The sequence below is a fragment of the Mobula birostris genome, chromosome 25 (assembly GCF_030028105.1).
Source record: "Mobula birostris isolate sMobBir1 chromosome 25, sMobBir1.hap1, whole genome shotgun sequence".
Classification (NCBI taxonomy): Eukaryota; Metazoa; Chordata; class Chondrichthyes; order Myliobatiformes; family Myliobatidae; genus Mobula; species Mobula birostris.
Window position 1 is genome coordinate 61,082,638 of NC_092394.1, and position 113,649 is coordinate 61,196,286.

Below are 113,649 nucleotides of genomic sequence, written 5' to 3' on the forward strand. Positions count from 1 at the left end.
AACATTATTAAAACGTCAAGATTTTTGTGATTTTATGAAAAACAGATTCAATTTTTTTTGGATACAAATTTTCATTCAGTGGATGATAAATTTATACTATGGGATGCGATGAAAGCATATCTTAGGGGCCAGATAATAAGTTATACGTCTAAAATTAAGAAAGAATATATGGCAGAACTAGATCAATTGGAAAAAGAGATTACAAAATTAGAAAAAGAATCCCAAAGATATATGTCAGAAGAAAAACGAAAACAACTTGTCAATAAGAAGTTACAATATAATACGCTTCAGACATATAGAACGGAAAAAGCAATTATAAGAACTAAACAAAGGTATTATGAGTTAGGTGAGAGAGCACATAAAATTCTTGCCTGGCAGTTGAAAACAGAACAAGCTTCCAAAACAATAAATGCAATTAGAACAAGGGCAAATAAAATATCTTATAAACCTCTTGAAATAAATGAAACCTTTAAAAATTTCTATTCTGAATTATATCAGTCAGAATCCCAAAATGATGTTAACAAGATAGAAAGGTTTTTATCACAAGTTTCTCTTCCAAAATTGAATTTGGAAGAACAGAAGGGATTAGACATGCCTTTTACATTAAAAGAAGTTGGAGAAGCTTTAGGATCACTCCAAAGTAATAAATCTCCAGGAGAAGATGGTTTTCCACCTGAATTTTATAAAAAATTTAAAGATTTATTATTTCCTCTTTTTATGGAACTGATAGGTCAAGCAGAAAAAATACATAAACTTCCAGAATCTTTTTCAACAGAAATTGTAATAGTATTGCCAAAAAAAGACAGAGATCCTATGAAACCAACATCATACAGGCCTATTTCTTTATTGAATATGGATTATAAAATAATAGCAAAAATTTTATCGAATAGATTATCTAAATATTTACCAAAATTAATACATATGGATCAAACAGGATTTATTAAAAATAGACAATTGGCAGATAATGTAACCCGGCTACTCAGTATAATTCATTTGGCACAAAAAGGGGATGAGAGAGTATAGTATTAGCTTTGGATGCAGAAAAAGCATTTGATAGATTAGAATGGGATTTTTTATTTAAAGTACTAGAAAAATATGGGTTAGGAACATCTTTTATAAATTGGATTAAAACTTTAAATTCTAACCCTAAAGCTAAAGTAGTGACAAACTCTCAAATTTCAACACCCAGTTAAAAAGGTCAACTAGACAAGGTTGTCCACTATCACCTGCTTTATTTGTATTGGTGATAGAGCCATTAGCAGCACTAATTTGAATTGATCCAGATATTATGGGTTTTAGAGTTAATCAGGAGGAATATAAAATTAATCTTTTTGCTGATGATGTTTTGATCTATTTAACAAACCCACAACATTTGTTACATAAATTATCTTCTAGATTGGATGAATATGGGAAGGTATCAGGTTACAACATAAATTGGGATAAAAGTGAAATTTTACCTCTTACTAAAGGAGACTATAGTCAATGTCGATTAGTAACCCAATTTAGATGGCCAGTAAATGGTATAAAGTATTTAGATATAAGACTTGATAATGATGTAAAGAATTTATATAAATTTAATTATTTACCACTATTGAAAAAAATTCAAGATCTTGACAAATGGATGATATTACCAATAACATTAGTAGGTTGAGTCAATGTCATAAAAATGAATATATTTCCTAGATTACAGTATTTGTTTCAAACATTACCAATACAATTGCCACAGAAATTTTTTCAAGAGTTAAATAAATGTGTGAGAAAATTTCTTTGGAAAGGTAAAATGTCAAGAATATCATTGGAAAAATTGACATGTAAATTTGGGTTAGGAGGGTTACAACTTCCAAACTTTAAAAACTATCATAAAGCAAATCAACTTAGATTTATTGCATCTTTCTTCGATGATCGAAAACCAGCATGGATTAAAATAGGACTAGACAAGATAGGAGAAAATAGACCTAAAGATTTTATATATAAATGGGAATCTAAATTGATACGGGAAAAGATAGAATCTCCTATATTAACGCATTTGATTGATCTATGGAATAAGATAAATGTTGATAATGAAACACAGAAATCTCTATTAGCAAGGAGGCCTTTGTTCCAAAACAGACTTATTCCTTTTACAATGGACAATCAACTTTTATATAATTGGTACCAAAAAGGGATTAAATTTATAGGAGATTGTTTTGAACGAGGTATATTGATGTCATTTGAACAATTAAAGGATAAATATAAAATATCTAATAATACTTCCTTTTGTCACTTTCAATTAAGGACTTACTTAATAGGTAAGCTGGGTCAAACAATGTTTTTGCCAAAGCCTAATGAAATTGAAATTTTAATTCAAAAAGGGAAAATTAAAAAATTCATTTCTTGTATGTATAATTTGATTCAAGAACAGACAATTAAACAAGGAACCCATAAGTCAAAGCAAAAATGGGAAACAGATCTGAATATTAATATTGATGAAACAAATTGGTCAAGACTTTGTCTTGACAGTATGACAAATACAATAAATGTTCGACTTAGATTAGTACAATATAATTTTTTACACCAATTACACCACAAAAAATAAATAGATTAAATTCAAATCTATCTGATAAATGTTTTCGGTGTAATCAAGAAATTGGTACTTTTTTACATTCTACTTGGTCTTGTTTTAAAATTCAACCCTTTTGGATAAATTTAAGAATTTTATTGGAACAAATTACTGGAACTCAACTTCCACATAACCCTGTATTATTTCTATTAGGTGATATTGAAGGGATAAAACCGAAACTTAAATTGAATAAATATCAGAAAGAATTTATAAAAATTGCATTGGCAGTAGCTAAGAAGACTATAGCAGTTACTTGGAAATCTGATTCGTATTTAAGTATGGATCACTGGAATAATGAAATGGCTAGTTCTATTCCACTCAAAAAAATTACTTATAATTTAAGAGACAAATATGTAACATTTTTGAATATTTGGCGCCCTTATTTACAAAAGATAGGATGGTATATTTAAGTGCTCCGATAAAGACTTTGGTCACTTGGGGAAAGTAACGAATAATTATACCAAATTTATTTTGAATCCCATGGAGCTTGTGGAAACCTTCCAACACCCAGGCGGCTCTTTTCTTCCTTTCTTTCTTTTTTCTTTCTTTCTAGGTAGGACTTTATATGGGGGGGGGAGTTAAGGGGAGGGGGGAGGGTAGATTCTTTTTTTTCATGTATTCCTTTTGAAAATTCAATAAAAATTATATTACAAAAAAAAAAGAAATGGCAGATGGAGTTCAACCCAGATAAGTGTGAGGTGGTTCATTTTGGTAGGTCAAATATGATGGCAGAATATAGTATTAAATGTAAGACTCTTGGCAGTGTGGAGGATCAGAGGGATCTTGGGGTCCGAGTCCATAGGATGCTCAAAGCAGCTGCGCAGGTTGACTCTGTGGTTAAGAAGGCATACGGTGCATTGGCCTTCATCAATTGTGGAATTGAAATTAGGAGCCGAGAGGTAATGTTGCGACTATATAGGACCCTGGTCAGACCCCACTTGGAGTACTGTGCTCAGTTCTGGTCACGTCACTACAGGAAGGATGTGGAAGCCATAGAAGAGGTGCAGAGGAGATTTACAAGGATGTTGCCTGGATTGGGGAGCATGCCTTGTGAGAACAGGTTGAGTGAACTCAGCCTTTTCTCCTTGGAGCGATGGAGTATGAGAGGTGACCTGATAGAGGTGTATAAGATGATGAGAGGCATCGATCATGTGGATAGTCAGAGGCCTTTTCCCGGGGCTGAAATGGTTGCCACAAGAGGACATTGGTATTGGCGGTAGGGTACTGACATGGATAGAAAATTGGTCGGCAGACAGGGAACGAAGAGTAGGGATTAATGGGTCCTTTTCAGAATGGCAGGCAGTGACTAGTGGGGTACTGCAAGGCTTGGTGCTGGGACCGCAGCTATTTACAATACAGATTAATGATTTAGATGAAGGGATTAAAAGTAACATTAGCAAATTTGCAGATGAGACAAAGCTGGGTGGCAGTGTGAAATGTGAGGAGGATGTCATGAGAATGCAGGGTGACTTGGACAGGTTGGGTGAGTGGGCAGATGCAGTTTAATGTGGATAAATGTAAGGTTATCCACTTTGGTAGCAAGAACAGGAAGGCAGATTACTATCTGAATGGTGTCAAGTTAGGAAAAGGGAAGCAAGAGATCTAGGTGTCCTTCTTCATCAGTCACTGAAAATAAGCATGCAGGTACAGCAGGCAGTGAAGAAAGCATGCTGGCCTTTATAACAAGGGGAATTGAGTATAGAAGCAAAGAGGTCCTTCTGCAGTTGTACAGGGCCCTGGTGAGACCACACCTGGAATATTGTATACAGTTTTGGTCTCCAATTTTGAGGAAGGACATTCTAGCTATTGAGGGAGTGCAGCATAGGTTCACGAGGTTAATTCCCGGGATGGAGAGACTGTCATATGTTGAAAGATTGGAGCGACTGGGGTTGTATACACTGGAATTTAGAAGGATGAGAGGGGATCTGATTGAAACATATAAGATTATTAAGGGATTGGACACGCTAGAGGCAGGAAACATGTTCCCAATGTTGGGGGAGTCCAGAACCAGAGGCCACAGTTTAAGAATAAGGGGTAGTCAATTTAGAATGGAGGGTTGTGGTTCTGTGGAATGCTCTGCTTCAGAAGGCAGTGGAAGCCAATTCTCTGGATTCTTTCAAGAAAGAGTTAGATGGAGCTCTTAAAGATTGTGGAGTGAAGGGATATGGGGAGAAGGCAGGAAAAGGGTACTGATTGTGGATGATCAGCCATGATCACAGTGAATGGTGGTGCTGGCTCGACAGGCTGAATGGCCTACTCCTGCACAGGATTCAGGTGCTGGGGAGTAGGTACATAGGAGATGTCAGGGGTAAGTTTTTTTTTACTCAGAGAGGTGAGTGCGTGGAATGGGCTGCTGACAATGGTGGTGGAGGCGGATATGATAGGGTCTTTTAAGAGACTTTTGGATAGGTACATGGAGCTGAGAAAAATAGAGGGATATGGGTAAGCCTAGTAATTTCTAAGGGACATGTTTGGCACAACTTTGTGGGCCAAAGAGCCTGTATTGTGCTGTAGGTTTTCTATGTTTGATTTAAAAATATATTATTTGCACAATTTGCTCTGTTTTGCACATTAGATTTTTGTCAGTCTTTGTTGAGTATAGCTGTTCGTAAATCCAATTATATTTCTTTATTTTCCTGTAACTGCCCAGAAGAAAATGAATCTCAGGGCTGTATATGGTGACATACATGTACTCTGATAATAAATTTACTTTGAACTTCAACTTCCATTGTTTTTGTAAACATCTATTCTAAATGTTTACTCAAAGCTGCACATTTTTGGAAAATGTGTTTCAATGTGACACTAGGAGGTTCTGAACTTCTCTCTTGGTTTGTTTCCTCAGAGCCAAGTTGGTCAGTCAGGGGGGAATCTTTTGAGTTAAAATAGTAAACTACATTCTACTGGATTAATATTCAACAGCCAGGTTTACTCGCTGCAATCTATTCCAGTATTAAACATGAAATGGAGAGGCACATGCTGTTGACATGATCAGGGACCTTCAGGGCTGATGACACTTCTTGGCTGTCTTAGATACCCTAGGGATCATACACTAATCTACAGTGCACTGCTGAAAGGAAATCAATGGAAAAATCATAGAAGCACTTTTGTCTTTGAATACTTATCTATTGTCAATCAATCGGAAGGGTTTCTTAACTGTAAAAAAGAGAGGGCTTAATGGTGGAGCTCATCCAATGAGACATAGAACAGTACAGATGAGACATGATACTGCAGATGCTGGATCCTATAGAAACAAAACAATCCACTGGAGGAACTCAGTGGGTCGAGCAGCATCTGTGGGAGGAAATAGATTGAAGTTTCAGGTCAAACTCTGCATCAGCCTCAGGAACAGGGCCTTCAGTCTATGCCTGTGGCAAACATGATGCTGAATTAAAACTAAATCCCTTCTGCCTGTGTCTGTATTCTCTTCATACTTGTGTCTAAAAGTCTCTTAAACACCTCTATCGTATCTGCTTCCACCAGCCCAACAGCTCATTTCAAACATCTACCAGTTTCTGCGTAAAAAGACTAGCCTCGCTCATCTTCTTTAAACTTCCCCCCTCTCACCTCAAATGCAGGCCCTCTGGTATTTGATATTCAGAGCACTATAGCATCTATTCCATACCAAACAACTATTCTGCCTAGTCCCATCAACCTGCACTGAGACCATAGCTCTCCACACTCCTCCCCAACCATGCACTATCCAAACTTCACTTAAATGTTGAAATCAAATCGATGTCCACCACTTCTGGTAGCTGCTCATTCCACACTGAGTGAAAAAGCTTTTCCTCAAGTTCCTGTTAACATTTCACCCTTAATCCATGACCTTTCGTTCTAGTCTCAGTGGAAAAAGCCCACTGAGACTAGAGATTTTCTCTGCACTGTTTCAATCTTTTATCTTTCCTGTAGGTAGGTGACCAAAACCACACACAGTACTCCAAATGAGGCCTCACCAACAGATATAGGGGTTGGGATGCTAAGTTGAAGTTGTACGAGAGCACAACTTCACCTTAACATCCCAACCCTTATACTCAATACTTTGATTTATGAAGGTCAGTGTGCCAAAAGCTTTCTTTATGACCCTATCATCCACTTTCAAGGAATTATGGATCTGTATTCCCAGACCCCTCTGTCCTATCGCACTCATTGCCCTACTGTTCACTGTGCAAGCCCTACTGGTTCATCCTTCCAAAATGCACCACCTCACACTTGTCTGCAGTAAATTTCCATACTATAAAAGACTCTGTCAACCCTATCCATGCCTCTCATAACTTTATCAGTTCTATCCTCGGGATCTGATGCTCCAGAGGAATCAATACAAATATGTCCCACCTCACACCCTCTAATCCAGGAAGCATTCTAGCAAAACCTCTTCTGCACCCTCTCAAAGGCCTCCCCATCCTTCCTGTAATATGGTAATCAGAATTACACAAAATGATACCCCCAGGAATTTGCCCAGAGCTGGATCTTCAGGCTCCTGCACCTCCTCTCCGATGACAGTAATGAGAAGAGAGCATGTTCCAGTTAGACCCTAACAGATGGCGCACCTTGTGAAGACGTTTTAACGATGGGAGGGTTGTGCCCATGACGGAACTGGCTGAGTCTACAACTCTGCAGTGTCTTTCAGTCCTGCACATTGGAGTCTCCATGCCAGCCAGAATACATCTGTAGAAATTTGCAAGAGTCTTTGGTAGCATACCAAATGTCCTCAAACTCCTAATGAAATAGAGCCACTGGCATGCCTTGTTCATGATTACATCTATGCGTTGGCCCAGAATAAATCCTCTGAGATGTTGACACCCAGACCCAAAGCTGCTCATCCTTTCCACTGCTAACCCCTGGATGAAGACTGGCACACCTTCTGAAGTCCACAATCAATTCCTTGGTCTTGCTGAAGTGAAGTGTAAGTTTGTTGTTGAGGCACCACTCCACCATCTCTCTAACACAGACTGGATCTCAGGGTGATCACAGTCTGATATCTTACTGAACATTTAGCTCAACTTTCTCATCTCTGGAAAAAGACCAGAGTGCAAGGGTTTGGGTACGGTATCTTGGACAGAGGGGTCTGGATAACATGCACAATGATGGGCAGAGTACAATATGCACATATATAGTGATAATTATAGTACAAGTGCAGAATATTTACCCAACACCTTGCAAAAACATGCACTATACTTTCACACACACTGCAAACATTAACTGTACATATGTAACATACAGCATAAAAACACATGAACACATTGCACTGATGGTCTGAGATAAAAGGACAATTTACACAATGAAAGTTGCTGAATTTAATTTATTGTTGCAAGGAATTACCTACATGATGTCAAGAATCACATTTCTAGCTTATCAGCCACTATTAATATAAGACAACAAACAAAACTATTACTGTGCATATCATGGTGGGATGGTCTTAGGATCACAACCTAGCCAAAGGTGGAGTTATCCCAGCCAACATTAGCGGGATTCAGATCCTGGAAAGTGATGTACATCCTGCGGATCAAAAAAAGGAAAAGAAATCAGCAAGCAGCCCAGACAGGAATCCCTTTCTGAGCAAAACAGACTAAATCTGAAATTCAATAAGCTAAAATATGCTTGGTGCTGCAACTCTCCAAATCAAAGCAGCAGCCCACCCAGACCTTTGTATTTTCTGTAACCCGTGGGGCTCCTCCCGTGAAGCTCAGACTGATAATTATCCTTTGATTATGAAAGCACTCCAGTGGGTTTCAAATGATTAGCCATGCATAGCAGAACTCTGAGAGGATGCCAGGTGTGGGAGTGGCAGATAGTCTCTGAGATGAGGTACCAGAGAACTCGCTGCACACCCAAACCTGTCAGCCCCACCACCAACCCACCCAGCCAGCCTTACCTGTCAGCGGAAATGTGCAAGTGCTTGTTCACCAATTCAAACAGCAGTCTGGAGTAGTGCTTGTTCTGCTTGTTGTTGATTTTGCCAATGCTGGATAAAGAGGCAAGAGCACAGGGATCCGAGGATCCACCGAAATGCATCAACTGGTCGGGCACAATGTGCACTGCGATATACTGAAAAACACATGAAGAGTTCACCAGTTACGTCCTTGCTCCCAGCACAGGCTGAGTAGTCCACAGGGGGAGGCATCAACACTACTCAGAGGAACAGCTGGGGGTGGGGGAAGAGGAGACTATCAGCTATCAGCTCAATTTCTTGGATGTTTTCCATGGACTCCTAACCCAACATCCAATCCCAGTCATCACCCAATACATCCAATTCTGGCCTAGTCACTTCTACTTCCCAATCACGTTGCCACTCCTAACCCCACACTCACTTCCACTCCTACTTCCCTGGGACACCATGCAGCTCAGCCCCGTGAGCTGAGCTTGGCTCATGCCAGTGTCCCTGTGGGAGGGTGCACTGGGGCCTCTCACCCATGCAAAGCCCTGGCAACAGACAGAACTGCTCTGGGATGAGGGGAAGGTAATTTGGTTAGTAAGATTTAGCCCCCAGGCCAGGCAATCTAGTTAGTAGGAACACTGCACCCCATTCGCCCTCAAACCTGATCTTGCATTCAAACTACACGCACAATCACCTTAACTCTTCCCTTCTGGCTGCTTGCATCACTGACATCTATCTTTGTGTAATCAGCCTTCACTGAGGACTTTACCATTCAGGATCAGAAAGGGGGCAATCAGAAGGTAGTGCCAACAGGTTATTCAATACGACAAAGATGAGGAGGAATTTCTGAACCAGAGGGTGGTGAAACTGTGGAATTTATTGCCATAGGAAGCTGTGGAGGATAAGTCAACGGGTACATTTAAAACAGAAGTTAATAGGTAAGGGTCCGCTCCCCCACTCCTCTCCTCCCTCACTTGCCACTCCCCTACTCCTCTCCTCCCTCACTCGCTGCTCCCCTACTCCTCTCCTCCCTCACTCTAATCCCCCACTCCTCTCCTCCCTCGCCGCTCCCCTACTCCTCTCCTCCCTCACTCTCCGCTCCCCCACTCCTCTCCTCCCTCACTCTAGTCCCCCACTCCTCTCCTCCCTCACTCTCTGCTCCCCCACTCCTCTCCTCCCTCCGCTCCCCCATTCCTCTCCTCCCTCTCTCCTCTCCTCCCTCTCTCCGCTCCCCCACTCCTCTCCTCCCTCACTCTACTCCCCCACTCCTCTCCTCCCTCACTCTACTCCCCACTCCTCTCCTCCCTCCCTCACACTCACCTCACCACTACCCTTCCCCTCCCTCACACAACCCTATCCCTTTCCTCCATTACACTCCCCTCCCCATCCCTCACACTCCACTCCCCTACCCCCCTCCCTCATTCTCCGCTCCCCTACCTCTCACCTCCCCCACAATCCCCTCCCTTCTCCCTGAAAATCCATTCCTTCTCCTCCCTCACACTCCCCTACCCCCCTCCTCCCTCCCATTCCACTCCCCACTCCCCTCCTCCCTCCCATTCCCCTCCTCACTTCCATTCCACTCCCCTCCTCCATCCCATTTCCCGCCCCACTTCCCTCCTCCCCCTCCCCATTCCCCTCACTTCCATTCCACTCCCCTCCTCCCTCCCATTTCCCTCCCCACTCCCCTCATTCTCCTCCTCACTTCCATTCCCCTCCCCACTCCCACCCTCCCTCCCATTCTCCTCCCCACTCCCCTCCTCCTCCCTCCCATTCCCCTCCCCCTCCCATTCACCTCCTCACTCCCCTCCCCTACCCCCCTCCTCCCTCCCATTCCCCTCCCCACTCCCCTCCATTCCACTCCCCACTCCCCTCCTCCCTCCCATTCACCTCCTCACTCCCCTCCCCGCTCCTCCTCCTCCCTCCCATTCCCCTCCCCCTCCCATTCACCTCCTCACTCCCCTCCCCGCTCCCCCTCCTCCCTCCCATTCCCCTCCTCCTATTCCCCTCCCTCCCATTCCCTTCCCCCCTCACTCTCCCCATCCCATCGCCTCACCCCTACCCATCCTCCTTCGCCTCTCTCCTATCCCTTTTCCTCCTCACTCCCTGCCCCCGGCCCTACCGCTCTCAGCCCTCCCTCTCCCTCTGCCCCTCCAGCCGCACTCCTTTGCGTCATTGAAATGTCGACGAATCCCTGCGAGAAGGGATGGAGTGTCTCCGGTCACCTCAGCCAGCAGGTCCCGCTTACCTTCTGAGGCTTTCCCATTTGTTCACTCAGCAGGGCCGTGATCTCCTCTGCCAGCACGTCCGGGATGTTCGAGCGGCTCAGATTCGTGCTCAGGACAAAAGTCGGCATCTTTGCTTTTGCTGCTAACTCGACCTCACACTGCGGAAAGCGGCAAGCGGCAAGCGGCAAGCGGCAGGCGGCAGCACGTGATCACAGTCCTCCCAACACCAGAGGGCGCGGTGAGTACCGACGCACACACCGCCAAAGGGCCAGGCGCCGGTGTCCAGCACTCCTCCCAACACCAGAGGGCGCGGTGAGTACCGACGCACACACCGCCAAAGGGCCAGGCGCCGGTGTCCAGCACTCCTCCCAACACCAGAGGGCGCGGTGAGTACCGACGCACACGCCGCCAAAGGGCCAGGCGCCGGTGTCCAGCACTCCGCCCAACACCGGTGGACGCAGCAGCAGACAACCGGCACTTCGCCCACTTTGTCGGTAGGCATTCGGCAACGGCTTTGGTACTATTACAAACTGAGCTACGAAATATAGCAGAGTCCAGGAAGTAGCTCTGCACATCATTCCAACTCATTCTACTTGCTCTACGTGCATAAGAATTGTGATCACTATCTCCGAAATGCTCTCCCACTGAGAGATGTAACACCTCACCGGGTTCATTTCCCAATACCAGATCAAGTACAGCCTCTCCTCTTGTAGGCTTATCTACATATTGTGCAAGGAACCCTTCCTGAACACACCTGATAAACTCCACCCCATCTAAACCCCTCACTCTAGGGAGATGCCAATTGATATTTGGGAAATTAAAATCTCCCACCACAACCATCTATAAGATCTGTAAGAAGCCAATGTCTGCCTTGCATATATTGTCAAACTACCTGTAACATTGCTATACAATCAATCTTCATCCCGGAGGCCCAAATCAACCACAGGCAAAGGGGAAATCCATGGAGACGAAGGACCATATCTACATTAAACAATCCAAGATTTTGTGCCCATTCATTTCCTAGTGACCCAAAACTGAAGACCTTACAAATGCAGTACTCCCAACACTATTATTGTCGCCAAATTTGGATGACCAGCCTTATGTCCTCTTAAATTAACCCAATAAACCACTGGTATCTATAACGGTATAAAGGTACTTCACACATTTCTACCAGTAATACTGAAATCGAAGGTGATTCATTAGCACCACAACGTAATCTCAATGCTTGAGCTGAAGGGGCTTTACGATCACTGGTGGTACGGCTGACCCATAAGCAACACACCCAAGGACAGATCTGATTAAAGAAACATAAGTTTGTTTATGTGACCTCCTACTCACATCTTTTTTTCTAACCTGCAGGAGCGAATGGTCATACTGAAGAGATTCTGCAGATGCTGGAAATCCAGAGCAACACATAAAATGCTGGGGGTCACCAGAGGTAAAGCCTGAAGAAGAAATGAGGTAAAGAGGAGAGTGGTCCATGGAAAAACAGGAAGGAGTAGGGGCACCAGAGGAAGGTGATAGGTGGGAGAGGAGCAAAGGGTGTACGAGGGGAGACATAATGGAGAATGGAAAAGAGAGAAGGGGGAGGGAATTACTGAAACTTAGAAAAATCAATGTTCATGCCATCAAGTTAGCTGCTACCCAGATAGAATATGAGGTTTTGTTCCTCCAACCTGAGAATGGAATCATCGAGACAGTAGAGGAGGTATTGGACCAACATCAGAATAGGAATGGGAAGTAGAATTAAAATGGGAAATCCCACTTGTTGTCCTACTGAAGTAAAATGGGCTATGAAAATTATTGCAGTCATACAAATAATTTGGACAGTAACATAAGCCAGACCTTACATTGTTGTTTATTACCATTTATTTTTGAATACATTTTCACAATAGATATTGATAGTTTGAAGTAATATTGTAAAACATTCGTGAACAGTAAACAATAAATGTAGAACATACATCAGGAGTGCATCAGATGCACAGCATGATGTAAAAGGAGGCTTCACCTCAGATTAACACCCATTTGATGATCTCATCAAGGGTCACTGGGTACCAACAGGCAATCTTTAACAGGTCAAATAAATAAGACTTGAAAATGTCAAAAAGATAGAGAGAGTGCTCCATGATCAACAAGTAGTTTAAGCTTCTGGTCAGTTACCCTGTTGAGTTTGGTGTTCAGCCAGTACCTTCCCAGTTTTCACATACTAACATATGAACTCTTTGGAAGGACTTGCCTGTGAAGTCCCAGTGTAAACTCATCACCTTAGGTTCACCATGAAGGTATGATGGAGATTCCCTTACAACGTAAATGAGTTGCTGAGGCTTGTCCCACGAGCTTGCAGTGTGCTCCAACAACCCCAGCTACTGTTGGTGAAGGTATCAACCAGCTGGCTTTAAGATGAAGAACAGAACTGTGCTGAGTAATCTTTGTCAATCTGGATATCAGAGTGGCTTTGATGCTTTGTAAGAGAATGGATTGAATTGATGATAGAATGAATGGAGAAAAAGACATCCCAATTGTATTTACTGTATATATTATGAATAAAATCTTTACTATCATTCCTCTGCATATCAACCCACCATAATAGGTGTGGTGAACTGAGAGGAACATGAGTTTGTTTCTGCAGTATTAGTGTTGTGAAGGTATTTGTCTTGCACAGAAAGAAGAAACGGAATGTTTAGAGGTTTGTAACAAGACTGGCATTATTTCATTTTCACTGGTCAACCATACCCATCTGCTGATTGAGATGGCCATTTTACAACCACAATGGCCTTTTTATATCAGTCACTTACTTAAAATCCGGATGCACAGCGGCCCCACAGGTAATGGTGCTGTCTGAGCTCTAGTGACCTATGTTTGTGCCTTGCCTCAGGTGGTGTGTGTGGAATTTGCACTTTCTCCCTGTGCCCACATGTAACTAGAGAAAGATCTTGTCAGAATCCTCAGATCAACTCACAGGAAGGCACTGAGCCCCGAAACCTTTCCAGCAAACGCAGAGAGCAATAAATCTAAGCAGTAAACTGAAATCCCAGAGAGACAGCTCAAGTCTCCAATTAATGTTAAAGTAGATCCCAAACAGTAAGCACTGGAGTGGAGAAAACAACTAGGACTTTTCCAACATATTGATCACCTAGTTTTCACTCCTGATGGTACACTTTGACCTTCTGCAAGTTGAAACTAATGTAAGCAGAACTTTGGAAAGGGCGGTCACTGAGCTACGCAGAAAGTCCAATCAGAGGGTGTTATGTTAAGAGCAGTGGAACAGAAGTGCCAGCTGATTACTTGAGCCCAGAACTCCTGCTCCCAGCCAATGCTTGTGGAGTGTGTGGTGTGAATCGCATTTAACAGCATACTGGAAATGGCCAAGACAAGGACTTCCTAGACCATGGCAGAGGGCAATGAAGAGACCGAGTGGGACTGTGCTCACTAAATTCCCTCCCTAAACGATATAATGGGCAAGTTGTTCAATAGTTTGACCGTTTTACACTCATTTTTATGGAAACCATGTCTCTGAACCCAACTGTGAGACACTGCTACAAAATCCAAAATCAAATCAAATAGAGACTACAGACACTTTTAGAATATTAAAATTTAAGAGACACCACCAAAACCTGTGTAACAGCATCACAGCGCTCCACTGGCAGGTAACATTTTCATGTCACCTTTCTGTCTGCTGTGGCTGAGACAGAGGTATCTCTCCCCAATTTACAAACTGTGATTTTGTCCTGTTCCACATTCTCAAACCCAACCGTCTAAGCTAATTCTCCAATGCAGCACAGAGGACAAAAGAGGCACATTTTCCCTTTTGCATCATATTAAAACATTCCCATAACACTAGTCCGTGGAGCAGCAGCATTCTCACAACAAAACAGATTGGTCATTATCATATTGCTGTTTATGCTGTGCACACATTGACTGCTGTGCCTCCTACATTAGTTACTTGACAGGCTGTAAAATGCTTCTGCTCAGCCCAAGGGTGCAAAAGGCACTTTGTTTCTTTATTCTATGTTAACAGTAGGCTCCTTACAACCCTCAGCAAAAATTCAACCGAGAACACAGAGTGAATCAAACCCACTAACAGCAAAAGGCAAAACCAGACAAAGTAATTACAGCCTTGTTATTTTCAACCAAAACCATTCAAAAAATATAACAAATCCAACATCCAGAGCCTCAGTGCCCGCCCCAGTTGTAGAAATAGTTTCCACAATGTCGGCATACTGACTGGAATTGCAGCCCACAAAAGGATCTGAGCTCAGAGCTGTATCTCACTCACCACCTTCCAGTGGCTGAATCTGTTGCAGTTTTTGATGCTAACCTCTTACAGTTTGGTAGCAATGACAAAGACCTCTGGAACGTTCTGAGACAGTCTCCTACGAATTGCCACTGAGCTGCCCCCCATCCTCTTCCGGTTTATTTTCCGAAACTCTCCTGTGATCTCCAGAACAGTTTTCCCTTTAGTTTCTGGCAAAATGATGAAGACGTACACGGCAATGATCAAACAGTCGCCCAGGAATATGAGGAAGCAGAATGGACCCAGTCCCTCCTGGGAAAGCAAGAAACAGCAGCATGAACACTCACTAGTCACCCCTTCAACATGCAAACTCACCCCTGTCATTCTCAGGATTCTGCTAAGGCAGCTCTAAAGGTACCTCCTGCTACCACGACATCTGGAAAATTCAAGCGTACGCATACAAGAGAAAAGAACCCAAGAGATTCTGCAGATGCTGAAAATCCAGACCAACACAAACAAAATGCTGGAGGAACTCAACAGGTCAGGCAGCATCTATGGGGAGGAATAAACTGTCAACATTTTGGGCTGAGACCCTTCATGGGACTGAAGGAAGGGGGCAGAAACCAGAAAAAGAAGATGTGTAGAAGGGATGGAGTACAAGCTGGCAGGCGATAGGTGAGAGGGGGTAGGTAGGTGGGTGAGTGGGGGAGTGGGCTCGAAGTGAGAAGCTGGGACGTGATAGGTGGAAAAGGTAAAGGGCTGAAGAAGAAGGAATTTGATAGCAGAGGAGAGTGGACCATGGGAGAAAGGGAAGGAGAATCACTAACACATCCAACTATAAATTCAAAAGCAATTCTTCACCAGGGAAACAATTAGTAATAGATTTCACAACCACAAAGCATCATTAGGGTGACCAATAGAAATGCAAATAAGCACATGGGGCAAAGCATATAAATGATATATTAACAGGGATTGGCGAAGAAGGAAACACCAGTGGGCATAAACTCGGCTTGGACTTGTTTAGCCAAAATAAACTTGTTTCCATGTTTTAGATAGCAGTATCACAGAAGGGTGAGCCTGACATCAGTCATAAGTATTAAACAATTTCAAAATAACATCTCAACTCTTGTGTTCAATGTCCTGATTTATGAAGGCCAATGTGCCCAAAGCTCTCTTTAAGATCCCATCTACCTGTGATGCCACTTACAAGGAATTATAGATCTATATTCCCAGATCCCTCTGATCTTTCTACTTTAGGTATTCTAAAGGATAGCATTCTGTCTGTAAGTACTTGGACAGACAGGGTCTGATTAGAAATAGTCAACGTAGCTTTTTGCAAGGTAGGTCAATGTCTAACCGATCTTATAGTGTTTTTTTGAGGAGATTACCAAGAAGGTTGGTAAAGGAAAGGTGGTGGATGTTATCTACAAGGCCTTTGACAAAGTCCTGCATGGGAGGCAGGTCCAGAAGGTTAAGTCGCTTAGCATTCAGGATGAACTAGTGAATTGGATTCAATTTTGACTTAGCAGAAGCTAGCCTGTGATAGTAAACAGTTGTCCCTCCGACTGGAGGCTTATAATTAGTGTTGTGCCACAGGGATAGGTGCTAGGTCCATTGTTGTTCACCATCTATATTAATGATTCAACTAATAATGTGGTAAACTGGATCAGCAAATTTGCAGATATCACCAAGCTTGGGGGCTTGGAGAGTAGCAAGCACAATTATTCAAGCTTGAAGCATGATATAGACCAAATGGGAAAATGGGCTGAAAAATGTTAGATGGAGTTTAACATAGACAACTGTGAGGGTTGCACTTAGGGAGGATCAAACAGGATAAGACTTACACAGTAAATTGTCGGCTACTGAGGTGGAGGTGTGCAGTAGAAAGAACAGAGGGATCTGGGAATACAGATCTATAATTCCTTGTAAGTGGCATCACAGGTAGATGGGATCTTGAAGAGAGCTTTGGGCATATTGGCCTTCATAAATCAGGACACTGAACACAAGAGTTGAGATGTTATTTTGAAATTGTTTAAGATGTTGGTGAGGCTGAATTTGCAGGTCTGGTCACCTGCCTACCTACCACAAACAGGAAAAATGTCAATAAGCTTGAAAGAGAGCAGACAAAATTCACAAGGGTGTTGCCTGGTCTTGAGGACCTGAGTTATAGGGAAAGGGAACTTAATTCACTGGAGCACAGGAGAATGAGGGAGGATATTCTAGAAGTAAACATATTTATGAGGATTATAGATACTGTGAGTGCATGCAGGCTTTTACCCCTCAGGCTGAGTGAAACTAGAACTAGAGATATATCTTTACTATACCTCTTTCTACCCTGTTTCCTGTAAAAACGCTATTCCCTTCTCTCAGTTCCTTTGTCTCCGCCGCATCTGTTCCCAGGATGAGGCTTTCCTTTCCAGGACATCAGAGTTGTCCTCCTTCTCTGCAACTGGGTTTCCCTTTCTCCACCATTGATGCTGCCCTCACCACATCTCCCCCATTTCCCAGACTTCCGCGCTCGCCCCCATCTTCCTGCTGCCTAAACAGGGATAGAGTTCCTCTCGTCTTCATCTACCACCCCATGAGCCTCCACATCCAACACACTACTCTCTGCAACCTCAACCATCTTCAACAGGATTTCACCACCGAGCACATCATTCCCTCCCCTCCCCACTCTCAGCTTTGTGCAGGGATCGCTGCCTCTGTGATCTCCATAACTATTTATCCCTCCCTACCAATCTCCCTCAGGCATAGATCCCTGCAAGTGACAGAAATGCTATACCTTTAACTCCTTTTTGGGCCACTAACAGCCCTTTCAGGTGAGGCAACACTTCACCTGTGAATCTGCAGGGGTTGTCTATTGTATCCAGTGCTCCCAATGCAGCCTCCTCTACATTGGTGAGACCTGACATAAACTGAGGAACCACATTGTTGAACACCTCTGCTCCACCTGCCAAAAGGAGAATTTCCTGGTGGCCAATGATTTTAATTCATATCCCCATTCCATTCCGACATATCGGACCATGGATTCCTCTTTTGCCATGATGAAGCCACTCTCAGGATAGAGGAGGAATGCCTCATATTCCATCTAGATAGCCTCCAACCTAATGGTATGAACACTGATTTCTCTTCCGGTATCCCTCTCCCTTCCCTCTTCTTTTATTCCCTGCTTTGGCCTCCCACCTCTTCTCCTCCCCCTTCTCCTCCCCTGCCTATCACCTCCCCCTGGTGTCCCTCCTTTTTCCCTCCCATAATCCACTCTCCTCTCCTATCAGATTCCTTCTTTTCCAGCCCTTTATCTTTTCCACCCACCTGTCTTCCAGCTAGTCCTTCTTCCCCTCCCCCCACCTTTATACTGGTATCTTCCCCCTTCCTTTCCAGTCCTGAAGAAGGTTCTCAGCCTGAAACGTCGACTGTTTATTCATCTCCAGAGACGCTGCCTGACCTGCTGAGATCCTCCAGCATTTTGTATGTGTTGCACCAGAGGTTGTAGGTTGAGGAGGAAAGATGAAGTACTTAAGGAGAATTTGAGGGGAACATCTTCACTCAGAGGTGGTGTGAGTGTGAAACAAGCTGCCAGCAGAAGTTGTAGATGTGGGTTCAATCGTAGCATTTAAATAGGGTCCTGGACAAAAGAGGTGTGGAGAGCCATGTCCCAGATGTAGGGAGATGGTTCTAGGCTGGCATGGGCTAGATGGGCTGAAGAGTCAGTTTCTTTGCTCCAGAGTCCTATGTCTCTATAACTATGCCAAAGCAATGGAAGGTGTTACGGGTCATCAGTGGAGTACGTGAATTACCAAACAGAGCTGAAGAACAATAGTAGATACCACGGGAATTAGACTGAGCAGCCTTCCTTTCCCAGGGTTTCTCTATGACTGTACTTACTTACCACAATATACGGGAAGATCATTCCCATGAGGACGAGTCCTAGCCACTGGAAGGAGCCATTAATCATGAAGGCAACAGGCCGGTATGGCTGAGTAAAGATTTCGAAGGGAATGATTGCAGTCACACCCGCTGGAAAGGCAAGCAATTGTAGCATCAGTATAGACCGTCACAGTGACTTGGCAGTGCTGAGACTCAATAGCTATGTTCCCGCTAAGCTGCGCGCGCACACACGTTTTTCAACCAGTGCACACAGGAAATTAATGTGCGCACAAAAAGTTAGTTACCTAAAATAATGTAGTAATTAATAATTATTGAAAATAATCCTTTAGCTAAATGTTTCTGTTAACTAGTTAGTCAGTTTTTCAAATACCACAGTGCATGTCACTAATTTACGTCACCTCACCTTTCCTGTTCCGATTTGTACAGCTGCATCACGGCAGCAGCCATCTTTGGTGGACAGTGTTCATATCGTAAAATTTACAAAGATCTGTTTCAAATCCTGTTGATAGCTTACTAAGTTTTTATTGAAAAAGATCAGTCAAATGATCCTGTGGCTAAATACTGTCATAAGAATTTGATAAACATCACATACAAAGTAGCTTTACAGGTTTTAAGTGACGTCTTTGATGGACTGGCTGCACTGTGCAAGATTCTGCAGAAGAGTGGCCTGACACCGATTGATTCGCTTCCATTTTGCGCGAGGCAAAATTAACAAGATAAGAAAACAGTACCTGGGAAACAATGTTTTGTGGAGTGACAAAGTTAAAGTTTTGCTAAGCCAACAACATGAAGAAAACATCGCAGTAGATACAAGTAGATACAAAAAGGACGGGTTACACTTGGATCCCAGGGGGAACAATATCCTGGCGGGGAGATTTGCGAGGGCTACTGAGATGACTTTAAACTAGAATGGTTGGGGGGAGGGAATCAAATTAAGGAGACAAGGAGAGGGGAGGTTAGTTCACAAATGGAGAAGGCAGGTAGGCGGTGTGTGAGGGAGGATAGGCAGGGGACAGAGATCAGGAGCACTCAGACCAAAGATGTAGGGGACAAGGAAGAAAAAGATAACAAAGTTGCTTGCACCATTAGGGATAAACAGAGAGTAAGAGGTGGAGAGTTTCTTAAATGCATCTATTTTAATGCGAGGAACATTGTAAGAAAGGTGGATGAGCTTAGAGCATGGATTGATACCTGGAAATATGATATTGTAGCTGTTAGTGAAACGTGGTTGCAGGAGGGGTGTGATTGGCAACTAAGTATTCCAGGATTTCGTTGCTTCAGGTGTGATAGAATAGGAGGGGCAAGAGGGGGAGGTGTTGCATTGCTTGTCAGAGAAAATATAACAGCGGTGCTCTGGCAGGATAGATTAGTGGACTCATCTAGGGAGGCTGTTCGGGCGGAATTGAGGAATGGAAAAGGTGTTGTGATGCTTCTGTGGGTGTATTATAGACCACCTAATGGGGACCAAGAACTGGAGGAGCAAATTTGTAAGGAGGTAGCAGATATCTGCAGTAAGCACAAGGTTGTGATTGTGGGAGATTTTAATTTTCCACACATTGACTGGGAAGCCCATTCTGTAAAAGGGCTGGATGGTTTGGAGTTTGTCTAATGTGTGCAAGATAGTTTTTTGCAGCAATACAAAGAGGTACCAACTAGAGAAGGGGCAGTGTTGGATCTCCTGTTAGAGAATGAGATAGGTCAGGTGACGGAGGTATGTGTTGGGGAGCAGTTCGGGTCCAGTGATCACAATGCTATTAGTTTCAATATAACTATGGAGAAGGATAGGACTGGACCCAGGGTTGAGATTTTTGATTGGAGAAAGGCTAACTTTGAGGAGATGCAAAAGGATTTAGAAGGAGTGGATTGGGACAATTTGTTTTATGGGAAGGATGTAATAGAGAAATGGAGGTCATTTAAAGGTGAAATTTTGAGGGTGCAGGATTTTTATGTTCCTGTTAGGTTGAAAGGAAAGGTTAAAAGTTTGAGAGAGCCATGGTTTTCAAGGGATATTGGAAACTTGGTTCGGAAAAAGAGAGGGATCTTCAATAAATATAGGCAGCTTGGAGTTAATGAGGTGCTCGAGGAATATAAAGAATGTAAAAAAAATCTTAAGAAAGAAATTAGAAAAGCTAAAAGAAGATACGAGGCTGCTTTAGCAAGTAAGGTGAAAATAAATCTAAAGGGTTTCTACAGTTACGTTAATAGCAAAAGGATAGTGAGGGATAAAATTGGTCCCTTAGAGAATCAGAGTGGACGGATATGTGTGGAGCAAAAAGAGATGGGGGAGATTTTGAACAATTTCTTTTCTTCAGTATTCACTAATGAGAAGGATATTGAATTGTGTAAGGTAAAGGAAACAAGAAGGTAGTTATGGAAAGTATGACGATTAAAGAAGAGGAAGTACTGGCACTTTTAAGGAATATAAAAGTGGATAAGTCTCCGGGTCCGGAAAACATATTCCCTAGGACCTTGAGGGAAGTTAGTGTGGAAATAGCAGGGGCTCTGACAGAAATATTTCAAATGTCATTAGAAACGGGGATGGTGCCGGAGGATTGGCATATTGCTCATGTGGTTCCATTGTTTAAAAAGGGTTCTAAGAGTAAACCTAGCAATTATCGGCCTGTAAGTTTGATGTCAGTGGTGGGTAAATTGATGGAAAGTATTCTTAGAGATGGTATATATAATTATCTGGATAGACAGGGTCTGATTAGGAACAGTCAACATGGATTTGTGCGTGGAAGGTCATGTTTGACAAATCTTATTGAATTTTTTGATGAGGTTACTAAGAAAGTTGACGAGGGTAAAGCGGTGGATGTTGTCTATTTGGACTTCAGTAAGGCCTTTGACAAGGTTCCACACGGAAGATTAGTTAGGAAGGTTCAATCGTTAGGCATTAATATCGAAGTAGTAAAATGGATTCAGCAGTGGCTGGATGGGAGATGCCTGAGAGTAGTGGTGGATAACTGTTTGTCAGATTGGAGGATGGTGTGTAGCAGTGTGCCTCAGGGATCTGTATTGGGTCCAATGTTGTTTGTCATATATATTAATGATCTGGATGATGGGGTGGTAAATTGGATTAGAAAGTATGCAGATGATACTAAGATAGGTGGAGTTGTGGATAATGAAGTAGGTTTTCAAAGCTTGCAGAGAGATTTAAGCCAGTTAGAAGAATGGGCTGAAAGATGGCAGATGGAGTTTAATGCTGATAAATGTGAGGTGCTATATTTTGGTAGGATTAATCAAAATAGGACATACATGGTAAATGGTAGGGCATTGAAGAATGCAGTAGAACAGAGGGATCTAGGAATAATGGTGCATAGTTCCCTGAAGGTGGAATCTCACGTGGATAGGGTGGTGAAGAAAGCTTTTGGTATGCTGGCCTTTATTAATCAGAGCATTGAGTATAGGAGTTGGGATATAATGTTGAAATTGTATAAGGAATTGGTAAGGCCAAATTTGGAGTATTGTGTACAGTTCTGGTCACTGAATTATAGGAAAGATGTCAATAAAATTGAGAGAGTGCAGAGGAGGTTTACGAAAACGTTGCCTGGGTTTCATCTCCTAAGTTACAGAGAAAGGTTGAACAAGTTAGGTCTTTATTCTTTGGCGCGTAGAAGGTTGAGGGGGGGGGACTTGATAGAGGTGTTTAAAATTATGAGGGGGATTGATAGAGTTGACGTGGATAGGCTTTTTCCATTGAGAATGGGGGAGATTCAAAAAAGAGTACGTGAGGTGAGAGTTAAAGGGCAAAAGTTTAGGGGTAACATGAGGGGGGACTTCTTTACTCAGAGAGTGGTAGCTGTGTGGAATGAGCTTGCAGCAGAAGTGGTTGAGGCAGGTTCGATGTTGTTGTTTAAAGTTAAATTGTACAGATATATGGACAGGAAAGGAATGGAGGGTTATGGGCTGAGTGCAGGTCGGTGGGACTAGGTGAGACTAAGAGTTTGGCACAGACTAGAAGGGCCGAGATGGCCCATTTCCGTGCTGTAATTGTTATATGGTTATACGGTTAAGTTCGCTGTTGACTTTTATGAATAGTCTTTGTGTTCATTTAGAAGAAAGGTTTCCTGAAGATGAGGTATAAGAATGGTCAGCTTTTGACTTCTCCACAATTGCAGATTGTGACTCACATTTGGCAATGAACAAGTTAATGCCTTATGTCTAAAATATCATGATTTTCTAGCTGAAAATACTGTAATAGTTAGACAGTTTAATGATTTCAAATTTTCCATGCAAGAAAAAATTAAACCCAAACTAATTTCAAACTTTGCTCAAATGGTGTCATTTGTACTTCAAAATAAACAGTTTTGCGACCTTGCACAGTTGATGGACATTGGGGGAACCTTTCTTGCATCTAGTGCGGACTGTGAGTGAGGTTTTAGCCTAATGAATCAACTGAAAAACAAGCTGAGAAACCGTTTAGGCGAATGTCATTTGGATATGTTAATGAGAATCAAAAGCTATCAATTGGATGGAAGTTCTATTAGTCTAGATAGAGTTTACAAAGAATGGGTAAATGCCAAAGACAGGAGAGAGAATAAAAAACTGAGTGACTTAAATATATATGTTATTTTGCTGTTATTCTGTGCAGTTTTATGTCAAATATTTTGTAAACCTACGTAAACTGTGCCATGTGTGCATTCAGTGCGCATATACTTTTGTCACAGGAAAAAAATTTGCACAACGTAAGATTTTTGCGCACACTATTAAAAATTAGAGAGAACATTGCTCTATAGTCATTCCTCTTCCCACACCCGCCCTGCTGCCTTTTGCCTGAACTCACCTGGACCAATGCCATAACTGAAAATGTAGGCAAAAATGAGGAATACGCTGCAGTACGGCAACCAGGTGAACTGATGCTGGAAAAAAACAGAAAAATCACTCAATAGCACTATCCTGCACGTTACTTTGTCTCAAGTAGTTACTGATTGCATAAAAAGTAGGAGCAGAATTTGGCTATTTGGCCCATCAACTCTGCTCTGCCTGATCATAGCTGATTTTTTTATTCCCACTCAACACCGTTCTCCTGTCTTTGCCCCATGACCTTTGACACCCTTAGTAATGAAGAACATATCACCCCTATTTTAAATATACTCAATGACATGGTCTTTACTGCAATACCACAGGTTCACCACCCTCTGGCTAAAGAAATTCCTCCTCATCTCTGATTAAAAGGGACGTACAGTATTTATATTCTGAGGGTGTGGCCTCACTACTGGAACCATCCTTTCCACATCCACTTCTAGGCCTATCAATAGGCTTCAATTAGATTCCTCCCCCCCCCCCCCCGCACCTTCTTATTCTTATAAACTCTAACTAGTATAGGTCCAAAGCCATCAAACGCTCCTCTTACATTAACCCTTTCATTCCCAGGATCATTCTCATCCACCTCCTCTGGACCCTCTCCAATGCCAGCATTCCTTTCTTTGGCAGGCTGGTCAAGGACTACATCTGCAGCTTGCTACCACCTACACCGGACCCCTACAATTCACCTACTGATACAACCAACGATGCCATAGCCACAGCACTAGACACAATCCTCACTCACCTGGAGAAGAGGGATGCATACGTTAGAATGCTGTTCTTGGACTACAGTTCAGCATTCAACACCATAATTCCCCCCAGGCTCGACAGGAAGCTCAGAGTCCTTGGCCAGCACCCCACCTTGTGCAGCTGGATCCCAGACTTCCTGTTCCATCGCAGACAGGTGCTAACGATGAGCTCCCTCACCTCTGCCCCTTTGATCTTGAACAACAGAGCCCCCCCAGGGTTGTGTCCTGAGCCCCTTCCTCTACTCCCTATACACCCACGACTGTGTTGCCATGCGCAGCTCCAATCTGCTGATCAAATTTGCAGATGGTACGGCACTGATGGGCCTTATTTCCAACAATGATGAGACAGCCTACAGTGGAGAAGTCAGCATCCTGACACAGTGGGACCAAGAAAACAACCCCCCTCATTGTCAAAAAAATGAAGGAGTTGGTCGTGGATTACAGGAAGAACAGAGACAGGCTAGCCCCTATTGACCTTAAAGGGTATTGTAGTTTAGAGGGTGAGTAGTTTCAAATTCCTCGGCATACACATTACCGAGGATCTCACCTGGACTGTACATACCGGCTGTGTGGTGAAAAAAGCACAACAGCAACTCTTTCACCTCAGATGGTTGAAGAAGCTTGGCATGAGTCCCCAAATCCTCAGGACTTTCTACAGGGGCATAATCCATCAAGAGCATCCTGACTGGCTGTGCCAATGCCTGGTACAGGAACTATCTGCCCTCAATCGCAGACAACCCAGAGAATCTGTGGATTTGAACTTTCCTCTATTCAGGACATTTAGAGCAGGAAGTGTGCAAAAAGGGCCCAGAGGATCATCAGGAACTCCAGCTACACCAACCACGAACTGTTTCAGCTGCTTCTGTCTGGCCAACAGTACCACACCATTAAGGCCAGGACCAACGGGCTCCAGGACAGCTTCTTTCACCAGGCCATCAGATTTATCAATACACATTGATCTGATTATATATCTGACTGTACATACATGTATACAAAACAATTCTGTATACATTCTTAGTGTTTGGGCAACATCCTCCCACATTTCCCTTCCTTAGCAACAGGGACGTAACATAATGATTTTTACTCCCTCATGTTGTGAGATGGATAAAAAAATTCTAATTCCAATAAGGGACCCAATACTGTTCACGATACTCCAAGTATGATCTTACCAGCAGCTTATAAAACCTCAGTAGTACATCCTTGATTTTATATGATAGTCCTCTGGAAGTGAATGCTCACATAGTATTTGCCTTCCTTCATAGAAACATAGAAAATAGGTGCAGGAGTAGGCCATTCAGCCCTTCGAGCCTGCACCGCCATTTATTATGATCATGGCTGATCATCCAACTCAGAACCCTGCCCCAGCCTTCCCTCCATACTCCCTGATCCCCGTAGCCACAAAGGCCATATCTAACTCCCTCTTAAATATAGCCAATGTACTGGCCTCAACTGCTTCCTGTGGCAGAGAATTCCACAGATTCACCACTCTCTGAGTGAAGAAGTTTTTCCTAATCTCAGTCCTAAAAGGCTTCCCCTTTATCCTCAAACTGTGACTCCTTGTTCTGGACTTCCCCAACATCGGGAACAATCTTCCTGCATCTAGCCTGTCCAATCCCTTTAGGATTTTATACGTTTCAATCAGATCCCCCCTCAATCTTCTAAATTCCAATGAGTACAAGCCTAGTTCATCCAGTCTTTCTTCATATGAAAGTCCTGCCATCCCAGGAATCAATCTGGTGAACCTTCTTTGTACTCCCTCTATGGCAAGGATGTCTTTCCTCAGATTAGGGGACCAAAACTGCACACAATACTCCAGGTGTGGTCTCACCAAGGCCTTGTACAACTGCAGTAGTACCTCCCTGCTCCTGTACTCGAATCCTCTCGCTATAAATGCCAGCATACCATTCGCCTTTTTCACCGCCTGCTGTACCTACATGCCCACTTTCAATGACTGGTGTATAATGACACCCAGGTCTCGTTGCACCTCCCCTTTTCCTAATCAGCCACCATTCAGATAATAATCTGTTTTCCTATTTTTGCCACCAAAGTGGATAACTTCACATTTATCCACATTAAATTGCATCTGCCATGAATTTGCCCACTCACCCAACCTATCCAAGTCACTCTGCATCCTCTTAGCATCCTCCTCACAGCTAACACTGCCACCCAGCTTCGTGTCATCCGCAAACTTGGAGATGCTGCATTTAATTCCCTCATCCAAGTCATTTATATTGTAAACAACTGGAGTCCCAGCACTGAGCCTTGCGGTACCCCACTAGTCACCGCCTGCCATTCTGAAAAGGTCCCGTTTATTCTCACTCTTTGCTTCCTGTCTGCTAACCAATTCTCCATCCACATCAATACCTTACCCCCAATACCATGTGCTTTAAGTTTGCACACTAATCTCCTGTGTGGGACCTTGTCAAAAGCCTTTTGAAAATCCAAATATACCACATCCACTGGTTCTCCCCTATCCGCTCTACTAGTTACATCCTCAAAAAAATCTGTGAGATTCGTCAGACATGATTTTCCTTTCACAAATCCATGTTGACTTTGTCCGATGATTTCACCGCTTTCCAAATGTGCTGTTATCACACCTTTGATAACTGACTCCAGCAGTTTCCCCACCACTGACGTTAGGCTAACCGGTCTATAATTCCCCGGTTTCTCTCTCCCTCCTCTTTTAAAAAGTGGGGTTACATTAGCCACCCTCCAATCCTCAGGAACTAGTCCAGAATCTAACGAGTTTTGAAAAATTATCACGAATGCATCCACTATTTCTTGGGCTACTTCCTTAAGCACTCTAGGATGCAGACCATCTGGCCCTGGGGATTTATCTGCCTTCAATCCCTTCAATTTACCTAACACCACTTCCCTACTAACAAGTATTTCGCTCAGTTCCTCCATCTCACTGGACCCTCTGTCCCCTACTATTTCTGGAATATTATTTATGTCCTCCTTAGTGAAGACAGAACCAAAGTAATTATTCAATTGACCTGCCATGTCCTTGCTCCCCATAATCAATTCACCTGTTTCTGTCTGTAGGGGACCTACATTTGTCTTTACCAGTCTTTTCCTTTTTACACACCTATAAAAGCTTTTACAGTCAGTTTTTATGTTCCCTGCCAGTCTTCTCTCATAATCTTTTTTCCCCTTCCTAATTAAGCCCTTTGTCCTCCTCTGCTGAACTCTGAATTTCTCCCAGTCCTCAGGTGAGCCACTTTCTCTGGCTAATTTGTATGCTTCTTCTTTGGAATTGATACTATCCCTAATTTCTCTTGTCAGCCACGGGTGCACTACCTTCCTTGATTTATTCTTTTGCCAAACTGGGATGAACAATTGTTGTAGTTCATCCATGCAACCTTTAAATGCTTGCCATTGCATATCCACCGTCAATCCTTTAAGTGTCATTTGCCAGTCTATCTTAGCTAATTCACGTCTCATACCTTCAAAGTTACCCCTCTTTAAGTTCAGAACCTTTGTTTCTGAATTAACTATGTCACTCTCCATCTTAATGAAGAATTCCACCATATTATGGTCACTCTTACCCAAGGGGCCTCTCACGACAAGATTGCTAATTAACCCTTCCTCATTGCTCAAAACCCAGTCCAGAATAGCCTGCTCTCTAGTTGGTTCCTCGACATGTTGGTTCAAAAAACCATCCCGCATACATTCCAAGAAATCCTCTTCCTCAGCACCTTTACCAATTTGGTTCACCCAATCTACATGTAGATTGAAGTCACCCATTATAACTGCTGTTCCTTTATTTCACACATTTCTAATTTCCTGTTTAATACCATCTCCAACCTCACTACTACTATTAGGTGGCCTGTACACAACTCCCACCAGCGTCTTCTGCCCCTTAGTGTTACGCAGCTCTACCCATATCGATTCCACATCTTCCCGGCTTATGTCCTTCCTTTCTATTGCGTTAATCTCTTCTTTAACCAGCAACGCCACCCCACCTCCCCTTCCTTCATGTCTATCCCTCCTGAATATTGAATATCCCTGAACGTTGAGCTCCCATCCTTGGTCACCCTGGAGTCATGTCTCTGTGATCCCAACTATATCATAATCATTAATAACAATCTGCACTTTCAATTCATCCACCTTATTACGAATGCTCCTTGCATTGACACACAAAGCCTTCAGGTGCTCTTTTACAACTCTCTTAGCCCTTATACAATTATGTTGAAAAGTGGCCCTTTTTAATACTTGCCCTGGATTTGTCGGCCTATCACTTTTACTCTTCTCCTTAGTACTTTTTGCTTCTACCCTCACTTTACACCCCCCGTCTCTCTGCACTGGTTCCCATCCCCCTGTTGTGAACTAACCTCCTCACGCCTAGCCTCTTTAATTTGATTCCCACCCCCCAACCATTCTAGTTTAAAGTCACCTCAGTAGCCCTCACTAATCTCCCTGCCAGGATATTGGGCCCCCTAGGATTCAAGTGTAACCCGTCCTTTTTGTACAGGTCACGCCTGCGCCAAAAGAGATCCCAATGATCCAAAAACTTGAATCCCTGCCCCCTGCTCCAATCCCTCAGCCACGCATTTATCCTCCACCTCATCGCATTCCTACTCTCACTGTCGCGTGGCACAGGCAGTAATCCCAAGATTACTACCTTTGAAGTCCTTTTTCTGAACTCCCTTCCTAGCTCCCTATATTCTCCTTTCAGGACCTCATCCCTTTTCCTACCTATGTCATTGGTACCTATATGTACCACGACCTGTGGCTCCTCACCCTCCCACTTCAGGATATCTTGGACACGATCAGAAATATCCCGGACCCTGACACCAGGGAGGCAGACTACCATCCGGGTCTCTGGACTGCGTCCACAGAATCGCCTATCTGACCCCCTTACTATCGAGTCCCCTATCACAACTGCCCTCCTCTTCCTTGCCCTACCCTTCTGAGCTACAGGGCCAGACTCTGTGCCGGAGGCACGGCCACTGTCGCTTCCCCCGGGTAAGCTGTCCCCCCCAACAGTACTCAAAGAGGAGTACCTATTGTTAAGGGGTACAGCCTTTCATAACACACAAACTGCCAGAAGAACTCAGCAGGTCAGGCAGTATCTTTGCAAATGAACAAAACAGTTGCCATTTCAGGCCTGGAAAGGAAAGCAGAGGAAGCCAGAATGAAAAGGTGGGTCAAGGGGAAGGAGGATCGCTGAAAGGTGATAGGCGAAGCCAGGAAGCCAGGTAGGTAGATAGGAAGGGCAAAGGGCTGGAGATGAAGGAATCTGATGGAAGAGAAGAGTGGATGTGGGAGAAAAGGCACCAGGGGAGATGATAGGTAGATGAGGAGAGGTAAGGGGCCAGAAGAGTCATAGTCATACTTTATTGATCCCGGGGAAAATTGGTTTTCGTTACAGTTGCGCCATAAATAATTAAATAGAAATAAAACCATAAATAGTTAAATAGTAATATGTAAATTATGCCAGGAAATAATTCCAGGACCAGTCTATTGGCTCAGGGTGTCTGACCCTCCAAGGGAGGAGTTGTAAAGTTTGATGGCCACAGGCAGGAATGACTTCCTATGACGCTCTGTGTTGCATCTCGGTGGAATGAGTCTCTGGCTGAATGTACTCCTGTGCCTAGTCCATTATGTAGTGGATGGGAGACATTGTCCAAGATGGCATGCAACTTGGACAGCATCCTCTTTTCAGACACCACCGTCAGAGAGTCCAGTTCCATCCCCACGACGTCACTAGCCTTACGAATGAGTTTGTTGATTCTGTTGGTGTCTGCTACCCTCAGCCTGCTGCCCCAGCACACATCAGCAAACATGATGGCACTGGCCGCCACAGACTCGTAGAACATCCTCAGCATCGTCCGGCAGATGTTGAAGGACCTCAGTCTCCTCAGGAAATAGAGACGGCTCTGACCCTTCTTGTAGACAGCCTCAATGTTCTTTGACTAGTCCAGTTTATTGTCAATTCGTATCCCCAGGTATTTGTAATCCTCCACCATATCCACACTGACCCCCTGGATGGAAACAGGGGTCACCGGTACCTTAGCTCTCCTCAGGTCTACCACCAGCTCCTTAGTCTTTTTCACATTAAGCTGCAGATAATTCTGCTCACACCATGTGACAAAGTTTTCTACCATGGCTCTGGGGAATGGAGAATAGAAGAGGGGAGAGGAAGGGAGTTTATGGTTGGGGTGAGCCACCTCTCCCTCTCCCTCATCAGTGTGTTCAGTTCATCTACATTAGCTGTGCCGCTGTCTTCTAGGAGTGTGTTCACCATAGTCTTGGGAGGGCACCAAGAGTTCATCCTCCCGTGCTTGGGCTCCCATATGATGACTAGGCTGGCAGGTAGCTCGGGATGGCGTAGACAGTGCCCCGCTAGTTGCAGTCTTCTAGCCTCGATTTTAGTGGAGAGCATCGGTAGGTCGTCATAGAGCTCAATGTTCGTCATGTGCTGTTGCCAACTCACATCAAGAGCCATCCGGAGCATTCGTTCATAGCAACCATCTAGAGACTTCTGCATAGTCTTGGTGAGTATCCACGTCTCGCATCCGTATATGAGAATGGACTAGGCCTGAGTCGACATAGTAGTAGTAGTAGTATTAGTAGTAGTAGTAGTAGTAGTAGTAGTAGTAGTAGTAGTAGTAGTGGTGACTGGTGTCTCTGATTATCTTTATACACCTGCTGCTGTAAATGTCCTCACATCCAGAGGTGCAGGGCTGTCCGTACCACTCTCTAGTTACCAGCGATCAAGGTTGGTGCAGTTCCCATACCAGGTGGTGATACAGCCAGTCAGGATGCTCTCAATGGTGCCCCTGTAGAAGGTCTTAAGGATTTGGGAGCTCATGCCAAACTTCTTCAGTCACCTGAGGTGGAAGAGATGCTGTTGTGCTTTTTTTGCCACCAAGTCGGTGTGTAAAGTCCAGGTGAGATGTTTGGTGATGTGTATACAGAGGAGCTTGAAACTACTCACCCTCTCAACTGCAGACCCATTGATGTTGATCACAGTCAGCCCTTTTGTTTTTCAGACGTTGAGGGAGAGGTTGTTATTTTGGCCCCACTGTGTCAGGATATTAACCCCTCCTCTGTAGGCTGCCTCATTACCACCAGAAATAATGTTGTGCCATCTGCAAATCTGATTGATGCTGTGTGTGGCAGCACAGTCCTGGGTGTCGAGGGGGTAGAGGAGGGGACTCAGTACAGAGCCCTGAGGGGCTCCTGTGTTGAAGGTCAGAGGGGCAGAGGTGAAGGAGCCCATCCTTACCACCTTCTGGCAATCTGGCAGGAAGTCCAGGATCTGGCTGTACAAGGTGGGGTGCAGGCTGAGGACTCTGAGCTTCCCGTCAAGTCTGGAGGGAATTATCGTATTGAATGCTGAACTTAGAGCAGGAGCAGCATTCTAACGTATGCATCCCTCTTCTCCAGGTGAGTGAGGGTGCTGTGGCTATGGTGTCATCAGTAGACCGGTTTCTTTGGTAGGTGAATTATAGAGGGTGCAGTGGGGGTGACAGCATGCTGAGCAGCAGAGGTGCTCACAATCAGAACCAGGTTTATCATCATGTGACGTGAAATTTGTTAACTTAGCAGCAGCAGTTCAATGCAATACATAATCAAGCAGAGAAAAAAATAATAAATAAAATAAAAATCGTAATAAACAAGCAAATCAATTACATATATTGAATAGATTTTTTTAAAATGTGCAAAAACAGAAATACTGTACATTAAAGAAAGTGAGGTAGTGTCCAAAGATTCAATGTTCATTTAGGAATCGGATGGCAGAGGGGAAGAAGCTGTTCCTGAATCGCTGAGTGTGTGCCTTCAGGCTTCTGTACCTCCTACCTGATGGTAACAGTGAGAAAAGGGCATGCCCTGGGTGCTGGAGGTCTTTAATAATGGACGCTAACACGAGGAAATCTGCAGATGCTGGAAATTCAAGCAACACACACAAAATGCTGGTGGAATGCAGCAGGCCAGGCAGCATCTATAGGAAGAGGTACAGTCGACATTTTGGCCAAGACCCTTCGTCTTCTTTCAGTTAATCCTGACGAAGAGTCCCGGCCTGAAACATCGACTGTACCTCTTCCTATAGATGCTGCCCGGTCTGCTGCGTTCCACCAGCATTTTGGGTGTGTTGCTTAATAATGGACGCTGCCTTTCTGAGACACCGCACCCTGAAGGTGTCCTGGGTACTTCATAGGCTAGTACCAAGATGGAGCTGACTAGATTTACAACGCTCTGCAGCTTCTTTCAGTCCTGTGCAGTAGCACCCCCACCCCCATACCAGACAGTGATGCAGCCTGTCAGAATGCCCTCCACGGTACAACTAAAGAAGTTTTTGACTATATTTGATGACATGCCAAATATCTTCAATCTCCTAAGGCTATCTTACCTTCTTAATAACTACATCGATATGTGGGGCCAGGCTAGATCCTCAGAGATTTTGACACCCAGGAACTTGAAGCTGCTCACTCTCTCCACTTCTGATCCCTCTATGAAGATTGGTATGTGCTCCTTCGTCTTACCCTTCCTGAAGTCCACAATCAGCTCTTTCGTCTTACTGACATGAGTGCCAGGTTGTTGCTGTGGCACCATTCCACTAGTTGGCATACCTCACTCCTGTATGCCCTCTTGTCACCACCTGAGATTCTACCAGCAATGGTTGTATCGTCAGCAAATTTATAGATGGTATTTGAGCTATGCCTAGCCACACAGTCATGTGTATGTAGAGAGTAGAGCAGTGAGATAAGCACACACCCCTGAAGTGCACCAGTGTTGATCGTCAGCGAGGAGGAGATGTTATCATCAATTTGCACAGATTGTGGTCTTCTGGTTAGGAAGTCAAGGATCCAATTGCAGAGGGAGGTACAGACGCCCAGGTTCTGCAACTTCTCAATCAGGATTGTGAGAATGATGGTATTAAATGCTGAGCTATAGTCGATGAACAGCATCCTGACATAGGTGTTTGTGTTATCCATATGGTCTAAAGCTGTGTGGAGAGCCATTGAGATTGCATCTGCTGTTGACTTATTGTGGCGAATAGCAAATTGCAATGGGTCCAGTTCCTTGCTGAGGCAGGAGTTCAGTCTAGTCATAACCAACCTCTCAAAGCATTTCATCACTGTAAATGTGAGTGCTACTGGGCGATAGTCATTAAGGCAGCTCACATTATTCTTCTCAGGCACTGGTATAATTGTTGCATTTTTGAAGTAAGTGGGAACTTCCGCCCGTAGCAGTGGAGGTTGAAAATGTTCTTGAATACTCCCGCTAGCTGGTTGGCACAGGTTTTCAAAGCCCTACCAGGTACTCCAACAAGACCTTCCGCCTTGCGAGGGTACACTCTCTTTAGAGACAACCCTAATATCGGCCTCTGAGATGGAGATCACAGGGTCCTCAGGTACAGCACGGATCTTCACAGCTTTAGTCCCTCAATTTACGACAGAGGAGCCCGCATTGGGAGCACCGGATACAATGACCCCAGCAGGTTCGCAGATGAAGTGCTGCCTGACCTGGAAGGACTGTTTTAGGGGCCCTGTATGGAGGTGAGGTGGGAGGTGAACAGACAGTTGTAGCACTTCAGCTGATAAGTGTCAGCAGGGAGATTAATGATGGATGGACAATGGAATCACAGAAGAAGTGATCTCTGAAGAAAGTGGAGGGATGGGGGTGGGAGGTAAACGTGTCTGGTGGAAGGATCCCTTTGGAAATGGCAGAGGTTGCAGAGAAATAAAGGTTTGGATCTGGAGGTTCATGGGATGATAGGTAAGGACAAGAGGAATTCTGTCACTGTTAAAGCTGTGGAAAGATGAGGTGAGCACAGATGTCCAGGAAATGGAGGAGTTGCAGATGAGGGTAGCATCAATGGCAGAGGAAGGGAAACCCCATTCTTTGAAGAAGGAAAACATCTCTGATGTTCTGGAAAGGAAACCCTGATCCTGGGAACAGATGTGGCAGAGATGAAAGAACTGAGAAAATAGAACAGCAAGCATTTTTACAGGAGACAAGATAGCCATGGGAATTGGTAGCTTTATAAAAGATGTCGGACAACAGTTTGTCTCCACAGTTGGAGACAGAAAGTTTGAGAAAGGGAAGGAGGTGTCAGAAATGGACCAACAGAATTTAAGGGCAGGGTTGAAGGTGAAAACAAAGTTGATGAAATTGACGAGCTCAGCAATGGGTGCATGAAGCAGCACTAATGCAGTTACCAATGTAGTGCAGGAAGAGTTGGGGAGCATTACTAGGGAAGGCTTGGAACATGGACTGTTCTACATAGCCAATGAAAAGGCAGACATAGCTGGGACACCCGTGGGTGCACCATGGCTACCCCCCCCCCCCCCCCCCGAGTCTGGAAAAAGTGGGAGGACCCAAAGGATAAATTGTTGAGGGTGAAGATCAGTTCTGTCAGACAGAAGAGGGTGGTGGTGGAGGGCAACTGGTTGGTTCTTTTATTGAGAAAGAAGCAGTGAGCATCAAGGTCTTCCTGATGAGGGATAAAAGTGTTTAGGGACTGGACATCTATGGTGAAAAGTAAGTGGTCAAGGCCAGAGAATTGGAAGTTAGAGAGCACGAGAAGTGTCACAACGTAGGTGGGAAGGGACTGAACCAAGGGTGATAGAATGGAGCTAAGGGGTAGCCTTTAATGAATCCTGCAGTGGTCCTCCCAAATCCCTTTGCACCTTGAACTTCTGAGTTCTCTCCCCATTTAGAAAATAGTCTACACCTTCATTTCATTCCTTCTGCCAACATGCCAGGCAATACACTTTACTGCACTGTATTCCATCTGCTCATTCTCTGCCCATTCTCCTCATCTGTCCAAGTCCTTCTGCAGACTCCCTATTTCCTCAACACTACATTCCCCTTCACCTATCTTTCTATCATTCACAAAGCCATCAATTCCATCATCTAGATCATTAACATATAACATGAACACTGGAACACTATTGCTCACTAGCAGCCAACCAGAAAAGGCCCCCTATATTCCCACTCTTTACCTCCTTCAGTCAGCCAATCTTCTATCCACACTGGTGCCTTTCCTGTAATACCATGGGCACCTATTTTGTTTCGCAGCCTCATGTACAACACCTTGTCAAAGGACTTCTGAAAATCAAGTAAACAATATTCATTGACTCTCCTTTGTCTATTCTGCCTGTTACTTCCTTAGAGAATTCCAACAGATTCGTAAGGGAAGATATCACCTTAAGGAAACAATGCTGATTTTGGCCTATTTTATCATGTGCTTCTAAGTACCCCGAAACCTCACTCTTAATAATGGACTCCAACATCTTACCAACCATTGAAGACAGGGTAACCAGCCATATTTATCTCTTTTTTTGCTTCTATAGCAAGAGAAAGAAGATAACCAGGAAGCAGGTAGGACCTCTCAAGGATGAAGGAGGGAAGATGTGCTTGGAGGTGAAGGATGGAGGAGACCCTAAATGAGGACTTTGCATCAGTATATACCAAGGAGAAGGATGTGGAGGATAGGGAAGTTAATGTGCAGCATGCAAATTTGTAAGGACATTTTGAGAAAAAGAAGTAGTTAGTATTAGTCTCTTAAAAAACATTGAGGTGGTTAAGTCTCATGTACAGCACCTTGTCAAAGGACTTCCGAAAATCAAGTAAACAATATTCATTGACTCTCCTTTGTCTATTCTGCCTGTTACTTCCTTAGAGAATTCCAACAGATTCGTAAGGGAAGATATCACCTTAAGGAAACATGATGGGATATACCTCAAGTTATTAACGAGATAAGAGGAAGAACCAAGATCTTCCAAGGGCCCAGAGATCTGGAAAATAGTTGATGGTATTCCATTATTCAAGAAGGAAAATAGGGATAATCCTAGAAATTAGTGATCAGTGAATCTCAGGTTTGTGGGGACAGGTTTTTGGAGACAATTCCTAGGATTAAGATTTGAGTATTTGGGAAACTATGGCCTAATTAGGGACAGAAGGCAGGGCTTTGTGCAGGGAAAGTGATATCTTACTAACTTGATTAAGTTTTTGGAAGAGGTTACAAAGATGATTGATGAAGGTAGAACTGTGGATGTTGTCTACATAGATTTTAGTAAAGCAGTTAACAAGGTACCACATGGGAGGCTCATCCAGAAGATTAAGATGCACAGGCTCCACAGTAAATGAACGCCTTCTAAGTCCTAACTGATTCTACTTCCACCAATTTCTCAAGGGCAATTAGGGGTGGGCAATAGAATGCTTTCTCAGCTTGCAAAGCCCACACCTTTGAAAGCAGATCATTACTGCTCCAGCTGAAAGCAATTACTTTATTCAGGGTAAAAAATAAATTTATGTTCATAGTCATTGAAACATTGTACATGAAACCAAGGTTCCTTTACTTACTCTGCCAAACTCATCATGACTCTTCTATCCCCAGTAAATCATGTCACAACTTCTTTGCTCTCAACTGAATAATGATCACTTTTTGATTAGGATCTTATAGCATGCCACCATCAAGAAGGAGATAACAGGAGCCTGAAGATGCACACTCAATGTTTCAGGGACAGCTTCATCCCCTCACCAATAGATTTCTGAATGGACTATGAGACCATGTACACTATCTATTTTTCTTTTCTCTTTTTGCTCTAATTATTTAATTCAAGTATTTTTGTATATATTTCTAATTGTAATTTACCAGTTTTATTATGTATTGCAATGTACAGCTGCTGCAAAACAGCAGATTTCACAACATATACCAGTGATATTAAACCTGATTTTGATTCCGAGATCATTCAACCCTAGTAAGTAATTTCTGCACCCTTTCAGATTCTTCCTGAAGGGTGCAGATTCAATGCTCTAGCTATGGTCTAATCAATGTTTTGTGTCAACACAACTTCTCTACTTTCGTACCTTTGAATATTGATTTCTCTAACCTGGTAATTTCTCCTCCTCCCTTTCCTTTGTTTCCCATTCCCTTCTTACCCCTTCTCTTCTCCTCACCTGCCTATTATCACCTCTCTCTGGAACTCCTCCTTCCTTCCTTACTCCATGATCCACTGTCTTCTCTTTTCAGATTCCATCTTCTTCAGCCCTTTACCTTTTCCACCAGGAAAGGAATAGGGGAAAACACAATCGGTAGTAGGAGGAGGAGAACCATGAGGGAGGTGATAGGCAGCTGGGGGAGGGGGCAGAGTCCCTATTCCTTCTTCACCTTTCCCATCACCTCCCTGCCTCCCCTCCCCCACCCCTTTATCTTTCCCCTTACTGGTTTTTCACCTGGAACCTACCAGCCTTCTCCTTCCCACCCTCCCCCCACCTTCTTTATAGGGCCTCTGCCCCTTCCCTCTACAGTCCTGACAAAGGATTCCAGCCCGAAACATCAACCGATCTTTTCCACGGATGCTGCCCGACCTGGTGAGTTCCTCCATTCTTGTATTCTGTGGTTGCACCCTCTGGTCCCACAATAGGAAATATCCTCTCCATGCCCCCTCTTATGTAGGCCAGAGATTCCCAACCTTTTTTATGCCATGGGCCACTACCATTAACTAGGTTGGGAACACCTGATCTAGGCTTTTCAATATTCAATAGGTTTCAATGAGTTCCTGCCCCCAATTCTTCTAAACTCCGGTGAGTACAGGCTCAGACTCATAAAATGTTCGTCATACATTAACCTTTCACTCCTGGGATCATTCTCACGAACCTGCTCTGGACCCTCTCCAATGCCAGCACATCTTTAGGGGACCCAAAACTGCTCACTACACTTCAATGCCTTATAGAGCCTCAGCATTATCCTTGCTTTTATAGTCTAGTCCTCTTGAAATGAATGCGAACACTGCACATCCCTTCCTCAGCACTGATTCAACTTGCAGGCTTACCTTCGGGCATTCCTGCATGGGGACTCACAAATCTCTTTGGACCTCTGACTTCTCAATGGTGAGAAACGACATTGAATAAAATAACTTGGGAATGTGCGTGGACAAATAATTACAAGTGACAGGGAATACTGAGAAAATGGAGAAAAGGCAAACACAATTCCGAGCTGTATCAACAACAGCATCCATCAAGGACAGCCCCCCCACCCGCTCATCCTGTCCCCCTCTTATCGCTACAACTGTTGGACAAGAGGTACAGGAGACTTAGGTCCCATATCACCAGATTTAGGAACAGTTATTACCCTATATCATCACCGTCCACAACTCTGAACATCACTCTCCACAACTCTGAACATCACTCTCCACAACTCTGAACATCACTCTCCACAACTTACAGCCTCAGTTTCAAAGACTGACGTTCTTGTATTATTTACTTTATTTGCATTATTTATCTTCTTTTGCACATTATCATTCTTTATGTATAGTTTTTCATAAATTCTATGGAATTTATTTTTCCTGAGAACACCTGCAAGAAAATGAATCTCAAGGTAGTATATTCTGACATATATGTACTTTGATAACAAATTTACTTTGATTTTGACAGAACGTTGAACACCACAGCTCAGTACAGGCCCTTCAGCCCACAATGTTGTGCCAACTTTACAATCAACTCTAAGATCAATCTAATCCATCCAACCTGGGGTCCATGGACCCCTTGCTTAAAGCTTTGGTTCATGACATAAAAAAGGTTGGAAATCCCTGATGCAACATTTCCTTCTTGCACATCCTTCTGTTTTCTATGATCAGTGTGCCTACTGGTCCACCTACAACTGAAGAAAGTGGTCACACTGTAAGAAGGATGTTAGAAAAGGCTGGAGGAATGCAGCAACATTTGTGGAGAGAAACCAACAGTTAACATTTCCGTTTGCCATTGTGTGTGTTGCTCTAGACTTCCAGCATTGGCAGTTTCATGCCTTCTTACAGGAGCGTGTACTAGGATGAGGATCAACACGTTGATGTTGAGTGGAGGCTTGTGTGCTTCAACTCAGGACCACACATGTTGGAACGATTGCGGACGAGATGCCAGACGAAGATTAATTCAAACCCAGCTCTCGTGCCTGCCTCGCCAGGACCACACTTCATGAATCAAGCCAACTTTTGACAAAAAACAACTAGAAGTGAAGAGAAAAACACCTGCCATATGAAACAACAAAACTAGGATGAGAAGCTATGGTTACATGAATAAATTGGAGAGGATGGGAGGTTGAGGTGAGATCTAATGGAAGGATATAGAATGATGAGGGTTCTGGAGGAGGGAAAGGGGGTGCCTGTCCCATTCATCAGAGCTAAAAAGGGGAGTGAGTGACAGGTGGGAATTTTTTTTTCTGCAGGGTGTGACTGGACTCTGCTAGAGGATGTGTTCCAGTTTGGTCTTCAGGAAGGAACTGGATAAATCGATGGTGTAGAAAATTTGCAAGACAATTAGTTGTTCTGATAAAGATGTGAAAATGGACCAAATGTCCTCACTGTGATCTCTACCCATTCTGTGTTCTCTGATTGCACACTCACCTGCAGAGGCAGAGCGACACACAGGAGAGCTGCCCACAGTGTCATTAAACCATATCCTTTCCACAACAAGGCCTTTCTCCCATCTCGCTCAATGAACAACCCCTGTGCAAAACAAAAGGATTTCAACAGCTTTAGTAGAAGGACAGCGCTGGAGCGGAGAGTGTGAAGCCCATCCTCCATATCTCCTTGTTCCACCCCGTCTCCCGATGCCCAGCACTTACACTGACCACTGACGTGAGCAGCAGTGTGGCCCCTGCCCCCACCACCACATATGGTATCGTCCAGTCAGGAATTCCGGCTTCCTGGAATACCTCGGAGGAATAGAAATAGATCTAAGGGACAAAAAAAAAACAAGTCAACCTTAGTGTTGAGATTTCCACTTCACAGAGGCAACACAAACATAATCACAGAGACAACAGACACCCCGTCACAGGGACAACGCACCCTTGACATCTTATCCTTGGCCTGGTGCATCTGCATTTACTGGCAGTTTTACTCTGCGTGTCACCACATTTCTGTCAGTGTGCGTGTTTACTCCACCTGTCGCCACGTTTCTGTCGTGTGCGTGTTTACTCTGCGCGTCGCCGCGTTTCTGTCGTGTGCATGTTCACTCTGCGCGTCGCCGCGTTTCTGTCGTGTGTTTACTCTGTGTCACCACGTTTCTGTCGTGTGCGCGTTTACTCCGCGCGTCGCCGCGTTTCTGCCGTGTGCGCGTTCACTCCGCGCGTCGCTGCGTTTCTGCCGTGTGCGCGTTCACTCCGCGCGTCGCCGCGTTTCTGCCGTGTGCGCGTTCACTCCGCGCGTCGCCGCGTTTCTGCCGTGTGCGCGTTGCCGCGTTTCTGCCGTGTGCGCGTTCACTCCGCGCGTTGCCGCGTTTCTGCCGTGTGAGTGTTTACTGTGTCGCCACGTTTCTGTCGTGTGCGTTTACTCCACGTGTCGCCACGTTTCTGTCGTGTGCGTGTTTACTCCACGTGTCGCCACGTTTCTGTCGTGTGCGTGTTTACTCAGCACGTCGCCACGTTTCTGTCGTGTGCGTGTTCACTCCGCGCGTCGCCACGTTTCTGCCGTGTGAGTGTTTACTCTGTGTCGCCACGTTTCTGCCGTGTGCGTTTACTCCACGTGTCGCCACGTTTCTGCCGTGTGCATGTTTACTCCACGTGTCGCCACGTTTCTGTCGTGTGCGTGGTTACTCCATGTGTCGCCACGTTTCTGTCGTGTGCATGTTTACTCCGTGTCGGCACGTTTCTGTCGGTGTGCATGCAAGCATTTCTGCCTGGGCGTTTGTTTCTGTCTGTATTCTTTTCTGCAGTGTGTACCAATGGGAGTTTGTGCCCGCTGTGCCCCTGCATTGAATTAAACACAATTAAAGGTGTCTCCTACTCACTGCATTGATGCCACACAGCTGCATGGCGACAGTCAGCATGATATTGGTGATCAGTTGCCACCGCACTGAGCGGTCTTGGAACAGCTCACAGGCCGTCTTTGCTCGCTCGCCTTTTGATGCGGCTTGTTCCGCCTCCATGTCTTGAACTTCCTCAAAGAAATCTCCCTGACCCCAGAGTCTGCGGAGAGCTGCAGGGCACGAAGCAAATGCAGGTGGTTAGGTGGAGGTAAGGCTGCAACAGAAGCCCACTTCTCCTCATTTTATAAATAGAGACACGCTGCCCCTGAGATCAGAGTGGGGAGAGTAGGTTCCGAGTGATTTTGGCAGTGGGATCGGTAATCAGCTACATCTCTGTTCTCCATCTCTGGCCTTTTTGCCTCTGCTGTGACTGTCCTGAACTCTAAAGTTTCCACTCATACCTTTCGGCCTCCCTAACTCTTCCTTCCCCCTTGAAGGTACTCCTTAAAACCCACCTTTGGTCAACTACCCTAATATCTCCTTATATGTCTTGGTGTCAATTATTGTCTGATTATGCTCTTGTGAAGTGCCTTGGCTCCTCAACGAGGGTTGCTGCAGAACCAGGAGGGGCACTGATTATACAACGCAATGCAACTATTCACGGGTTTCTAAAAAAAAAAAGAGCAAATGGCTTGGTTCAGAGCGGACCAACCTTGACCGAATTTTACTCTCTGGTCCTGTGCGTGTCTTGAGGTCGCTGGGTGGTTATAGCACCCAATCCGCTACTGTAACGTCAACATCGTTGTAAAGAGCTACACCCCAAAGGAAGAACAACCTCACCGCTTCCACTCACCGTCCACACACAAGTCCTTGTCACCCCTGTCAATCAGTAAGTATCTGGGGCTCTCTGGGAACCAGGGCAGGAGGACGAGCTGGATGAGGGCAGGGAGACCGCTGAAGGCCAACAACAAGGGCCAGGCACTCTCTGTTCCCAAAATCTCCCTGGAGGAAAGATAAATGTCAGATCGCAGTCATAACAGCCATCAATGGGAGCCCAGCTATCTAATCAGAACTACTGGAATGTCAGAATCAGCTTTAGTACCACCAGAACGTGTTGTTTTGAAGCAACAGTACATTGTAATACATTATAAAAACTATAAATTACAATATATATTTAAAGAATAATGCATAGTGCAAAAAAGAGGGAAAATAGTGAGGAAGCGTTCATGGGTTCATTGTCCATTCAAAAGTCAGATGGTGGAAGAGAAGAAACTGACACTGAAATATTGAATGTGAGTCTTCAGGCTCCTGTACCTCCTCCTTAATGGAGAAGGGAGGATGTCCTGGGTGGTGGCGATCCTTAATTTGGCTGGAGGGTGGGAACCGGAATGATAGTGCTGAAGATGAGGTAGTTGGTTTACAAATAAAGGCAATGTGTAGTGATACTCCTAGCAAGGAAAGGCTGATGATAGTACAAAATTGCAGTCAACAGGATGAGTTGAAAAGTAAAAGGCAGACAAAAATCGTAAAGGGTGAATACAGTTATATTTGAATGCGAGCAGTGTACGGAATAAGCATGATGAACTTGCAGCACAATTACAGATTGGCGAGTATGATGTTGTAAGCATCACTGAATCATGGCTGAAAGAAGATTCAGTCTTACCTCAGTGGTTGGTAAGTTGATGGAGGAGATCCTGAGAGGAAGGATTTATGAACATTTGGAGAGGTATAATATGATTAGGAATAGTCTGCATGGCTTTGTGAAAGGCAGGTTATGCCTTACCAGCCTGATTGAATTTTTTGAGGATGTGACTAAACACATTGATGAAGGTAGAGCCGTAGATGAGAGTATATGGATTTCAGCAAGGCATTTGATAAGGTACCCCATGCAAGGCTTATTAAGGAAGTAAGGAGGCATGGGATCCAAGGGGATATTGCTTTGTGGATCCAGAACTGGCTTGCCCACAGAAGGCAAAGAGTGATTGTAGATGGGTCTCATATTCTGCATGGAGGCTGGTTACCAGTGGTGTGCCTCAGGGATCTGTTCTGGGACTCCTACTCTTTGTGATTTTTAAAAATGACCTGGATGAGGAAGTGGAGGAATGGGTTAGTAAATTTGCTCCTGACACAGAGGTTAGGGGTATTGTGGATAGTATGGAGGGCTGTCAGAGGTTACAACGGGACATCAATAGGATGAAAAACTGGGCTGAGATGGAGTTCAACCCAGATTTTTGTGAGGTAGTTCATTTTGGTAGGTCAAATATGATGGCAGAATATGGCATTAATGGTAAGACTCTTGGCAGTGTGGAGGATCAGAGGGATCTTGGGGTCCGAATCCATAGGACACTCAAAGCTGCTACACAGGTTGACTCTGGTTAAGAAGGCATAAGAAGGCCTTCATCAAGTTTAGAAGCTGAGAGGTAATGTTGCAGCTATATAGGACCCAACTCGGAGTACTGTTCTCAATTCTGGTCGCCTCACTATAGGAAGGATGTGGAAACCATAGAAAGGGTGCAGAGGAGATTTACAAGGATGTTTCCTGGATTGGGGAGCATGCCTTATGAGAATAGGTTGAGTGAACTCAGCCTTTTCTCCTTGGAGCGATGGAGGATGACAGGTGACCTGATAGAGGTGTACAAGATAATGAGAGGCACTGACTGTGTGGATAGTCAAAGGCTTTTCCCCAGGGCTGAAATGGCTAGCACGAGAGGGCATAGTTTTAAGGTGCTTGGAAGCAGGTACAGAGGAGATGTCAGGGGTAAGTTTTTTTTTTAAACACAGATAGCGGTGAGTGCATGGAATGGGCAGCTGGCAGCAGTGGTGGAGACGGAAACGATAGGGTCTTTTAAAAGACTCCTGGATGGCTACATGGAGCTTAGAAAAATAGAGGGCTATGGGTAAAGCCTAGGTAGTTCTAAGGTAGGGACAAATTCAGCACAGCTTTGTGGACCGAAGGGCCTGTATTGTGCTGTAGGTTTTCAATGTTTCTGCATTTCTATGTTAAGATTATAACTGGGAGCTTAACGTCCAAGGGTACACATTGTATCAAAAGGACAGGCAGGAAGGCAAAGGGGTGGTGTGGCTCTGTTGGTAAAAAAAAATGAAATTAAATCATTAGAAAGAGGTGACATAGGGTCAGAAAATGTTGAATCGTTGTGGATAGAGCTAAGTAACTGCAAGGGCAAAAAGACCCTGATGGGAGTTGTATACAGACCCCCAAACAGTAGTAGGAATGTGGTCTACAAGTTACAATGGGAGATAGAAAGGCCAATGTTACAATAGTCATGAGGTATTCCAACATGAAGGTAGATTGGGAAAATCATGTTGGTACAGGATTCCAAGAGGGAGGAATTTCTAGAATGACTACGAGATGGCTTTTTAGATCAGCTTATGGTTGAGCCCACTACAGAATCAGCTATTCTGGATTGGGTGTTGTGCAATGAACCAGAAATGATTAGAGAGCTTAAGGTAAAAGAACCCTTAGGGGTAAGTGATCATAAAATGACTGAATTAACTTTGATATTTGAGAAGGAGAAGCTAAAGTCAGGTGTATCAGTATTACAGTGGAGTGAAGAGAATTAGAGAGGAGCTGGCCAGAATTGACTGGAAAAGAACACTGGCAGGAATGATGGCCGAGGAGCTATGGCTGGACTTTTCTGGAATTAATTAAGAAGGCACAGGATATATACATCCCAAAGTGGAAGGAGTATTTCTGAAGGCTAAATGATACAACCATGACTAACAAGGGATGTCAAAACCAACATAAAAGCATACAATAGGGCAAAAATTAATGGAATATTAGGGGGTTGGGAAGATTTTAAATATTAACAGAAGGCAACTAAAAAGTCATTCAGAACATAAAGATGGAATAAGAAAGTAAGCTATTCAATAATATTAAAGAGGATAACAAAAGTTTCTTCAGATACATAAAATGTAAAAGAGAGGCGAAAGTGGATTATCAGACCACTGGAAAACAATGCTGGAAAGGTAGTAATGGGGGACAAGGAAATGGCAGACAAACTGAATCAATATTTTATATCAGTCTTCACTATGGAAGACATGAGCAGTTTGGTGGAAGTTTGAGAGTGTCAGGGGGCATGAAGTGTGTGAAGTTACCATTACTAGAGAGAAGGTTCTTGGGAAACTGAAAGGTCTGAAGGTAAATAAGTCACCTGGACCAGATGGCGTACACCCAGGGTCCTGAAAGAAGTGGCTGAGAGGGTGTGGAGGCATTAGTAATGATCCTTCACAGATCACTGGATTCTGGAATGGTTCCAGAAGACCGGAAAATTGCAAATGTCACTCCATTCTTCAAGAAGGGAGAGAGGCGGAAGAAAGGAAATTATAGGCCAGTTAGTCTGACCTCTATGGTTGGGAAGATGTTGGAGTCGATTGTTAAGGTTATGGTTTCAAGTACTTAGAGGCACGTGATAAGCCACAGTCAAGATGATTTCCTTAAGGGAAAATCTTGCATGACAAATCTGTTGGAATTCTTTGAAGAAATAGCAAGCAGGACAGACAAAGGAGAATCTACTGAAGTTATGTACTTGGATTTTCAGAAGGCCTTTGACAAGCTGCCACACATGAGGCTGCTTAACAAGCTATGAACCCATGGTATTACAGGTAAGATTCTAGCATGGATAAAGCAGTGGCTGATGGCAAGGAGTGGGAATAAAGGGAGCCTTTTCTGGTTGACTGTCGGTAACTAATGGTGTTCCAGAGGGGTCTGTATTGGGACTGATTTTTTTTTTGTTATATGTTAATGATTTGGATGATGGAATTGATGACTTTGTTGCAAAGTTTGCAGATGATAAGAAGATAGGTGGAGGGGCAGATAGTTTTGCAGAAATAGGGAGGCTACAGAGGACTTAGATAGATTAGGAGAATAGGCAAAGAAATGGCAGCTGGAACACAGTCTTGGAAAATGTATGGTCATCACTTTAGTAGAAGGTGAAAGGGTTGACTATTTTCTAATTGGAGAGAAAATACAAAAATCTGAGTTGCAAAGGGATTTGGGAGTCCTTATGCAGGATTCCCTAATGGTTAATTTGCAGGTCGAGTCTGTGATGAGGAAAGCCAGTGTGATTTTAGCATTCATTTCAAGAGTACACAGTACTAGACTATAAAGGCAAGGATATAGGTTGAGACTTTATAAAGCACTGGCGTGGCCTCCCTTGGAGTATTGTTAGCAGTTTTGGGCCCCTTATCTTAGAAAGGATGTGCTGAAGCTGGACAGGATTCAAAAGGGGTTCATAAAAATATTTCCAGGATTAAATGGCTTGTCATATGAAGAGCATTTGATGGCTCTGGACATGCATACACTGGAATTTAGAAGAATGAGAGGAGACCTAATTGAAATCTATTGTATGGAGAAAGGCCTTGATACAGTGGATGTGGAGAGGATGTTTCCTATGGTGGGAGAGTCTAAGACCAGAGGACACAGTCTCAAAATAGAGGGGCGTCCTTTTAGAACGGAGGCGAGGAGGAATTTCTTTAGCTAGAGAGAAGTGAATCTGTGAAATTTGTTGCCACAAGCAGCTGTGGAAGCCAAGTCTTTACGTATATTCAAGGCAGAGGTTGATAGATTTTTGATTGATCAGGGCATGAAGGAATATGGGAGGAAGGCAGGAGAATGGAACTGAGAGGAAAAGTGGATCAGCCATGATGAAATGGCGGAGCAGACTTCACATGCCAAATGGCTTAATCCTGCCCCTCTAACTTATGGTCTCATGGTCTTAATGATGGATGCCATCTTTTTGAGGCATTGTTTTTTGAAGGTGTCCTGGATGCTGGGAAGGCTAGTGCCCATGATAGAACTACAACTTCCTGCTGCATTTTCTGATCCTGTGCAGTGGCCCCTCCACACCAAACAGTGATGCAACCAGTTAGAATGTTCTCTGTAGAAATCTGCGAGTGTCTTCGGTGACATACCAAATCTTCTCAAACGCACAATGAAATATAGCCGCTGTCGTACTTTCTTTATAATTGTATCAATATGTTTGGCCCAGGATAGATGTTCAGAGATGTTGACACCCAGGAAATTGAAGATCTTCACCCTTTCCACATCTGATCCCTCTATGAGGACTGGTGTGTGCTCCCTCAACTTACCCTTCCTGAAGTCCACAATCAATTCTTTGGTCTTACTGACGTTGAGTGAAAGGTTGTATTGAGACACCACTCAACCAGCTGATCTATCTCACTGCAGTCCCCCTCCTAATCACCGTCTGAAATTGTGCCAACAATAGTTGTGTCACTGGCAAATTTATAGATGGCATTTGAACTGTGCCTAGCCACACTATCGTGGTTTTGGGAAGGACAGAGCAGTGAGCTAAGCACACATCTCTGAGGTGCACTAATGTTGATTATCAGTGAGGTGGGATGTTATTTCCAATCCGTACAGACTGTGGTCTTCCAGTTAGAAAGTCAAGGATCCAGTTTCAGAGGAAGGTACAGAGGCTCAGGTCTTGGAGCATGTTGATTAGAACTAAGCATATGATTGTGTTGAATGCTGATCTGTAATCAATAAACAGCAGCCTGACATAGGCATTACTACTCTCCTGGTGATCCAAGTCTAAGTGGGATTGCATCCACTGTATACCTATTGTGATGACAGGTAAATTAGAGTTTGTCCAGGTCCTTACTTAGGCAGGAGTTGATTCAAGTGATGAACCACCTCTCAAAGCACTTCATCACTATAGATGTGAGTGTGACTGGATGCTCTTCTTGGGCACTGGTATGATTGTTGCCCTTTAGAAGCAGGTGGGAACTTCCGACTGTAGCAATGAGGGATTGAAAATGTCTTTGAATACACCCACCAGTTAGTTGACACAGGATTTCAGAGATCTACCAGGTACACCATCAGGGCCTGATGGGTCGCCCTCTGGAAAGATGTTCTAACGTCAGCTTCCGAGACAGAGGTCACAGGGTCACCGGATGCTGCAGGCTTTCACAGATTCTCCCTTTCAAAGTGTGAATAAAAGGCATTGAGCTCATCTGGGAGTGAAGCATCGCAGCTATTCATGATGTTAAGTTTCGCCTTGTAGGAAGTAATGGCCTGCAAACCCTGCCTCTAGCCTCAATCAAAATTGTTTTTTTTTGCCCTTAAGATAACCTTCTGTAGGTCATACCTGGGCTTCTTGTACATCTCTGGATCACTGGTCTTGAATAACACAGATCTAGCCGTCAACAGGCTATGAATCCTGATTCACCCATGGTTTTTGATTTTGGTCTGTTGAGAATGTTCTTGAAAGCACACACTCATCCACACAGTTTTGATGAAGTCAGTGACAACTGTGGCGTTTTCATTCAGACTCTGAGATTAATTCCTGAATATTGTCCAATCCACCAACTCAAAGCAGCGCTGTAAGCTTTCCTCCACTGCCCTTGACCATACCTTCTTGGTGCTGACCATGGGTACAGCGCTCTCTAGTCTCTGTCTATACGTATAGGCATTGCAACATTATTTATCCAGATTCACCACTGCAGACAGATGTATACAACCTCTGCAAAAGCCTTAGGCATAAACAGTGGTGCTAGAAAGTTTCTGAACCCTGTGGAACTTTCACTTTCTGTATAAATAAGACCTAAAATGTGATCATATCTTCACATAAGTCCTAAAACTAGATAAAGAGAACCCAATTAAATAAATAACACAAATTCTTATACTTATTCATTAATTTTAGAAAAATGTTCCATGTATTTGTTGGAAAAAAAATGTGAACTTTTGCTTTCAGTAACTGGTGTGACCCCCTTGTACAGTAATAACTTCAACCAAATGTTTCTGGTAACTGTTGATCAGTCCCGCACATCAGCTTGGAGGAATTTTGGCCATTCCTCCTTACAAAACTGCTTCAACTCTGGGATGTTGGTGGACTTCCTTCAATGAACTGCCTGCTTCAGGTCCTTCCACAATATTTCTACAGGATTAAGTTCAGGACTTTGACTTGGCCATTCCAAAACACTAATTTTCTTCTTTTTAAACCATTCTGTTGCAGATTTACTGTTGTCTTTTGGATCATTCTCTTGTTGCATTATCCAACTTCTATTAAGCTTCAGGACACATTCTCCTGAAAAATGTCTTGATACAATTTTGAATTCATTGTTCCCTCAACGACTGCAAGCTGTCCAGGCCCTGAGGCAGCAAAGCAGCACCAAACCATGATGCTCCTTCCACCATGCTTCACCGTTGGGATGAAGTTTTGGTGTTGGAGTGCAGTGCCTTTTTTCCTCCAAACATAGCAATGTGCATTTCTGTCAGAAAGTTCAACTTTTGTCTCATCTGTCCACAGAACATTGTCCCAGAATCATTGTAGAACATCCAGGTGGTCTTTTGCAAACTTGAGACGTGCAGCAATGTTTTTCTTTGGAGAGTAGTGGTATCCTCCATTTCTTCCTTCCATGAACACTATTCTTGTTCAGTGTTTTCCTTATAGTGGACACATGAACAGAAACTTTAGCAAGTTCTAGAGATTTCTACAAGTCTTTTGCTGTTACCCTTGGGTTCTTTTTCACCTCCTTCAGCATTGCACCTTATGCTCTTGGTGTGATCTTTGCAGGATGCCCACTCCTAGGGATAGTAGCAACAGTAATGTGTTTCCTCCATTTGTAGTCAATTCCTCTTACTGTATACTGATGAACACTCAGGACTTTAGAAACACTTTTATAGACTTTTCCAGCTTCAAGAATCTCTGCAATTCTTCTTCTAAGGTCCTCTGAAAGTTGTTTTGATCAAGACACGGTGTACATAAACAGGTCTTTCTTCAGCAGTCTCTGTAACCTAATTTTGTGTGTCTTTTTTATAGGGCAGGGCTTGTGATCTCTGTCTCAGAGGCCGGTGTTAGACTGTCTTTAAAGAGAGTGAACCCTTGCAAGGTGGAAGGTCCTGATGGAGTACCTGGTAAGGCTCTGAAAACCTGTGCCGACCAACTAGCAGGAGTATCCAAAGACATTTTCAACCTCTCACTGCTACGGGCAGAAGTTCCCACTTCCTTCAAAAAGGCAACAAAACAGTGCCTAAGAAGAATAACGTGGGCTGCCTTAGTGATTATCGCCCAGTAGCACTCACATCGACAGTGATGAAATGCTTTGAGAGGTTGGTCATGACTAGACTGAACTCCTGACTCAGCAAGGAACTGGACCCATCGCAATTTGCCTATCATCACAATAGGTCAATGGCAGATGCAATCTCAATGGCTCTCCACATGGCTTTAGACCACCTGGACAACACAAACACCTATGTCAGGATGCTGTTCATCGACTATAGCTCAGCATGTAGCACCATCATTCCCATAATCCTGATTGAGAAGTTGCAGAACCTGGGTCTCTGTACCTCCCTCTGCAATTGGATCCTCGACTTCCTAACCGGAAGACCACAATCTGGGCGGATTGGTGATAGCATCTCCTCCTCGCTAATGATCAACACTGATGCACCTCAGGGGTGTGTGCTTAGCCCACTGCTCTACTCTCTGTATACACATGACTGTGTGGCTAGGTATAGCTCAAACACCATCTGTAAATTTGCTGATGGTACAACCATTCTTGGTAGAATCTCAGGTGGTGACGAGAGGGCGTACAGGAGCGAGATATGCCAACTAGTGGAGTAGTGCCACAGCAACAACCTGGCACTCAACATCAGTAAGACGAAAGAGCTGATTGTGGACTTCAGGAAGGGTAAGACGAAGGAACATATATCAATCCTCAGAGGGATCAGAAGAGGAGAGAGTGAGCAGTTTCAAGTTCCTAGGTGTCAAGATCTTTGAGGATCTAACCTGGTCCCAACATATCGATGCAGTTATAAAGAAGGCAAGACAGCGACTATACTTCATTAGGAGTTTGAAGAGATTTGTTATGTCAACAAATGCACTCAAAAACTTCTATAGATGTACCATGGAGAGCATTCTGACAGGCTGCATCACTGTCTGGTATGGGGGTCAGGGGCTACTGCACAGGACCAAAAGAAGCTGCAGAGGGTTGTAAATTTAGTCGGCTCCATCTTGGGTACTAGCCTACAAAGTACCCAGGACATCTTCAAGGAGCGGTGTCTCAGAAAGGCAGCGTCCATTGTTAAGGACCTCCTGCACCCAGGGCATGCCCTTTTCTCACAGCTACCATCAAGGTAGGAGATACAGAAGCCTGAAGGCACACACTCAGCGATTCAGGAACAGCTTCTTCCCGTCTGCCATTTGATTCTTAACGGACATCGAACCCTTGGACACTACCTCACTTTTTTAAAATATATTATTTCTGTTTTTAGTATGATTTTTAATCTATACTGTATATTTATACTGTAATTTATTTAGTATTATTAATTTTGCATTTTTTCTTCAAAATTATGTATTGCATTGAACTGCTCATGATCATACTGAATGGCAGTGCAGGCTCGAAGGGCCGAATGGACTACTCCTGCACCTATTTTCTATGCTGCTGCTAAGTTAACAAATTTCATGTCACATGCCGGTGATAATAAACCTGATTCTGGTTCTACAACCCACACCTCCAGTCTCATCTCATTGATTGGAACACCTGACTCCAAATAGCTTTTGTGGAAGGCATTACCCCAGAGGTTCACATACTTTTTCCAACAAATGCATGTAATAATGGATTATTTTTCTCAATAAACAAACAAATAAATAAATAAACTAGTATAATGTTTTTATGTAATTTGTTTAATTGGATTCTCTTCATCCCATCTTAGGACTTAGGTGACTTTTACGTGCTTATGACTTTTGCACAGTTCTGTATTTGTGGAGTTTGTAAACCTGGTGGGAGCAATGGACATGGGGAATGGTGAGGGTGGAACAACCTGGGAGGAGTGTGGGACAGGTGGCAGAGAAGTGCTGGAACAGGACAGGGTGCATATACATCCAGTCCTGAGACACCAGGCAAGGTCATTTGATTCCAAACAGTTGGTTTATATATTGATCATTAAAGAATATAGCTCTGGTGTTCTCTGCTCCCTTCTTCTTTTCCCAACCGTGATTCCCCTCTTCCTGCCCCCTTCCCACTCTCAGTCCCATATCAGAATCTGGTTTATCGTCACTCACCTATGTCATGAAATTTGTTTTTTTTTTGTGGCAGTACAGTGCAATACATAAAATTACTACAGTGCTGTGCAAAAGTCTTAGGCTACATATACACACACACACACACATTTTATATGTATATTTGTGCCTAAAGCTTGTGCACAGTACGGTAGGTAAATATATTTCATTCATATAATTATGCATCTTCATTTAATAAATATCTAACACCAGTAACTTAGGAAGTAATAGTCTCCCGATAAATCTATGAACACACTCTGCTTTCAACTCATTTAAATGCAAATTTTTATTTGATGGAGGTATACAAAATTATTAGGCAGGGTAAATGCAAGCAGGTTATTTTTCCACTGAGGTTGGATGAGATTAGAACTAGAGGTGATAGGTTAAGGGTGAAAGGTGAAATACTTAAGGGGGACTTGAGAAGGAACTTCTTCACTTGGGGTGGTGCGAGTGTGGAACGAGCTCCCGCTGGAAGTGGGTTCAATCTCAGCATTTAATAGAAATTTGGATAAGTACATGGATGGGAAGGTATGGAGGCAATGGTCGAGATGCGGGGCAATGGGACTAGAATCATATTTGGCACAGACTAAATGGGCAGTGTTTCAGTGCTGTAGTGATCTATGACTCTATGAAACTAAGTTGAGGATTTTGTGCATTACCTGAGTTTTAACACCACCCATCCGTGATTCTCGTTTTTAAACTAATCTGTCGATTTACTTCGAATTAGACACGTGGCAGTTGCATATGGATTCTCAGTTTGCAATGAACAGTGTCAGAGCAGTTAGTCTTAGGGGAGCAGGAGAGTCTCCTACCCACAAGAAGGGGTGGGGCTTGCAGGAATCAGCACAATCTTCTAGACTCCATTTTATAGAATTTCTTCCATAAACCTGTCCCACTAACCTGTCCTCTTTACAATTGATCCCTAACGTGTACTCTTTGCCACTACTCAGTTACCTGTAAACACAAAATACTCTGCAGATGCTGGGGTCAAAGCAACACTCACAACATGCTGGAGGAACTCAGCAGGTCAGGCAACATCAGTGGAAAAGATCGATCGACGTTTCGGGCTGGAACCCTACAGTCCTGATGAAGGGTTCCGGTCTGAAACGTTGACTGATTGTTTCCATGGATGCTGCCTGACCTGCTGAGTTCCACCAGCGTGTTGTGAGTGTCAGTTACCTGTTCTGCCAAAAGGTTTCAGATTACACTCCCATGAAGTGTCATTTGCACATTGAAGTTTCTATGGAGAATGCACAAGAACAAAGCAGCTACCTTCAATAGATCACGGCTTTCAAGGAAACATATAAAACCTACATCACAATACAGGCCCTTTGGCCCACAATGCTGAGCCGAACATGTCCTAAACTTAGAAATTACCTAGGATTGCTGGTAGCCCTGATTTTCTAAGCTCCATGTACCTATCCAGGAGTTTCTTAAAAGACCCTAACAAATCCGCCTCCACCACCATCGCCAGCAGCACATTCCACACACTCACCAGCCCTGACAGCTCCTCTGTACCTACTTCCAAGCACCTTAAAACTGTGCCCTCTCATGTTAGCCATTTCAGTCCTGGGAAAAAGCCTCTAACTATCCACACGATCAATGCCTCTCATCATCTTATACACCTCTATCAGGTCACCTCTCATCCTCCATCGCTCCAAGAAGAAAAGGTCAAGTTCACTCAACCTACTCTTATAAGGCATGCTCCCCAATCCAGGCAATATCCTTGTAAATCTCCTCTGCACCCTTTCTATGGCTTCCACATCCTTCCTGTGGTGAGGCAACCAGAATTGAGCACAGTACTCCAAGTGGGGTCTGACCAGGGTCCTATATAGCTGTATAAGAATACAGCATAAAGCAGCAAGTAAAATCAAAAGTCCAGCCCAGACATTCTCTCTTCTCCCTTCAGGCAAAAGATGCAAAGATACCTCTCAGCTCCTAAATTCAATTCCACGATTGATGAAGGTCAATGCACTGTATGCCTTCTTAACCACAGTCAGCCTGCGCAGCAGCTTTGAGTGTCCTATGGACTTGGACCCCAAGATCCCTCTGATCTTCCACACTGCCAAAAGTCTTACCATTAATACTATAGTCTGTCATCATACTTGACCTACTAAAATGAACCACCTCACAATTATCTGGGATGAACTCCATCTGCCACTTCTCAGCCCAGTTTTGCATCCTATCAATGTCCCACTGTAATCCCTGACAGTCCTCCACACTATCCACAACACCCCCAACCTTTGTGTCATGGAGGCACAGGGTCTACTTCTGACTTCATTCCCATATTAAGCAGCGGCTCTCACTTCCTTCAGAGCCCCAATCCTTACCAATTTTAATTGATGCACCATAGAAAGCATCTGGATGTCTCATGGTTTTGTACAGCAACTGCCTTGGATGTGACAACAAAACAACTGCAGAGAGTTGTGGACACAGCTCAGATCGTAACATAAACCACCCTCTCCTCCATGGACTCTGTCTGCATTCTTATTGCCTCATAGACAAGAATACAGCATAAAGCAGCAAGTAAAATCAAAACTCCAGCCCGGATATTCTCTCTTCTCCCTTCGGGCAAAAGATGTAAAAGCTTGAAAGCACGTACCAACAGGCTCAAGAACATCATTAATCCTGCTGTTGAATGGCTCCCCAGTACAATAGATGGACTCTTGACCTCACAAACTACTTCGTTCTGATCTTGTACCTTACTGTTTACCTGCACTGCACCTTCTCTATAGCTATTACACTGCATTCTAAAGTTGTCTTTACCTTGTTCTACCTCAATGCACTGAGTAGTGATTTGATTCATATAATAATATGCATGGATCAAATCACTACTCAGTGCATTGCCATTGCCAAAACCAACTTCCAACAGACACATTTCTATGACAACAAGGCTTAGGCTACTAAAGTGTTATAATTGGTCAATCTTGCTGTATGCTTCCGAAACATGGACTATAACACCAGAACTCCAAAGAAACTTAGAAGCAACAGAAATGTGGTTTCTTGGAAGAATGCTGAAAATATCATATAGAGATAGGGTAACTAATGAGACAGTACTCCAACGTGCCCATAGAAAAAGATCTTTAATGAGAACATTAAATGAGAGGAAACTTAAATTCCTGGGCCATGTCATCAGAAAGGGAGAAATAGAATACCTGACATTACAAGGCCGTATACCTGGGAAACGTGGAAGAGGAAGGCAAAGAAGAAAATTTATGGACACTGTGAAAGAACTAACTGATCTAAGTGTGCAAGATATCATTGATGCTGCATGGGATCGTTCGATGTGGAAAGCCATGATCGCCCAAGTGTGTAATGTGCAAAGCACATGAAGAAGAAGAAGAATATGCAAGACAAATTTTTCACTGTATCTCAATATGGATGAGAATAATAAAATTATTTCCAATAGCTTTCTGTCATCCACAGGCTTGCATTAGCAGAAGGCAGAAAATAAGTGAGATTTGAAAAGTTGATAGGCTTACCCGAGTCCAATCACTTGTCCTATGAATTTACCAAAGGCAACGAACATCGCACGAGTCAGGGACACCAGGCCTCGCAGTTCTTTTGGTGCACTTTCCCCGAGATACATACTGTGAACGTTGAGGCCAATACCTTCAAACAGACATGAAGACATGAACTGACAAAAGACGGCCCTTGCTGCACTGTCAATTTTACAAAGCATTCAAATGCAATCGTCGTGTGAGTATTGCCCACCCTCTTCTTGTCCCACTTACTCATTCCAATTCAGTCTTGAAATACAGTGATCACCAGTAACACGTCACACTGAGTGTCTAAGACTTACACACACAAACACCACAATGTAGGGATCTATCCAACAACAGCCTCAATAAGAAGGGGGCAAAAGAAAGAAAACTATCGGCCAGTTAGTCTGACCTCAGAGGCTGGGAAAATGTTGGAGTCATTGTTAAGGATATGGTTTTGGGGTACTTGGAGGCATGTGATAAAATAGGACATAGTTAGCATGGTTTCCTCAAGGGAAAATCTTGCATGACAGATCTGTTGGAATTCTTTGAAGAAATAACAAGCAGGGTAGACGAAGGAGAATTGATTAATGTTGTGTACTTGGATTTTCAGAAGGCCTTTGACAAGGTGCAACACATGAGGCTGGTTAACAAGCTTCGAGCCCATGATATTGCAAGAAAGAATCTAGCATGGATAAAGCAGTGGCTGATTGGCAAGAGGCAAAGAGTGGGAATAAAGGGAGCATTTTCTGGTTGACTGTCAGTAACTGGTGGTGTTCCACAGGGGATCTGTGTTGGGAGCAATTTTTTTACATTAGATGTCAATGATTTGGATATGGAATTGATGGCTTTGTTGCAAAGTTTGGAGACGATATGAAGATAGGTGGAGTGGCAGGTAATTTTGAGGAAGTAGAGAGGTTACAGAATGACAGACAGATAAGGAGAATGGGTAAAGAAGTGACAGATGGAATACAGTGTGGGGAAGTGTATGGTCATGCGCTTTGGTAGAAGAAATGAAAGGGTTGTCTATTTTCTAAATGGATGGAAAATACAAAAATCTGAGATGCAAAGGGTTTTGGACGTCCTTGTGCAGGATTCCCTAAAGGTTAATTTGCAGGTTGAATCTGTGGTGAGGATGGCAAATGTGATGTTATCATTCATTACAAGAGGACTAGAATATAAAAGCAAGGATATAATGTTGAGACTTTACAAAGCACTGGTGAGACCTCACTTGGAATATTCTGAGCAGTTTTGGCCCCTTCTCTGAGAAAGGATGAGCTGAAACTGGAGAGGGCTGAAAGGAGGTTTGTGAAAATAATTCCAGGATTCAACGGCTTGTCACTTGAACAGTGTTTGATGGTTCTGGGCCTGTTTTCACTTGAATTCAGAAGAATAAGGGGTGACCTATTGAATGGTGAAAGGCCTTGATGGAGTCAATGTGGAGAGGATGCTTCCTGCGGTGGGGAAGTCTAAGACCAGAGGACCAGCTTCAGAAGAGAGGGCGTCCTTTTTAGAATGGACATGAGGAGGAATTTCTTTAGCCAAAGATTAGATTAGATTCAACTTTATTGTCATTGTGCCGAGTACAGATACAAAGCCAATGAAATGCATTTAGCATTTAGTGGTGAACCTGTGGAACTTGTTGCCACCGGCAGCTGTGGAGCCCAAGTCTTTATGCCTATTTAAGGCAGAGGTTGATAGATTCCTGATTGTTCAGGGCACGAAGGGACAGGGGAAGAAGGCAGGAGATTGGAGCTGAGAGGAAAAGTGGATCAGCCATAATGAAATGGCAGAGCAGACTCGATGGGCCAAATGGCCCAATTCTGCTCCTATATCTCATAGTCTTATGATCTTATAATTCACCCAGTATTACAGGCAATAATAAACTCCTGAATTTATCAGCAACAATTACTTACATTACATGCAATAATAAAACCTCTAACATTACAGACACTAGCAACACACCCAATATTATTTCCATCCAACATTATGTCCATCAATAATCCAGCAAATCATACAGCCATCAGTACACACCCAATATTATAAACACTCCAGAACACACCCAACATTAACACCACGAGAAACCCAGATAGCATTACTGCCATCAGCAATACAAATTACGTTCATCCATATTTTCAATGATTTCAGGTTACCTGGCCCTATCGTCTTATTTTTACTATAGATGTCCATTCCTTATACACCTCCATCCCCACCAGGAAGGCCTCAAAGCTCTCTGTTTTTTTCTGGTCACCAGACCCAACCAGTTCCCCTCCACCACCACTCTCTTCAGCCTCGTGGAACTTGTCCTCACGCTCAATAATTTCTCCTTTGGCTCCTCCTACTCGCATGGGTCCCAGCTATGCCTGCCTGTTTGTCGGCTACGTGGAACAGTCTATGTTCCAAGTCTGCACTGGTGTCCATCCTGCGCATTTCCTACACCCATGCTGAAATTGTCAACTTCATCCACTTTGCCTCCAACTTCCACCCTGCCCTCAAATTTACCTGGTCCATTTCTGATACCTCCCTCCCCATTCTTGATCTCACTGTCTCTATTTCCAGACACAGCTTCTCCACTAATGTCTATTATAAACCCACAGACTCTCACAGCTACCTGGACTATACCTCTTCCCAACCTGTTACTTGTAAAAACGCCATCCCCATCTCGCAGTTCCTCTGTCTCCACTGCATCTGCTCTCAGGGTGAGGCTTTTCATTCTGGAATGAAGGTGATGTCCTCCTCTTTCAAAGAAAGCGGCTTCCCTTCCTCCACCATCAACGCTGCCCTCAACCGCATTTCTTCCATTCCACGTGTGTCTGCTCTTACCCCATCCTCCCACCACCCTACTAGGGTTAGGGTTCCTCTTGTCCTCACCACCACCCCACCAGCCTCCACATCCAGCACATAATTCTTCGAAACTTCTGCCATTTCCAATGGGAGCCCACCACCAAGCACATCTTCCCCACACTCCTCACTTTCTGCTTTCCGCAGGATCGCTCCCTAAGCAACTCCCTTGTCCATTGTCCTTCCCTATGGACTCGGACCCCAAGATCTCACTGATCCTCCACAGTGCCAAGAGTCTTACCATTAATGTTATATTCTGTCTTCATATTTGACCTACCAAAATGAACCACCTCACACTTATCTGGGTTGAACTCCATCTGCCACTTCTCAGTTCAGTTCTGCATCCTATCAATGTCCCGCTGTAACCTCTGACAACCGTCCAGACTATCCACAACACCTCTAACCTTTGTGTCATCAGCAAATTTACTAACCCACCCTTCTACTTCTTCATCCAGTGCATGCAACTGGAGGAGGTAGCAGAGGTACAAAATGAATAGTTTGCTTCAGTATTCACCAGTGGCAATCATAGGGATGAGTTACAGCAGACTGAAATGCTTAACTCTATAGATATTAAGAAAGAGGAGGTGCTGGAGCCTTTGAAAGGTACTGAGTTATACAAATTGCCAGGACTGGATGAGATATATATACCCCAGGCTATTGTGGGAAGCGAGGAATCACAAAGAGGAGGGGTCCCAGAACAGATCCCTGTAGAACACCAGTGGTCACCGACCTCCATGCAGACTACGAACCATCCACAACCACCCTTTGCCTTCTGTGGGCAAGCCAATTCTGGATCCATAAAGCAATGTCTCCTTGGATCAAATGCCTCATTACTTCCTGACGGAGCCTTGCATGGGTAATCTTATCAAATGCCTTACCAAAATCCATATACACTACATCCACTGCTCTACCTTCATCAATGTGTTTTGCTACATCCTCAAAGAATTCAATCACATTTGTAAGGCATGATCTGCCCTTGACAAAGCCATGCTGACTATCCCTAATCAGACTACGTCTCTCCAAATGCTCATAAATCCCGCCTCTCAGGATCTACTCCAACAACTTGCCCACCACTGAAGTAAGACTCATTGTCTAAAATTTCTTGGGTTATCTTGTTCCCAAGGGAACAACCTTCCAATCCTCTGACACTTCTCTTGTCCCTTTTGATCATCGCCAGAGGCTCAGCAATCTCCTCCATCACTTCCCACAGTAGCCTGGGGTATATCTCGCCAGTCCTGGCAATTTTGTATAACTTAATACCTTTCAAAGGCTCTAGCGCATCCTCTTTCTTAATGTCTATAGACTTAAGCATTTCAGTCCACTGTAACTCATCCCTATGGTTGCCACTGAATACTGAAGCAAACTATTCATCATATACCTCTGCTACCTCCTTCAGCTCCATGCACATGACCCCTTCTGGCTCTCCTAATTTCATTCTTAAGCTCTAGCCTTATAATCTTTTAGATCTCTATCATGACCTAGTTTATTGAACCTTTCATAAGCTTTTCTTTTCTTCTCGACTAGATTTACAACAGCCTTTGTACACCACGGTTCCTGTACCCTACCATCCTTTCCATGCCTTATTGAACTCCACGCAAATATCCTCTGAACATCTGCCACATTTCTTCCATGCATTTCTGAGAACATCTGTTCCCAATTTATGCTTCCATGCCTGATAGCTTCATATTTCCCCTTACTCCAATTAAACGCTTTCCTAACTTGTCTGTTCCTATCCCTCTCCAATGCTATGGTAAAGGAGATAGAATTGTGATCACTATCTCCAAAATGCTCTCCCACTGCGTGATCTGACACCTGACCAGATTCATTTCCCAATACCATATCAAGTACAGCCTCTCCTCTTGTAAGCTTATCTAAATATTGTGTCAAGAAACCTTCCTGAACACACCTAACAAACTCCACCCCATCTAAACCCATCACTCTAGGGAGATGCCAATCAATATTTGGGAAATTAAAATCTCCCACAACAACCCTGGTTATCACTCATCTTCAGAATCTGTCTCCCTATCTGCTCCTCAATGTCCCTGTTACTTTTGGGTCGCCTATAAAAAAAACACCCAGTAGAGTTATTGACTCCTTCCTGTTTCTAACTTCCACCTACAGAAACTCAGTAGAAATCTCTCCATGACTTCCTCCTTTTCTGCAACCGTGAAATTATCTCTGATCAACATTGCAATGCCCCCACCTCTTTTGCCTCCCTCCCTGTCCTTTCTGAAACATCTAAATCAGGAGTAGGCAACCTACTGCCTGCGGGCCAGATCCAGCCCGCGAAGGTATTTTGACCAGCCCGCGAGCAATTTTCCCTTATTCTGAGTGTTTCACGCGACCACACTGATGGACATGCATGGCATCTTGGTTCCCTTTTGTTCCAAACCAAAAACTAGTATATACGACTGACAGGAAGGCAGATTACCTTATTAATATGTATTAGATACTCTCCGTGCACATGCAGGTTTTCAGATGGGATCGTTCAAATTTGTAAACAGAAACAGCATCACTGTGTTTTAACAAGAAATCCACACTAAATATCCAGATATTTACATGTGCTACAATACTTGTTGAATAACTCGCGTTTCAAAATAAAATCAAAGGAAAAAATTCCAATGACAATGAATGCAAAACGCAGGAAGGTAGACGCTGAGTGCCGAAAAAGCAGTGAAAATGAAGGAAATACCCGTGCCAGCTACGAAGTCTCAAAATGTATTGCAGAAAAGATGAAGCCTTTTACAAATGGAGAATTTGTCAAAGAATGTTCACTGGCAGTGGTGGATATTGTTTGTCCTGAAAAGAAATCTTTATTTGCATCTAACAGCCTGCCAGCAAGAACGATCACACGGCGAGTTGAAGAAATGTCAGCAGATGTTAAAAGTTGTTTAAGGGATGCCTGCAACGAATTGTGCTTGTCAAGAGTACAGTCTTGAGAGACACTGCTCAACTTGCAGTGTTAGTGCAAGGAGTGACCTCAACTTTTCAAATTTTTGAACAGTTTATTCAATTAATTCCTACGAAGGACACGGTGACTGGAGCAGACATTTTTGAAGCTTTGCTGAAAATGATGTCGGAAATGAAACTTAATGTGTCAAAGGTAATTGGCATCACAACTGATGGGGCACCAGCAATGGTGGGACAGAAAAACTAAACTGAGTTCTTTGATTACTAATTGGCATCCTTCCTTAAGCACAAATGATTTTCTAGAATGTGTTATTCATTAATTTGAGGCAAAACATAACTATATGTATTTAAATGGATAATTCCCATATTTCAAGTTTTTATGGCATTTATCTGGCCCACCATCCGCTCATTAATACGCAACCTGGCCACAGAGCCAAAAAGGTTGCCGACCCCGATCAAAAGCCTGGCACTCTAAGTAACCATTCCTGCCCCTGAGCCATCCAAGTCTCTGTAATGGCCACAACATCATAGCTCCAAGTACTGATCCACGCTCTAAGTTCACCCGCCTTGCTTATGCTACTCCTTGCATTAAAATAGACACATCTCAAACCATCTGGCTGAGTACTTCTTTGCTCTATCATCTGCCTATCCTTCCTCATAAACAAGCCGTCACTACTTGTGTGCCAACTGACAAATCTTCTGCTTCTTCACTTCGGTTCCCACCCCTTGCAAATCTAGTTTAAACCCTCCCCAATAGCGTTAGCAAACCTCCCTCCTAGGATATTGGTTTCTCTCCAGTTCGGGTGCAACCCGTCCCACTTGTACAGGTCTCCTCTTCCCCAGAAAAGGTTCCAGTGATCCAAGATCTTGAAAGCCTGCCCCATACACCATCTCCTCAGTCACTCATTCATCTGTGCTATCTTCCTGTTCTGACCTTCCCTAGCTCGTGGCAGCAGGAGTAATCCGGAGATGACCATCTTGGAGGTTCTGCTCTTCAGCCTCCTTCCTAACTCGCTAAACTTACTGCCCCTCTCCTGCCTATGTTATTGGTACCAACATGTAGCACGACCTCTGGCTGTTCACCCTCCCTTTCAACAATATTCTGCAACCGCTCAGAGACATCTTGGACCCTAGTACCCGGGAGGCAACACACTATCTTGGTGTCTCTTTTGCTGCAGCAGAATCTTCTAGCTGTCCCCCAACTATTGGGTCCCCTATGACTATTGCTCCGCCTGACTTCACCTGACTTCTGAGGCTCAGAGCCAACCACAGCGCTATTGTTCTGCCTACTGCTGCTTTGCCCAGATAGGTCATCCCCCACAGCAGTATCCAAAGGGGTCACCTGTTGTTGAGGGGAATGGTCACAGGGGGACCCTGTACGGACTTCCTTCTCCCTTTACTTCTCTTGATGTTCACCAGCTGTTCCCGAATTCTGCACTTTGGGTGTAACCACCTGCTCAAAAGTCTTATCTATCAATTGCTCTGCCTCCCGGGTGATCCCAAGTTCAGCCAGCTCCAGCTCCTTAATGTGGTCTTTCATGAGCTGGAGTTGGCTGCACTTACTTGCAGGTGTAGTCATCAGGGAGACTATCAGGTTCCATGAATTCCCACATCCTACATGAGGAGTATTCCACTGCCATCCTGCCTGCACTGTACTATGGGCAACCAAGACCAAATCCTCTAACCTGTGTCTTTGGCCTCAGCCTCTTCTCATTAAGGCCTCTTGAGTCAAAGCCTGATGCTCCTACTCTCACCGCTGGCCTGCTCCCAACAATGGCCTCGCTTGCTCCTTCTGTACTTCTATTTAATTCACAGGGCTCTGCTCCCGATGCTGACTGGACCTCCGGAATGTCAGAAAACCCATGAGACTCTTCTTTTATACTAGCTTCGCTGACCTGCCAGTAAACTCTTCAAACTGCTCTACTCAGACCTCTGGAATATTGGTGAGACCCCAAGTGGATTGGGAGACTGCTTCACAGACACCTACGCTCTGTCCACCAGAGAAAGCAGGATCTCCCAATGGCCACCCATTTTAATTCCACTTCCCATTCTGATATGTCCATCCACGGCCTCCTCCACTGTCGTGATGAGGCCACACTTAGGTGGGAGGAACAACACCTTATATTCCATTTGGGTAGCCTCCAACCCGATGGCATGAACATCGACTTCTCAAACTTCTGGTAATGCCCCTCCCCCACCTCTCATTCACCATGTCCATCCCTTCTTCCTCTCTCACCTTATGTCCTTGCCCACTCATCACCTCCCTCTGATGCTTCATGCTTTCTTTCTTCCGTGGCCTTCTATCTCTTTCACCTATCACCTTCCCAGCTCTTTACTTCATCCCTCCCCCTTCAGGCTTCACCCATCACCTGGTGCTTCCCTCTCCCCTCCCCAACATTTTAAACCTACTCCTCAGATTTTTTTCTCCAGTCCTGTTGAGGGGTTTTGGCCCAAACCGTCAACTGTACTCTTTTCCATAGCCGCTGCCTGGCCTGCTGAATTCCTCCAGCACTTTGTGTATGTTGCTTGGATTTCCAGCATCTGCAGGTTTTCATCCATACTACTCCACAAACAGTAAATGCATCAATAACTTTCAGAAGAATGTTGTCTTCAGGAATACACCCAACATTAAAACCACCTTTATCATATCCAGCATTATAGCTGTTTGATATCACAACCTCATTTTTACACTCAACAACACACCCAGTGCAAACTCACTGGATACAACATCAGAAATAAAAAAAAACTCGATACCTAACTGACAGAAACACCATCAGCGACACATCCAAAATCATAGGCAGAAGGATTACATCAAATGTTTGCAGGCATCTGTAGCAAGCCTAGAGTTGCAGTAATCAGTAATAGATAGATCGTTAGTTATCCTGGACATTACCTCCCAGAATTGCTATCATTGAAAACACATCCAGCAATATATCCATCAATATCCTACACATCAGATCAACTCTGTAAAACTTAGAACATTATAGCCATAAGTAACCCAGTTGATATTCCAGGGATAAGTAACACACCGAACATCACAAACGGCCGTAACACAGTGATCAAGTCAAGTCGCTTTTTATTGTCATTTCGACCATAAACTGCAGGTACAGTACACAGTAAAACGAAACAACGTTCCTCCAAGACCCTGGTGCTACATGAAACAACACAAAACTACACTAGACTACAGACCTACACAGGAGTACATAAAGTGCACAAAACAGTGCAGGGCAGTACAATAAACAATAAACAAGACAATAGACACAGTAGAGGACAAATTACAGTATAATAATAAATGATGTAGATGTCAGTCCAGGCTCTGGGTATTGAGGAATCTGGTGACTTGGGAGAAGAAACTGTTACATAATCTGGTCGTGAGAGCCCGAATACTTCAGTGCATTTTGCCAGATGGCAGGAGGGAGAAGAGTTTGTATGAGGGGTGCGTGGAGTCCTTCATAATGCTGTTTGCTTTACGGGTGCAGCGTGTGGCGTAAATGTCTCTAATGGCGGGACGAGAGACCCCAATGATCTTCTCAGCTGACCTCACTATCCGCTGCAGGGTCTTGCGATCGGAGATCAATAACCTACCCAGTATTATATCCATTAGGTCCACGCCCGGCATTATAGCTAACCGGGACCGGCCGAACATTGTCACCTGGAATAACCAATACCGCATTGTAGCCTTCGGTAACCTATGCAGCGTTGGCTTCATAGTAACACACTCAACGTTACTGACATCAGAAATACGACGTACATCATTATAGCAATGTTTGATATTGCTATCATTGGTAACACAAGCCACATTACAGTCAATAAAACCCACACACCATTCAGCCCTCAGTAATATTTATGTAACCCAAGGATAATTAAACCCAAAGTTGTAATGTTAGAAAGTTCTACCTGTGGAGGGATGAAAACGAGGTTTACCAATTTTAAAAAAAGAGAATTTGAAAAAACCGCTATGCGAGGGAGGGAGGGGCGGGCAGGACATAGGACGAATAAGGAAAGAAACGCAGCAACGATTAGAAGCTGAAGACATGCACTGTTAAAAGTGGAATTAGAAGTGAGTATCTTTACCCTACTAACTTGAGACCCTCAGGGTGAAATCCCTAGAGGAAAGACAATAGCGATAAAAGATTTATTGAAGCTACGGCTACAACACGCAGCAGCTTTAACGAGACAATAGCAGCAGAGACCAGTGTCCAAAATCCCTACCGTGTAGTCGGGAATTAGTTCTGCAAAATCATACCAAGGCATTTGTAAATGATAAACTATTTCATCCAACGGAACCAAGACCCAAGATGGCGACCCGGCGTGGGAACGAAAAATGTGTAATGACGCAGAGGATTTAATACGGTTGGATAAGTTTATTTTCATTCGAAGAATCTGAATTTGATTTTCTGCAAGAAATCATTATTTTTGTAAAGACTTTGATAAGTTACTGAATGAGATTTACTTTATTTAAGAGTTGGAGAATTGTCGTGAAGGGAGTTAACTGTGCATATATAATTTTTGAACTTGAATTTCAACTTGTAGATAGACTGCCTGGAACTGAAACTGAAGTTAACTATAGTACTTGAGAATAGGAATTATAGCTGGTTTTCTAACTAACTAGGCATAAGTAAAAAGGGATGTTTAGTTTGTAAACTTTTAAATAGGGAATAACACTAGATCTAATTAGTTAGGGAAATTGGAGGTTATTCTAATGAATATCGCTGATTCTAACTAAAAGGAATCTGTTGTGGTTTGATATCTAAGATTTGAAACTTAAACAGAATGTTTGAATTTTGAATTGTTCTTGCTCATGTATTGTTTTTTTCTTATAAACAAAACTTATTTCCAGAAGTGTGTGGTTTCTATTCACTGCCTCCTTCCGATACCCAAAAACTCTGATGCCCTGTTAGCACCTGGTGTAACTTGATTTTCTCTAAAGAGTGCGACGACTGGTCACACACCACAAGACTGGTGCTACACAGGTGTTACGCTTACAAAATGCAACCATCAGTTGCACACTCAGCAATGCAGCAATTAGGGATACTTGTAGCAAAAATACACATCTCCATAAAGGCAACATTAATATGTCTCAAATAAAACTCGCGGCAATAAATTGAATGGTTGGGCCTAACACACGCGGCGGTTAGGGACAGAGTTGATTTAGTGCTTCGGCACCATGGACAGTTAAGTATGAATCAGCATTCACTGGACAACAAAGATTTTGCTTCATAAATACATTTGGGTGTATCTTATGGATTTTGAGCTGCTGATCATGAAAGTCATATTAAAATTTCCCTATCACGCACCATTTTTAAAAAAAAACCGCCGATATTATTTCCATTCATAATTCAAGTGCATTAAAAGGATGCCCACAATGTAAGCTGAAAGGTTTTCTATCTTGTCCAGGCATGCTTAGGCAGTATGGATGCTGGATGGCTGGACAGGTTTTAGAAAAGCTATATAACCATCAACTCGCATAGCATATTGTGTGTACTAATTATAAGAAAGTAATTGTATTTTCAGAAGTATTTGCGATAGCAAAATGTCTCACCAATGTTGCAACAGATGTGATACTTTCTTTTATATTTATGGCAAGAATGCCCTTAAATCTCAAAGACAGAGCATGACTCCGCTTATTAAGAAAGCTGATGAGCTCTACGTCGAGTGTAAAATTGGTGACCGAAACAAAGCCTGGGCTCCTCACATTTGTTGCGCAACATGCACTGTTGATCTTAGAGCTTGGCTTAGAGGTATTTGGAAGTCAAATCCGTTTCCTGTCCCGATGATATGGCGAGAGCAGAAGGATCATGTGACAGACTGCTCCTCCTATCTGACCAGTGTGTCTCGTTTCTCTGCAAAAGCAAGAAATACATTGAATACCCCAATCTCCCTTCAGTCATGCTGTTTGACGACCGTCTTCCAGTACTGAAGCCAACAGGGACATGGAGTCTAGAGGAGGCAGAGGAAGATGATATGATGTACGAGCCAGGAATGGAAAACGACAGTAATACAGATACAGACTTTGAACCCTTTATGTCGAACAAGCCTCATCTTATAAGTCAATTTGAATTAAATGACCTGGTTAGAGACTTGGGTTCGTCAAAGGCAAAAGCAGAATTACCAGGTTCAAGATGGCAAGGATGGAATCTGCTGTCACCAGGCACAAAGTTTTCTATGAAGGATTTCAATATTTGGGACAGATTTTGCCCAGAATAACTGATGCCAAGATTAAGGAAGTTACTTTTTGTTGGTCCACAGATCATCAATGACTGGCAATTTGAAGAACTTCTAGTGGGAATGGAGAAAATCACATGGAAGTCCTTCAAGGATGTTGTTGAATTTTTTCTTGGCACCTACAGAGCACCAAGCTACATGCAACTGGTTGACAACATGCTTCAAACATACAAAACCATGAAGTGACTCAGTACAAAACCAATACTGCATGTGACTAAAGATTCATTTTGTGCGTTCCCATTTATATTTCTTCCTGCAAATCTTGGCACGGCACTGTCAGTGACGAGTGTGGTGAAAGCTTTCACCAGGACATTGCAGTCATGAAGAAACAGTATCAGGCCAACGGGAATCCATCGATGCTGGCTGATTATTGTTGTGGACACTTAAGTGAGAAGCCTCAGGCACTGAGTACAAATGAAAATAATCAACAAAACATTTTAGCTTAGTTGAACTACTGCAAAGCATCAGCACCATTATGCAATTAAACACATTTAATTCAATAAAAGTTAATTTTTTGTTTCTCCAAATTCCGACGTGGTACAAATAGTCTGAAACTATATTTGTGTTCAGCTTCAAGTGACCTATCATAACCAACAAAAAAAATCTGAAGAAGCAACACTTTAAAAAAAATCTGTCCAGTGTGATGGATGGTCCAGGATCCTGGGGTCCTTATCAATAGGACACTCAAAGATGCTGCACAGGTTGACAGTGTTGTTAAGGTGTATGGTGGGTTGGCATTGATGGGATTGAGTTCAAGAGCCATGAGGTAATGTTAGAGCTAAGTAAGGCCCTGGTCAGAACCCATCTGGAGTACTGTGTTCAGTTCTGGTCACCTCACTACAGGAAGGATGTGGATACTATAGAGAGAGTGCAGAGGAGATTTACAAGGAGATTGCCTGGATTGGAGGGTGTACCTTATGAGAATAGGTTGAGTGAACTTGGATCGATGGACGATGAGGGGTGACATGATAGAGGTGTATAAAATGATGATGGGCATTGATTATGTGGATAGCCAGAGGCTTTTTCCCAGGGCTGAAATGGCTAGCTTGAGGGGGCATAGTTTTAAGGTGCTTGGAAATAGGTACTGAGGGGATATCAGGGGTAAGTTTTTCACAAAACTTACAGGGGTGAGTGCATGGAATACACTGCCGGCAGCAGAAGTGAAGCAGATTCAATAGGGTCTCTTAAGAGCCTCTGAGATATGTAGATGGAGTTTAGAAAAACAGAGGGCTATGCGCTAGGGAAACTCTAGGCAGTTGCTAGAGTAGGTTACATGGTCAGCACAATATTGTGGGCCAAAGGGCCTATAATGTGCTGTAGATTTCTATGTTCTATATTCTAAGTTTCCCAAAAGCTCATCTCCTCATTGGTCAGACATCATAATCTGAGTTCGGAGACTAGCCCCATTATATGACGAGAGAGGGGTTTGCCCAGTGGATTGGAGGAGGATACTGGTGGGATGACAGCAGAGCAGAGATGGCTGAAGTTTCTGGGAATAGTTCACAAGGCGCAGGACAAATATGTCCCACAAAGGAAGAAGTTCTCAAATGGCAGGGATAAGCAACTGTGGCTAACAAGGGAAGTTAAGGACTGCATAGAAGCCAAGGAAGGGGTATATAAGGTAGCAAAGTGAGTGGGAAGTTGGGTGATTGGGGAGCATTTAAAATCCAACAAAGGGCAACTAAGAAAAGGCATAAGAAGGGAAAAGATGAAATATGAGGGCAGACTAGCCAATAATATAAAGCAGGATACCAACATTTTTTTCAGTTATATAAAGAGTAAAAGGGAGCTGAGAGTTGATACTGGACAACTGGAAAATGATGCTGGTGAGGTAATAATGGGGGGCAAAGAAATGGCAGATGAACTTAATGGGTACTTTGCATCTGTCTTCACTGTGGAAGACACTAATAAAGACACTGTGGAGGCAGGTGTGAGTGCCATTTCTGTTACAGAGGAAAAAGTGCTAGGCAAACTTAAGGTGGATAAGTCACTTGGACCAGATGGACGACATCCCAGAGCCCTGAGGGAGGGTGCTGAAGAGATAATGAATGCATTGGTCATGATCTTTCAAGAATCACTTGATTCTAGTATGGTCCCAGAAGACTGGAAGATTGCAAACGTCACTCCACTCTTTAAGAATGGAGGAAGGCAAAAGACAGAAAATTATAGGCAAGTCAGCCTAACCTTAGCGGTTGGGAAAGTGTTGGAGTCTATTACTAAGGACTTGGAGATTAATGATAAAATAAATCAAAGTCAACATGGTTTCTGTAAAGGGAAATCTTGCCCAGCAAATCTGTTACAGTTCTTCAAGGAAGTAACAAGCAGGGTGGACAAAGGAGAGGCAGTGGATGTCATTTACTTGGATTTTCAGAAGGCATTTGATAAAATCATATGGCATTACAGAAAGATACTGGTGTGAATAGCGGAATGGCTGACAGGCAGGATGCAGTGAGTGGGAATAAAAGGGGCCTTTTCTGGTTGGCTGCCAGTGACTAGTGGTGTTCCTCAGGGGTCAGTATTGGGACCGCTGCTTTTCACAGTGTTTGTCAATGATTTAGACAATGGAATTGATGGCTTTGTGCAAAGTTTGCAGATGATACGAAGATAGGAGGAGGGGTAGGTAGTGCAAAGGAAGCAATGTGATTGCAGCAGGCCTTAGGCAAATTGGAAGAATGGGCAAAAAAGGGGCGGATGGAATACAGTCATAGGAAAAGTATAATAATGCATTTCGGTAAAAGGAAAATTCAAACATCAGAGGTGCCGAGGGACTTAGGAGTTCTTGGGCAAGACTCCCAGAAGGTTAGTTTACAGGTTGAGTCTGTGGTAAAGAAGGTAAGTGCAGTGCTTGCATTTATTTTAAGGGGAATAGAACATAAAAGCAAGGAGATAATGCTGAGCTTTTATAAGACACTAGTCAGGCCACACTTGGAGTATTGTCAACAGTTTTGAGCCCTATATCTCAGAAAGGATGTGTTGTCATTGGAGAGCCCAGAGGAGATTCACGAGGATGATTCTGGGAATGAAAGGGAAGGCTTGGGCCTGTACTCACTGGAATGTAGAAGAATGGCAGCCGGGGGGAGGTGTGGTGTGGATTTCATTGAAACCTATTGAGTGTTGAAAGGACTAGATAGGATGGATGTGGAGAGGATGTTTCCTATGGTGGGGATATTCAGAACTAGAGGGTGTAGCCTCAAAATTGAGGACTGCCCCTTTACAGCAGAGGTAAGAAGGGAATTTTTTAGCCAGAGAGTAGTGAATCTGTGGAATGCTCTGCCACAGACTGCGGTGGAGGCCATGTCCGTGTGTATATCTAAGGCAGAAATTGGTCGTTTCCTGATTGGCCAGGGCATCAAAGGATATGGCAAGAAGACAGGTGTATGGGGTTGAGTGGGATCCAGGATCAGCCGTGATGGAATGGTGGAGCAGACTCGATGGGCTGAATAGCCTAATTCTGCTCCTATGTCTTATGGTCTTATAATTTACTCCAAACAAGACTCTTAGCTGTCGAGCGTCATTGCATTCAGCTCCTAGTACAGTAATTACCCGGGTTGAATGGACCACCGTAATTCAAAGTGATCGCCTAGTCCCCCATTGTTAGACCCAGCAGCACGTAAGGTGCTAATTGAAGTCATGGCTAATAAATCCTGAAACACAACCAATGCAGAAGGACGCAAGTTGGTGTAAGTACCTGCATTAATGCCGTACAGAAGTCGGCCCACCAGAATCATCTCAAACGACTGCACCCTTTTGCTGAACATCATGATTATCGCAGCTGTAATGGCCACAATGTTGTTGAACAGTAAAGCATTCTTCCTGGAACATAGACACAATGGCTTCATTAAATGGGGTAAAGTCACGTATTCCTCTGCCCTTTACTTACATGGATGGCGTGTCTGCTGGTAACCACTGGGGGGAAAGCAGTTAGCTTAAAGATCACTCATGTCATAGCCGCATCTCGAAAGGTAAAATACCCAATCCGTCCAGATGTGCTGGCCATTGGGTTCCTTGCCTTCCTCTCTAGACAACCCCCCCCCCCCACCCCACACACACACACACACACACACAGAGTCTCTCTCACTCATACACACACTGAGCAAGTTCCCGTGCCAGCCTGCATCCCTGCGGGTGCCGCTCGGATGGCATTAGACAGAAAGACAGCGAAAGGACCGGTACTCGCCAGCCAGTCCTTACCTCCCGTATTTCACCGAGAGGTGACCGGCGCTTAAGGCTCCAAGCAGTCCTCCAATTGGATACACCGAAACAATGACGCACCAGAGCAGTTTCACTGTCGTCCCGTCCACGGAATTCCCAAAGCGTTGGACCCACGTCTCAGCAATGAATTCCTTAATGAACTGCATTACAATTGTGTTTAAATAAAACACGTTAGCAATCCGAATTCTGGGTGTAAAATAGCAGAAAGACAGATGGGCATTTCTAAAGCGCCTTTCACAACTCTCCCAATCCCTTCTGGTGTTTAGCGGCTGGGGACCTGGGATTGATTAATTGATGTATGTCTCCATCTATCTATGTGTTTATTTGTGGGGTTGCGAGGCTTCCCAGTAAAATTAGCATTTATTTCTAAGCAGGAAGTCCCCGTCGTGAGAGGTGCTGTGGGCTATGTATTCAAGATGTTCACAGCTGGCACAGATTGAGCAGGGGAAAAACTGCTGGAGAAACTCAGCAGCAGGGCGATATCTGTGGAGACAGAGGGATAGTCGACGTTTCAGTTCGAAAGTATGTAGGTATAAGAGTGGAGACAGAGTCATAGAGCACCACAGCACAGAAACAGATTCTTTGTCCCACCTAGTCCGTGTGGAACTGTTGTTCTGCCTAGTTCCATCGACCCGCTGAACCATTGCCCCCCATACCTCTCCCAAACATGTAATTATCTAAACTTCTCTAAAGTCTTGAAACCGAACCCACATTCACCACTTCCGCTGACACACTCTCACTACCCTCTGAGTGAAGGTTTCCCCTCGGATCGCCCTTAAATATTTACCTTTCACCCTTAACCCGTGACTTCCAGTTCTAGTCTCACCCATCCTCAGCGGGAAAAGCTTGCTTATAATTGTGTGTACCTCTCGCAATCTCCCCTCGTTCTCCTACGCTGCAGGGAATAAAATCCTACCGTATTCAGCTTTTCCCTTTCACTCAAGTCTTCAAGTCCCGGCTACTTCCTTGTAAATTTTCTTTGCACTGTTTCAATCTAGGTCTCTGCATTCCCAGACTCCTCGGTGTCCAAGCTTGATTTGTTCTCCTACCTCACACTCCTCTCCATTAAATTCCATCTGCACAACATTAGCGACCCTTCCTTCCTCGGGCAACTTAATCGTGGCCAAGGGCATTTTAAATACCTCTTCTTGGACCCCTGCAATTTCTGCACTATGGCGAGCAAGATAAGGTGATCAGTATAAAGAAATGAAATATTGTGTGTGTGTGTGTTCGTTCGTGTTCAGGCTCCTGTACCCCCTTTCTGATCCCAGATCAATGTAAATATTGTTATAATCTAACCACTATTGCGGTGCACTCGCGGCTGTACTGTACAAACGTAAAACTCGTTGCAGAACAAGCACTTGGTTGATGGACCGAATGCACTCATATCTTCCACCTGTATGATTCTATCTCAACTAAATCTTCAGCGTGAGGGGAATTTCACCTAGCCTGGTTTTCTCCTAGACCCCGCGTCTAGGACTAGCCTTTTCAAACCCCTAACTTGGTAAAATGCTTCCTATTTTTGTCCTTACCGTTGAAGGCGCGTTGATGGAAGACATGTTGAATCCGTACTGGAAGCCGCCTCCAATGCCGGTGACCAGGATCAGCGGGAGGAGCATCCGACCTCGAAGCTGCGAGGTGAACAGAGGGGTGAGACCCGGGACGTAGGCTAAACTCTTCACACTCGTCAGGTCCTGCCAAACAGCAGAAAGAGCAGCCAGGGCATCTTAGCACAGGCAACTGGGAAGTTATTTACTTCGGACTTAGAAAAGATGGAATGTTTCTAAACGGCGAGTAACAGGGATGGCTGGAGGCTCGGAGAGGTTTAAGGGCTGATGTCAGAGATCAGCTAACTCCGATGAACGGGTACAAACGGTTTCCTATGTTCTAAACAAACTTCAACCCATTAGAACCCTGGCCTTAGAGCGACGCAGCGGATGAAATGTATTGTTATTCAGAGAAATGCCTTCCGTTCTAGCCATCACTGACTCATGGGAGAGTCCACATTCCCGGGAAAGGTACCAGGCGTACGAGTCTACGGTGTAATCAGTATTACTTTAGAATTATCGATCATTAACAGTAACAATGAAGCTAGGATTATATTCTTCTGAATGTGAATTGTCTGGCGATCGAAGTAAACGGCGCTCTGATTTGAGGATTTCTGAGGATAAAACTGAATCTGACTACTGGAAAACGAGTGTCCATTTCCCCCAACAACGGGCTGGAGAAACGAGTGTCCATTTCACCCAACAACGGGCTGGAGAAACAAGTGTCCATTTCCCCCAACAACGGGCTGGAGAAACAAGTGTCCATTTCCCCCAGCAACGGGCTGGAGAAACGGGTGTCCATTTCCCCCAACAACGGGCTGGAGAAACGGGTGTCCATTTCCCCCGACAACGGGCTGGAGAAACGGATGTCCATTTCCCCCGACAACGGGCTGGAGAAACGGGTGTCCATTTCACCCGACAACAGGCTGGAGAAACGAGTGTCCATTTCCCCCGACGACGGGCTGGAGAAACGGGTGTCCATTTCACCCGACAACGGGCTGGAGAAACGGGTGTCCATTTCCCCCGACAACGGGCTGGAGAAACGAGTGTCCATTTCCCCCGACAACGGGCTGGAGAAACGGGTGTCCATTTCCCCCGACAACGGGCTGGAGAAACGGGTGTCCATTTCCCCCGACAACGGGCTGGAGAAACGGGTGTCCATTTCCCCCGACAACGGGCTGGAGAAACGGGTGTCCATTTCCCCCGACAACGGGCTGGAGAAACGGGTGTCCATTTCCCCCGACAACGGGCTGGAGAAACGGGTGTCCATTTCCCCCAACAACGGGCTGGAGAAACGGGTGTCCATTTCCCCCAACAACGGGCTGGAGAAACGGGTGTCCATTTCCCCCTACAACGGGCTGGAGAAACGGATGTCCATTTCCCCCAACAACGGGCTGGAGAAACGGGTGTCCATTTCACTCAACAACGGGCTGGAGAAACGGGTGTCCATTTCCCCCAACAACGGGATGGAGAAACGAGTGTCCATTTCAAACGGGATGGAGAAACGGGTGTCCATTTCCCCCAACAACGGGCTGGAGAAACGGGTGTCCATTTCACCCAACAATGGGCTGGAGAAACGGGTGTCCATTTCCCGTAACAACGGGCTGGAGAAACGGGTGTCCATTTCACCCAACAACGGGCTGGAGAAACGAGTGTCCATTTCACCCAATAACGGGCTGGAGAAACGGGTGTCCATTTCAAACGGGATGGAGAAACGAGTGTCCATTTCCCGTAACAACGGGCTGGAGAAACGGGTGTCCATTTCACGCAACAACGGGCTAGAGAAACGGGTGTCCGTTTCACCCAACGGGCTGGAGAAACGAGTGTCCATTTCCCGTAACAACGGGCTGGAGAAACGGGTGTCCGTTTCCAGGGTAGATGCTGAAATGCAGCGTAATGCACTTAGGGAGGTTAAATTCTGGTAGGGCGAGGCAGAGCATACAGAGTAAATGACAGAGACCTGAGAAGAGATGATTGCGGAGAGATGTGGTAGCAACAGAGAGGATGCCGGAGAGAATTGCAGGGATGCCTGTTGAATGGCGTACTGTGATTAGAGGGGAGATTGAATATGTTCTCTCTGGAATGTAAAGAGCTGAGGGCGACTTTTTAGAGGTTTATCAAGGCACGGATAGGCAAGATGGCCATAGTCTTTTTTCCAGGGTTCGGAACTCTAGGGCGAGGGTACAGGCTTAAGGTGAGAGGGAATAAACTTAGAGGAGACCTGAGGGGTAACTTTTTTTTAAACAGAGGGTGGTATCTGGAATAAGCTGCCAGAGGAAGTGAGGAGGCGGATATAATTACAGTGGTTAAAAAGCGTTTGGACAGTTTCTTGGAGAGTACAGGGACTTGGAGTAGACCACTGCCGCACGGACGAAATGCGCCGACAAGGCCCGTTTTCTGCGATATGCGACTGACTTTCTCTACTGATAATACGTATTTCGTATTATGTAATAGGTAATTAAACTAGGGTTAGGGTTAGACCAGTGAGTCTTACTTCAGTGGTGGGCAAGCTGTTGAAGTTGGGGGCTCAGGGCTGTGTAGTAAGTCCCCTCCTTTAACTCTGTATGATGTTCGTCCGTCGTTGACGTCGATGAGGACCTCGACACCATTATGATGGTGTTGAGACTAGCGCATGATTTGGATTTAAGTGAGGGAGAGTTGCGCAGCGTCAGCCTCACTCTCTCTTCCCAATTCCCATCTGGATCCAGTGGCAAGACAGAGTCTAGACGGCTGGAGATGGGACTAGGCGCAGTGGATGACCAGGGCGTCTTCTGTGTCTTGTCCTGCTCTACACGTTCCACGACGCTTGCAGAGACCGCCGCCTTGACCGTTGGACCTTCCATTGGTCTCGTCCGTTCAATCTGCCGGAGTCTGTCTTCACATGCTGGGATAGACAACTCCCTATCTCACCGAGGGTTTGAGACCCGTCTGCTACCCTCACCTGGTTTAGCCGGCTTGTGGAAGCCGTTGCCCGGGGTGTGGCCGCTGTCGCATGCAAACAGCTACGGGGAGCCACAGGTGAGAGCTGAGTGCCAGGTGGGAACCGAAGGTGGACTAACTGCCTTTAAAAGGACGCGACACATTCCTCCAGCAGAGGTGCTACCCCTCCCTGACACCCCATACACACATGGGAACGAGTGCCAGATGCATTTTTTTTCCTCAGATGGCAATCACTTGCCTCATCAAAGAGTCCCAGGGTAGATGAGACAGTTAGAAACTAATGAAATTCACTCTGAACTCTCCCAACAAATACTCTCAGGTAGAGACAAACCAGATCCATTCCAATTTAAACTCCTCCTCGCATGTCTTCAGGAAACACAAATAGGAAGAGTTAGTTTCCTCTGGAGATACAGGAAGACCGCAGATGGTGCAATCCGGAGCAACAAACAATCTGTCGGAGAAACTCAGGGGGCGGAGCAGTGTCTGTGGAGGGAAAGGAATTGTCGACGTTTCGGGTCGAGACTCTTCATAAGAGTTTCCTTTCGAATGGCCATCCGAAACTTGCGGGGAAGTAACACTGCATTGCTCCGGTATTGCCTGAAGCTCCCTCTATCCTCTCTTATTAAACTCTGTCAGGGCAGGTACAGGTACAACGCAGGTTAGAGTTAACAGACACAGGAGAAAAAGCCCCAAACCCTTCAAACATTCTCCGAGTCACTAATGAGCTACATTACTTAGGAAAGAAGTCACATTTGTGTCCAGCACTCGCCCCAAGATCAGAACGAATCCCTTTCCGTGCCAGAATAACGTCTGTTTCCTCGGTAGTTTTTCTGGGGAGTGGGCGGTGGGGGGATTCCACTTTCATGCTAGCCACACACTATCCATCAGTCTATCCACATACTATCCATCAGTCTAGCCAACAGACTGAAGGGTTGGAGAAGCGGTAACAACAAGAACGAATCCACGGAGAGTACATACCAGTTTCTTTAGCATGGCGCCCTTCGGATGCCCCCAGTGAGTCTCCTTAATTCCGCCGGATTTGTCTGACCAGCAGGGAGCTGGGCTTTTAAGGACCAAAAGTAACATGAAGTAATCAACCACTGTTGTTTTTTAACCCGAGCCTAATTCATTAACAACCCTTTGCCCGCAGTAAAATCCCAGAGATGTACTTTCACGGCCTGTTAACTTCGATTACGTTTCCAGCTGATTCTCTGCGTCATGACAATGGGGTGAAATCAAACGTTGCACCCGAGTTGTTTGCCAACAAAGTTTCCTCGCAGTAAACTTGCCCTAAGACCCGTCGTCCTGAAGGAGGTCTTCGCGCCAGGCTTCGCTTGAAGTGCAGCCAATGTCCTCCCTCCCTGATTACCGCAGGCTTCCTTTTCTGTAACTATTCGTAACCCCGAAATGCGGCAGCGAACCGGTTCCAACACGGCAGAAGATGCCTCGCAGCAGCCGGCAGATGCTGCCGGTCTCCTAAAGTAGGGCGTCCGTAACCCGCGGATGATCTGTACTGGTTTCTCTCGTGGCGTTCCGCGGATGCACCGGCCTCTACCGGCGGTATCTTCTCAGAACATCTCAATCACTTCACAGCCAATTCAACAAACAAAGGCAAATGATTTGCTCGGGATGTCCTGTAAAGGAGAGGATAGTGGCCGTGCAAAGCTAGTTCATAAACAGTTCCCTCTACGGTTTTGGTGTTGTGTGTTGTGTGAGGATAATGATTACCTATTGGAACTCAGATTTGCGCACCCTCGCGCCGCCCCAACAATCGCTCTGGTTGACTAATGTCACATCTCTCTGAATGTCACTGCCAGAGCTCGCTTCTCTCTTACCTCACCGGGTTCAGTTTACCCTCTTCATAAATACAATAGATCTGCAGATGCTGGTTATCCAGAGCAAGGAATAAAACGCTGGAGGAGCTCGGCAGGTTAGGCAGCATCTACAGAAGGAAATAAACAGTTGACGTTCCAGGCCGAGACCCTTCGTCAGGAACCCTTACTAGGATTTTCAGCATCTGCAGAATCTCTAGTGACTCTATTATTGCTGTAATGTCTTCTACCCCAATGACAGGATGCAAGACAAGATTTTCTCCGTATCTTGGTATCTGCGGCAATAGTAAACCAAACCAAATCCAATTCAAATTTTATCCATTTTCACTAATAGTGGTTTTCTGTAATTCACGCACTCAGTTCGTCCATTTGATACACGTTTACATTCTAAACAGCATCTGGACACACCTCACTCTCACCCACTCTCTGTTACCCTTACCGATTCCCCTCTCCCTCTCTACTTTCCCTCTCTCTAATGCTTTCCCGTTCCTCTCCCACCCCACCCACCTCCAGCCTCTCCCATTGATCACTCTCTTGAAATCCTTCCCTCTCTCCCATCTTCTCCGGCGAAGCGGGAATTCCAGCCGTCGAGGCCTAGGCTGGGAAGGAATGAGAGACTTTGGGCCCGGTATAGCCAGAAGTGACCACACAAAGGGGGATTGGAGTACTCGGGGAAGAGTCCCGATCAGGACCGGTACCGGCCATCGTCTGTCCTTCCTGGTTAGGACTAGGTTGTCTGTTGGTCCGGATTGGCGTGGACAGGGGAAGCGGTCGGGAATATTTTACAGATGAGAACCCTGCAGGAAGGGTGCGCGATGGAAGGGAGGTGGGAAATTCCAAGAAATTTCTCCAACAGTCAGGCTCCTTGCTGGGAAATCAGGGTGAAGGAGACAGGATCGGAAGTAGCTGATAACATGTTAGAGTGGTCTACAAACAGTGACTTGCACTTATCCTGCGCCACAGCGCCGCAGCCGTTTCATCGTTCCGAAGACCTGAGTTGGATTCTGACCTCGGCTGCTGCGGAATCTGCACGTTTTCCCAGTTTCTCCCGGGTGCTCCAGTTTTCCCCAAAATCCCATAGACGTGAGGGGAAGAATCTGGGGAAGGATGATAAGAATGGGGAGGGATGTAGTTCGTGTCATTGAACGCGACCTCAAAGGGGCGAAGGACCTGTTCTTGGGGATGCAAAAAGGCTATCATTCAGTGGCGAACATCCTGAAATGTGCTTCCAAATATAATGGAGGCAAAAAGATGGTTAATTTTTCGTAAAGACAAAGTGAGCTGTTTTAGTGAGCTGTGTTGGGAGACAGGATGGCTCTTACACCATCCTTCCAAGACAGAGAGGTACTTAGTCCAATAGCTTCTCACTTTGAACCAACAATGAAGAAGGGACACCAGTGGCTTTACTTTGTTAGAAGTTCCAGGAGATATGGTATGTCATCAACTTTTCTTCAAAATTTCTATAGATGTGCAATGGAGAATATTCTGACTGGTTGCTTCACTGGCTGATATGGAGCCTCCAATGTGCAGGTTACAGGAGGCTGCAGTAGCATTGTAAACTCAGCCAGCTCCATCATGGGAACAACCCTCCCCACCATCAATGACATCTTCCACTGGTGGTGCCTCAGAAAGATGGCATCCATCACTAAGGACCCTGAACATCTGGAACACATCTTCTTCTCATTACTACAATTGGGAAGGCTGTACAGGAGTCTGAAGACCCACACTCAATATCTCAGGAACAGTTTGTTCCCTTCTACCATCAGACTTCTCAGTGACCCATGAACCCATGAACACTACCTCATTTTCCCCTTTGCACTATCTATCTGTCTGTCTATGTCTGTCTTTCTATCTATCTATATGTCTGACTGTCTATCTATCTATATGTCTGTCTAGATGTCTGTCTGCCTATGTATCCATCTATCTGTCTATTTATCTGTCTGTCGATATGTCTATCTGTCTTCTTACATGTCTATTTATCTGTCTATAAGTCTATCTGTCTCTCTATATGTCTGTCTAGCTGTCTGTCAGTCTATATGTCTATCTATCCATCTGTCTGCCTATATGTCTGGATGTTTATCTGTCTGTCTTTATGACTGACTGTCTTCTATATGTCAGTCTGTCTGACTGTATGTCTGTCTGTCTAAGGTACCCCATGCAAGGCTTATTGAGAAAGTAAGGAGGCATGGGATCCAAGGGGACATTGTTTTGTGGATCCAGAACTGGCTTGCCCACAGAAGGCAAAGAGTGGTTATAGACAGGTCATATTCTGCATGGAGGCCGGTCACCAGTGGTGTACCTCAGGGATCTGTTCTGGGACCCTTACTCTTTGTGATTTTTATAAATGACCTGGATGAGGAAGTGGAGGGTTGGGTTAGTAAATTTGCTGATGACACAAAGGTTGGAGGTGTTGTGGATAGCGTGGAGGGCTGTCAGAGGTTACAGCAGGACATCGATAGGATGTAAAACTAGGCTGAGAAGTGGCAGATAGAGTTCAGCCCAGATAAGTGTAAAGTGGTTCTTTTTGGTAGGTCAAATATGATGGCAGAATATAGTATTAATGGTAAGACTCTTGGCAGTGTGGAGGATCAGAGGGATCTTGGGGTCTGAGTCCATAGGATGCTCAAAGCAGCTGCGCAGGTTGACTCTGCGGTTAAGAAGGTATATGGTGTATTGGCCTTCATCAATCATGGAACTGAGTTTAAGAGCCGAGAGGTAATGTTGCAGCTATATAGGACCCTGGTCAGACCCCACTTGGAGTACTGTGCTCAATTCTGGTTGCCTCACTACAGGAAGGATGTGGAAACCATAGAAAAGGTGCCGAGGAGATTTACAAGGATGTTTCCTGGATTGGGGAGCATGCCTTATAGGTTGAGTGAACTCGGCCTTTTTTCCTTGGAGCAACAGAGGATGAGAGGTGACCTGATAGGGGTGTATAAGATGATGAGAGGCATTGATCATATGGATTGTCAGAGGCTTTTTCCCAGGGCTGAAATGGCTGCCACAAGAGGACACAGGTTTAAGGTGCTGGGGAGTAAGTACAGAGGAGATGTCAGGGGTAAGTTGTTTTTTTTTAAAAAAAACACAGGGAGTGGTGAGTGTGTGGAATGGGCTGCCGGCAATAGTGTTGGAGGCGGATACAATAGGGTCTTTTAAGAGACTTTTGAATAGGTACATGGAGCTTAGGAAAATAGAGGGCTATGTAATTTCAAAGGTAGGGACATGTTCAGTACAGATTTGCAGGCCGAAGGGCCTGTATTGTGCTATAGTTTTTCTATGTTTCTATATCTGCCTGTCTCTCTATATGTCAGTCTGTCTGCCTATATGTCTGTGTCACTGTTTATTTGTCTATATGTCTGTTTGTCTATTGTTGTCTGTATATATGTATGTCTGTCTATATATCTATCTGTCTATGTCTGTCTATCTTCCTGTCCATTTGTCTATCTATATGTCTGTATTTTCTGTCTATATGTCTGTCTATCTATCTGACTACATCTGTCTGTGGGTCTGTCTATATTGACATTACAATATATTTCGTGTCTTGTACTGTACTGCACATTTTACAATTTATACCAGTGATAATAAATCCATTTCTGATTCTGAAGGGACCTTCGACAGTTTAACATTCTGGACACTTCACAAGTTTGGCAGCAACAAATGCATGGTCAGTTCTCCAAAAGTGGGCTTGAATTTGAAAGCTGTGGGCTCAGAATGATGGGGATGGTTACCTCTACTGAAGGGAGAAGGAATGTTGCCCACTTCGTAACCATTCCTCTGTCTGTCACTCAGTAATCAGCTTTGTGTCACAAGGGGTGCTGGGAACAGACCCAAATGCAAGACACAGACACTGAAGTACAAGGAACAGGACTTAACTAGAGTAGGGATGTGACAGGATTCAGACTAGGAGCAGGTACAAGAATGCAGAGTTGGGCTTGGGAAAGCAGGACCAGGACTAGGAGCCATGGACTAGGAGCCAAGGCTTGGATTCCAAGCCCGAGACTGGACAAGAACCCAGAACCTGGGCCTGGCCTCAGGCTCAGACCCCAGAACCAGGCAAGGACATGACATGGCTTGAGGCTTGGGTTCTCGGAGCTTGGCTGCGGGATGGTCGAGGCTTGGGTTCTCGGAGCTCAGAGACAGACTGGGAGCTAAACATCAACACAGAGCCAGGACTCATCTTTAAAAGGACACTAACATGAGACAGGACAGAACACAGACATAGAGCTGGGACTTAGATCCTAAGACAAGCCGGGACTCAACTTCTCCACACCAAGGTGGGACAGGTCCATCTGTTGGGTAACAGCAGGATGGCCAGACTTACCCAACAGAGGCAAAGACAAGACATGTCCCCCCCACAGGGCAACAGCAAGACAGTCTGACTCAACCCACAGAGGCAAGGACAAGACATGACCCCCCAGAGGGCAACAGCAAGACAGCCTGGCTTACTCCACAAAGGCAACAACAAGAAGAGACAAACACCAAAGAACAACAGACAGTTCCATCTCTGCTCCAGGGTAGCTCCAAGCCTCAGTTCAGCCAGCAACCTCAGCTGACTACAGAAACAGCCAGATCTCTACCTAGCTCAGGGTGGCTAGCAGCTACTCAGCTGGCCCAGGAAACAGCTGGATCCATACCACAAAGACCACCCCAACAAGTGGCAACAAGGCTCCATGAAGCAGTGGTCCTCCAACCAGGCCTAGAGATCACAAATGGTTCCATCAGCAGGTTGCTCCAAGGGGGACTGACAAGACAAACCAGCTACCCACACTCAATCCCAAGACTACTTATATTGCAAGCCCTAAATTGGGAATCAGGTGCCTTTGATTTAGTCAAACAAGGGACAGCTGGAAGACCTGGAGTCCTGAGTCCATGGACCGGACCGTGAACCGGAATGCAGACTTTACAGACTGAACCATGACAGTTTGTCAGTGATTGGGTTGACAGCTATCTATCTGTAATTTGTTTTTCCCTGACCACATGATCACTGTCAAAAATTTTGGAACATCTTCCTTTATTTCTTCATCTACCAGGTGACGAGTTGCTATACATTACTTTATTGCATGGGCTAATGAACATCTAACTGTAAATGTTTTCATGATTATTTCATCTGAATTGTGAACTAATGAATATGAGAAGAATATTCTGGACTCTGCATTTGAAGTTCGTTACCTTGCTAATTCATGACGTAGCAAATGGAACCCGAGCAAATCTGAGCATTAATGTTAATTAGCTAACCATGTGGAATTGAGACTATGAGAATGACGATCAAAATAAAGGAGATGATTAAATATTGGGCAGAAACATTCACTTTAGTAAAGAAACAGCCACTTGCATTAGTGCTGATACAATTTCCCACTAGTTTCCATGAAGGTCAAATGACATATTAGCCATTTTATGCAAATGAATTGAGGTTTAAAAGTAAATTGGTAGATAAGTTTATTATTGTCATATGTACCAAGGTGGTGAAATTAAAGGTGGCATGCCATCCATATGGATTATTTCAACACTACAGTGCACTGAGGTAGAACAAGGCAAACAGTAACAGTGTGGAATCATGTGAGAGTGCAGTGCAGGGACACAACAGGTGCAAGGCTATGGTGAGGGGCCAAGAGACAATCTTATTGTACTAGGAAACCTTTCAATAGTCATAACAGCAGGATCTGAGCCTGGTGGTGTATGCTTTCAGTCTTTTGTAATAGAAGAGGGGAGAAAAGAAAATGGGGTCGGTGGGGTGTTAGATTACGTTAGCTGCTTTACTGAGGTAGTGTGAAGTGTGGACAGGGTCAATGGAGGGGAGGCTGGTTTCTGAGATGTCCTGAGCTGTAAATTATTAAGTACAACTGTAGTTAGTGAGGGCTGTGGCCAGACCATATATGAGCAGTTCCTCACCATAGGAAGGATATTCTTACCTGAGACATGACCTCATTGATTTGATTCCCAGGTAGAGACAGTTACAAACACACATAACTATTAAAAGTACACTCTTTACTTTCCATTGGTTTCAGGCCTGATGAAGAGTCTCAGCCCAAAACATCAACTGTTTATTCCATAGGTGCTGCCTGACCTACTGAGGTCCTCCAGCATTCTGTGTGTCTCACATGGAAAGAAGTGGTTGTTTTTGTGGCTCGTCACCATACATCACTGTTCAACGTGTTTATAAACTGATTCACTCTTCCATCTCCAACTACAGCCACTCTCCTTCCCGTGCAACTGCTGGAGCTCTAGCATCTGCCTTTGTTACCTTCTGTCATACCACCTACATAACTAATCAGTAATTGGGATCCATACACGAGGGAACAGTGCTGTCAGAATGTTGGAAAGCGTGCAGGCGGGAGATATGCACTGTTCATTTAGTTCTGTAACTTTTGGTAAATTTCGCGTCTCGGACTGTCCTGCTGTAAAACAACAATTTTCACGACAAATGTTGGTGTTAATAAACCTGATTCAGATGTGCTTTTGATAGTGTCACTGTATGGGATGTGACTGTGGAATCATAAGACCATAAGACAAAGGAGCAGAAGTCGGCCATTCGGCCCATCGAGTCTGCTCCGCCATTTTATCATGAGCTGATCCATTCTCCTATTTAGTCCCACTCCTCCGCCTTCTCACCATAACCTTTGATGCCCTGGCTACTCAGATACCTATCAATCTCTGCCTTAAATACGCCCAATGACTTGGCCTCCACTGCTGCCTGTGGCAACAAATTCCATAGATTCACCACCCTCTGGCTAAAAAATTTCTTCACATTTCTGTTCTGAATGGGCGCCCTTCGATCCTTAAGTCATGCCCTCTCGTACTAGACTCCCCCATCATGGGAAACAACTTTGCCACATCCACTCTGTCCATGCCTTTCAACATTCGAAATGTTTCTATGAGGTCTCTCCTCATTCTTTGAAACTCCAAGGAATACAGTCCAAGAGCGGACAAAGGTTCCTCTTATGTTAACCCTCTCATTCCCGGAATCATTCTAGTGAATCTTTTCTGTACCCTCTCCAACGTCAGCACATCCTTTCTTAAATAAGGAGACCAAAACTGCCCACAGTACTCCAAGTGAGGTCTCACCAGCGCCTTATAGAGCCTCAACATCACATCCCTGCTCCTATATTCTATTCCTCTAGAAATGAATGCCAACATTGCATTCGCCTTCTTCACTACTGACTCAACCTGGAGGTTAACTTTAAGGGTATCCTGTACGAGGACCCCCAAGTCCCGTTGCATCTCAGAACTTTGAATTCTTTCCCCATTTAAATAATTGTCTGCCCATTTATTTTTTCTGCCAAAGTGCATAACCATACACTTTCCAACATTGTACTTCATTTGCCACTTCTCTGCCCATTCTTCCAATCTATCCAAGTCCCTCTGCAGACTTTCCGTTTCCTCAGCACTACCGGCCCCTCCACCTATCTTCGTATCATCAGCAAACTTAGCCACAAAGCCATCTATTCCATAATCCAAATCATTGATGTACAATGTAAAAAGAAGCGGCCCCAACACGGACCCCTGTGGAACACCACTGGTAACCGGCAGCCAACCAGAATAGGATCCCTTTATTCCCAGTCTCTGTTTCCTGCCAATCAGCCAATGCTCTATCCACGTATGTAACTTTCCCATAATTCCATGGGCTCTTATCTTGTTAAGCAGCCTCATGTGTTGCACCTTGTCAAAGGTCTTCTGAAAATCCAAATATACAACATCCACTGCATCTCCCTTGTCTAGCCTACTGGTAATTTCCTCAAAAAATTGTAATACGTTTGTCAGGCAGGATTTTCCTTTAAGGAATCCATGCTGAGTTCTGCCTATCTTGTCATATGCCTCCAGGTACTCTGTAACCTCATCCTTGACAATCGACTCCAACAACTTCCCAACCACCGATGTCAAGCTAACAGGTCTATAATTTCCTTTTTGCTTCCTTGCCCCCTTCTTAAATAGTGGAATGACATTTGCAATCTTCCAGTCCTCCGGAACCATGCCAGAATCTATCGACTTTTGAAAGATCATCGCTAATGCCTTCGCAATCTCCACAGCTACTTCCTTCAGAACACGCGGGTGCATTCCATCGGGTCCGGGAGATTTATCGACCTTTAGACTATTCGGCTTCCTGAGTACTTTCTCTGTCGTAATTGTGACTGCGCACACTTCTCTTCCCTGCCACCCTTGAGTGTCCGGTATACTGCTGATGTCTTCCTCAGTGAAGACTGATGCAAAACACTCGTTCAGTTCCTCTGTCATCTCCTTATCTCCCATTACAATTTCTCCAGCATCATTTTCTATCGGTCCTATATCTACTCTCACCTGTCTTTTACTCTTTATATACTTGAAAAAGCTTTTAGTATCCTCTTTGATATTATTTGCTAGCTTCCTTTCATAGTTAATCTTTTCCCTCTTAATGACCTTCTTTGTTTCCTCTTGTAAGGTTTTAAAAACTTCCCAATCCTCTGTCTTCCCACTAATTTTTGCTTCCTTGTATGCCCTCTCCTTTGCTTTAACTTTGGCTTTGACTTCTCTTGTCAACCACGGTTGCATCCTTTTTCAACTGGAAAATTTCTTCTTTTTTGGAATATACCTGTCTTGCACCTTCCTCACTTCTTGCATAAACTCCAGCCACTGCTGCTCTGCTATCTTTCCTGCCAGTGTCCCATTCCAGTCAATTTTGGCCAGTTCCTCTCTCATGCCACTGTAATTTCCTTTACTCCACTGAAATACCGACACATCAGATTTCCGCTTCTCTTTTTAAAATTTCACAGTGAACTCAATCATGTTATGATCACTGCCTCCTGAGGGTTCCTTCACCTCAATCTCTCTAATCACCTCCAGTTCATTGCACAATACCCAATCCAGTACAGCTGATCCCCTAGTGGGCTCAACAACAAGCTGTTCTAAAAAGCCATCTCGCAGACATTCTACAAATTCTCTCTCTTGAGATCTAGTGCCGACCTGATTTTCCCAATCCACTCACATGTTAAAATCCCCCACAATTATCATAACACTGCCCTTCTGACAAGCCTTTTCTATTTCCAGTTGTAATTTATAGTCCACATCCCTGCAACTGTTTGGAGGCCCATAAATAACTGTCATCAGGGTCCTTTTACCCCTGCTCAACCCATAAAGATTCTGCACCTTCCGATCCTATATCACCTCTTTCTAATGATTTAATATCATTTCTTACCAATAAAGCCACGCCTCCCCCTCTGCCTACCTTCCTATCCTTCCGATACACCGTGTATCCTTGGACGTTCAGCTCCCAGAGACATGCATCCTTTAGCCACGTCTCAGTGATGGCCACAATATCACACTTGCCAATCTGTAGCTGTACGACAAGATCATCCACCTTATTCCTTATGCTGCGTGCATTTAAGTGTAACACCTTAAGACCAGTATTTGATACTTTTCGCTTTGATTTCACTGCAACTTTATTGCACTGCAACTCATCCCAATGGCTACAAATTTGCCCCATCACCTGCCTGTCCTTCCTGACATCTTTACTGCTCACTATCTTAGATTTATTTCTGTTTTCCCCTTCCTCTGCTCTGTCATTCCGGTTCCCATCCCCCTGCCAAATTAGTTTAAACCCTCCCTAACAGCTCTATTAAACTTTCCCGTCAGGATATTGGTCCCCTTCAGGTTCAGGTGTAACTTGTCCTTTTTGAACAGGTCATACTTCCCCCAGAAGAGATCCCAATTATCCAAGAATCTGAAGCCCTGCCCCCTGCACCAGTCTCTCAGCCACGCATTCATCTGCCTGATCCGACTATTCTTGTCCTCGCTGGCACGTGGCACAGGTAGCAATCCCGAGATTACTACCCTGGAGGTCCTGCTTCTCAGCTTCCTTCCTAACTCCCAGAAATCTCTCTTCAGGACCTCCTCCCTTCTCCTATGTACGTCATTGGTACCAACATGTACCAAGGCAACTGGCTGCTCACCCTCCCCCTTCAGAATATTCTGGACCCGATCCGAGACATCCCGTACCCTGGCACCTGGGAGGCAACACACCATCCTGTGGATGCTCGTTGTTTATGTGAGACTGAGATTGATGGAGTTCAGTGCACTGAGGGAATTAAGGGATGTGGAATAGTAGAGCTCCGACCCCTATTGAAGCCACAATGTTTTCTATTCCTGGATACAGCACTCCTTCCAGGTGAAGCAGTGCTCCACTTATACTTCACTCAATCTGGTGCATTCAGTGCTCACCAGATCTTCAAATGCAGATTAGGATCATGGACCACCCAGGACACATCCTCTCAGTCTGCAAGGGAAGTTGCAGACTGTTAAATTCATTCTCCATCACATTTTCTTTCTGACTTGGACTTCTTACGTCCTCTAATGAAGCCGAGGAAGTGTGAAGAGCAACATCTCATCTTCAGCCTGAGCACATTAGAGCCCTTGGGATTCAACATTGAATTTAATACTTTCAGATAACCAGACTTCCCAATTTGGTATCCAGCATTACCTGCATTTAATTAATTTTCTTTCCTCTTCTGGTATTTCAGAATCCACTTACTTCCTCCTAGTTTTCCTTCACCAGCCTTACTCTCCTCTTTCAGTCAGCGCCAACCAGGTCTTCCCCCCTTCACACACACAATCCTTTTTATTTGCTCTGCTACACCACATCCTTTTCTGCAACTTTAATCCACTTTGCTTTCCACCTTTCACCAGTTCTGGTGAAAGGTGATTGACCAGAAATGTATTTTTTCTCTCTTCACAAATGTTGCCTGGCTTTCTGCTTTTATTAGAGAATATTCTCCTCATCTCCAGAACCAGATAGCCAGAACCTTGTTTTGAAACAATGTGCCATGGGTTCCAAGTTACCTTCAGTTTATTGAAAGTGTTCCTGTGTTCCCATCAGATCATTTTTTATTCTTCCAAACATTTGAGAATATAACTTCTGCCTAGAATAGACTTCTCATGTAGTGATTGGCTAATATTCTTTGTACTTCCTTAGAAGGCAAATAAATATATATTTCTCCTTAGAGAAAAGGAATAAAATTATACACATAACCCAAGCATGGTTTCACCAGATCCTATATAACTGGAGCAAGACTTCATTCTTACACCTTAACACCCTTCCAGTAGGTAAAATTTCCTCACTGCGTCCGCATTAACATTCTGCAATCTGAGTCAGCCATGTCATTCTAGCCAGTTCCTCACCTGCTTTTTCATTGATCAGAACATTTCAAAGTTGCCCAATCACTATATCTATTTGTACCCTCTCTGTATCCTAATAATGGCCACTTTCAAGGTCAGAGGAGAATGACTGGACTGGTTTAAAGTACAGTAACTTGAATAACCATGTGTAACAATAGTGTCAGAACGCACACATGTCAAACCTTGAAGTGGGTGGCCTACAGTAGCAGAAGACCATGAACACACACTCAGTGGCCACTTTATTAGGTACAAGAGACATCTAATAAATCTGAGTGTAGATTTTTATCCAAAGCAAACCTTATACACTTCAGTCTAATTCATCATCATATGTTCAGTCCTAAGTCATTGTTAATGATTACAAATACTTCGGTTTCAATCTTTGTGACACTCTATCAGTTACACCTAATCTGTTCATAGTACAAGTTACACACTCAAAAAACTCTAATACATCTGTTGAGTTCCTTTCATAAATCACCTGTTGAATCTGTCTAATTGTAATGATTCATCAGGGAAGGTAGCAGACACAAAACTGCACCTAAAACTTAGAGAAACTTCTAAGGATGCACAGTGGAGAGTACCCTCTACCACACCCTCAACTTCTTATTACAAATCCAATTTGAGTTTGATTTATCAGCTGGTCTTATATACATGGGCTCAAACCTTTTGGATCAGCTTCTCATGTGGGACCTAGTCAAAGGCCTTACTGAAATCTAGGTAAACCACATCAACCACACTGCCCACCAGAATACACTTTGATGTTTCTTCTAAAAATTTAATCAAATTGGTCATAAGCACAAGAGATTCTGCAGATGTTGGAAATCCAGAGCAACACATACAAGGTGCTGGAGGAACACAGTATATCTGAGGAGGGAAATAAACAGCTGACATATTGGGCCAAGACCCTTCATCATAACTGGACAGGAACAGACCAGAAACCAAAATATGAAAGGGGGACCGGGATTGGAGGGTGTACAGATGGGCAAGTGATGGGTGAAAGCAGCTGAGAGAAGCAGAGGGTGGATATGGGTGGGCGGCAGAAGGGATGAAGTGAGAAGCTGGGAGGTGAGAGGTGGATAATGTAAAGGGCTGAAGAAGGAATCTGGTAGGGTAAGAGAGTGGACCATGGGAGACAGGAAAGGAGGGAGGGGACACTAGAGGGAGGTGATGGGCAGGTGAGAAGAGAAGTGGTAAAAGGGAGCCCAGAGTGGGGAATAGAAAAAGAGTGAAAGGGGAGGCGGGAGAAATTACCACAAGTTCGAGAAATCTATATTATGCCACGAATTCAATTCAATAGGGGTTAGCTTGTCTCTGTTCCTCTGTTCAACCAGCTCCTTTGTTTTTGCAACTTTGTGGAAGAGGTTGTTTTCTTGACACCACTGTTACGACTTCTCTGTAGCATGCCTCATTATTATTTGAGGTAAGGCCAATCAATGTAGTATCATCTGCAAATTTAATTAGCAGATTGGGGCTGTGGGTGGTGGCACAGTCATGGGTATACAGAGAGTAAAGGAGGGGGCTTAGGGCACAGCCCTGGGGGTGGGGGGGTGCTCCTGTATTGTGAGTCAGAGGGGCAGAGTTGAGGGAGCCCACTCTTACTACCTGCCGGCGATCTGGCAATAAGTCCAGGAACCAGCTGCACAAGGCAGGGCCAACACCGAGGTCTTTGAGCTTCTTTTCAAGCCTGGAGGGAGAACAGCATTCCCTCATAAGCATCCCTCCTCTCCATGTGTGTAAATCTGTGTGGATCTGTGGCTATTGCGTCATCTGTTGATCGGTTGTGTCGGTAGGTGTACTGTAGGGGGTCCAGTGTGGGTGGTAGCAAGCTGCAGATCTAGTCCTCGATCTGCATTTGCTTATTATTGAGGTGAGTGCCACAGGACGCCAGTCGTTCAGACATCTTACAATATAACCATATAACAATTACAGCCGGAAACAGGCCATCTCGGCCCTTCTAGTCCATGCCGAACTCTTACTATCACCCAGTTCCACCGACCTGCACTCAGTCCATAACCCTCCATTCCTTTCCTATCCATATAGCTGTCCAATTTAACTTTAAACAACAACATCGAACCTGCCTCAACCACTTCTGCTGGAAGCTCGTTCCACGCAGCTACCACTCTCTGAGTAAAGAAGTTCCCCCTCATGTTATCCCTAAACTTTTGCCCTTTAACTCTCAACTCATGTTCTCTTGTTTGAATCTCCCCCACTCTCAAAGGAAAAAGCCTATCCACGTCAACTCTATCAATCCCCCTCATAATTTAAAATACCTCAATCAAGTCCCCCCTCAACCTTCTACGTTCCAAAGAAAACCATAGAAACCATAGAAACTACAGCACAGGAACAGGCCTTTTGGCCCTTCTTGGCTGTGCCGAACCATTTTCTGCCTAGTCCCACTGACCTACACACGGACAATATCCCTCCATACACCTCCCATCCATGTATCTGTCCAATTTATCCTTAAATGTTAAAAAAGAACCCACATTTACCACCTCATGTGGCAGCTCATTCCACACTCCCACCACTCTCTGTGTGAAGAAGCCCCCCCTAATGTTCCCTTTAAACTTTTCCCCCCTCACCCTTAACCCATGTCCTCTGGGTTTTTTTTCCCCTTGCCTCAGTGGAAAAAGCCTGCTTGCATTCACTATACCTATCTATACCCATCATAATTTTATATACTTCTATCAAATCTCCCCTCATTCTTCTACGCTCCAGGGAATAAAGTCCTAACCTATTCAACCTTTCTCTGTAACTGAGTTTCTCAAGTCCTGGCAACATCCTTGTAAACCTTCTCTGCACTCTTTCAACCTTATTAATATCCTTCCTGTAATTTGGTGACCAAAACTGAACACGATACTCCAGATTCGGCCTCACCAATGCCTTATACAACCTCATCATAACATTCCAGCTCTTATACTCAATACTTTGATTAATAAAGGCCAATGTACCAAAAGCTCTCTCTACGACCCTGTCTACTTGTGACGCCACTTTTAGGGAATTTTGTATCTGTATTCCCAGATTCCTCTGTTCTACTGCACTCCTCAGTGCCTTACCATTAACCCTGTATGTTCTACCTTGGTTTGTCCTTCCAACGTGCAATACCTCACACTTGTCTGTATTAAACTCCATCTGCCATTTTTCAGCCCATTTTTCCAGCTGGTCCAAGTCCCTCTGCAGGCTCTGAAAACCTTCCTCACTGTCTACTACACCTCCAATCTTTGTATCATCAGCAAACTTGCTGATCCAATTTACCACATTATCATTCAGATCATTGATATAGATGACAAATAACAATGGACCCTGTGGCACATCACTAGCCACTAGTTCCAAAGAATAAAGACCCAACTTGTTCAACCTTTCTCTGTAACTTAGGTGATGAAACCCTGGTAACATTCTAGTAAATCTTCTCTGTACTGTCTCTATTTTGTTGACATCTTTCCTATAATTCGGTGACCAAAACTGTACACAATACTCCAAATTTGGCCTCACCAATGCCTTGTACAATTTCAACATTACATCCCAACTCCTATACTCAATGCTCTGATTAATAAAGGCCAGCAAACCAAAAGCTTTCTTCACCACCCTATCCACATGAGGTTCCACCTTCAGGGAACTATGCACCTTTATTCCTAGATCCCTCTGTTCTACTGCGTTCTTCAATGCCCTACCATTTACCATGTATGTCCTATTTTGATTAGTCCTACCAAAACGTAGCACCTCACATTTACCAGCATTAAACTCCATCTGCCATCTTTCAGCCCACTCTTCTAAGTGGCCTAAATCTCTCTGCATGCTTTGAAAACCTACTTCATTATCCAGAACTCCACCTATCTTAATATCATCTGCATACTTACTAATCCAATTTACCACCCCATCATCCAGATCATTAATGTATATGACAAACAACCATTGGACCCAGTACAGATCCCTGAGGCACACCGCTACACACCGTCCTCCAATCTGACAAACAGTTATCCACCACTACTCTCTGGCGTCTCCCATCCAGCCACTGCTGAATCCATTTTACTACTTCAATATTAATACCTAACGATTGAACCTTCCTAACTAACCTTCCATGTGGAACCTTGTCAAAGGTCTTACTAAAGTCCATATAGACAACATCCACCGCTTTACCCTCATCAACTTTCCAGTAACCTCTTCAAAAAATTCAATAAGATTTGTCAAACATGACCTTCCACACACAAATCTATGTTGACTGTTCCTAATCAGACCCTGTCTATCCAGATAATTATATATACCATCTCTAAGAATACTTTCCATCAATTTATCCACAACTGATGTCAGACTCACAGGCCGATAATAGCTAGGTTTGCTCTTAGAACCCTTTTTAAACAATGGAACAACATAAGCAATACACCAATCCTCTGGCACCATACCCGTTTCTAATGACATTTGAAATATTTCTGTCAGAGCCCCTGCTATTTCCATACTAACTTCCCTCAAGGTCCTAGGGAATATCCTGTCAGGACCCGGAGACTTATCCACTTTTATATTCCTTAAAAGCTCCAGTACTTCCTCTTCTTTAATCATCATAGTTTCTATAACTTCCCGACCTGTTTCCCTTATCTTACACAATTCAATATCCTTCTACTTAGTGAATACAGAAGAAAAGAAATTGTTCAGAATCTCCCCCATCTCATTTGGCTCCACACATATCCGTCCACTCTGATTCTCTAAGGAACCAATTTTATCCCTCACTATCCCTTTGCTATTAATATAACTGTAGAAACCCTTTGGATTTATTTTCACCTTACTTGCCAAAGCAACCTCATATCTTCTTTTAGCTTTTCTACTTTCTTTCTTAAGAATTTTTTTACATTCTTTATATTCCTCGAGCACCTCATTTACTCCATGCTGCCTATATTTATTGTAGATATCTCTCTTTTTCCGAACCATGTTTCCAATATCCCTTGAAAACCATGGCTTTCTCAAACTTTTAACCTTTCCTTTCAACTTAACAGGAACATAAAGATTCTGTACTCTCAAAATTTCACCTTTAAATGACCTCCATTACATCCCTCCCATAAAACAAATTGTCCCAATCCACTACTTCTAAATCCTTTCGCACTTCCTCAAAGTTAGCCTTCCTCCAATCAAAAATCTCAACCCTGGGTCCAGACCTATCCTTCTCCATAATTATATTGAAACTAACAGCATTGTGATCACTGGACCCGAAGTGCTCCCCAACACAAACCTCCATCACCTGACCTATCTCATTCCCTAACAGGAGATCCAACACTGCCCCTTCTCTAGTTGGTACCTCTATGTATTGCTGCAAAAAACTATCCTGCATACATTTGACAAACTCCAAACCATCCAGCCCTTTTACAACATGGGCTTCCCAGTCTATGTGTGGAAAATTAAAATCTCCCACAATCACAACCTTGTGCTTACTACAAATATCTGTTATCTCCTTACAAATTTGCTCCTCCAATTCTTGCTCCCCATTTGGTGGTCTATAATACACCCCCATAAGTGTTACTACACTTTTCCTGTTCCTCAATTCCACCCAAATAGCCTCCCTAGGTGAGCCTTGGTCTTTTTAGGTACAGGGACATTGGTGGATGTTTTGAAGCAGGAAAGCACTATACACTCGGAGAGGGAGAGATTATAAATGTCTGTAAACACACCTGCCAGATGTGCTGTGCACATCCTGAGTACTCGCCCTGGGGATGCCGTCCAGTCCTGCAGCCTAGCGACTGTCCACTCATTGGAAACACCTGCATACGTCAGCCTCAGAGATGACCAAGATGCAGAACACATCGGTGACTCTCCTTGGGGACTCAGTGTTGGTGACATCAAACCAAGCATAAAAAAGATATAGCTGATGAGCTATAGCAGAGAGGCAGCAATGTTGGAAACTCCACTGCATTTAGCTTTGAAGTCTGCGATGGTGTGCAGACCTTGCCATAAGCTGCGTGTGTTGTTGGTGGAGAGTTGTATCCAGATCATAAGGCTGGAGGCTACGCAGAGAGAAAATGAGGCGTTGCTCCTCCAACTAGAGCAGCCTCATTGTGGCAGTAGAAGAAACCATGGATTGATGTGTCAGAGTAGGAATGGAGAATAGAATTGAAATGGGTGGTCATAGGGAAAACCTGGTGGTCAGACAGGACCTCCCTCAAAAACACAGTGCTGGATATTTGTGATCAGTCCTCATGTTTCCAAGTGTAGTGTAATCCTGACCTTCAGAATTTTCTCTGAAAAGCTCCTTACTTTGTTATATTGATTTCCCAAATGTCAAGTGACTAACTTAATCCCATCCTGCTAAAGTACCTTTGCCAGAATTCTGCAATTGTTCACAATAATCTCCAGAAAGCTGCATTCCGAAAGTTAGAAGTAAACCTATATATTTGGTGTGATTAGATGCAAGGCACAGAAGATTGGGGAGAGAAAACCACACAGAGACCAAGATCAAACCATAGATCCACAATGGCGGCCGCTAATCGAGAAGTTTGTTTTTTAAGGAAGTTACTTTCCTGCCAGAATTGCCACTATAGCATTTTCTTTCTTAACGTTAAGTTCCAACTAGATTAGGCATTGACTGTTAAGTATTTGCATTATCAACACAGTGTTTAACCATTAGCTTTAATACCCATCAGCAGGAGCCTCCATCATATTATGGCTGGTCCTAATGAGGTTTGAAGATCAGTGTAATTCAATCATTAAGTAAACTCCCAGTGGATCACTGAGCAACTATCTAATTAGTTGTACAAAGTATGCAACCTCAACATGGATCACCTCAGCCCCACTGACCAAGCACTATATGGATCCCCATCAAAAAAAGGAAGACTAAGATGGAACTGATTAGGCTGGTGGGAGTCATAAAGCACTACAGCTTCCATTCAAGCAGTCTGTGCTGAACTGTTATTCTGCTTGGTCCCACTCACCCATCCATCTACTTGGTGAGTAGGGTAAAGGAAAACCCCAAGGCATTCTTCAATTATATGAAGAACAAAAGGATGACAGGAGTGAAGGTAGGACCGATTAGAGATAAAGGTGGGAAGATGTGCCTGGAGGCTGTGGAAGTGAGCGAGGTCCTCAATGAATATTTCTCTTCGGTATTCACCAATGAGAAGGAACTTGATGATGGTGAGGACAATATGAGCGAGGTTGATGTTCTGGAGCATGTTGATATTAAGGGAGAGGAGGTGTTGGAGTTGTTAAAATACATTAGGACAGATAAGTCCCCGGGGCCTGACGGAATATTCCCCAAGCTGCTCCACGAGGCGAGGGAAGAGATTGCTGAGCCTCTGGCTAGGATCTTCATGTCCTCGTTGTCCACGGGAATGGTACTGGAGGATTGGAGGGAGGCGAATGTTGTCCCCTTGTTCAAAAAAGGTAGTAGGGATAGTCCGGGTAATTATAGACCAGTGAGCCTTACGTCTGTGGTGGGAAAGCTGTTGGAAAAGATTCTTAGAGATAGGATCTATAGGCATTTAGAGAATCATGGTCTGATCAGGAACAGTCAGCATGGCTTTGTGAAGGGCAGATCGTGTCTAACAAGCCTGATAGAGTTCTTCGAGGAGGTGACAAGGGTTAGGGTAGTGCAGCGGATGTGATCTATGTGGATTTTAGTAAGGCATTTGACAAGGTTCCACACGGTAGGCTTATTCAGAAAGTTAGAAGGCATGGGATCCAGGGAAGTTTGGCCAGGTGGATTCAGAATTGGGTTGCCTGCAGAAGGCAGAGAGTCGTGGTGGAGGGAGTACATTCAGATTGGAGGATTGTGACTAGTGGTGTCCCACAAGGATCTGTTCTGGGACCTCTACTTTTCGTGATTTTTATTAACGACCTGGATGTGGGGGTAGAAGGCTGAGTTGGCAAGTTTGTAGACAACACAAAGGTTGGTGGTGTTGTAGATAGTGTAGAGGATTGTCGAAGATTGCAGAGAGACATTGATAGGATGCAGAAGTGGGCTGAGAAGTGGCAGATGAAGTTCAACCCGGAGAAGTGTGAGGTGGTACACTTTGGAAGGACAAACTCCAAGGCAGAGTACAAAGTAAGCGGCAGGATACTTGGTAGTGTGGAGGAGCAGAGGGATCTCGGGGTACATGTCCACAGATCCCTGAAAGTTGCCTCACAAGTGGATAGGGTAGTTAAGAAAGCATATGGGGTGTTAGCTTTCATAAGTCGAGGGATAGAGTTTAAGAGTCGCGATGTAATGATGCAGCTCTATAAAACTCTGGTTAGGCCACACTTGGAGTACTGTGTCCAGTTTTGGTCACCTCACTATAGGAAGGATGCGGAAGCATTGGAAAGTGTACAGAGGGGATTTACCAGGATGCTGCCTGGTTTAGAAAGTATGCATTATGATCAGAGATTAAGGGAGCTAGGGCTTTACTCTTTGGAGAGAAGGAGGATGAGAGGAGACATGATAGAGGTGTGCAAGATAATAAGAGGAATAGATAGAGTGGGTAGCCAGCGCCTCTTCCCCAGGGCACCACTGCTCAATACAAGAGGACATGGCTTTAAGGTAAGGGGTGGGAAGTTCAAGGGGGATATTAGAGCAAGGATTTTTACTCAGAGAGTGGTTGGTGCGTGGAATGCACTGCCTGAGTCAGTGGTGGAGGCAGATACACTGGTGAAGTTTAAGAGACTACTGGACAGGTATATGGAGGAATTTAAGGTGGGGGCTTATGTGGGAGGCAGGGTTTGAGGGTCGGCACAACATTGTGGGCCGAAGGGCCTTTATTGTGCTGTACTATTGTATGTTCTATGATCTAAAAGTTGAATCCACCACTTCAGCTGCCAGCTCATTCCCTACTCTCATCACCCTCTGAGTGATGAAGTTCTCTCTCAGGTCCCCCTTAAATATTTCACCTTTTGACCTTCACCTTTCGGAAGTGGAGAAGGTCACGCAATAACATTCACACTTGGGTTTTAAATAAACTGGTAAAACTTTAAGCAACGTCATAGAGAAATATTCCAGGCTGTTCCACGGAACCGTCATTAGCCAAGAGTTTACATTTCAGGTCACAGGAGCCACTGTTAGGAATCCTGGAGCTCAGGGCCAATGCAGCTAAAGGCAAGTCCTCCAGCAGAGTGTGGTGCATGTTTGTAGTGGAGAGTGAAGTGTGGAGAGGGGAAAGTGGAGAATGACTTCTGTCCCCGTGAGCACATACCTCACACCACCAACAAGCATCATTGCCCTCACCTGCCTAAGGGGAACTTCCTTCAAACAGCAAGATTATGGCTGTCAGTGCCGTGCATAATCATCCAGATCGTTGACGAGTTGTTATGATTAGACAGACTCACAGACTCAGCACTGCAGGCTCATTGAATCATTTGAGCCCAGGGTTTTGTTGCAGAGAAGCTTTGGAACTAAGGATGATTAAAAATGAGAGTGTGTATTTGCAGTTTGTCTTCTCTAGCACATTGACTGTTTGTCAGTCTTTGTTGTGGTGTGTAGTTTTTTATTGATTCTGTTGTAGTTTTTTAATCTTCTGTGAATGGCTGAAAGAAGATGAACCTCAGGGTAGAATATGGGCACATAGATGAACTTCTATGTGCCTAAGAATGGTCTGGTGACCTGCCTCAGTGACTGTTACCCAGTAGCACTTACATTCACTGCGATGATGAAACACATCAACTCCTGCCTGAGAGGCGATTTGGATCTGCTCCCATTTGCCTACTGGCACAACAGGTCCACAGCAGATGTCATCTCACTGGCTCTTCACTCAGCCAGGGAACAAATGGGCAGCAACAATGCATATCTGCAGGGGGATGGGAACCAGAGTGCCAGAGCTGACAGTGTGGTTGGGGTGAAAATAAATGATGTTAAAAGTTCAAGCAAATCCACTAATAGAAAGGTTGTGAGTGGTGGTAAAAATCTTCTGAGGTGTATATATTTCAATGCTAGGAGTACTGCGGGGAGGACGGATGAGTTGAGGGTGTGGATTGACACGTGGAATTGTGACGTTATAGCAATTAGTGAAACTTGGCTACAGGAGGGGCAGGACTGGCAGCTTAATATTCCAACGTTCCGATGTTTCAGATGTGATCGAGGCAGAGGAATGAAAGGTGGGGGAGTAGCATTGCTTGTCAGGGAAAATGTTACTGCAGTGCTCAGGCAGGACAGATTAGAGGGCTTGTCTACTGAGTCCTTATGGGTGGAGCTGAGAAACAGGAAAGGTATGGCCACATTAGTGGGATTGTATTACAGACCACCCAATAGTCAATGAGAATTGGAAGAGCAAATCTGCAGAGAGATAGCAGGCAACTGCAGGAAACATAAAGTTGTGGTGGTAGGGGATTTTAATTTTTCATATATTGATTGGGACTCCCATACTGTTAGGGGTCTGGATGGTTTAGAGTTTGTAAAATGTGTTCAGGAAAGTTTTCTAAATCAATATATAGAGGGACCAACTAGAGGGGATGCAATATTGGATCTCCTGTTAGGAAACGAGTTAGGACAAGTGACAGAAGTCTGTGTAGGGGAGCACTTTGGTTCCAGTGATCATAACACCATTAGTTTCAACTTGATCATGGACAAGGATAGAGCTGGTCCTAGGGTTAAGGTTCTTAACTGGAAGAAGGCCAAATTTGAAGAAATAAGAAAGGATCTAAAAAGCATGGATTGGAATAGGTTGTTCTCTGGCAAGGATGTGATCGGTAGGTGGGAAGCCTTCAAAGGAGAAATTCTGAGAGTGCAGAATTTGTATGTTCCAGTCAGGATTAAAGGCAAAGTGAATAGGAATAAGGAACCTTGGTTCTCAAGGGATATTGCAACTCTGATAAAGAAGAAGAGGGAGTTGTATGACATGTATAGGAAGCAGGGAGTAAATAAGGTGCTTGAGGAGTATAACAAGTGCGAGAAAGTACTTAAGAAAGAAATCAGGAGAGCTAAAAGAAGACATGAGGTTGCCTTGGCAGTCAAAGTGAAGGATAATCCAAAGAGCTTTTACAGGTATATTAAGAGCAAAAGGATTGTAACGGATAAAATTGGTCCTCTTGAAGATCAGAGTGGTCAGCTATGTGCGGAACCAAAGGAAATGCGGGAGATCTTAAATAGGTTTTTTGCATCTGTATTTACTAAGGAAACTGGCATGAAGTCTATGGAATTTAGGGAAACAAGTAGTGAGATCATGGAAACTGTACAGATCAAAAAGGAGGAGGTCCTTGCTGTCTTGAGGAAAATTAAAGTGGATAAATCCCCGGGACCTGACAGGGTGTTCCCTCGGACCTTGAAGGAGACTAGTGTTGAAATTGCAGGGGCCCTGGCAGAAATATTTAAAATGTCGCTGTCTACAAGTGAGGTGCTGGAGGATTGGAGAATGGCTCATGTTGTTCTGTTGTTTAAAAAAGGATCAAAAAATAATCTGGGAAATTATAGGCCAGTAAGTTTAACGTCGGTAGTAGGTAAGTTATTGGAGGGAGTACGAAGAGACAGAATCTACAAGCATTTGGATAGACAGGGACTTATTAGGGAGAGTCAACATGGCTTTGTGCATGGTAGGTCATGTTTGACCAATCTATTGGAGTTTTTTGAGGAGTTACCAGGAAAGTGGATGAAGGGAAGGCAGTGGATATTGTCTACATGGACTTCAGTAAGGCCTTTGACAAGGTCCCGCATGGGAGGTTAGTTAGGAAAATTCAGTCGCTAGGTATAGATGGAGAGGTGGTAAATTGGATTAGACATTTGGCTCAATGGAAGAAGCCAAAGAGTGGTAGTAGAGAATTGCTTCTCTGAGTGGAGACCTGTGACTAGTGGTGTGTCACAGGGATCAGTGCTGGGTCCATTGTTATTTGTCATCTATATCAATGATCTGGATGATAATGTGGTAAATTGGATCAGCACATTTGCTGATGATACAAAGATTGGAGGTGTAGTAGACAATGAGGAAGGTTTTCAGAGCCTGCAGAGGGACTTGGACCAGCTGGAAAAATGGGCTGAAAAATGGCAGATGGAGTTTAATACAGACAAGTGTGAGGTATTGCACGTTGGAAGGACAAACCAAGGTAGAACATATAGGGTTAATGGTAAGGCACTGAGGAGTGCAGTGGAACAGAGGGATCTGGGAATACAGATACAAAATTCCCTAAAAGTGGTGTCACAGGTAGATAGGGTCGTAAAGAGAGCTTTTGGTACATTGGCCTTTATTAATCAAAGTATTGAGTATAAGAGCTGGAATGTTATGATGAGGTTGTATAAGGCATTGGTGAGGCCGAATCTGGAGTATTGTGTTCAGTTTTGGTCACCAAATTACAGGAAGGATATAAATAAGGTTGAAAGAGTGCAGAGAAGGTTTACAAGGATGTTGCCGGGACTTGAGAAACTCAGTTACAGAGAAAGGTTGAATAGGTTAGGACTTTATTCCCGGAGCATAGAAGATTGAGGGGAGATTTGATAGAGGTATATAAAATTATGATGGGTATAGATAGAGTGAATGCAAGCAGGCTTTTTCCACTGAGGCAAGGGGAGAAAAAAACCGGAGGACATGGGTTAAGGGTGAGGGGGGAAAAGTTTAAAGGGAACATTAGAGGGGGCTTCTTCACACAGAGAGTGGTGGGAGTGTGGAATGAGCTGCCAGATGAGGTGGTAAATGCGGGTTCTTTTTTAACATTTAAGACTAAATTGGACAGATACATGGATGGGAGGTGTATGGAGGGATATGGTCCGTGTGCAGGTCAGTGGGACTAGGCAGAAAATGGTTCGGCACAGCCAAGAAGAGCCAAAAAGGCCTGTTTCTGTGCTGTAGTTTCTATGGTTCTATGGTTCTATGCTCTTTATTGACTATAGTTCAGCGTTCAATACCATCATTCCCTCAAAACTAATCAATAAGCTACTAGATCTTGGCCTCAATACTTCCTTGTGCAACTGGATCCTTGAAATCCTCAATTGCAGACCTTAGTCAGTTCAGCTTGGCAAAATTATCTCTTCCACAATCTCCATCAGCACAGGTGCACCACAAGGCGGTGTGCTTAGTTCTACTCATTTTACACTTTTGGCTGTGTGGCTAATGTCATATTCGAGTTGGCTGATGACACCACTGTTGTCGGCTGAATCAAAGGTGGTGATGAACCAGCATATAGGATGGAGACTGAAAATCTGTCTGAGTGGTGCCATAACAACAACCTCTCACATAAAGTCAGCAAAGTGCTGATTATTGACTTCAAGAGTCAATCCTTACAGGGGGATCAGAGGAGAGGGTCAGCAACTTTGAATTCCTCAGACTTATCTTTTCAGTAGACCTGTCTTGGGCCCAACATGTAAGTGCAATTATAAAGAAAGCATGGCAGCACTTTAACTTCCTTTAAAGTTTAAAATTCCTTTAAACACATGAAAAGATTTGACATGACATCTGAGACTGTGAAAAACTTCTATAGATGTGTGGTGGAGAACATATTGACTGGTTGTACCACGGCATGGAATGGAAGCACCAATACCCTTGAATGGAAAATCCTACAAAAGTAGTGGATATGGCCCAGCCCATCATAGGTAAAGCCTTCGTCACCATTGAGCACATCCACATGGATCACGTTGCAGGAAAGCAGCATCCATCATCAGGCAACCCACAACCCACCACCCAAGTCATGCGCTCTCCTCACTGCTGCCATCAGGAAGAATTGCACAGGAGCCTCAGGACTCACACCACCAGGTACAGGAACAGTTCTTACACCTCAACCATCAGGCTCTTGAGCCAAACTTCACTCAACTTCACTTGCCCCATCACTGAACTGTTCCCACACTTTCAGGGACTCTCCATCTCAGGTGCACACTATTTATTGCTTTTTTTTTTCTTATAGTCACTCAAGTCAAGTCACTTCAAGTCATTTTTTTAAAATTGTCATTTCGACCATAACTGCTGGTACAGTACACAGTAAAAACAAGACAACGTTTTTCAGGACCATGGTGCTACGTGAGCTACAAAAACTACACTGAACTACGTAAAAAACAATACAAAACTACACTAGACTACAGACCTACCCTGGACTGCATAAAGTGCACAAAATGGTGCAGACTTTACAATAAATAATAAACAAGTCAATATGCACAGTGGAGGGCAGTAGGTTGGTGTCAGTCCAGTCTCTGGGTATTGAGGAGTCTGATGACTTGGGGGAAGAAACTGTTACACAGTCTGGTCATGAGAGCCCGAATACTTCGGTGCCTTTTGCCAGATGGCAGGAGGGAGAAGAGTTTGTATGAGGGGTGCATGGGGTCCTTCATAATGCTGTTTGCTTTGCGGATGCAGCATGTGGTGTAAATGTCTGTAATGGCGGGAAGAAAGACCCCGATGATCTTCGCAGCTGACCTCACTATCCGCTGCAGGGTCTTGTGATCCTAGATGGTGCAATTTCCGAACCAGGCAGTGATGCAGCTGCTCAGGATGCTCTCAATACAACCTCTGTAGAATGTGTTGAGGATGGGGGGTGGGAGATGGACTTTCCTCAGCCTTCGCTGAAAGTAGAGACGCTGCTGGGCTTTCTTTGCTATGGAGCTGGTGTTGAGGGACCAGGTGAGGTTCTCCGCCAGGTGAACACCAAGAAATTTGGTGCTCTTAACGATCTCTACGGAGGAGTCGTATTTGTATTTGCACAATTTGTTGTCTTTTGCACACTGGTTGTCCTGTTGATGTGGCCTTTCATTGATTCTGTTATAGTTATTGGAGTTATTGAGTATGCCTGCAAGAAAATGAATGGTGCCAATATCTGTATACAGTGAACCTCTGGTAACCTGGCATATTACGTGGTGCAGGACTAACAGATTTTCTGGTCTATTGGATGTAGTTTTCATTCATACCCCAATACACAAGAAGCAGGAGGAACCATACCCCTCTCATCCATATACTTATCTAAATTTCTCTTAAATATTGAAATTGAACCCGCATTCACTATTTCTGCTGGCAGCTATTTCACACTGTCCTTCAGCACCGCCTGAAATGAATCCCCCTCACGTTCCCCTTAAATATTTCACTTTTCACCTTTGACCTATCACCCCTAGTTCCAGTCTCACCCAACCCCAGTGGAAAAGGCCTGCTTGCATTTACTGTATCTATACCCCTCATAATTTTATGTACCTCTGTCAAATTTCCCCCCAGTCTTCCACATTTCGGGAAATAAAGTCCTAACCTGTTTAATTCTTTGGAGTTGAATAGGTGAGAACTTTATCTCTTGGACCCCTATGGAGAGCAATGGAATAAAGACTGAAAAAGTTTTTTAGATTGAAAAATCTGATAACTCTTTTCAAAGATACTCATATTAAGTATTGTCTAACCACGTAAATTTAAAAGGAGCATGAGAACTGGAGTGGAAAGGAAGTGCAGGAACTGGTTTCCGGCAGTGGAAAGGGAGTGCAGGAACTGAATTCCGGGAGTGGAAAGGGAGTGCAGGAACTGGTTTCCGGGTGTGGAAAGGGAGTGCAGGAACTGAATTCCGGGAGTGGAAAGGGAGTGCAGGAACTGGTTTCCGGGTGTGGAAGGAGTGCAGGAACTGGATTCCGGGAGTGGAACGGGAGTGCAGGAACTGAATTCCGGGAGTGGAAAGAGTGCAGGAACTGGTTTCCGGGAGTGGAAAGAGTGCAGGAATTGGATTCTGGGAGTGGAAAGAGAGCAGGAACTGGATTCCGGGAGTGGAAAGAGTGCAGGAACTGGATTTCGGGAGTGGAAAGGGAGTGCAGGAACTATATTCCGGGAGTGGAAAGGGAGTGCAGGAACTGGATTCCGGGAGTGGAAAGGGAGTGCACGAACTGGATTCCAGGAGTGGAAAGAGTGCAGGAACTGGATTCCGGGAGTGGAAAGGGCGTGCAGGAACTGGATTCCGGGAGTGGATAGAGTGCAGGAACTGGATTCCGGGAGTGGAAAGGAAGTGCAGGAACTGAATTCCGGGAGTGGAAAGAGTGCAGGAACTGGATTCTGGGAGTGGAAAGGGAGTACAGGAACTGAATTCCGGGAGTGGAAAGAGTGCAGGAACTGGATTCCTGGTGTGGAAAGGAAGTGCAAGAAACGGTTTCCGGGAGTGGAAAGGGAGTGCAGGAACTGAATTCCGGGAGTGGAAAGCGTGCAGGAACTGGTTTCCGGGTGTGGAAAGAGTGCAGGAACTGGTTTCCAGGTGTGGAAAGGGAGTGCAGGAACTGAATTCCAGGAGTGGAAAGGGAGTGCAGGAACTGGTTTCCGGGAGTGCAGGAACTGGTTTCCGGGTGTGGAAAGAGTGCAGGAACTGGTTTCCGGGAGTGGAAAGAGAGTGCAGGAACTGGTTTCCGGGAGTGGAAAGAGTGCAGGAACTGAATTCTGGGAGTGGAAAGGAAGTGCAGGAACTGGATTCCGGGAGTGGAAAGGGAGTGCAGGAACTGGAATCCGGGAGTGGAAAGGGAGTGCAGGAACTGGATTCCGGGAGTGGAAAGGGAGTGCAGGAACTGAATTCCGGGAGTGGAAAGGGAGTGCAGGAACTGGTTTCCGAGAGTGGAAAGAGTGCAGGAACTGAATTCCGGGAGTGGAAAGGGAGTACAGGAACTGAATTCCCGGAGTGGAAAGGGAGTGCAGGAACTGGATTCCGAGAGTGGAAAGAGTGCAGGAACTGAATTCCGGGAGTGGAAAGGGAGTACAGGAACTGAATTCCGGGAGTGGAAAGGGAGTGCAGGAACTGAATTCCCGGAGTGGAAAGGGAGTGCAGGAACTGAATTCCAGGAGTGGAAAGGGAGTACAGGAACTGAATTCCCGGAGTGGAAAGGGAGTGCAGGAACTGGATTCCGAGAGTGGAAAGAGTGCAGGAACTGAATTCCGGGAGTGGAAAGGGAGTACAGGAACTGAATTCCGGGAGTGGAAAGGGAGTGCAGGAACTGAATTCCCGGAGTGGAAAGGGAGTGCAGGAACTGAATTCCGGGAGTGGAAAGGGAGTGCAGGAACTGGATTCCGAGAGTGGAAAGGGAGTGCCTGAACCCCAGCATCAACCAATGGGAAGGGTGTGCGGGACCCGAAGTCCCAGTTAATGGGAGTGTTCCAAGTATCACTTGGCCATCCAGGTGACCAACCACTGCAATTTCCAAATTGTTGGAGAGAAAATAATCAGAGGTTCACTATAGACAGTATTAATAGGTGCTCCAAACAAGAGAAAATCTGCGGATGCTTGAAATCCGAGCAATACACACAAAATGCTGGAGGAACTCAGCAGGCCAGGCAGCATCTATGGAAAAAAGTACAGTCACCTACCATCCCACCAACCTCCATGTCTAGCACATAATTCTCCAAAATTCCAACAGGATCCCACTACCAAGTACATCTTTCCCTACCTCTGACTTTCTGCTTTCTGCAGGGATCGCTCCCTATGCAACTCCCTTGTCTATTCATCCTTCCCCACTGATCTCCCTCCTGGGACTTACCCTTGCAAGCTGAAGAAATGCACCACCTGCCCCTACATCTTCTCCCTCACTATCATTCAGGGCCCCAAACAGTCCTTCCAGATGAGGCGACACTTCACCTGTGAGTCTGTTGGGGTTATTTACTGTGTTCGGTGCTCCTGGTGTAGCCTTCTGTATATTGGTGAGACCCGGCGTAGATTGGGAAACACCTACGATCTGTCTGCCAGAACAAGCAGGATCTCCCAGTGGCCACCCATTTTAATTCCACTTCCCATTCCCATTCTGGTATGTCTATCCATGGCCTCCTCCACTGCTGTGATAAGGCCACATTCAGGTCGGAGGAACAACACATTATATTCTGTCTGGGTAGCCTCCAACCTGATGGCATGAACATCGACTTCTCAAACTTACAGTAACTTCCCTCCCTCTCCATTTCCCATCCCCTTGTCCCTCTTTCATATTATCTCTTCGTCTGCCCATTGCCTCCCTCTGGTGCTCCTTCCCACCTTTCTCTTTCTTCCATGTCTTTTTCACCAATCAACTTTCCAGCTCTTTACTGCATCCCTCCCCCTCCAATTTTACCTATTGCTTGTTGTTTTACTTTCCCCCTCTACCCCCTATTTTTCAAATCTACTCCTCAGCCCTTTTTCTCTAGTCCTGCTGAAGGGCTTCGGCCCAAAATGTCGACTGTACTTTTTTCTTAGGTGTTCCCTGGCCTATTAATAGGTGATGTTCAAATGAACCTAAGGGATTTCCTGCTTTCTTCAATTTTTTAATTGGTGTTCTGGCTAAAAGACACTTTCACTTTCAGAGTCAGATTCATTTATTTATCACATAAAACATATGGTGCAATGCACGGTTTGTGTTAACAACTAACGTAGCCAAGGCTAAGGACAGCTCTGAAGGGTTGCCGCACATTCTTGTGGAAACAGAGCATGCCCGCAATACTTGGTAGAACACAACAAAAATGGAACACCACGAGCAACAAAACAATAACAGCAAATCAAGCCCTTCCCTCCCTCACACACACGTGGTCCATCATCGACCTACAGGCCTCTGGGCTTTAGCCTTGGCTACAACTTCCAGACTTCCGATTGACCTTTGGGTATTAAGGGAGGGAAGTTTAGGGAAGACATCGGGGTAAGTTTTTTACACAGAGGGTTGTGGGTGCCTGGAATGACTTGCCAGGGATGGTGGTGGAAGCTAAAACATTAGGGGTATTTAAGAGCCTCTTGGACAGGCACATAGATGGAACAAAAACAGAGGGTTACCGGGTAGTGTGGGTTTAGTACGTTTTTAAAGGAATATATGGGTCGGCACAACATCGAGGGCCGAAGGGCCTGTACTGTGCTGTAGTATTCTACTGTCTGGTGTCTAGACACCGCAGTTTGAACTCAAGTGCACCGACTGACCAGCTTTACTGCCTCCTGCTGGCATGGACATGTAGTCAGCAACCATGGATGTCCATCAAAGCAGCTTAACTGATTCTATGACTTGTTCTCTGTCTGTTTTCCCTTGTGGTGCACAAGCTGCTGGACTTCCCAGAACTGGGATTGATTGGAACTATGACATATTCATCTTAATTGTAATGTACATTAAAGTTTTATTGAAGGAAAGGGAAAATGTGTTTCACCAGGAAAAGTTTTCATATGAAAAAAATCAAATAAAATATCTAAATGGAAAGAGGGGTAATTGACAGGAAAAATTCTAATGATAAATAAAATACTTGAAATTACTTGGCCAATGCTCGGAACATTACTTTGCTGATTACTAAATTTCATACAATCTTTATGTAAATTGTTAATTTCCCAAATTACTATGAAACTTAACAAAAATCAACACCAACTCACAGGGGGTGTTCGGCCATTTTAAAATTCTCTGAGGAGCAGATGGTGATAATACAGATGAAACAAAGTAACTGGTAATGATGGTCCCTAACCTTAAATCGTCTGACTGGCAATGGAACCAGGTGACGCCACTGATCTGCGTCACTGCAAGCTAATATGTTATCTGCAGTTCAAATCTCACATCCAGCTGATGCCACGTTTGAAAGATTCAGTGTTTTTGAATGGACTTTCACCCCATTTTCTGAGAGGTTTGTGCTGAGATTAGAAAGGCTGCAGAAAAACACAGCAAGGGGAAGCAATTGAACTATTGGTCTGGTACTCAGCTGCACTGTTAATATTTGACGGATGTTTAAAATTAGACCTCAGTGAAAATGAACTGAGGAAAATAAAGAAAAGTAGGAGTGGGAGGTGGAAGAGAAATATGGAAATTCCACCTTCCCCAGAACATCCTGGTGCAATTCTACACTGCCATCATAGAGAGTATCCTCACATCAGTCACTAACGTCTGGTTTGTGCAGCATCCACTCACAATATATGAAAACTACACTTAGCTAATGTACACTTTTTTAGATATTTACAAATTAGGTATTTTTTATGTGGCTTATTGCCAAATTATCCTTCTGTTTATCCACCTAATATGACAGATGCTCTCTTTCAGCTTAAACCATTTCAAAAAGGGTTGATAAACGGTTATTGAATTCACAAATAATATCTAATGATAAAATTAAACGTGCTTGGGAATCGGAATTTCAAGACTCTTTTTCAGATAATCAATGGATTAAAATTTTTCATTTGGTTAATAACTCATCTATTTGTGCCCGTCATTCCTTGATACAGGTCAAAGTAGTGCATCGGGCCCACATGTCAAAGGATATACCGGCGTGTATTTATTCCAATATTAGTCCTATTTGTGACAGATGTAACATTGAGCTGGCCACTTTAACTCATATGCACTGGTCTTGTATATGTTGGTCTAGATAACTTTTGGAGAGATGTTTTTAAAATGCTATCAAAAGACTCGGATCTGGATTTACAACCTAGTTTACTTAATGGCAATTTTTGGGATTATCCCATCGGAAGCAGGAAATATTCCTATTTCCACTCAACGTATGATAGCCTTTTCGACTTTATTGGCTAGTAGAGCCATTTTGTTGAAGTGGAAGGATTCTAATCCACCTTCTGCCTTTTTTTGGCTTTCCTCCATTATGTCCTGAGAAAATAAGAAGAAAATAATTAAGAGAAAATAAGAAGTCGGACATTTGATACATCCTTTAAGTTTGAGCAAATATGGCAACCTTTTATTTTATATTTTCATTTGATTTGATTTATTATTCTTCCAATTATTTCATTTTTTTGAAGTTTTAGATTTGATCAGAAGGTCTTTCCTTTTTTCTTGGTTGTATCCTCCGAATGGACTGCCCAGTGCCCCTTTTTTTTCCCTCTTTCGTTTAGTGTAGTGGGTTTTTTCTTCTTTATTTTAAATTTAAAGTTTTTTCCTCTCTTTATGAATTGATAAGAGGAGAATTAGCTGTCCTTTTTTTATTATATATTGCATATTTGCTTATTACTATGTATGATTATGATACTATCTATTTTATCTTTTGTTTATATTGTTGCTGATATATATTTGAGATAATTCTCCCCTTGTCTGTATATATGTTTTCTCAAAATCAATAAAAAGATTAGTAAAAAAAAGAAAACTACAGCAAACTGGTAGGTCAGCAGAAAAGGTCATTAGCTGCAGCCCACCATCACTGCAGGACTTGTATGTGTCCAGGACAAGGAAGTGGGCAGGAAAAGTCATTGTGGACACCACTCACTCTGCAAGCTGCCTTTTCCAAAAGCTCCCTTCTGGAATATGTTATAGGACTATTAAAACAAAAAACAAAAGAAAATCTGTGGAATTCTCTGCCACAGGAAACAGTTGAGGCCAGTTCATTGGCTATATTTAAGAGGGAGTTAGATATGGCCCTTGTGGCTAGGGGGATCAGGGGGTATGGAGGGAAGGCTGGGGCAGGGTTCTGAGTTGGATGATCAGCCATGATCATAATAAATGGCGGTGCAGGCTCGAAGGGCCGAATGGCCTACTCCTGCACCTATTTTCTATGTTTCTATGTTTCTATACCATTTTAAAAGCTTCTTCCTCCAGGAAGTTAATCTGATCAATCATTCTAGTCAGCTGCCCCAACCCCTCTATCTAATACCCCAGTCACCCCACTGCACTGTAAACACTTCAAACAACTTTGTATAATGCTGTTTACATTGTAAACACACACTGGTATTTATGCATTTGTGCATATTTTATTCCATATCTGTACTTAATTTTTATGAGTCTTTATAATTGTTGAGTGCTGTTCTTTTCTATGACTTGTTGCACTAACACAGCACAGCAAATTCCTAACACATGTAACTCTATGATATGTAGCAAATAAAGTTGGTCCTTGAAATGATCTGAAGTTCTTATTTTAAAAATTAAAGGGATTTGCCTGCTGGTCGCTGATGGAGTAACAACTCTCTGCTGGTGCTCCTGCTAGACGGGTTATTATACTACTATGACTACCAAGGCAGCTTTACGGGCTCAATTCAAAAGCTTACTGAGGAGTTTCAACAGTTCAGAAAAGAAGCGTTGGCTGATTCACAACAAATCAGCACTGAAATTAAACAAGTAGGTACGAAATTAGATGACATTCAGGCAACTGTAACCAAGCATGATAAGAAGATAAAGGAACATGAAGAGGTTATTACTTTACTGGACAAGAGAATGGATAATTTACAAAAGCTGTATGAAATACAATCCAAGTCCAACAAAATACTGAGACAGAAGATTATTGATTTGGAAACCAGAAGTAGGAGGAACAACTTACAAATCTTGGGACTTAAAGAGCAAACGGAAGGAGATAATCCTAAAGAATTCTTTGCAAACCTTTTGATGGAATTATTCCCTGATATTATAAAGTCTCTGCCTTTGATTGACTATGCTCACAGGTCACCTATCTACGGATTGACTTCAAAATCAAAACCAAGATCAGTCATTATATGTTTCCATGAATTTCAAATAAAGGACCGTCTGATTCATGATGCCCGTGGAAAACGTATGATTGACTACCAAGGTCAGAAGATTCATATTGTTGAAGATTTTTCATCAGAAGTTATGGCAGAACGTGTTAAGTTTAAAAAAGTTATGGCAGAGCTTTACAGCCAAAATTTTAAATCTTCTCTCCGTTTTCCAGCTCGACTGAGAATCACAATGGAAGATGGATCATTTAAATGGTTTTGTACGAAGGAGCAGGCGCAAGAATTTTTAGACTCAAAAAAATGACTGTATATATATATATATATATATATATATATATATATATATTGAATAGATTTACAAACTTGCAAAAATAGAAATACTGTATATTATAAAAATGACTGTTCAATATTTTTCAGTATGAATAATTGCTCTTTCTGTTTGATAAACCTGTCTAAGTTTTTTTTTACTGTATATTATTTAATCTTGGTTGGAACAGTAAATAACCTTGAATTCTTTGGAGCGGTTCCAACAGGCTTTCTAAGGGGATGTTTTCAGTGGGGGTAGATAGCGATTGTTCTTTGACTGATTTTCTCTCTTTGGGAGGAGGGAGGGGGATGGGGATGTGGAATTTTTTTTCTTGAAGCTGATTTGGGAATCTAGTCAATTCTGTTGCTTAGTTAATATATCTCAAGGTTTATTATTTGGGTTTAATATACATTTCTTTGATCGCTATTTTAACCTTTCTTATAAACAGTTTTTAAATGGATCAAAGTATTAATTTACTTAGTTTTAGCGTGAAAGGGCTAAATCACTCTGTGAAAAGAAATAAGATTTTTGCCTATATTAAAAAACTTAAGGCACCAATTGTTTTTCTTCAAGAAACCCATGTACGTAAGTGTGATAATTCACGCCTTTTTAATTGATGGAGAGGATTTCGTTTCCATACCTCGTTTCAGGCCAAAGCCACAGACACTTCAATCCTTATAGATAATAAAGTTCCCTTTGTTCAACATAAAGTAATTTAGTAATTTTTCAGAGTGTGCTCTAAACATACTGTATGCCAACATCAGTGAACTTGAGACCAGGTATCCGGAGGCTTTGCTCATTACAGCCGGGGACTTTAACCAGGCCAACCTCAGAAAGGCGCTGCCAAAGTTATACCAACATGTCTCCTGCCCCAATAGAGGCCCGATTATACTTGACCACTGCTACACAGCAGTCAAGGATGCCTACCGTTCCGTCCCACGACCTCACTTCTGAAAATCGGACCATCAGGCCGTACTCCTCCTCCCAGATTACAAACAGAAACTGAAGCGGAAGGTCACGGTGTCAAAAGTGGTGTCGCATTGGACGGAGGAAACGGATGAGGTCTTCCATGACTGCTTTGAATCGGTGGACTGGTTAATATCCAAGGACTCGGCAGCTAACCTCGATGAGTATGCCTCAGCTGTCACGGGCTATATTTGGAAATGCACGGAGGACTGTGTGTCTCGCAAGACGATCCGGGTATTCCCTAACCGGAAACCTTGGATGAATTATGAGGTCAAGTCCCTTTTGAAGGCTAGAGCTGCGGCTTTTAGGTCCGGGGATACCAGTCGCTACACGGAATTCAGGTGTGAACTCCGGAAATTCATTAAGGGTGCCAAGAGGCAATATTCCAAGTTGGAAGCCCAGGCTAACCAAAGGGATGCCAGTAGACTATGGCAGGGTCTAAATGAGATCACTGGGCGCAAAGAAAAGGCTGGGAATATCAATAACTGTGGCGCTTCTCTTCCTGATGAACTTAACCTATTCTACATAAGATTCGAACAGAAGAGGAGCATCCCACTCCCTCCAGATGAACCAGACCTGGTGGCATCGAGATTCATTGCCACCAAGGAGGACGTTAGAAGGGCCTTCCTGAGGATAAATCCAAGGAAGGCGATGGGCCCAGATGGCGTCCCAGGTTGGGTTCTCCGAGCCTGTGCAAGCGAGCTAGCTGGAGTGTTTGCTGACATCTTCAACTGCTCCTTGCTTCAGTCTAAGATCCCCTCGTGTTTTAAGAAGGCAACAATAATCCCAGTGCTGAAGAAGAGCAAGGTGGCATGCCTGAATGACTATCGATCTGTGGCTCTGATATCAATTGCTATGAAGTGCTTCGAGAGATTGGTTATGGCACACATCAACCACAGCCTACCGGTCAACCTCGACACTTCGCAATTCGCCTACCGGAGCAACAGGTCAACGGCAGATGT

The 113,649-nt window shown here is 44.1% G+C and overlaps 2 protein-coding genes across 3 annotated transcripts; both read right to left on the bottom strand.

Annotated features, from left to right (window-relative positions):
- Positions 1–7,880: 7,880 nt before the first annotated feature.
- mif (macrophage migration inhibitory factor) lies at positions 7,881–10,919 on the bottom strand. Its single transcript, XM_072242840.1, has 3 exons — positions 10,717–10,919; positions 8,469–8,641; positions 7,881–8,092 (listed from the first exon to the last, which is right to left on the bottom strand). The coding sequence occupies exons 1-3, from the start codon at positions 10,822–10,824 to the stop codon at positions 8,026–8,028; spliced, it is 348 nt and encodes a 115-aa protein (XP_072098941.1). The 5' UTR covers positions 10,825–10,919; the 3' UTR covers positions 7,881–8,025.
- A 1,590-nt stretch (positions 10,920–12,509) lies between these two features.
- On the bottom strand, positions 12,510–77,453 carry slc2a11l (solute carrier family 2 member 11, like). Of its 2 annotated transcripts, none has more exons than XM_072242838.1 (12): positions 77,246–77,453; positions 73,313–73,474; positions 71,760–71,920; positions 71,257–71,381; positions 55,593–55,722; positions 41,925–42,073; positions 41,114–41,301; positions 39,951–40,061; positions 39,730–39,831; positions 23,602–23,677; positions 18,820–18,947; positions 12,510–15,242 (listed from the first exon to the last, which is right to left on the bottom strand). In XM_072242838.1, exons 1-12 carry the CDS (start codon positions 77,351–77,353, stop codon positions 15,018–15,020), a joined length of 1,665 nt encoding a protein of 554 aa, XP_072098939.1. In that variant the 5' UTR covers positions 77,354–77,453; the 3' UTR covers positions 12,510–15,017. The 2 variants fall into 2 exon arrangements, with proteins under 2 accessions (XP_072098939.1, XP_072098940.1); XM_072242839.1 differs by having other exon boundaries at positions 73,313–73,411; positions 77,246–77,450.
- Positions 77,454–113,649: the final 36,196 nt, after the last annotated feature.

Bases quoted from the DNA above. Each gene is read 5' to 3' on its own strand.
- mif (XM_072242840.1), bottom strand. From the start codon at position 10,824: ATGCCGACTTTTGTCCTGAGCACGAATCTGAGCCGCTCGAACATCCCG. The intron at 8,642-10,716 runs GTAAGCGGGACC...TGTGTTTTTCAG, and splicing joins AAATGGGAAAGCCTCAGAAG to TATATCGCAGTGCACATTGT. The intron at 8,093-8,468 runs GTAAGGCTGGCT...TTTGATCCGCAG, and splicing joins TTGCACATTTCCGCTGACAG to GATGTACATCACTTTCCAGG.
- slc2a11l (XM_072242838.1), bottom strand. From the start codon at position 77,353: ATGTTACTTTTGGTCCTTAAAAGCCCAGCTCCCTGCTGGTCAGACAAA. The intron at 73,475-77,245 runs GTATGTACTCTC...GCTGTTTGGCAG, and splicing joins GCGCCATGCTAAAGAAACTG to GACCTGACGAGTGTGAAGAG. The intron at 15,243-18,819 runs GTAAGTAAGTAC...TTGCTTTCCCAG, and splicing joins TGATCTTCCCGTATATTGTG to GAGGGACTGGGTCCATTCTG.